Source organism: Mobula hypostoma, chromosome 8 (genome assembly GCF_963921235.1).
Source record: "Mobula hypostoma chromosome 8, sMobHyp1.1, whole genome shotgun sequence".
NCBI classification, from domain to species: domain Eukaryota; kingdom Metazoa; phylum Chordata; class Chondrichthyes; order Myliobatiformes; family Myliobatidae; genus Mobula; species Mobula hypostoma.
The window spans coordinates 3,668,236-3,773,235 of NC_086104.1; the positions used below are offsets into that span (position 1 = coordinate 3,668,236).

A 105,000-nucleotide genomic window follows, 5' to 3' on the forward strand; every position below is an offset into this window, starting at 1 on the left:
TCTAAGTCAGGCCCAAGACGAAGCCCCCCAGGAGAGACCGTCACACCCAGACTCCTTCCCTAGGGAGCAGTGAGCGGGGAGGCCGGTTGATGGTGCTAAACACTTCTTTACTTCCAGTTTTGCCACGCGAGATCCGCGAGAAATGGAGTCAATCATTGTAGGCCTCAAGGAGTCTGGCCTTCTGGAATCCTCCGGAAAAAACAACAAATCGCCAGATTGCTCAATCATTTTCAAACTGTAGAGCACGGCCTTTAACAGCACCACAAACGCATTTCAAGTAAACAGATGTAGAGGAAGTGAAGGAAACAGTTTTGTAGATACTCTGGAAGATGTCTTCCCAGGTAGCATTCTTGGACTGTGCTATCTCCCTCTCTCTCTCTCTCTCTCTCTCTCTCTCCTGTCTCTTATTGTTAGCAGTCTGGTCCATGACACGGAGTATGGTGATGCCCTGACATCAGTGTCAATGGCCCCTGACCATTCTCCATTCAACAGAGCTTCTGGGTTTTGGTTTAAAGGGAACTGCAGGCTGTAAATTACAAGAACTTACTGTGAGGAAGTAAGAGAGTGGTTGGTAAACACTTGCAGACATTGTGTACTGGGAGAGCAGAAGGGAGTTGGTGAGACTGTAAATGTGGAGATGTGGTCAAGCAAGAGGGAAGCAAGTGAGAACATGTTGACTCCACACGTTGGTTTGTGGTAAAATTGGGAAATAGAAAGAAGGGCAAGAGAGCTTTGCAGATATACAGTCAGGAACATACTGATGACCTTCTGTGTGATCATGGACTCACAATAAAGCACAGTGTTACAGGACTGGCCATTCGGCCCATCACAACCTCATTGTCAATCTACACCAATCATATTTTCATACATTAGGTCAATATCCCTCACTGCCTTTCCTATCCAAGCACCTGTCTTAAATGTTATAATTGGAACCTGCCCTGACCACCTCTGGTAGCAGCTCATTCAAGTTCAAGTTTATTGTCATCTGACTGTACACGTATACAACCAAATGAAACAATGTTCCCCCGGACCATGGTGCCCCCACAAAACATTTATCACACAGCACATAAACCAAATATTACCATCAATATGTTAATAAACTATCATTCAGAATGTGTGTAGAGCATAGCACAGGTAAACAATAAACAGTACACAGTCCTGGTAATGAGACCTCAGTGGTGACAGGGTATCCATTAGTCTCACAGCCTGAAGGAAGAAACTGTTACCCAGTCTGACAGTCCCAGTCCCGATGCTCCTGTCCCTCCTTCCTGACCGTAGTGGGTCAAAGAGATTGTGGGATGGGTGGTGGGGACCCTCAACAGAGCTTCAAGCTCTTTGTCTGCAACATACCCGGTAAATGTCACAAATTGGGTTGATGGAAACCTCGATGGTCCTCATCACTCTCTGTGTGGAAAACATCAGATCTTCTTTAAATCTCCCCACTCCAGGACAACCTGTACATGTAGCAGACATTTAGGAAGGCAAATGACATGTTGGCCTTTAATGCAAGCAATCTGAGTACGAGAGACCTTCCCACGATACACAGCCATGGTGACAGCAGACCTGTGGGGTCCTGACATAACAAAGGAGATGGTTGCTATGGAGACAGTGCAGTGAAGTTTCACAGAACTGGTTTCCCGGATGGCGGCTCTGTGAGGAGAGGAGGAGTTGAACATTCTGATTAAAATGATTCACTTTATTTGTCACATGTAAATTGAAACATACAGTGAAATACATTGTATCAAATCAAATCAGCGAGGATTGTGCTGGGCAAGTGTCCCCATGTTTCCGTCACCAACATATCACACCCACAGCTCACTAACCCTAACTGTACATCTTCGGTATGTGGGAGGAAAGCCACACGGTCACGGGGAGAACGTACAAACTCCTCACAGACACTGGTGGGAAATGAACCCCAATCTCACAGCCGGCACTGTAAATCATTGAGCCGACCACTACACTACCGTGCTGCCCTCTGGGATTGTCAGAAGCCTCCACTGGTCGGAGCCCCACTTCATATTGAACTACCTACACCCTCCTGCAGACAGCTAATAAATTCTTCCCCATCTAAACCTATTGCAGAAAGGAGCTCCCAGTTGATATGTGTCACAATGGCAGGGCATTGAGAGCAAGGGTGGACCCAAATGCAAGACAGATCTTGTGAGGTTACTTAGATTTAGTTTATTGTTCGATACCAGGAGAGCAAGGCAGGAGCAGGAATAGCCAACTGGACAAGGACTCAGGGCTACGACTAGGCTGGGACCAAGGGTCTGGGCTTGGATTCGGAATCAATTCCCAGAACTAGATGAGACATGAAGAGACTAGGGTATGGACTCCGAGACAGAGACTTGGCAAGGACCCAGTACCTGGCTCTTGCCTCGGGCTCGGACCCCATAACCAGGCAAGGACATGACATGGGCTAGGGAGGGGAGGGACATGAGAACACAGAGCCTTGGTCTCGGGGAGCAGGTACATGGAACCATGGACACATACACAGAACACAGAAAGTCAGCATGGATTTGTGAAAGGAAAATCATGTCTGACGAATCTCATAGAATTTTTTGAGGATGTAACTAGTAGAGTGGATAGGGGAGAACCAGTGGATGTGGTATATTTGGATTTTCAAAAGGCTTTTGACAAGGTCCCACACAGGAGATTAGTGTGCAAACTAAAAGCACACGGTATTGGGGGTAAGGTATTGGTGTGGGTGGAGAATTGGTTAGCAGACAGGAAGCAAAGAGTGGGAATAAATGGGACCTTTTCAGAATGGCAGGCGGTGACTAGTGGGGTACCGCAAGGCTCAGTGCTGGGACCCCAGTTGTTTACAATATATATTAACGACTTGGATGAGGGAATTAAATGCAGCATCTCCAAGTTTGCGGATGACACGAAGCTGGGTGGCAGTGTTAGCTGTGAGGAGGATGCTAAGAGGATGCAGGGTGACTTGGATAGGTTGGGTGAGTGGGCAAATTCATGGAAGATGCAATTTAATGTGGATAAATGTGAAGTTATCCACTTTGGTGGCAAAAATAGGAAAACAGATTATTATCTGAATGGTGGCCGATTAGGAAAAGGGGAGGTGCAACGAGACCTGGGTGTCCTTATACACCAGTCATTGAAAGTGGGCATGCAGGTACAGCAGGCGGTGAAAAAGGCGAATGGTATGCTGGCATTTATAGCGAGAGGATTCGAGTACAGGAGCAGGGAGGTACTACTGCAGTTGTACAAGGCCTTGGTGAGACCACACCTGGAGTATTGTGTGCAGTTTTGGTCCCCTAATCTGAGGAAAGACATCCTTGCCATAGAGGGAGTACAAAGAAGGTTCACCAGATTGATTCCTGGGATGGCAGGACTTTCATATGAAGAAAGACTGGATGAACTGGGCTTGTACTCGTTGGAATTTAGAAGATTGAGGGGGGATCTGATTGAAACGTATAAGATCCTAAAGGGATTGGACGGGCTGGATGCAGGAAGATTGTTCCCGATGTTGGGGAAGTCCAGAACGAGGGGTCACAGTTTGAGGATAGAGGGGAAGCCTTTTAGGACCGAGATTAGGAAAAACTTCTTCACACAGAGAGTGGTGAATCTGTGGAATTCTATGTCACAGGAAACAGTTGAGACCAGTTCATTGGCTATATTTAAGAGGGAGTTAGATATGGCCCTTGTGGCTACGGGGGTCAGGGGGTATGGAGGGAAGGCTGGGGCGGGGTTCTGAGTTGGATGATCAGCCATGATCATAATAAATGGCGGTGCAGGCTCGAAGGGCCGAATGGCCTACTCCTGCACCTATTTTCTATGTTTCTATGTTTCTATGTAACACAGAGTCGGGACCCCTCCTTGGGTACAGGACATAGGGCCGGGACTCATGACCCTCCACGGGGCAACGGCAAGACGGCCTGACCTACCCCACGGAGGTGAGGACAAGACATGACCCCCCGCGGGGCAACGGCAAGACGGCCTGACATACCCTACGGAGGTGAGGACAAGACACGACAAGACATGAGCCCCGTGGGGCAACGGCAAGACAGCCTGACGTACCCCACGGATGTGAGGACAAGACACGACAAGACATGAGCCCCAGGGGGCAATGGCAAGACGGCCTGACTTACCCCACGGAGGCGAGGACAGGACAAGACAAGGCCAACACGAATGAACACCAGACAGTACCTATCTAGCTCCGGTGATGGAACTAGACCGAAGTGCAGGCGGGGGCTGCAGACGAGGGCTAGAGATGAGAGGGGCAGAGAAGGGATTCAGACAAGGGGGTAGGACAGGAATCACAGACCACCGGGACCGGGACTTGACTTGGTGCTTGAATGCCGCCAGGAACAGGACTTGACTTGGTGCTTGAATGCCGCCAGAGCCAGGACTTGACTTTGAGCCTCCGGGTAGTGGCGAGCTCTCGACTCGGCCCGGCAAAGTAGACAGCGGTTCTTGATTCCCTCCGGCGGGTTACCTGATGGACCCATCTCAGTGAGGAACCTTTGCAGGCTCGCTTTGGCGAGGTAACTGGACAGGGTTGCTCTGGTGAGGAGAGGCGAATTACCAGCACTCGCTTTGGCAGAGACTAGGCTTGCTCCAGCCAGGTGACATCAGCACACCATACCTTAGTTGACTTTGCAGACGCTCCCGCGCCGAACGGCTGAAAGCCAGATACTATAAACTACCAGTTCAGCCGAGTGTTAATTGCCTCTAATCACCAAAGTCGAGGGACACGGGAAAACAGGGAATCAATGGTCCGGATCGTAACATAAACAAGGTAAATTTAAAGGGACCCTGATCCGGACCATGACAATATGGGGGAATTTGAAGTTTCCCAAGACAACAAGCTTGTTGTTTTCGGGTATTTGGAGGCATATGATAAAATAGGCCATAGTCTGCATGGTTCCCTCAAGGGAAATTCTTGACTGACAAATCTGTTGGAATTCATTTGAAGAAATAACAAGCAGGATAGACACAGGAAAATCAGTGGATGTTGTGTACTTGGATTTTCAGAAGGCCTTTAACAAGATGGCACACATGAGGCTGTTTTACAAGTTGGGAGATCATGGTATTACAGGAAAGATACTCCATGGATAAAGCAGTGGCTGATTGGCAGGAGTCAAGGAGTGGGAATGAAGGGAATCTTTTCTGGTTGGCTGCCAGTAACTAATGTTATTCCACAGAGGTCTACTTGGACCACTTCTTTTTACATTATATGTCAATGACCTGGATAATGGAATTGATGGCTTTGTTATCAAGGGAAAGGTTTTAATGTGCTCCATGACCAGCCGCTCAAAGCATTTCATATGGTTGATGTTAATGCCACTGGACAATAGTCATTTAGGCTGATAACTGTTGCTTTCTTTGGTACTGGAATGATGGTTGCCACCCTGAAAAATGAGGGGACAATAGATTGTTCCAGAGAGATGTTGAATATATCGGCCAGTACCTCCGCCAGCTGGGCTGCACAGTCTTTCAGAACCCGATCTGGTGTATTATTGGTCCCTGCAGCTTTGTGTGGGTTGACTCTGGCCAGGGTCTCCTCACCTCAGCTTCAGCCAGAAGGAGTGTTTGCTCCCTGGGAGGGAGGGGTGCCTTCCTCGCCAGCACTTCGTTCTGTGCATCAAACCGGGTGTAGAAACCATTGAGCCTCTCAGGGAGTGAAGCCTCCTGGTCACTGATGTGCAGGGTAGTCTTGTAGTCTGTGATCCTCGGAATTCCCTGCCACAAGTGCCTCCTGTCTCTGGTGTCGCAGAAGTGGTTGTAAATTCTCTGAGAATGCTCCCATATTCGCCTTCCTAATGAAGCGGGAAAGCACAGTTCTTGCTTCCCTGAGAGACCATAAGACAAAGGAGCAGAAGTCGGCCATTCGGCCCATCGAGTCTGCTCCACCATTTTATCATGAGATGATCCATTCTCCCATTTAGTCCCACAGTCCCACTCCTCCGCCTTCTCACCATCACCTTTATGGGCACCGTGTATGTTCCTGTAAACCAGGTCTAGTGTATTTTCACCTCTGGAAGCAAAATCAACATGCTGGTGGAATTTAGACAGGACTGTCTCTAGGTTCACCAGGTCAAAATCACCAGTGACAATGAAGGTGCCATTGGGGTGTTTAGATTTAAAGTCACTGATGCCATTGTAGAGCTCACACAGAGCCCCATGTCACAAATAGAGGGAATGGAAATCTCAATGATCCTCATCACTCTCTGTGTGGAAAACATCAGATCTTCTTTAAATCTCCCCACTCCAGGACAACCTGTTCCTGTAGCAGACATTTAGGAAGGCAAACGACATGTTGGCCTTTATTACAAGCAATCTGAGTATGAGAGACCTTCCCACGATACACAGCCATGGTGACAGCAGACCTGTGGGGTCCTGACATAACAAAGGAGATGGTTGCTATGGAGACAGTGCAGTGAAGTTTCACAGAACTGGTTCCCCGGATGGCGGCTCTGTGAGGAGAGGAGGAGTTGAACATTCTGATTAAAATGATTCACTTTATTTGTCACATGTAAATTGAAACATACAGTGAAATACATTGTATCAAATCAAATCAGCGAGGATTGTGCTGGGCAAGTGTCCCCATGTTTCCGTCACCAACATATCACACCCACAGCTCACTAACCCTAACTGTACATCTTCGGTATGTGGGAGGAAAGCCACACGGTCACGGGGAGAACGTACAAACTCCTCACAGACACTGGTGGGAACTGAACTGAAGTGGGATAATGGTGCCCAACGGCAGCTCCTTTGTTTGCATCTTTAGAAACAGCTCCATTTCCACCTTTAATATCTTTATTTATCCCTTTCAGGGTTCTTTTGAAGACACTGAGCTGGAGTTACACGCAGACTTTAGTTCTTTGTGGGAGTGGGACATGTTCTCGGGGTTCCATGACTGGCTGCTATTCGACATGCCAAGGGTTTGGCCTGAGAGTCTCGATCGTGTTCAGAAGCCTAAGATCTCAGGGCTCTGGAGGTGGGCAGGTCGAAGGTTGGTGTCACAGCAGGAGACTTGTGTGTCATCAGGGAGGCCAGAAAATCTTTCGCTGTGGGCCCAAAGATCCAAAGTCTTTGCGATCTTCGGTCACAGACCTCGGAAAAAGCAATGAAATGGACTTTTAACATTGTAAACCAGCAGATTGTTGCTATATCTCCTGCTTGCTGTGAAAATGGAGGGACACCTCCTTCTCCCTTATTAGGGAGAGAGAGAGCCTGTGGTTTGTCGAATGTCGGATGAAATGCGAAGCCTTTGGGGTAACATTACTCTGTGCCTTTGCTATTGCTCAGCACACGCTTGGGCTCGGTGATTGTACTGATGTGCTTTTTTTTTGCTGGTGGGAGGAGGGGGATCGTTGCTCACTGCCACTTACGCATGGGAGGGAGAAGCTGGGGTTGGACTTTGAGGTTCTCACATTTAACTGTCGTTCATTCTTTGGGGCACTTCTCTGTTTTTGTGGATGTTTGCGAAGAAAAAGCATTTCTGGATGTATATTGTATACATTTCTCTGACCTTAAATTAGACCTTTGAACCTTTGAACCTTTGAACCAATCTTACAGCCGGAACTGTAAAGCATTGCGCTGACCACTACTCGACCGTGCTACCCTCTGGGATTGTCATGAGGCCTCCGTTGGCCAGGGTCGACCATGGATGTTGCATCCTAACTGTCTGCACTGTTCGTGTAGTGTCAATGATACACATGCCAGGTCAGTTCGATATGGAGAGCAAGCTGCTGCCTGTGTATCAGTCTCCCCATCTCCACACTGTATGTACACGATGTATAGAGTGCCTTGGGATTCCCTTTAATCCACCTTCCCTTCCTGGCTCTCCTCATCCCCTTCTTGAATTCTTATCCAGGTTCTTTATAATTCTCAAGCTCTCTGATAATAGCTCCTTACTCTATAGACCATAAGATATAGGAACAGAAGTAGGCCATTCAGCCCATAAAGTCTGCTCCACCATTTTATTATGGCTGATTCTGAATCCCATTCAATCCCATACACCTGCCCTCTCACCATATCCCTTGATGACCCGAGCAATCTATCAACTTCCACTTTGAATATACCCACCGCAGACCGTGGCAGAGCATTCCACAGATTCAGCAATCTTCAGCTCAAAAATTCCTCCTTATTTTTCTTCTATATTGTCGCCCCTTAATCTTGAGGCTGTGCCCTCCTGTTCTGAATATCCCCACCAGAGGAAACATCCTCTCCGTATCCACCTTATCTAGTCCTTTCAGCATTCGGTAGGTTTCAATGAGATCCCCCACATTCTTTTAAATTCCAGTGAGTACAGGCCCAAAATTACCAAATACCCCTCCTATACCTCCTATACCCTCCTACCCCTCCAAATACCCCTTAATTCCAGGAATCATCCTCGTGAACCTCCTTTGGACTCTCTCCAATGGCAATACATCCTTTCTGAGATAAGGGGTCCAAAACTTATGATTTACTGGACCAAATCACTTCATTTTTTAGGATTTTGATTTCAAAGAAATTGCTGTTTCCATACCAGCCTGTGATGTAGCTAATCCATACACTCTCCACTACACATCTGTAGAGTTTATCAAAGTTTTTGATGTCTTGCCGGATCTTCACAGACTCCTAAGGAGGTAGAGGTGCAGCCGTGCTTTCTTCACAAATGCAATTACGTGCTGGGTCCAGGCCGGGTCGTCTGAAATGATAACACTGAGGAATTTAAAGTTACTAATCCACTCCACCTCTGACCCTCCGATGAGGACTGGCTCATGGACCTCAAAGTTCGAAGTACATTTATTATCAAAGTATGCATCCATTATACAACCTTGAGATTCATTTTCTAACAAGCACCCACAAAACAAAGACATATCAACTGAAGTTCATTGTCATTTAACTACATAATGTATATACTGTATATAATGGATATAGAAATGAGATAACCTTTCTCCAGACCAGGGTGTTAAACACATAGCACACATAACTTATGAAGGTAAGGATAAAATCTGCAGACGAATCACACCTGAAAAACAAACTAAAATGCATTGACATTAAATATGGTGAGGTACAGACAGATTAACCAGTGACACATTAACTACGATGCGGCAGGGAGTTCAGAAGCCTAATGGCCTGAGGGAAGATACTCTTTCTCATCCTCATCCTGACCATTCTTGTTTTTATGCATCGTAGTCTCCTGCCTGATGGTAGAAAGTCAAAGAGGATGCTGGATGGATAGGTGGGATCTTTGGTTAGAATAACTGCCCGGCGTATACAATGTTCCTGATAAATATCCCCGATGGATGGTAGAGAGACCCCTATGGTTCTCTCAGCTGTTCTCACAGTTCTTTGCTGGGACTTAAGGTCCAGAAACCCAAAAGCAAACCCGACATATATTAAAAAAAAAAGACTGTCTAGCACCCAATGTGCAATGAAAAAAAATTGTCTCTTCTTCTCCATCTTGTTTTACGGCGGTTGGCACCCAGCTTAGTGGTGCATTACCGCCACCTTCTGCTCCAGAGTGTGCAATAGACTTACATTCTAAATCCCTTCACCCAATCTCTCTCTCTCTCTCTCTCACACACACACACACACACACATCCTAACCTACACTTTATCCTCCCATGAAAAAAAGCAAATAGTGTTTCTGAACTGATGTCCGTAAAGAGAGTCCCATAGTTCAGCACAAAGCGTTTTGGAGCAGCAATTCAAACTGGCTCATAGTTCACTTTGGGCCTCAGTATCCTGGCCTGGCGCTTAAATCTCCATCCGAATGACATGGATACGCCAGATTTTGCTGCCTCGATTCAGCCTGTAAATCTCCGTCGTGTCGATACGCTTTGGGACCTGGACCCCATGGCTTCGATTTGGCCCATGTCCAACAATTCACACTCTTCCACAGTCTTGGTGATGGGACCACCGCCCTGCCTCAATTATACCACATCAACTTGCCTCCAAGTCCAAGGGGAAGTTACAGACTATTTCTCGCAATGATTGTTTGCAAAAAAAGTGTGGCTGACAAAGTACTTAGTTGCTATCCTTGTTTCATTAGGCACCAACCAGAAGTTACTGAGGTTCACCATTGCCATCTTAAACCAGAGATGGCACTGGTTTCCCTCTCCTAAAAAGTACAATCAGCTCATTGGTCTTATTAACATTGAGTGAGTGGTTGTTGTTATTACACCACTCAGCGAAGTTTTCAATCTTCCTCCTGTATGCTGATTCATCACCATCTTTGGCATGGTCCACAACAGTGATGTCATCAGCAAGCTTGTATGTGGTGTCGCAGCTGTATTTAGCCACAATGTCATAGGTGTAAAGTGAGTAGAACAGAGGGCTAAGCACACCGCCCTGTGGTGCCCCTCTGCTGATGGAGATCGTGAAGGAGATGTTTTTGCCAATCCAAATTCAGTGGGGTCGACAAATGGAGAAATCTAGGACCCATTTGCAAAAGAACAAAGAACAAAGAATAGTACAGCACAGTACAGGCCCTTCGGCCCACAATGTTGTGCTGCCCCTTAAACCCTGCCTCCTATATAAGCCCCCACCTTAAATTCCTCCATATCCCGTCTAGTAGTCTCTTAAACTTCACTAGTGTATCTGCCTCCACCACTGACTCAGGCAGTGCATTCCACGCACCAACAACTCTCTCAGTAAAAAACCTTCCTCTAATATCCCCCTTGAACTTCCCACCCCTTACCTTAAAGCCATGTCCTCTTGTACTGAGCAGTGGTTCCCTGGGGAAGAGGCACTGGCTATCCACTCTATCTATTCCTCTTAATATCTTGTATACCTCTATCATGTCTCCTCTCATCCTCCTTCTCTCCAAAGAGTAAAGCCCTAGCTCCCTTAATCTCTGATCATAATGCATACCCTCTAAATCAGGCAGCATCCTGGTAAATCTCCTCTGTACCCTTTCCAATGCTTACCACATCCTTCCTATAGTGAGGTGACCAGAACTGGACACAGTACTCCAAGTGTAGCTTAACCAGAGTTTATAGAGCTGCATCGTTACATCGCGACTCTTAAACTCTATCCCTTGACTTATGAAAGCTAACACCTCATAAGCTTTCTTAACTACCCTATCGACCTATGAGGCAACTTTTGGGGATCTGTGGTCATGTACCCCCAGATACCTCTGCTCCTCCACACTTCCAAGTATCCTGCCATTTACTTTGTACTTTGCCTTGGAGTTTGTCCTTCCAAAGTAGACCACATCACACTTTTCTGGGTTGAACTCCATCTGCCACTTCTCAGCCCACTTCTACATCCTATCAATGTCTCTCTGCAATCTTTGATCATCTTCCACACTATCCACAACACCACCAACCTTTGTGTCATCTGCAAACTTTCCAACCCACCCTTCTACCCCCACATCCAGGTCGTTAATAAAAATCATGAAAAGTAGAGGTCCCAGGACAGATCCTCATGGGACACCACTAGTGACAACCCTCCAATCCGAATGTACTCCCTCCACCATGACCCTCTGCTTTCTGCAGACAAGCCAATTCTGAATACACCTGGCCAAACTTCCCTGGATCCCATGCCTTCTGGCTTTCAAGCCTACCATGTGGAACCTTGTCAAATGCCTTACTAAAATCCATGTAGATCACATCCACTGCACTACCCTCATCTATATGCCAGGTCACCTCCTCAAAGAACTCTATCAGGCTTGCTAGACACGATCTGCCCTTCACAAAGCCATGCTGACTGTCCTTGATCAGACCATGATTCTCTAAAGGCCCATAGATCCTATCTCTAAGAATCTTTTCCAACAGCTTTCCCACCACAGACGTAAGGCTCACTGGTCTATAATTACCTGAATTATCCCTACTACCTTTTTTGAACAAGGGGACGACATTCGCCTCCCTCCAACCCTCCAGTACCATTCCCGTGGACAACGAGGACATAAAGATCCTAGCCAGAGGCTCTGCAATCTCTTCCCTCACCTCATGGAGCAGCGTGGGGAATAATCCATCAGGCCCCGGGGACTTATCCGCCCTAATGTACTTTAATAACTCCAACACCTCCTCTCCATTAATATCAACATGCTCCAGAACATCAACCTCACTCATATTGTCCTCACCATCATCAAGTTCCCTCTCATTGGTGAATACTGAAGAGAAGTATTCATTGAGGACCTCGCTCACTTCCACAGCCTCCAGGCACATCTTCCCACCTTTATCTTTAATCGGTCCTACCTTCACTCCTGTCATCCTTTTTTTCTTCACATAATTGAAGAATGCCTTAGGGTTTTCCTTTACCCTACTCACCAAGGCCTTCTCATGCCCCCTTCTTGCTCTTCTCAGCCCCTTCTTAAGCTCCTTTCTTGCTACCCTACATTCATCAATAGGCCCATCTGATCTTTGCTTCCTAAACCTCATGTATGCTGCCTTCTTCCTCCTGACTAGATTTTCCACCTCACTTGTCAGCCATGGTTCCTTCTCTCTACCATCCTTTATCTTCCTCATTGGCACAAATTTATCCCTAACATCCTGCAAGAGATCTCTAAACATCGACCACATGTCCATAGTACATTTCCCTGCAAGAACATCATCCCAATTCACACCTGCAATTTCTAGCTTTATCGCCTCAAATTTGCCCTTCCCTAATTAAAAATTTTACTGTCCTCTTTGATTCTATCCTTTTCCATGATAATGCTGAAGGCCAGGGAGCAGTGGTCACTGTCTCCCAGATGCTCACCCACTGAGAGATCTGTGATCTGACCCAGTTCATTACCTAATACTAGATCTAGTATGGCATTCCCCCTAGTCCGCCTGTCCAAATACTGTGACAGGAATCCATCCTGAACACACTTTAAAAACTCTGCCCCATCTAAACCATTGGAACTAATCAGGTGTCAATCAATATTAGGGAAGTTAAAGTCACCCATGATAACAACTGTGTTATTTCTGCACCTTTCCAAGATCTGCCTCCCAATCTGCTCCTCTGTATCTCTGTTGCTACCAGGGGGCCTATAGAATACCCCCAGTAGAGTAACTGTTCCCTTCCTGTTCCTGACTTCCACCCATACTGACTCAAAAGAGGATTCTGCTACATTACCCACCCTTTCTGTAGCTGTAATAGTATCCCTGACCTGTAATGCCACCCCTCCTCCCCTTTACCGCCCTATCTATCTCTTTTAAAGCACTGAAATCCAGGAATATTCAGAATCCATTCCTGCCCTGGTGCCAGCCAAGTTCTGTGTATTGACCACCACATCATAATTCCATGCATGTATCCAAGCTCTCAGTTCACCACCTTTGTTCCTGATGCTTCTTGCATTGAGGTACACACACTTCAGCCCTTCTGCCTTACTACCTTTACACCCTTTATTCTGCTTCTCTTTCCTCTCTATATGTTAGATCTGGCTTTACTCCATGCACTATACTTGCAGTTCTTGCATGACCTTTATCCTCTTCCACCTCACTATCTGCTCTAACACTCTGGTTCCTCTCCCCCTGCAAATCTCGTTTAAATCCCCCAGAGCAGCACTAGCAAACCTTCGCACAAGGATGTTTGTCCCCCTCCAGTTCAGGTGCAACCTGTCCTGTTAGGATAGGTCCCATCTTCCCTGGAACAATTGTCCAGAAACACGAAGCCATGTTTCAAGAAGGTAATGAGGCCAAGGTCTTGGAGGTTATTGATTAGTTCTGTGGAGATGATGAGGTTAAATCCTGAGCTGTAATCGATAAAGAGCATCCTGATGTATGCACCTTTGCTGTCCAGATGTTCCAGGGTTGTGTGACATGCAAATAAATTGGCATCTGCTGTGGACTTGTTGCTCCGGTAGGCAAATTGGAGCAGATCCAAGATGCTTCTCAGTCAGGATCTGTTACCTTTTATCACCAGCCTCCCAAAACATTTTATCACTGTGGGTGTAAATGCAACTTGGTGATAGTCATTAAAGAATGTCTCCATGTTTTTCTTGAGCAACTGTATGATTGATGCCTGCCTGAAGCAGGTGGGTACCACATGCAGCCAGAGCGAGTGGTTAAAGATATTAGTAAATGCACCAGCCAGCTTGTGGCATAGTCCTTTAGTCCTTGGCCAGCTAACCCATTGGTCTCGATGTTTGCCTTGGATTCATCTTCTGAAGGCAGCCTGCACATCAGATTCAAATACTGAGATCAAAGGACCATCAGGAGGTGTCGGGGCATATAATGGGTCCTCCATGTACTGATGTTCAAAGTGAGAACAGAAGACGTTGAGCTCATCTGGAAGCGAAGCTCTGCTGTCCTCTATGTCACTTGATTTAACTTTGTAGGAAGTGATAGCATTCAAACTCTGCCACAGTTGTCAAGCATCCTTTGCTGATTCCAGTTTGATCTGGAATCTCCACTTTGCCTGTGAGATGGTTTACTGGAGATCACACCCGCACCGCTTGTAGCATTCTTGGTCTCCAGGCTTAAATGCCTCTGATCTGGCCCTCAGCAAATTTCGATCTCATGGTTCATTCAGGACTTCTGAGTGGGGAAGACTCCGACTACTTCGTGGGGACACACTCATCTACAGCTGTTTAAAAAGTCTGTTATAACCCTGGTGTGTTCACTCCGATCCATTGTTGAGTGCTTGAACACGGGTAAAGCCCTTCCAACCAATGAGCACGTCTGCTGTAGATGAAATGCTGTTGTAGGAAAACAGCATCCATCATCAGAGATCCTCACCACCTATGCCACCCTCTTTTTTTTTGCTGCCATCAGGTAGAAGATCCAAAAAGGTCAGGCCTTGGACCACCAGGTTCAAAAACAATTATTATCCCTCAACCATCAGGCTCTTGAACAAAAGGGGAAAACTACACTCACTTGTCCATCCATTGAGATGTTACCACAACTAGTTCTCTCACGTTAAGGACTTTATCTTGTTATTTCTTATTCTCGTTATTTATTCCTATATATTTATATTTGCATTTACAGTTTGTGTCTTCTGCATTCTACAGTACTTGATCTTTCATCAAATCTATTATAATTTCTATTCTATAGATTTGCTAAGTGTGCTTGAAGCAAATGAATCTCAGGTTTGTATATGGTGACATACATATGCTCTGATAATAAAATTTACTTTGAACTTTAAACTTAAACTTTACATATGCTTCCTTTTTCTTGACTAAATTCACCACCTCCTTCAATATCCAAGGTTCTCTTACCTTGCCATCCTTGTCCTTCCTCCTTATGGAACATCCCTGTCCTGTACTCTGTGCAGTTGGTCATTAAACACACTCCACATGTTAGATATGAACTTCCCTAAAAACAGCTGTTCCCAATTAACTCTCCCTAGTTACTGCTAGGGCTTTACTCTTTGGAGAGAAGGAGGATGAGAGGAGACATGATAGAGGTGTACAAGATAATAAGAGGAATAGATAGAGTGGACAGCCAGCGCCTCTTCCCCAGGGCACCACTGCTCAATACAAGAGGACATGGCTTTAAGGTAAGGGGTGGGAAGTTCAAGGGGGATATTAGAGGAAGGTTTTTTACTCAGAGAGTGGTTGGTGCGTGGAATGCACTGCCTGACTCAGTGGTGGAGGCAGATACACTAGTGAAGTTTAAGAGACTACTAGACAGGTATATGGAGGAATCTAAGGTGGGGGCTTATATGGAAGGCAGGGTTTGAGGGTCGGCACAACATTGTGGGCTGAAGGGCCTGTGCTGTGCTGTACTATTCTATGTTCTATGTTTAATGCTCTTGTACATTGCCCTGCTCCAATTTAATATTCTCCCTCAAGGTCCAGATTTATCCTTACCTATAGCGATGTTAAACTTGTGTTGTGGTCACTGTTCACCCACTGAGAGGTCAGTCTCCCAGCCAGGCTCATGATCCAATACCAGGTCCAGTACAGCTTCTCCCCCTGTTAGAGATCTACATACAAACTGAGGAAACACCCCCCAGCACTGCAGACAGCTAAAATATTCGACCCCCATCTCACCCTCTTGCAGAAAGGAGCTCTCAGTCCACACTGGGTAATTTGAAGACTTCCATGACAGCAATCCTGTTATTTCTAAACCTTTCTCTAATCTATTTGTATACTTGTTCCTTAATATTCCAGTGGCTATTGAGAATGTGGAAACATATGTAAGGTTTAAGTTCAAAGTTTGAAGTAAAATTTATTATCAGAGTATATATATGTCACCCCATACAAACCTGTGGGCATCCTCCCATCACATACTCCCATGTAGTAAAATCCCATCACGGTGATTGGACCTTTCACATTTTTCAGTTCTACACAGGGGATGAGCCGTCCATTCTGTCCCCGTGAGTATAGCTGTGATATTGTCTTCGATGCATTGGGGAACTGCCAACTCCCTCCCCAGTCACCTCGCTCCAGCAGCTGTCTCCCATCTTCACAATCCCCTCCCTGCACCAGGCTCTCTTTCTGTCTGCCTTCATCTATCATTCACCTGACAGTCTCCACCAGCTCCACATCCTGCTCACATCCCTCCGTGGCATTATCTTACATCCCACCTCAGCCCACTAATTAGCACAGTATCCTGTTTAGCCATTCCCTGTCTCTCATTTATTCTGCGCCTCTCCTCTCAAGGATGTGGCTTCAAGATAGTTGGAGGCACATGATTAAATAGGCTGTTGTCAGCACGGTTTCCTTAAAGGAAGATCTTGCTTGACAAATCTGGAATTCTTTGAAGAAGTAACAAGCAGGATAGACAAAGAAGAATTGGTTGATGTTGTTCACTTGGAGTTTCAGAAGGCCTTTGACAAGGTGCCACACATGAGGTTGCTTAACAAGTTAAGAGCCCATGGAACTACAGGAAAGATACAAGCATGGATAAAGCAGTGGCTGATTGGCAGGAGTGAAACAATGGGAATATGAGAAAGTTTTTGGCAAGAACAAGCCATTTGGCCCAACAAAGCTTGCCAAATTCCTATCACATAATGTATTGAAATAATTATCAAATTTAGATTTGAAAGTCTCTAAGGTAATACCCTCAAATACACAACTAGATAGTTTGTTCCATGTGTCCACAACCACTGTGTAAAGAAATGCATCCTGATGTTAGTCTGAAATCTCCCTTTAAGAAGCCTCCACCTATGACCCTGTGCCCTTGATGATGGATTAATTTTGAAGTAGCTGCTGGCATCCACCCTACTGATACCCTTAATGATTATTGAACACTTTGATCACGTCTCCTCTCCTTCAATGTCTATTTAGGCTAAAAGTAGAAAAGAATAGAACTGAATAGAATAGTACAGCACAGTAGAGGCCCTTCGGCCCACAATGTTGTGCCGACCCTCAAACCCTGCCTCACTCGTATTGTCCTCACCATCAAGTTCCCTCTCTTTGGTGAATACCGAAGAGAAGTATTCATTGAGGACCTCACTCACTTCCACAGCCTCCAGGCACATATTCCTACCTTTATCTCTAATCGGTCCTACCTTCACTCCTGTCATCCTTTTTTTCTTCACATAATTGAAGAATGCTTTGGGGTTTTCCTTTACCCTACTCGCCAAGGCCTTCTCATGCCCCCTTCTTGCCCTTCTCAGTCCCTTCTTAAGCTCCTTTCTTGCTACCCTATATTCCTCAATAGACCCATCTGATCCTTGCTTCCTAAACCTCATGTATGCTGCCTTCTTCCACCTGACTAGATTCTCCACCTCACTTGTCACCCATGTTCCTTCACCCTACCATTCTTTATCTTCCTCACCGGGACAAATTTATCCCTAACATCCTGCAAGAGATCCCTAAACATCGACCACATGTCCATAGTACATTTCCCTTGCAAAAACTTCATCCCAATTCACACCCGCAAGTTCTAGCCTTGTAGCCTCATAATTTGCCCTTCCCCAATTAAAAATTTTTCTGTCCTCTCTGATTCTATCCTTTTCCATGATAATGTTAAAGGCGAAGGAGCGGTGGTCACTGTCCCCCCAGCTGCTCACTCACTGAGAGATCTGTGACCTGACCTGGTTTGTTACCTAATACTCGATCTAGTATGGCATTCCCCCAGTCGGCCTGTCAACATACTGTGACAGGAATCCATCCTGGACACACTTAACAAACTCTGCCCCGTCTAAACCATTGGAACTAATCAGGTACCAATCAATATTAGGGAAGTTAAAGTCACCCACGAGAACAACCCCGTTATTTTTGCACCTTTCCAAAATCTGCCTCCGAATCTGCTCCTCGGTATCTCTGCTGCTACCAAGGGACCTATAGAATACCCCCAGTAGAGTAACTGCTCCCTTCCTGTTCCTGACTTCCACCCATGCTGACTCAAAATAGGATCCTGCTACATTACCCACCCTTTCTGTAGCTGTAATAGTATCCCTGACCAGTAATGCCACCCCTTTTCCCCTTTTTTCCCCATCTCTATCCTTTTTAAAGCACCGAAATCCAGGAATATTGAGAATCCATTCCTGCCCTGGTGCCAGCCAAGTCTCTGTAATGGCCACTATATCATAATTCCATGTATGTATCCAAGCTCTCAGTTCATCACCTTTGTTCCTAATGCTTCTTGCATTGAAGTACACGCACTTCAGCCCTTCTGCCTTACTACCTTTACACCCTTTATTCTGCTTCTCTTTCCTCAAAGCCTCTCTATATGTTAGATCTGGCTTTACTCCATGCACTATACTTGCAGTTCTCGCATGACCTTTTTCCTCCTCCACCTCACTATCTGCTCTAACACTCTTGTTCCCGTCCCCTTCAAATCTAGTTTAAACCTCCCGGAGCAGCACTGGCAAACCTTCCCGCAAAGATGTTAGTCACCCTCCGGTACAGGTGCAACCCATCCCATCGGAACAGGTCCCACCTTCCCTGGAACAAAGTCCAATTGTCCAGAAACATGAAGCCCTCCCTCCTGCACCAACTCCTTAGCCACGTACTTAGCTGCATTATCTTCCTATTTCTAGCCTCACTAGCACGTGGCACGGGTAGCAATCCTGAGATTGCAACCCTGGAAGTCCTATCCTTCATCTTTGCACCTAACTCCCTAAATTCTCTTTGCAGGACCTCCTCCTTCTTCCTAGCCATGTCATTGGTCCCTACATGGGCCATGACATCTGGCTGCTCACCCTCCCTCTTGAGAATACTGAGAACTCGATGCGAGATATCGCGGACTCTGGCACCAGGGAGGCAACAGACCATCCGGGATTCTCGATCTCTCCCACAGAACCTCTTATCTGTCCCCTAATTATCAAATCTCCTATAACTACTGCTCTCCTCTTTTCCCTCCTTCCCTTCTGAGCTGAGGGTCCAGTCACGGTGCCAGAGACACAACCACTACAACTTGTCCCTGGTTGGTTGTCCCCATCAACAGTATCCAAAACGATGTAGTTATTATTGTGGAAACGGCCACAGGGGTGCTCTGCTCATTCTGTCTATTCCCCTTCCATCTCCTGACAGTCACCCAGCTACCTGTCTCCTGACTCTTAGGTATGACTATCTCCTTGTAACTCCTGTTTATTTCTGCCTCTGTTTCCCGAATGATCCAAAGTTCATCCGGCTCCAGCTCCAGTTCCCTAACTTGGTTTGTCAGGAGCTGCAGCTGGATGCACCTTTCGCAGGTGTAGTCATCAGGGACGATTGTGCTCGCCCTGACTGCCCACATCCTGCAAACGGAGCACTCAGCTGCCCTAACTGCTGCCTCCATTACCTACTCTTAAGGTAATTAGATTTATTAAAGGAACTTACCCGGCCTTACCTCACTTGGAGTGAAGCTCTTCCTCAGCCTCTGCTCACCGAAGCCTCAGGAGCCAAAGCCTTCCTACTCTGTCTCCCTCTACTCCGTCGCCCGCTCTGTTAAACTGCTCTATTTTAAGCACTCCCGCTGCCTCATGGTCCGACTTACACGTACTTGGGCAGTCGTGCCCAGTTCAACTGCCGAAGAAACTATGTTAGCCCTCCTGATCGCTTCTGTGCATTGACAAGATGCTGATAGTGATGAGTCTACAAGGACACCCAAATCCTTCTCATATAGTCTAACTCAACTCATATAGTATCTAACTCAAGACCCCCTTTGTATATTTATATCTAATATTTGTACCTCCTACTTGCAATATTTTACAAGGATAAGCAGCTTCTGTTGAAAAAAGTAGTCTTTTTTTTACTGTACTTTTTTCCATAGATGCAGCCTGGCCTACTGAGTTCCTCCAGCATTTTGAATGTGTTGCTGAGATTTCCAGCATCTGCAGATTTTCTCATGTTTGTAATATTTTATATTTACTTACATTAAATTTCATCTGCCATTTATCCGTCCACATCTGGATTTTGTTTAGATCTAACTGACGAGATTTACAACAGCCTTTGTACACCACAGTTCCTGTACCATACCATCTTTTCCCTGTCTCACTGGAACCTGCTTATGCAGAACTCAATGCAAATATCCCCTAACATTTACCAAATTACTTCCATACGTTTCCCTGAGAACATCTGTTTCCAATTTATGCTTCCAAATTCCTGCCTGATAGCCTGATATTTCCCCTTCCTCCAATTAAACGCTTTCCTAACTTGTCTGCTCCTATCGCTCTCCAATGCTAAAGGAGATAGAATTGTGATCACTATCTCCACAATGCTCTCCCACTGAGAGAGCTGACACCTGACCAGGTTCATTTCCCAATACCAGATCTAGTACAGCCTCTCCTCTTGTAGGCTTATCTTCTGTACTTAATACTTTGATTAATGAAGGCCAATGTTGCAAAAGCTTTCTTTATGACCCTATCTACCTGTGACACCAATTTCAATGAATTATGCTCCTGTATTCCCAGATCCCTTTTTTCTACCACACTCCTCAGTGCCCTACCATTCATTGTGTAACACCGACCATGGTTGGTTCTACCACACCAGGTCTCTACTCTTGTGTACAGGTCCCACCTTTCCTGGAAGAGAGCCCAATGATCCAAAAGTCTTATGCGGTCTTTTCTACACCAAGCCATGTGTTAAACTGTATAATCTTCCTAGATCTGACCTCACTAGTACGAGGAATTGGCAGCAATCCTGAGATCATAACCCTGGGGGTCCTGCCCTTTAACATAGTACCTAATTCCTTGAATTGCAGAACTTCATCACTCTTTCTGCCTATGTCATTTGTACCCACATAGACCATGAATTTTGACTGTTCACCCCCACTTAACAATGCTGAGGACTTGATCCAAGATGTCCCAGACCCTGGCACCTGGGAAGTAATATATCTCATGTGCTTTGAACAGGTACTTTGGATCTGTCTTCACTTGGGAAGACACTAACAATCTCCCAGATGTAATAGTGGCCGGAGGACCTAGGGTAACGGAGGAACTGAAGGAGATTCACATTAGACAGAAAATGGTGTTGGATAGACTGATGGGACTGAAGGCTGATAAATCCCCAGGGCCTAATGATCTGCACCCCAGGGTACTTAAGGAGGTGACTCTGGAAATCATGGACTCATTGGTAATTATTTTCCAATGTTCTATAGATTCAGGATCAGTTCCTGAGGACTGGAGGGTAGCTAATGTTATCCCACTTTTTAAGAAAGGAGGGAGAGAGAAAACAGGGAATTATAGACCATTTAGCCTGACATCAGTGGTGGGGAAGATGCTGGAGTCAATTATAAAGGATGAAATAGCGGCATATTTGGATAGCAGTAACTGGATTGGTCCGAGTCAGCATGGATTTACGAAGGGGAAATCATGCTTGACTAATCTTCTGGAATTTTTTGAGGATGTAACTATGAAAGTGGGCAAGGGAGAGCCAGTGGATATAGTGTACCTGGACTTTCAGAAAGACTTTGATATTGTCCCACATAGGAGATTAGTGGGCAAAATTAGAGCACATGGTATTGGGGGTAGGGTACTGACATGGATCGTAAATTGGTTGGCAGACAGGAAACAAAGAGTAGGGATTAACGGGTCCCTTTCAGAATGGCAGGTGGTGACTAGTGGGGTACCGCAAGTCTCAGTGCTGGGACCGCATCTATTTACAATATACATTAATGATTTAGATGAAGGGATTAAAAGTAACATTAGCAGATTTGCAAATAACCCAAAGCTGGGTGGCAGTGTGAAATGTGCGGAGGATGTTGAGATAATGCAGGATGACTTGGACAGGTTGGGTGAGTGGCAGATGCATGGCAGATGCAGTTTAATGTGGATAAATGTGAGGTTATCCACTTTGGTGGCAAGAACAGGATGGCAGATTACCATCTGAATGGTGTCAAGTTAGGAAAAGGGGAAGCACAACGAGATCTAGGTGTCCTTGTTCATCAGTCACTGAAAGTAAGCATGCAGGTACAGCAGGCAGTGAAGAAAGCTAATGGCATGTGGCCTTCATAACAGGGGGAGTTGAGTATAGGAGCAAAGAAGTCCTTCTGCAGTTGTACAGGGCACTGGTGAGACCACACCTGGGGTATTGTGTACAGTTTTGGTCTCCAAATTTGAGGAAGGACATTCTTGCTATTGAAGGAGTGCAGCGGACGTTCACGAGGTTAATTCCCGGGCTGGTGGGATTGTCATATGCTGAAAGACTGGAGCAACTGGGCTTGTATACACTGGAATTTAGAAGGATGAGAGGGGATCTGATTGAAGCGTATAAGATTATTAAGGGATTGGACATGCTAGAGGCGGGAAACATGCTCCCGATGTTGGGGGAATCCAGAACCAGAGGCCACAATTTAAGAATAAGGGGTAGGCCATTTAGAATGGAGTTGAGGAAAAACTTTTTCACCTAGAGAGTTGTGGATCTGTGGAATGCTCTGCCTCAGAAGGCAGTGGAGGCCAATTCTCTGGATGCTTTCCAGAAAGAGTTAGATAGAGCTCTTAAAGATAGCGGAGTGAAGGGATATGGGGAGAAGGCAGGAAAAGGGTGATGATTGTGGATGATCAGCCATGATCACAGTGAATGGCGGTGCTGGCTTGAAGGGCTGAATGGCCTACTCCTGCACCTATTGTTGATTGTCTATTGTCTATCATCCAGGAACGTTGTTCTCGTCCACTGAACCTCCTGTCCGTTCCCCTAACTTATGAATCCCCTATCTCACAGCTCACCTCTTCTCCCTTCCTTTCTGAATTGTAGAATCAGATTCAGTGCCAGAGAACTAACTGCTGTGACTTTCCTTTGCTAGTTTGGAGTGGTCAGGTCTCTGACACTTCCTCTCACAGATGCTGCTCATTGTACTGACTTCCTCTGTCAATTGTTTATTGTTCTCAGCTTCACCTCAAATTTCACATTTCAATGTCAGATAAAACCACTCTCAAAATGGCCTCTCTGATGGAGACTGCCACCTTTTCTTCCCTGCAGAACAAGTTTTAAACTCTGCTGAGTTCTTCCCTCTGTGGCTGAGGCAGCTGGGGATTAAAGCAAACTTTCCAGGAAACAAGCCACTCAGCTTGAGAAGTCTTTTACTATAGGAAAGGGGAGCCAGAGGCACTACCCCCTCTGCTTCTTGTTTCTGTGTGGAAAATTACTGCTGCAAGAAGGAAGTCCAGAGAGCTGAGTACATTGTTACAGTAAGTTTTCTGCACATCCTGTAAACGGGAGCGAGCACAACTCTGTTGACATGAGGAACAGAAGCCTTCCTGCAGTGACCCTTTTCCTGTGTATTTCTGTGGGTAAGTTACAGTGTGTTTCTGTCCATGTGGATCTGTGTGCTTCTGTGAGTAACATTCCAAATCTTCTCAAACTCCTCATGAAGGATCTTGCCCCAAAATGTCAACTGTTTACTCTTCTCCATAGCTACTGCCTGGCTGCTGAAATCCTCCAGCATTTTGTGTGTGTTGCTTGGATATCCAGCATCTGCAGATTCTCTTGTCCAAATGAAATATAGCTGCTGTTTTGCCTTCTTGATTGGTAGGTGGGAAACCTTCAAAGAGGAAATTTTGAGAGTGCAGAGTTTGTATGTTCCTGTCAGGATTAAAGGCAAATTGAATAGGAATAAGGAACCTTGGTTCTCAAGGGATATTGCAACTCTGATAAAGAAAAAGAGGGAGTTGTATGAAATGTATAGGAAACAGGGAGTAAATCAGGTGCTTGAGGGGTATAAGAAGTGCAAGAAAATACTTAAGAAAGTAATCAGGAGGGCTAAAAGAAGACATGAGGTTGCCTTGGCAGTCAAAGTAAAGGATAATCCAAAGTGCTTTTACAAGTATGTTAAGAGCAAAAGGATTGTAAGGGATAAAATTGATCCTCTTGAAGATCAGAGTGGTCGGCTATGTGCAGAACCAAAGGAAATGGGGGAGATCTTAAATAGGTTTTTTGCGTCTGTATTTACTAAGGAAACTGGAATGAAGTCTATGGAATTGAGGGAATCAAGTAGTGAGATCATGGAAACTGTACAGATCGAAAAGGAGGAGGTGCTTGCTGTCTTGAGGAAAATTAAAGTGGATAAATCCCCGGGACCTGACAGAGTGTTCCCTCGGACCTTGAAGGAGACTAGTGTTGAAATTGCGGGGGCCCTGGCAGAAATATTTAAAATGTCGCTGTCTACGGGTGAGGTGCCGGAGGATTGGAGAGTGGCTCATGTTGTTCCGTTGTTTAAAAAAGGATCGAAAAGTAATCTGGGAAATTATAGGCTGGTGAGTTTAACGTCGGTAGTAGGTAAGTTATTGGAGGGAGTACTAAGAGACAGAATCTACAAGCATTTGGATAGACAGGGACTTATTAGGGAGAGTCAACATGGCTTTGTGCGTAGTAGGTCATGTTTGACCAATCTGTTGGAGTTTTTCGAGGAGGTTACCAGGAAAGTGGATGAAGGGAAGGCAGTGGATATTGTCTACATGGATTTCAGTAAGACCTTTGACAAGGTCCCGCATGGGAGGTTAGTTAGGAAAATTCAGTCGCTAGGTATACATGGAAAGGTGGTAAATTGGATTAGACATTGGCTCGATGGAAGAAGCCAAAGAGTGGTGGTAGAGAATTGCTTCTCTGAGTGGAGGCCTGTGACTAGTGGTGTGCCACAGGGATCAGTGCTGGGTCCATTGTTATTTGTCATCTATATCAATGATCTGGATGATAATGTGGTAAATTGGATCAGCAAATTTGCTGATGATACAAAGACTGGAGGTGTAGTAGACACTGAGGAAGGTTTTCAGAGCCTGCAGAGGGACTTGGACCAGCTGGAAAACTGGGCTGAAAAATGGCAGATGGAGTTTAATACAGACAAGTGTGAGGTATTGCACGTTGGAAGGACAAACCAAGGTAGAACATACAGGGTTAATGGTAAGGCACTGAGGAGTGCAGTAGAACAGAGGGATCTGGGAATACAGATACAAAATTCCCTAAAAGTGTCGTCACAAGTAGATAGGGTCGTAAAGAGAGCTTTTGGTACATTGGCCTTTATTAATCAAAGTATTGAGTATAAGAGCTGGAATGTTATGATGAGATTGTATAAGGCATTGGTGAGGCCGAATCTGGAGTATTGTGTTCAGCTTTGGTCACCAAATTACAGGAAGGATATAAATAAGGTTGAAAGAGTGCAGAGAAGGTTTACAAGGATGTTGCCGGGACTTGAGAAACTCAGTTACAGAGAAAGGTTGAATAGGTTAGGACTTTATTCCCTGGAGCGTAGAAGAATGAGGGGAGATTTGATAGAGGTATATAAAATTATGATGGGTATAGATAGAGTGAATGCAAGCAGGCTTTTTCCACTGAGGCAAGGGGAGAAAAAAAACCAGAGGACATGGGTTAAGGGTGAAGGGGGAAAAGTTTAAAGAGAACATTAGGGGGGGGCTTCTTCACACAGCGAGTGGTGGGAGTATGGAATGAGCTGTCAGATGAGGTGGTAAATGTGGGTTCTTTTTTAACAATTAAGAATAAATTGGACAGATACATGGATGGGAGGTGTATGGAGGGATATGGTCCGTGTGCAGGTCAGTGGGACTAGGCAGAAAATGGTTTGGCACAGCCAAGAAGGGCCAAAAGGCCTGTTTCTGTGCTGTAGTTTCTATGGTTTCTGTAGTTTCTTTGTAACTGTATTGATATATTGTGCCCAGGTTAGATCCTCAGAGATATTGACATCAAAGAACGTAAAATTTTGCAAACAACAGGAATACTGCAGATGCTGGAAATTCAAGCAACAGCGAAGGGTCTCGGCCTGAAACGTCACGAAGGGTCTCGGCCTGAAATGTCCACGAAGGGTCTCGGCCTGAAACGTCGACTGTACCTCTTCCTAGAGATGCTGCCTGGCCTGCTGCGTTCACCAGCAACTTTAATGTAAAATTTTGCACTCTCTTCATTTCTGATCCATCTATGAGGACTGGTGTGTGTTCTTTCATCTTACCCTATCTGGAGACCACAACCAGGTCTTTGGTCGTACTAACGTTGAATGCAAGGTTGTTGCTTCAACACCACTCAAGCAGCAGATATATCTCACCCCTGCATGCCCCCTCGTCGCTGTCTGAAATTCTGCCAACGATGGTTGTATCATCAGCAAACTGAAAGATGGCATCACTGCCATTCACGGTGTTACGTTTCGCTTTGCTGGAAGTAATGGTCTTTAAACCCTGCCAGAGTTGACGTGCATCCAATTTTACTTCCAGTCTCATTCAGAATTGTTCCTTAGCACTTGAAATAGCCCTCCGCAAGTCGTACCTGGTTTTGTTGTGCAGACTTGCATACCACCAATCTAGCCCTCGGCAAACTATGAACCTCCTGTTTCATTCACGGCTTTTGATTTTGTTCTTGTAGGCATACACTCATCCACATAGGTTTTAATGAAGTCAGTAACCGCTGTGATGTACACATTCAGACCCAAAGATGAATCCCAGAACACAATCCAGTCCACCGATCCAAAATAGTCTGAATGCCCTCCTGTGCCTCCCTTGTCCATACCTTCCTGGTCTTCACGACTGGTACTGCAGTTCAGTCTCTGCCTACACTCGGGGAGTAAAAGTACAGCCAGGTGATCAGACTTTCCGAAGTCTGGGTATGGCATAGCACGGTAAGCGTCCTTGATGGTGGTATAACTGTGGTCCAGTGTGCTGGTTCCCCTTGCGCTGTAAGTGATTTCCAGTAATAATTAATTACAGACTAACTACTTCCCTCCAACTCTAATCAGGACAGTTTAGACATTCTGGTCACCCCACTCCAGAAAGGCTGTTGATGTTATAGAGAGAGTGCAGAGGAGATTTACAAGGATATTGCCTGGATTGGGGAGCATGTCTTATGAGAATAGGTTGAGTGAACTTGGCCTTTTCTCCTTGGAGCGACGGAGGATGAGAGGTGACCTGATAGAGGTGTACAAGATGTTGAGAGGCATTGATTGTGTGGATAGTCAGAGGCTTCTCCCAGGGCTGAAATGGCCAGCATGAGGGGAACAGTTTTAAGGTGCTTGGAAGTAGGTACAGAGGGAATGTCAGCAATAAGTTTTCCACACAGAGAGTGATGGGTGCGTGGAATGCACTGCCGGTGGTGGTGGAGCAGGCGGATATGATAGGGTTTTTTAAGAGACTCTTAGGTACATGGAGCTTAGAAAAATAGAGGGCGATGCGGTAGGGAAATTCTAGGCAGTCTCTAGAGTAGGTTACATGGTCGGTACAACATTGTGGGCCAAAGGGCCTGTAATGTGCTGTAGATTTCTATGTTCTATTCTACTTTCTAACTCTATGACTACTTTCAGCACTTTTCACTGAAATAGACTGGTTTAGTTACAATTGTGTTTTCTTGCAAAAACTGTGTATTTATGTTCGTGTTTTTTGTGAATGCTGTTTATCTGATGCTCTGTACCTGTGATGCTGCTATAAGTAATTTGTCATTGCCCCTGTGCACACACGGATTGTGCGTTTGATGATAAATTTGACTTTGACTTCATAAGTTGGTGATTTCATGCTGGGTATACGGAGCACAATTACCAGAGTGTTAGACAACACCATTTCCCACGAGGCTCAAGGAGTATTCCATCTAGTCTCCATGAAGTGTCTCTTAAAACACAATATCATATCCACCTCCATCACCATCGCCGGCAGCCCATTCCATGTACTCACCACTCTCTGCGTAAAAAACTTACCCCTGATATCTCCTCTGTACCTACTTCCAAGCACCGTAAAACTGTGTTCTCTCGTGCACCTTAGAACTGTGCCCTCTCATGTCCTCATTGTGTGTGGGAGGTCATGACTGAAATGAACCACTTCACACTTATCTGGATTGAACTCCATCTGCCACTTCTCAGCCCAGTTCTGTATCCCATCAATGTCCCACTGTAACCTCTGACAGCCCTCCACACTATTCAAAACACCCCCAAACTTTGTGTCATCAGCAAATTTGCTAACCCATCCCTCCACTTCTTCATCCAGGTCATTTATAAAAATCACGAAGAGTAGGGGTCCCAGAACAGATCCCTGAGGCACACCACTGGTCACTGACCTCCATGCAGAATATGACCCGTCCACAACCACTCTTTGCCTTCTGTGGGCAAGCCAGTTCTGGATCCACAAAGCAATGTCCTCTTGGATCCCATGCCTTCTTACTTTCTCAATGCATGGGGTACCTTATCAAATGCCTGCTGAAATCCATATACAGTACATCTACTGCTTTACCTTCATCAATGTGTTTACTCACATCCTCAAAAAATCCAATCAGGCTCATCAGGCACGACCTGCCTTTGACAGAACCATGATAACTATTCCTAATCATATTATCCCTTCCAAATATTCATAAATCCTGCCTTTCCAGATCTTCTCCATCAACTTACCAACCACTGAGGTAAGACTCACTGGTCTATAATTTCCTGGGCTATCCCTACTCCCTTTCTTGAATAAGGAAACAAAATCCGCAATCCTCCAATCCTCCAGAATCTCTCCCGTCCCCATTGATGATACAAAGGTCATCGCAAGAGGCTCAGCAATCTCCTCCCTCGCCTCCCACAGTAGCCTGGGGTACATCTCGTCTGGCCCCGGCGACTTATCCAACTTGATGCTTTCCAAATTTTGCAGCACATCCTCTTTCTTAATATCTACATGCTCAAGCTTTTCAGTCTACTGTAAGTCATCCCTACAATTGCCAAGATCCTTTTTCGTAATAAATACCGAAGCAAGCTATGCATTAAGTACCTCTGCTATTCCCTCTGGTTCAATACACACTTTTCCACTGTCACAATTGATTGGTCCTATTCTCTCACGTCTTATCCTCTTGCTCTTCACATACTTGTAGAATGCCTTGGGGTTTGCCTTAATCCTGTCCATCAAAGCCTTCTCATGGCCCCTTCTGGCTCTCCTAATTTCATTCTTAAGCTCCTTCTTGCTAGCCTTATAATCTTCTAGATCTCCATCACTACCTAGTTTTTTGAACCTTTCATAAGCTCTTCTTTTCTTCTTGACTAGATTTACAGCAGTCTTTGTAAGCCACGGTTCCTGTACCCTACCATCCTTTCCCTGTCTCATTGGAACGTACCTATGCAGAACCCCACATCCTCTGAATATTTGCCACCTTTCTTCCATACATTTCCCTGAGAACATCTGTTTCCAATTTATGCTTCCAAGTTCCTGCCTGATAGCCTCATATTTCCTTTAACTCCAGTTAAACACTTTCCTAACTTGTCTGTTCCTATCTCTCTCCAATGCTATGGTAAAGGAGATAGAATTGTGATCACTATCTCCAAAATCATCTCCCACTGAGAGATCTGACACTTGACCAGGTTCATTTCCCAATATCAGATTAAGTACAGTCTCTCCTCTTGTAGGCTTTTCTGCATATTGTTTCAAGAAACCTTCCTGAACACACCTAAAAAAGTCTACCTCATCTACACCCCTCACTCTAGGCAGATGCAAATCATTATCTGGAAAATTAAAATCTCCCACCACAACAACCCTGTTATAATTACACGTTTCCAGAATCTGTCTCCCTGTCTGCTCCTCGATATCCCTGTTACTATTGGGTGTCTACAAGAAACATCCAGTAGAGTTATTAGCCCCTTTCTGTTCCTAACTTCCACCCACAGAGACTCCAGAGACAATCTCTCCATGACCTCCTCTTTTTCTGCAGCTGTGACACTATATCTGATCAACAGTGCCACGCCCCCACCTCTTTTGCCTCCCTCTGTCCTTTCTGAAACATCTAAAGCCTGGCATTTAAAGTAACCATTCCTGTCCCTGAGCCATCAAAGTCTCTGTAAATGTCCAAGTACTGATCCACTCTCTAAGCTCATCCACTTTGTTGATAATACTCCTTGCATTAAAATAGACACATCTCAAACCATCAGTCTGAGCGCATCCCTTCTCTATCACCTGCCTATCCTCCCTCTTGCACTGTCTCCAAACTTTCTCTATTTGTGAGCAAACTGCCTCTTCCTCCGTCACATCAGTTCGGTTCCCACCCCTCCAACAATTCTGGTTTAAACTCTCAATAGCCTTTGCAAACCTCCCTGCCAGGATATTGGTCCCCTTGGGATTCAAGTGCAACCCGTCATTTTTGTACAGGTCACACCTGCCCCAAAAGATGTCCCAATGATCCAGAAATTTGAATCCCTGCCCCCTGAGCCACACATTTATCTTCCACCTCATTTTATTCCTATACTCACTGTCACTTGCACAGGCAGTAACCTGAGATTACTACCTTTTTTGGTCCTGTTTCTCAACTTCCTTCTTTATCCCTGTAGTCTGCTTTCAGGACCTCCTCCCTTTTCCTGCCTATGTCGTTGGTACCAATATGTACCACGACCTCTGGCTGTTCTCCTTCCCACTTCAGGATCTCGTGGACACGATCAGAAACATCCTGGACCCTGGCACCTGGGAGGCAAACTACCATCCGCGTTTCTTTCCTGCATCCACAGAATCGCCTGTCTGACCCCCTAACTATAGAGTCCCCTATCACTGCTGCCATCCTCTTCCTTTCCCTACCCATCTGAGCCACAGGGCCAGACTTTGTGCCAGAGGCACGGCCACTGTTGCTTGTCCCAAGTAGACTGTCTCCCCCAACAGTACTCAAACAGGAGTACTTATTTTTCAGGGGGACAGCCACAGGGGTACTCTCTAGTATCTGACTCTTACCCTTCCCTCTCCTGTCTGTTACCCATTTATCTGTCTCACGAAGACCCGGTGTGCCTACCTGCCTATAGCTCCTCTCTATCACCTGCTCACTCTCTCTGACCAGACAAAGGTGATCGAGCTGCATCTCCAGTTCCCTAACGCGGTCGCTAAGGAAGTGCAGCTCGACACACCTGGCACAGATGTGGCCATCCAGGAGGCTGGGATTCTCCCAGACTTCCCACATCTGACACCAAGCACAGAAAACCAGCCCCACACACACACTTCCTGTCTGTAATCTACACAGGCAACCTACCTCGCTTCAATTCGTTATTACCAAAGCCCTGTTGAGCCAAAACCTTCTTACTCTGTCTCCCTCTAATCTGTCACCTGCTCCTCTGTAAAGCTGTCTCCTTTTAAACTTTTCTTGCCGTTCTAACTGGCTGATATCCACATGCTCGCACAGTCGTGCCCTGATCAAACCGCTGAAGAAATAACAGAAAAACATACAATCTAAAAGTAATATAGCCCAAGCCCCTGAGTGGCATAGCCTGTAGATTTATGGTTCTGGTCCAGCTTGTCTTCCACTGGACCGATCCTTTATCACAACCATGTTGGTACCAATGTATACCCGCAACTTTTGATTGTTCACATCCCCCATTTAGAATGCAATGCACCTGATCCGAGATGTCTCTGATGATGGCATCCGAGAGTCGTTGATGAGTCTGCTTTGAAGGTGGAATTATGTCTGAGCAGAAGATGAGACAATGGCTGCTCTGTGTGTGTGAAAGTAGGCAAGAAAAATGGGATGAGTAGTGTGGGCGTGTAGCATTTAGGCAGGACATGTTCTCACAGTCCTGTAGGAAGCAGGTGATGGACAAAGAGGCTGTGAGATCTGTCCCCAGCTGGTGTGAAAGTTTAAACCCTGTTCAACCACAGAGAAAACCAAACCTCTCACTACACTGTGTGTCCTGCACATGGCCTCCTGTGAACTGCTTTTCTGTCCAGGTCCCTCTTTGTGCTACAGATGCAGGGGAGCATGAGGAAAGAAGCAGCTGGAGGCCATTCAGCCCCTCATGCTGAATCTGCTGTTCAGCAACATCATGGCTGATGTCTGAATGTGTTGTATTTTACCCATCTCTTGTTCGGCTTCATATGTGAAACTATTTTGGTTCTGTGTTCAATATACTGAGTGCCTGATTCTGCACAGCTTGGTGTTCAGGTACATTGGGAAGATGCACTATTTACCAAGGAAGCGTGGGAAAAGAGCTGGGCTGCTGGTCAGATTGAAGCTGAGGGGCTTCAGGGTCCCTATGCCCACCATCCTACTAGCTACGTGCAAGCCATAGAGAACAAGGTGGATAATCTTAAAGGGAGATTCACCTGCTGCAGGGAGATGCAGAACTGCTGTGTATTCTGTTTCACCAAGACCTGGCTCTCCCCTGCCACCCCCAACTGTGCCATCCAACCGGAGGGATTTTCAATCCATCGGATGGACCACACAGCGTCTTCGGGGAAGACGAGAGGAGGTGGTGTCTGCCTACTGATCAACACTGTGTGGTGCTCGGACACAGTGGCACTGACAAGCTCCTGCAGCCCGGACCTAGAACACCTGTCGGTGAAGTGTCGTCCCTACTATCTGCCACGGGAATTCACCTCGGTCATACTGACAGCGGTCTACATTCCCCCCCAGGCAGACATGGAGTGTGGTCTGAACATACTGTATGCCAACATCAGTGAACTTGAGACCAGGTATCCGGAGGCTTTGCTCATTACAGCCGGGGACTTTAACCAGGCCAACCTCAGAAAGGCGCTGCCAAAGTTATACCAACATGTCTCCTGCCTCACTAGAGGCCCGAATATACTTGACCACTGCTACACAGCAGTCAAGGATGCCTGCCGTTCCGTCCCACGACCTCACTTCAGAAAATTGGACCATCAAGCCGTACTCCTCCTCCGGGCTTACAAACAGAAACTGAAGCGGTGTCAAAAGTAGTGTCGCTTTGGACGGAGGAAACGGATGAGGTCCTCCTTGACTGCCTTGAATCAGTGGACTGGTTAGTATTCAAGGACTCGGCAGTTGAAAAGCAGGACCTCGAGGGTGGTAATCTCAGGATTGCTACCTGTGCTAGGTGCCAGTGAGGGTAGGAATAGGATGCTCTGGAGGATGAACAAGTGGCTGAGGAACTGGTGTAGGGAGCAGGGTTTCAGATTTCAGGATAATTGGGACCTCTTCTAGGGCAGGTAGGACCTGTACAAGAGAGACGGGTAACACTTGAACTACAGGGGGACCAATATCCTTTCAGGGAGGTTTGTTAGTGCTATTGGGGGGTCTTTAAACTAGATTTGCAGGGGGATGGGAACCACAGTACCAGAGCTGACAGTGTGGCTGGGGTGAAAATAAATGATGTTAAAAGTTCAAGCAAATCCGCTAATAGAAAGGTTGTGAATGGTGGTAAAAATCTTCTGAGGTGTATATATTTCAATGCTTGGAGTATTGCGGGGAAGGCAGATGAAATTGAGGGCGGGGATTGACACGTGGAATTATGACGTTATAGCAATTAGTGAAACTTGGCTACAGGAGGGGCAGGACTGGCAGCTTAATATTCCAGGGTTCCGATGTTTCAGATGTGATCGAGGCAGAGGAATGAAATGTGGGGGAGTAGCATTGCTTGTTAGGGAAAATATTACAGCAGTGCTCAGGCAGGACAGATTAGAGGGCTTGTCTACTGAGTCCTTATGGGTGGAGCTGAGAAACAGGAAAGGTATGGCCACATCAGTGGGATTGTATTACAGACCACCCAATAGTCAACGAGAATTGGAAGAGCAAATCTGCAGGGAAATAGCAAGCAACTGCAGGAAACATAAAGTTGTGGTGGTAGGGGATTTTAATTTTCCATACATTGATTGGGACTCCCATACTGTTAGGGGTCTAGATGGTTCAGAGTTTGTAAAATGTGTTCAGGAAAGTTTTCTAAATCAATATATAGAGGGACCAACTAGAGGGGATGCAATATTGGATCTCCTGTTAGGAAACGAGTTAGGACAAGTGACGGAAGTCTGTATAGGGGAGTACTTTGGTTCCAGTGATCATAACACCATGAGTTTCAACTTGATCATGGACAAGGATAGACCTGGTCCTAGGGTTGAGGTTCTGAACTGGAAAAAGGCCAAATTTGAAGAAATGAGAAAGGATCTAAAAAGCGTGGATTGGGACAGGTTGTTTTGTGGCAAGGATGTGATTGGTAGGTAGGAAGCCTTCAAAGGGGAAATTTTGAGAGTGCAGAATTTGTATGTTCCTGTCAGGATTAAAGGCAAAGTGAATAGGAATAAGGAACCTTGGTTCTCAAGGAATATTGCAACTCTGATAAAGAAGAAGAGGGAGTTGTATGACATGTATAGGAAGCAGGGAGTAAATAAGGTGCTTGAGGAGTATAAGAAGTGCAAGAAAATACTTAAGAAAGAAATCAGGAGTGCTAAAAGAAGACATGAGGTTGCATTGGCAGTCAAAGTGAAGGATAATCCAAAGAGCTTTTACAAGTATATTAAGAGCAAAAGGATTGTAAGGGATAAAATTGGTCCTGTTGAAGATCAGAGTGGTCACCTATGTGCGGAACCAAAGGAAATGGGGGAGATCTTAAATAGGTTTTTTATGTCTGTATTTACTAAGGAAACTGGCATGAAGTCTATGGAATTAGGGGAAACAAGTAGTGAGATCATGGAAACTGTACAGATCGAAAAAGAGGAGGTCCTTGCTGTCTTGAGGAAAATTAAAGTGGATAAATCCCCGGGACCTGACAGGGTGTTCCCTCGGACCTTGAAGGAGAATGGTGTTGAAGTTGCAGGGACCCTGGCAGAAATATTTAAAATGTCGCTGTCTACAGGTGAGGTGCCGGAGGATTGGAGAGTGGCTCATGTTGTTCCGTTGTTTAAAAAAGGATCGAAAAGTAATCCGGGAAATTATAGGCCGGTAAGTTTAACGACGGTAGTAGGTAAGGTATTGGAGGGAGTACTAAGAGACAGAATCTACAAGCATTTGGATAGACAGGGACTTATTAGGGAGAGTCAACATGGCTTTGTGCGTGGCAGGTCATGTTTGACCAACCTATTGGAGTTTTTCGAGGAGGTTACCAGGAAAGTGGATGAAGGGAAAGCAGTGGATATTGTCTACATGGACTTCAGTAAGGCCTTTGACAAGGTCCCGCATGGGAGGTTAGTTAGGAAAATTCAGTCGCTAGGTATACATGGAGAGGTGGTAAATTGGATCAGACATTGGCTCAATGGAAGAAGCCAAAGAGGGGTAATAGAGAATTGCTTCTCCGAGTGGAGGCCTGTGACTAGTGGTGTGCCACAGGGATCAGTGCTGGGTCCATTGTTACTTGTCATCTATATCAATGATCTGGATGATAATGTGGTAAATTGGAGCAGCAAATTTGCTGATGATACAAAGATTGGAGGTGTAGTAGACAGCGAGGAAGGTTTTCAGAGCCTGCAGAGGGACTTGGACCAGCTGGAAAAATGGGCTGAAAAATGGAGTTTAATGCAGACAAGAGTGAGGTATTGCACGTTGGAAGGACAAACCAAGGTAGAACATACAGGGTTAGTGGTAAGGCACTGAGGAGTGCAGTAGAACAGAGGGATCTGGGAATACAGATACAAAATTCTCTAAAAGTGGCATCACAGGTAGATAGGGTCGTAAAGAGAGCTTTTGGTACATTGGCCTTTATTAATCAAAGTATTGAGTATAAGAGCTGGAATGTTATGATGAAGTTGTATAAGGCATTGGTGAGGCCAAATCTGGAGTATTATGTTCAGTTTTGGTCACCAAATTACAGGAAGGATATAAATAAGGTTGAAAGGGTACAGAGAAGGTTTACAAGGTTGTTGCTGGGACTTGAGAAACTCAGTTACAGAGTAAGGTTGAATAGGTTAGGACTTTATTCCCTGGAGCGTAGAAGAATGAGGGGAGATTTGATAGAGGTATATAAAATTATGACGGGTATAGCTAGAGTGAATGCAAGCAGGCTTTTTCCACTGAGGCAAGGGGAGAAAGAAACCAGAGGACATGGGTTAAGGGTGAGGGGGGGGAAAGTTTAAAGGGAACATTAGTGGGGGCTTCTTCACACAGAGAGTGGTGGGAGTATGGAATGAGCTGCCAGACGAGGTGGTAAATGCGGGTTCTTTTTTAACATTTAAGAATAAATTGGACAGATACATGGATGGGAGGTGTATGGAGGGATATGGTCCGTGTGCAGGTCAGTGGGACTAGGCAGAAAATGGTTCGGCACAGCCAGGAAGGGCCAAAAGGCCTGTTTCTGTGCTGTAGTTTCTATGGTTCTATGGTTCTATGGTTCTATGGTTCTAACCTCAATGAGTATGCCTCAGCTGTCAAGGACTTTATTTGGAAATGCACGGAGGATTGTGTGTCTCGCAAGACCATCCGGGTATTCCCTAACCAGAAACCTTGGATGAATTATGACGTCAAGTCCCTTTTAAAGGCTAGAGCTGCGGCTTTTAGGTCCGGGGATACCAGTCGCTACATGGAATCCAGGCGTGAACTCCAGAAAGCCATTAAGGGCGCCAAGAGGCAATATCGAGCCAAGTTCGAAGCCCAGGCTAACCAGAGGAATGCCAGTAGACTACGGCAGGGTCTAAATGAGATCACTGGATGCAAAGAAAAGGCTGGGAATATCAATAACTGTGGCGCTTCTCTTCCTGACGAACTTAACGTATTCTACGCAAGATTCGAACAGAAGAGGCGCGTCCCGCTCCCTCCAGATGAACCGGACCTGGTGGCATCGAGATTCATCATCACCGAGGAGGACGTTAGAAGGGCCTTCCTGAAGATAAATCCAAGGAAGGCGACGGGCCCAGATGGCATCCCGGGACGGGTTCTCCGGGCCTGTGCAAGCGAGCTAGCTGGAGTGTTTGCTGACATCTTCAACTGTTCCTTGCTTCAGTCTAAGATCCCCTCGTGTTTTAAGAAGTCAACGATAATCCCAGTGCTGAAGAAGAGCAAGGTGGCATGCCTGAATGACTATCGACCTGTGGCTCTGACATCAATTGCTATGAAGTGCTTCGAGAGATTGGTTATGGCAGACATCAACCACAGCCTACCGGTCAACCTCGATGCTTTGCAATTTGCCTGCCAGATCAACAGGTCAATGGCAGATGCCATCTCTCTGGCCCTACATTCCTCCGTAGAACACCTGGAGAATAAAGACGCATACGTAAGGCTCCTTTTCATTGACTACAGCTCTGCCTTTAATACCATCATTCCAAATAAACTGATTCTTAAGCTCCGGAACTGGGAACCTGGGCCTTAGGACTCAGATCTGCAGCTGGATCTTCAAATTCCTCTCAGACAGGACCCAGGCTGTAAAAATAGGGGACAAGCTCTCCTCTACAATCACTCCGAGCACCGGTGCCCCACAAGGCTGTGTACTCAGACCCCTGCTGTACTCACTGTACGTCCATGATTTTGTAGCCAAGTTTTCATCAAACTCAATATATATAAGTTTGCTGATGACACAACAATTGTTGGCCGTATCTCGGGTAATGATGAGTTTGACTACAGAGAGGAAATTAAGAACATGGTAGCATGGTGCAAAGACAATGACCTATCCCCCAACGTCAGCAAGACGAAGGAATTGGTCGTTGTCTTCAGAAGGAGTAGCGGACCGCACGACCCAATTTACATCGGTGGTGCGCAAGTGGAACAGGTCAAAAGCTTTAAGTTCCTCGGGGTCAATATCACAAACGACCTGACTTGGTCCAACCAAGCAGAGTTCACTGCCAAGAAGGCCCACCAGCACCTTTACTTCCTGAGAAAGCTAAAGAAATTTGGCCTGTCCCCTTACACCCTCACTCATTTTTTATAGGTGCACTGTAGAAAGCATTCTTCTAGGGTGCATCACAACCTGGTATGGAAGTTGGCCTGTCCAAGACCGAAAGAACCTACAGAAGATCGTGAACATGGCGCAGCACATCACACAAACCAATTTTTCATCCTTGGACTCACTTTACACCGCACGCTGTTGGAGCAGTGCTGCCAAGATAATCAAGGACACGACCCACCCAGCCAATACACTTTTTGTCCCTCTTCCCTCTGGGAGAAGGCTCAGGAGCTTGAAGACTCGTACAGCCAGATTTGGGAACAGCTTCTTTCCAACTGTGATAAGACTGCTGAACGGATCCTGACCCGGATCTGGGCCGTACTCTCCAAATATCCGGACCTGCCTCTCGTTTTTTTTTTGCTCTACCTTACTTTCCATTTTTCTATTTTCTATTTATGATTTATAATTTAAATTTTTAATATTTACTAATTTTTACTATTTTTAATATTTAATATTTGTAATCCAGGGAGTGGGAAGCGCAGAATCAAATATCACTGTGATGATTGTACGTTCTAGTACCAATTGTTTGGCGACAATAAAGTATAAAGTATAAAGTACATTGTTCCCTAAAACAGGTGACACAGGTTGAGCAGATGGTGAAGATGGTGTTTATCATATTTGGCTTCATCAGTCAGAACAGTGAGTGCAAGAGTTGGAATGTCACATATCAAGATGCTGGAGAGGCCACATGGAGAATTTGGTAGAGTTTTGGTCATCCTATAGTAATGGTGTCATTATATGGAGCTTAGAGTTCAGAGGCGAAAAGTAAAGGTAAACACAAGAATATCTTCAGATGCTGGAAATCCAGAGCAACACACACACAATACTGTAGGAACTTAGAAAGACAGGCAACAACTACGGACAGGAATAAGCGGTCAACATTTTGGGCCGAGACCCTTCATCGGGTCTGAAAAGTAAGAGGGAAGACACAAGAATAAAAAGGATAGATAGAAGGTAGGTGACAGGTGAAGCCAGGTGGGTGAAAAAGATAAAGGAATGTGGATAGAGGAATCTGATAGGAGAGGAGAGTGAGCCACAGGCGAAAGGGAAGGAGGAAGTGATAGGCAGGCGAGAAGAGGTGAAGACCAAAGTGGTGAATAGAAAAACAGAGGAGAGGGAGTAAATTTTTTTTACAGAAGGAGAATTCTATATTCAGGCCATTATGTTGGAGGCTACCCAGATGGTATACAAGGTGTTGTTCCTTCACCCTGAGGTGGAGGAGTAAATTAAAGTTGACCACCCAGGTCAAGCAGGACCTTTAAAAATCAGGACTTTGTAACTGTTTTCTTAGAGTTTCAACAGTGGCAAATCAGAGTTCAGGATTGTTTAGCAAGGTCAAATAAACATACAGCACAGGCAAGCAGAGCAGCCATTATTGGAGTGAAAAAAATATTACATTGGTGAGAATTTTGACTTCGGCTCAATAGACTTGGGCAATAAAAGGCATGGCCAACATAATTATCTGGTAAGCTTTTTTTTCTCTCGTTCTTCATTTGTTAGTGTATAATAAGGGCAGTAAGAATGGCCACAGGAGCTGTGGTTTGTACTTTATGTAAGATGTGGGAATTCTGGGAGACCTCCTGCCTCCCGGATAACCACATCTACACCAGGTACACTGAGCTGCAGCTCCTCAGAGAACGTGTTAAAGAACTGGATCTGCAACTCAAGGACCTTCGTCTCATAAGTGAAACAGAGTAGATAATAGATCAGAGTTACAGGGAGGGAGTCACCCTGAGGTCGCAGGAGCAGGTGAAGGGTGAAAGTCAGGAGAGGGAATGGAAATGGCCAGCTGGTACAGAGTACCTATGTGGTCGTTTCCCTCAATAACAAGTATACCCATTTTGCACAATGTTGCCAGAACTTCAAGTCTGTCAAGGAGCAGAAGTAAGTGTAATTGCCATTATTTGGAAGAAGGTGCTTTGGAAACTGAAATGTTTGAAGGTAGGTAAGTCAGCTCGACCAGGTGGGCTCCCCAGGGTCCTGAAAGAGGAGGATGAAGAGATTGTGGAGATGTTAGCAATGGTCATTCAAGAGTCACTGGATTTTGTCTGGAGGAATGGAAAATAGTAAATTTCACTCCACTCTTCAAGAAGGGAGAGAGGCAGAAGAAAGGAAATTGTAGTCCAGCTGGTCTAACCTCAGTGGTTGGAAAGATTTTGAAGTAGAATGTTGAGGATGGGGTTTCAGGGTACTTGGAGACATATGAGAAAAAGGCCGAAGTCAGAATGGTTTCATAGAAACATAGAAAACCAACAACACAGTACAGGCCCTTCGGCCCACAAAGCTGTGCCGAACATGTCCTTACCTTAGAACTAGGGTTACCATAGCTCTCTATATTTCTAAGTTGCATGTACCTATCCAGGAGTCTCTTAAAAGACCCTATCTTTTTCGCCTCCATAGAGGGGCAGGTAGTGCTGAGGAAGCAGAGAGACTGCAGAAGGACTTAGACAGATTAGAAGAATGGGTAGAAAGGTGTCAGATGGAGTACAGAAAGAATGATTCTGGGAATGAAAAGGTTATCAACTGAGCAGTGATTGAACACTCTGGACATTGAATTCAGATGAATGAGGGTGGAACTGACTGAAACCTATCGAATGTTGAGAGGCCTCTATAGAATGACTGTGAGGAGGATGTTTCCTTTGATGGGGGAGCCTGTGACCGGGGGTATGGCCTGAAAATAGAGGGATGTCCGGTTAGAACAGAGATGGGCAGGAATTTCTTTAGCCAGGGGTTGGTGAATCTGCAGAAATCATTTCCACAGCAGTGAAGGCTGGATCACTCGGTGTATTTACGACGAAGGTTGATAGTATCTTGATTGGTCAGGGCATGAGGGATACAGGGAGAAGACAGGAGACTGGGGCTGAGGGGACAATGGAACAGCATCATGAAAAGTCAGATCATACTTGATGGCTGAGTGGCCCAATTCTGCTCACGTGTGTTATGGCCTTATGATTTATACAGGAAAGGGCGCAGAAGTGATTATCAAAGACATTTATGGGCTCATACAGAGGGCTTGAATTACAAGGAGGATCAAGATACATTGGGGTGTTTATCCCTGGAGTTAAAAAGTCTGAGTTGTGACCCTAGAGGAATCTAAGATCATGGGTAACTAGATCGTCACTTTTTGATGTTTACACAGTTCGTTTTTTTCATGTTGTGTTTGATGTTTTCTTGAATGGGTTCCATGGTGTTTCATTGTTCAGTGACTGTCTGTGGGAGGATGTATCTCAGAGTTGTATTCTGTATACACACTTTGATAATAAATGTACTTTGGATAGACAATTCCCTCGGTGAGATAGGGAGTTGTCTATCCCAGCATGTGAAGACAGACTCCGGCGGATTGAGTGGATGAGACCAATGGAAGGTCCAGTGGTCAAGAAGGTGGTCTCTGCAAGTGTCGTGGAACGCGTAGAGCAGGACAAGACACAGAAGACGTCCTGGTCATCCACTGCACCTAGTTCCATCTCCAGCCGTCTAGACTCTGTCTTGCCACTGGATCCAGATGGGAATTGGGCAGAGAGAGTGAGGCTGACATTGCGCAACTCTCCCTCACTTAAATCCAAATCACGCGCTAGTCTTGACACCATCATAATGGTGTTGAGGTCCTCATCGACGTCATGATGGACGAACAACAAATGTACTTTGAATCTTTGATATGGTGGGTGGTTGGAGTCCTTTTCCCAGAGGAGGGGAGTCTAAACAAGAGGGTGTAGGTTTAAGATGAGGGTGGAAGATTGAACAAGAACCAGAGGACCATGTTTTCCTCTGAGGGGGTGGTAATTATTTGGAACAGGCTGTCAGAGGACGTGGTAAAGGGGGTACAATTACAATATTTAAAACTTTTGACAAACAAGAACATAAACAGTAAACTTTAGAGGAATTATGGGCCCAACACAGGGAAATAGGACCATTTAGAAACATAGAAACATAGAAAATGTTGAAAGGCATGGACAGAGTGGATGTGGCAAAGTTGTTTCCCATGATGGGGGAGTCTAGTACAAGAGGACATGACTTAAGGATTAAAGGGTGCCCATTCAGAAAAGAGATGCAAAGAAATTTTATTAGCCAGAGGGTGGTGAACCTATGGAATTTGTTGTCATGGGCGACAGTGGAGGCCAAGTTATTGGGTGTATTTAAGGCAGAGATTGATAGGTATCTGAGTAGCCAAGGCATCAAAGATTATGGTGAGAAGCCGGGGGAGTGGGACTAAGTGGGAGAATGGATCAGCTCATGATAAAATGGTGGAGCAGACTTGATGGGCTGAATGGCTGACTTCTGCTTCTTTGTCTTATGGTCTTAAAACCTACAGCATAATACAGGCTGTTCGGACCACAAAGCTGTACCAAACATGTCCTTACTTTAGAAATTACCTAGGGTTACCCACAGCCCTCTATTTTTTGAAGCTCCATGTACCTGTCCAGGAGTCACTTAATAGACCCTATCGCATCCGCCTCCACGACCATCACCGGCAGCCCATTCCACGCACCCACCAATCTCTGCGCAAAAAACCTGCCCCTGATATCTCCTCTGTACCTACTTCCAAGCACTGTAAAACTGTGTCCTCTTGTGTAGCCATTTCAGTCCTGGAAAAAGCCTCTGACTATGTACATGATCAATAGCTCTCATTATCTTATACACCTCTATCAGGTCACCTCTCATTGTCCATCGTGTCAAGGAAGAAAGGCCAAGTTCATTCAACCTTTTCTCATAGGGCATGCTCCCCAATCCAGGCAACATCCTTGTAAATCTCCTCTGCACCCTTTCTATGGTTTCCACATCCTTCCTATAGTGAGGCAACCAGAAATGAGCACAGTACTCCAAGTGGGGTCTGACCAGGGTCCTGTATAGCTGCAACATTACCTCTCGGCTCTTAAACTCAATACCTCGATTGATGAAGGCCAATGCGCTGTATGCCTTCTTAAGCACAGAGTCAATCTGCATAGCAGCCGAGAGTGTCCTATGGACTCTGACCTTAAGACACTCCACACTGCCAAGAGCCTTACCACTAATACCATATTCTGTCATCATATTTGACCTACCAAAACAAACCACCTCACACTTATCTGGGTTGAACTCCATCTGCCGCTTCTCAGCCCAGTTTTGCATCCTATCAATGTCCCGCTGTAACCTCTGACAGCCCTCCACACTATCCACAACACCCCCAACCTTTGTGTCATCAACAAATTTACTAACTCATCCCTTGATGGGTACTAACCCAGGGTTGTTATGACTTTAACTTTCCTAATATTGATTGGCACCTGATTCGTTCCAATGGTTTAGATGGGGCAGAGTTTGTTAAGTGTGTCCAGGATGGATTCCTGTCACAGTATGTGGACAGGCCGACCAGGGGGAATGCCATACTAGATCTAGTACTAGGTAATCAACCGGGTCAGGTCACAGATCTCTCAGTGGGTGAGCATCTGGGGGACAGTGACCACCGCTCCCTGGCCTTTAGCATTATCATGTAAAAGGACAGAATCAGAGAGGACAGGAAAAATTTTAATTGGGAAAAGGCAAATTATGAGGCTATAAGGCTAGAACTTGCGGGTGTGAATTGGGATGATGTTTTTGCAGGGAAATGTACTATGGACATGTGGTCAATGTTTAGAGATCTCTTGCGGGATGTTAGGAATAAATTTGTCCCGATGAGGAAGATAAAGAATGGTAGGGTGAAGGAACCATGGGTGACAAGTGAGGTGGAAAATCTAGTCAGGAGGAAGGAGGCAGCATACATGAGGTTTAGGAAGCAAGGATCAGATGGGACTATTGAGGAATATAGGGAAGAAGAAAGGAGCTTAAGAAGGGGCTGAGAAGAGCAAGAAAGAGACATGAGAAGGCCTTGGTGAGTAGGGTAAAAGAAAACATCAAGACATTCTTCAATTATGTGAAGAACAAAAGGATGACAGGAGTGAAGGTAGGACCGATTAGAGATAAAGGTGGGAAGATGTGCCTGGAGGCTGTGGAAGTGAGTGAGGTCCTCAATGAATACTTCTCTTCGGTATTCACCAATGAGAGGGAACTTGATGAAGGTGAGGATAATATGAGTCAGGTTGATGTTCTGGAGCATGTTGATATTAAGAGAGAGGAGGTGTTGGAGTTGTTAAAAAACATTAGGATGGATAAGACCCTGGGGCCTGATGGAATATTCCCCAGACTGCTCTACGAGGCGAGGGAAGAGATTGTTGAGCCTCTGGCTAGGATCTTTATGTCCTTGTTGTCCACGGGAATGGTGCTGGAGGATTGGAGGGAGGCAAATGTTGTCCCCTTGTTCAAAAAGGTAGTAGGGATAGTCCGGGTCATTGTAGACTAGTGAGCCTTATGTCTGTGGTGGGAAAGCTGTTGGAAAAGATTCTTAGAGATAGGATCTATAGGCATTTAGAGAATCATGGTCTGATCAGGGACAGTCAGCATGGCTTTGTGAAGGGCAGATCATGTCTAACAAGCCTGATAGAGTTCTTTGAGGAGGTGACCGGGCATATAGATGAGGGTAGTGCAGTGGATGTGATCTACATGGATTTTAGTAAGGCATTTGACAAGGTTCCACACGGTAGACTTATTCAGAAAGTCAGAAGGCATGGGATCCAGCTTAGTTTGGCCAGGTATATTCAGAATTGGCTTGCCTGCAGAAAACAGAGGGTCATGGTGGGGGGAGTACATTTGGATTAGAGGGTTGTGACTGGTGGTGTCCCACAAGGATTGGTTCTGGGACCTCTGCCTTTCGTGATTTTTATTAATGACCTGGATGTGGGCGTAGAAGGGTGGGTTGGCAAGTTTGCAGATGACACAAAGGTTGGTGGTGTTGTGGATAGTGTAGAGGATTGTCAAAGATTGCAGAGAGACATTGATAGGATGCAGAAGTGGGCTAAGAAGTAGCAAATGGAGTTCAACCCGGAGAAGTGTGAGGTGGTACACCTTGGAAGGACAAACTCCAAGGCAGAGTACAAAGTAAATGGCAGGATACTTGGTAGTGTGGAGGAGCAGAGGGATCTAGGGGTACATGTCCACAGATCCCTGAAAGTTGCCTCACAGGTGGATAGGGTAGTTAAGAAAGCTTACGGTGTGTTAGCTTTCATAAGTCAAGGGATAGAGTTTAAGAGTTGCGAGGTAATGATGCAGTTCTATAAAACTCTGGTTACGCCACACTTGGAGTACTGTGTCCATTTCTGGTCACCTCACTATAGGAAGGATGTGGAAGCATTGGAAAGGGTACAGAGGAGGTTTACTAGGATGCCGCCTGGTTTAGAGAGTATGCATTATGATCAGAGGTTAAGGGAGCTAGGGCTTTACTCTTTGGAGAGGAGGAGGATGAGAGAAGACATGATAGAGGTATACAATATATTTAGAGGAATAGATAGAGTGGACAGCCAGCGCCTCTTCCCCAGGGCACCGCTGCTCAATACAAGAGGACATGGCTTTATGTTAAGGGGTGGAAAGTTCAAGGGGGATATTAGAGGAAGGTTTTTTACTCAGAGAGTGTTTGGTGCATGGAATGCACTGCCTGAGTCAGTGGTGGAGGCAGATACACTAGTGAAATTTAAGAGACTATCGACAGGTATTTGGAAGAACTTAAGGTGGGGAGTTATATGGGAGGCAGGTTTTAGGGGTCGATACAACATTGAGGGCTGAAGGGCCTGTACTGTGCTGTACTATTTTATGTTCTATGTTCTATGTTCACTTCTTCATCCAGGTCATTTATAAAACTCAGGAAGAGTAGGGGTCCCAGAACAGATCCCTGAGGCTTATCACTGGTCACCGACCTCCATGCAGAAAATGACCCGTCTACAACCACACCTTGCCTTCTATGGGCAAGCCAGTTCTGGATCCATAAAGCAATGTCCCCTTGGATCCCATGCCTCCTTACTTTCTCAGTAACCTTTGCATGGTGTACCTTATCAAATGCCTTGCTGAAATCCACATACACTACATCTACTGCTTTACCATCATCAATGTGTTTAGTCACATCCTCTGTAAACATCTTTGTCAGCAGTGACATATTGATCAGAATGGCCCATTTCTGTGTTGTATAAGTCCATAACTCTGTGACCACCCCCCGTACCCCAGCCATTTTTTCTTCAGGCCTGCTTCCAACCCATGGTTCAGCCCAAGCCAATTGGTTATAACTGTGGGCAGTCCCATTCTGTCCCGGATCAGTCTGGTACTGACGTGGTATCCCCTGGGTCTGGCTCTTTTCTGACCTTCAGTTGTTTACTGCCCACAGGTGTAAATGCAAGTACAGTCCTGATCCAATCACCAGGAGTTGTGAAGGTGTGTGAAGGTGGAACGGTGCAGATACAGTGTGTCCTGGAGAGTGACAATGTGGAATACACTGTGGATAAATACACTGTACACTGGTACAACTCACGCAACAAACTGACAGCTGAAGAATCAGTATTTCATCTTACCGATACTGGCAAAGTTTACAGGTCAGATGGCTTCTCCGATCGATTTCAGCTTTCCAGGAATATCGCCACTAACAGCTACTCACTGACCATCAGCAACGTGATGGTCAATGACTCTAAATTTTACATCTGTGGCATTTGGGGGACGATCTTTGGAAAGGGAACCCAGCTGAATGTGACCAGTGAGTACCTGAAACGTCGACTGTACCTCTTCCTAGAGATGCTGCCTGGCCTGCTGTGTTCAACAGCAACTTTGATGTGTGTTGCTTGAATTTCCAGCATCTGCAGAATTCCTCGTGTTTGAGTACTTCATGTTGGTTCTGTTTTCCAATCACCTCCCTGTATCAATGAGTAACGATGATACTGTATGTTCAGTTTCACAGAAACAGCTGTTATTACAAGTTTATAAAGAGCGGCCAAATCTTAATGTGGATAAAGATTCACTGCCTGCCGAGCTGAGGGGTACTTAGGGATGGAGAATAAATATCAGCATGCCCAGTGACAACATCCCGTGAATGGAGAAATGCAAAGAAATTACAGAACGTTCAGGAACAGCCCAATAATCCACCATCTTCCCTTGGTTCTTCACCTGGTTCACCAGGTGAAGTTTGTCACCCTTCCCGTCCACTCACCCAGATCTCCGGTTCCTGAGCTCCCTTTCAGTTTCCCCCACACCCTGACAATCTGACCAGATTAATGACATTGAAACATCTTTTACGTTTATGTAAACACCTTTCTTTGAAATGTGATTCAAAAGCGAGTTTGAGCATGAAGAGAGAAAATGAGTGAGGTACGGAGATCAGGTAGATGGGACGAGGCAGAAAACAAGAGCTAGATGGACCGAAGGACCTGTTCCTGTGCTGTAGTGGCCTATGACTCTGGAAGATTGATTTCAACATTTCAGAGAAATTTAGATGGATACATGGATGGGAGGGCTATGGTCTAGATGCAGGTTGATGGGACTAGGCAGATTAATAGTTGAACACAGACAAGATGGGCCAAATGGCCTGTTTTGTGCTGAAATATTCCATGACTCTATAACTCACCACCATCTGTGTGAAACAGTTCCCCACAGGTCCTTTTTAAATCTTATCCCTCTCACACTAAACCTATCCCCCTGAGTATTAGGTCCCCTCACCCTGGGGAAAGGACTGTGCCGTCCACCTTATCTTTGCCTCTCAAAATTGTAAACACTTCTATCAGGTCACCCTCTCTTTTTCCAACATTCCAAGCAATAAAGATCTAGTCTGGCCACCCTCTCTCCATAAGTGACTCTTAGGGTTGTATATGGTGTCATATATATACTTAGATAATAAAAGTACTTTGATACCTTAGACTCTTGAGTCCTGACAATATCCTGGTAAATCTGCTATGTGCTATATCCTCTAAGTGCGGCCTCACCAACCACTTGTGCAACTGCAACATAATGTCTCAACTCGTACACTCAGATTTCAAAATAAATTTATTATCAAAGTACATATATGTCACCATGTACAGCTCTGAGATTCATTTTCTTGAAGGCATTCACAGAAGAACAAAGAAATACAATAGAATCAATGAAAAACTATACACAAACAGAAAAAAAACATAATAATGAAGAAATAAATGCAGTCGATTCCTGTTAATTGGGACATCAGACAATTGGGACAGCCACTTAATTGGGACAACTCTTAAAGAATAAAATCTAATTGACAAAATAGCCAAGATTCCCTTCATCTATTTGGGACAGTATGCCACTTACTTGCGACTGTTATTGAATGGTTTCTAACTGGCATCAGTGCTTGTACAGCTGTTAAACAGCACATTGTTCTTTGAGAGATTAGTTTTAAAATGGCATCGGTTGTGCGTATACATTCGACAAGCAGTGATTTTTATCATTGATAGTTGGCAAGAAATAAACTGTAAGAAAATTCAGAAAAGTTTTGCTCACTGTGGTTTCAATCATTCAGGTTTAGAGGTGTCAGAAAAGGTCAGGAGTGAAAATTACGCAATTTTACTACTTCAACAAGTTATGACCTATGACAAATTTGAAGGTATCAACAATCATCTTGAATATTACAATGAGTATGAGGATTTGGAGGATGCACTCATCAAAAGCATTGTATGAAGGCAGTCCATTATCTACAGTAGGTGTCTGTGCTGATTAAATTCATTTACAGTCAATCAAAAGAACAGCGTACACTGGATGAATTCCTACGTCAATAACTATTAGGAACTAGTGCACCGGTTTATAATACTGTAGTAGCATTGGTAGTGTTATAACTTGTTCAGCATTTCATTTAGATACCTCATTTGTTACTTAGTTAAACAGTGGTTTGTTGTTTTTTGTACCTTTTTAACCGTTTCCTTGAAACTTCAGCTAATTGGGGCAGCCACTGAATTGAGCCAAAATGTACTGATCTTGATGTGCCTCAATTAACCAGAATTTACTGTAAATAAGAAATATTGTGAGTATGAGTTGTAGAGTCCTTGAAGGTGAGTTCACAGTTGTAGAATCAGTTCAGATTTACATAGAAACATAGAAAATAGGTGCAGGAGTAGGCCATTCGGCCCTTCGAGCCTGCACCGCCATTTATTATGATCATGGCTGATCATCCAACTCAGAACCCCGCCCCAGCCTTCCCTCCACACCCCCCGACCCCCGTAGCCACAAGGGCCATATCTAACTCCCTCTTAAATATAGCCAATGAACTGGCCTCAACTGTTTCCTGTGGCAGAGAATTCCACAGATTCACCACTTTCTGTGTGAAGAAGTTTTTCCTAACCTCGGTCCTAAAAGGCTTCCCCTCTATCCTCAAACCGTGGCCCCTCATTCTGGACTTCCCCAACATCGGGAACAATCTTCCTGCATCTAGCCTGTCCAATCCCTTTAGGATCTTATACGTTTCAATCAGATCCCCCCTCAATCTTCTAAATTCCAACGAGTACAAGCCCAGTTCATCCAGTCTTTCTTCATATGAAAGTCCTGCCATCCCAGGAATCAATCTGGTGAACCTTCTTTGTACTCCCTCTATGGCAAGGATGTCTTTCCTCAGATTAGGGGACCAAAACTGCACACAATACTCCAGGTATTTAAGGTGAGTGAAGTTATCTACACTAGTTCAGGGGATATAACTGACCCTGAACCTGGTGGTGTGTGTAGCAAGGCTCCTGTACCCACTTCCCAATGTCATCAGCAATGGACTTGATGGTGGAGGTTCTTAATGATGGATCCTGCTTTCTTGTGGCAGTGTTCCCTGTAAATGTGCTCAAAGTTGGGGAAGGTTTCTCCCATGATGGACTGGGCTGTATCCATTATTTCTTGTGGGCTTTCCTTTCTTGAACTTTGTTCTTTCAATACCAGTTTATGATGCAACCAGTCAGGATACTCCCCATTATCTATAAGAGTTGTTCAGATGACATACTGAATCTGCACAAACACCTAAGAAATAAATGTGCTGTTGTGCCTTCTATGCAAAATGTATGTACTTACATGCTAGACCGAGGACGGATCCTCTGAAACATTAACGCAAAGGAATTTAACATTTCTGACACTCTCCACCTCTGAGTCCCTAACAACAACAGTGATGTCATCAGCAAACTTTATCGATGCATAACGGAAAGAATATTATCCACCTCGACGTCTTAGTTACACTGTTTGAGATGAGGACCCCTAACAACAACTCAATCCAACCACCACTCAAGCTGGGTTTAAATTGATGATCTTCTCCCTTACAGGTGCAGACGTTCCTGTCCTTATCCAGTCCCTGAGCATACAGCGTGTCACTGAGGGTCACACGGCGTGGTTATGGTGTACCATGAGCAAAACCAGGCTGGAAGACACTGATGTCCACTGGTATCGGAAACTACCTGGGCAGGACATGGGGTGGATTTTAACACACAGGGCAGGAGGCAGATCAGAGAGGGGACAGGGTTTCACTAGGAAGGTCCTACCCTACAGAGACACGTCCAACAACAGCTTCGCCCTGGTGCTCACAGACGTGGTGCACAGTGACTCTGGCGTCTATTACTGCAGAGTGTGGGGAGACATCGACGGGAACGGCACCCAGCTCATCGTAACCAGTGAGTACAAGTTCTATTTATTCAGCAGTGTGATCCTGAATGGATTTATTAGATATAGTAAGCAAGACGATGAGTGGGAAAAGTCACGTTTCATCAACTTGATTGACTTTCTGAGGAGGTGATGAAGATAATGGAGGGTTGGGAATTGGATGTTCCTGCATTAAGAGAGACCAGCAGCTGTAAGGACAATGAAGTTGCTCAGAGAGAGCTGTGCAGGTGGACAAAAAGCTGTAAGCACCATGAAGTTACTGAGAGAGAGCTGTGCAGGAGGAGCAGAAACTGCAAGGACGACGATACGGTAGACTGAGAGAGCAAGGGTTCATCTTCATTGAATAAGATGTATGTCCATTGGTAGTGGGGCATAGAGCCTGGTGGGACATGGCTTTGAGTTTTTGTATCTTTTGACAAATGGGAAGAAGGGAGAAGATAGAGTGATTGGGGTGGGACATGGTCTAGATCAGCGTCAGAGAATGAACAACACCAGCTGGCAAATTTACCAAGGCAGTGTGGACGTACAAAAAGGAAATATGGGTGACAATGCATTTGAGTTTTTTGAGGTTGCACTAATCTGAAATGATGAGGGTCTTTCAGTGAGTATTGCACACTGGAGATTCAGAAACTCTTCAATAACTTCAGGGTAGGTGGGATTTGGGAAATTACATTGATCAGATTTGGGATTGGTCACTGGACAGAGACCAAGGAATGGGAAGAGTGGGTGATTGTCTGGAAGACTGTCAGTAGTGGCTGGGATCAGGGCTGGGCCCCAGCTCTAACAATCTGTATCAATGAGGGGACCAAGTGTATCCAAGCCTGTCGGGGATGCAGAGGTGCTGGCAATGTGATTGGTCAGGAGGATGCAGAGATAAACAAATATCAAACCCAGCAGGCAGGTACAACTGGTGATTCGGAAAGGAACCCTTGTCCATTATTGTGGGACAGATTTGAGTACAAGAGTAACGATGCCTTACCGGAATTATGGTCTCCAGTGAGACGGCAATGAGGAACAAGAAGTCTCTGAGGGTTGTGCTTTATTCAGTCACCCACTGGGTCAGTTGGTACAAGCAGGTGGAACAGTATCATTCCTTCAGGGATTGGGTAAATACTTGGAAAGGACTTTTCAGAGGACTCTGGGGAATGAGGAGACTGGGATTAGTGAGCACCTTTTTCAAAGAGCTGGCACAGAAGGATGGGCCGAATGGATTCCTTCTACATTGACAGTGAGCTTCCCAGATGTTTACCCACTGATGTGATTTCCTTTCCATTCCTCAAACAGAGATGTCCCGAGCCCCACCGTACCTGGCCTGGCTCATTCTGGCTGTCGTGCTGGGAGTTCTCGCTGTCACTGGAGGCATTTTCCTCATCAGACGCAGAGCGTTTAGAAACCACCCGTCCCGTACGTGTGACTAAATGGTTCATTCTGATCCGATTGTTGTGTGGAGTTATTAAAATGTGAAGGTCGGGGACTGATTGTGAAAGAGCCCGTCGTTGTGTTGTGACAGCAATGTGGGACTCATGGCTCAGAGACGGCTGTTACTGATAATTTATACTCTATTTCACAGACCCACCCACAGAAACTGATCACCGGAGCCCAGGGGCAGATTATGAAAATGTTTCCGTGGCCAGGGGTGTCCTGGTGAGTTCTGATGCTTTTCTCAGATGAGTAGAATTGTGTGGGGATCGCTCTAGTATGTTCTTGGCTTCTTACATCAGGGATATTCCCCAGTGACATTGTGGTTCATCGAATATTTCTGCAATGTCTGAATGATTTGCAAATGTATGTGGTGTAACTGTTCCTGGATATTGACCGCAGACCGTACAGCTGTACAGCACAGGAAAAGGTCCTTCTGCCCATCATGGCTGTGCCAACACCAATGCCACATGAAACTAATCCCGAGCAACACAGACAAAATGCTGGAGAAACTCCACAGATCAGGCAGCATCTATGGAATGAATGGAGCTTCGGACCAAAACCCTTCATCAGGCCTTGAAAAGATGGACACAGAAGCCAGAATGAGAAGATGGAGGAAGGGAGGGTGTACAAGGTAGAAAATGACAGGTGAAGCCAGGTGCATTTGGGAGGAGAATGATATATGAACCTGGGAAGTCATAGGTGGAAAAGGTAAAGGTATGAAGAAGAACTAATCTGATAAGAGTGGAGAGTAGACCATGGGATAAAGAAAAGGGGATGTGCACTTGAGGGTGCTGATAAGCGGATGAGAATGTAAGAAGGAAACCTGTGTGGGGAATGGAAGAAGAGGAAAGGGGAAGAGGGAGAAGTTACTGTAATATAGAGATATCAATGTTCATGCCATCAGGTTGGAAGTTACACAAATGGAATATGAGGTCCCCAAAGTGAGAGTGGCCTCATTGTTGCAGTAGATGGGGCTATGGATCAACATGTCAAAGTGAGAATCGGATTGGAATTTAAAGCTTAGCCATTAGCAGATTCTCCTTGTTGCATATGGAATGAAGGTGCTTGGTAAAGTGGTTCCCCAGTGTACCTGGGCCTCTCCATTGCAGAAGAGGCCACATCAGGATATATTGGAGAGATCCAACTAGATTGGGAGATCCAGTTGATGACCACAACATATTTGCAGGTGAAGTGTTGCCTCACCTGGAAGGTCTACTGGGGCCCTGAACAGAGGTGAGGTAGGAAGTTACTTGGCAGGTGTCAACTTTTTCCTTTCCATGGATGCTGCCTGAACTGGAGAGTTTGTCCAGCATTTTGTGTGTGTTACTCTGAATTCCAGCATCTGCAGAATTTTTTTGCTTATAGAATTAATCCCATCTCCCTGAGCATGATCCATATTCATCCATGTTCATCCATCTGCCTAAATGCCTCTTAAATGCTCCAGTCATGCCTGCTTCCAAGCACCACCCCTGGCAGTGTGTTCCAGACACCCACCACCCTCTGTGTGAAGATAACTTGCCCCACACATCTTCCTTAAACTGTCCCACTCTCACCTTAAAGCCAGTGTTGATGATGTTTAGACTGATGTAATGGTTCAATTGTGTTCTGTTGTAGGGTTCAGGAGGTCACCAGGTCGATTCAAACAACACCTACACGGTAAGGAAGGTCACCTCTGGAACATTGAAGCTTTTCCCACAGCATGAGCTGTCAAGCTGTTGTTCACACCATTTCTGTGTTCTCTACTAGGCTCTGCAACGTCCCACTCAGTCCATCTACGGTCATCTCCAAGGTACGTTGCAACATCTTTGGACAGGCCGGCTAAACCATATCAACTGCTGTGGAAGTGGTGAGACTGTGGAGAGGTCTGTAGACAGGAACAGCCAGTGAGCAATGAGCCCTGTGTGGTGATGGGTCAGCGGCAGCTCAGTCTGATCACCAATTGGACCAGGGTGTGAATTCACACCTTTTACTGAATCAGGTCGCTCAGCCATGCACACACATCCTCACAGTCCTGGTAAAGCTGAGTATCTAAAAGACCCAGTGATGTTCATCACCTCCATTGGTTTCAAGGCTGAGCAAGTGTTGTCCCTGATTTTTCCAGGGGGAGCTGTTATATAAGTTGCTGGAATTTGGAAGGTAATGATTGAGGCAAAACTCCCACTCACACTCCCCGTCCTCTTCTGGACCCATCAGTAATTCCTCACGATGATTTCAGGGAAAGGACATCCATCCCTGAGCAAGTTCACAGTGTCATCTGAACCAGATCTACTGGCGAGATGAGGCAGTGTTCAATGTTCTCAGCCATTTTCACAATTGGATTGCAGTGAAACCGTAGAAAAACTACAGCACAGAAACAGGCCTTTTGGCGTTTCTTGGCTGTGCCAAACCACTTTCTGCCTAGTCCCACTGACCTGCACACGGACCATATCCCTCCATACACCTCCCATCCATGTATCTGTCCAATTTATTCTTAAATGTTAAAAAAGAACCCGCATTTACCACCTCGTCTGGCAGCTCATTCCACACTCCACTCTCAGTTTAGACAGTGGAGGAGTTCAGCTTCAAGTTCAAGTTTCTTGTCACAGACGAACACACCCAGGGTATAATCACCATGAAGGTCAGCTCACTGCAGCAGCACAGTCCATTACAAACACGGGAAATCTAAATTAATGTAAAATTAACTTAACATAAATTATACATCAACAACAAAATAAACATCATGACATGAGCACAGGTTGAGAGAGAGAAATTAAAAGCAGCACAAGTCGTGTTAGAGTTGTTCAGGGGGGTTCAGGATCCTGATGGCAGTGGGAAGAAGTTGTTGTTGAACATCCACGTGAAGGTCCTGTACCTCCTGTGTGAAGGCAGCATTGAGTCGAGGGCACAGCTCGGATGGTGGGCTCTCTGATGATGAACACTGCCTTCCTGAAACATCGCTTTGTTTAGTTGCTCTTGATGTTTGGGGAAGTTATAGTTGTGATAAAACTAGCTGAATCTTTCATTCTCTGTAACTTCATGTCCCTGAACACTGAAGATTCCATACCAGAACGTGGTACAACTAGGTGTGATCATGCTAACCCCTTGTGTTCCTGTACACTGGAGATCCCACACCAGAACATGGTACAACTAGGTGTGATCACACTGATCCCCTTGTGTTCCTGTACACTGGAGATCCCACACCAGAACGTTGTACAACTAGGTGTGATCACGCTAACCCCTTGTGTTCCTGTACACTGGAGATCCCACACCAGAACATGGTACAACTAGGTGTGATCACACTGATCCCCTTGTGTTCCTGTACACTGGAGATCCCACATCAGAACATGGTACAACTAGGTGTGATCACACTGATCCCCTTGTGTTCCTGTGTACAGGGGATCCCACACCAGAACGTGGTACAACTAGGTGTGATCACGCTAACCCCTTGTGTTCCTGTGTACAGGGGATCCCACACCAGAACGTGGTACTACTAGGTGTGATCACGCTAACCCCGTGTGTTCCTGTACACTGGAGATCCCACACCAGAACATGGTACAACTGAGTGTGAATTCACTGAATGTTTGTCTATGTTAATGGAGTTCGTTCTGGTGGATGTAGAGAAACTACCTGTTCTGGTGGGGAATTCCAGAAAGTGGGGTTACAACGTCACTGGAGCCTAGAAACACTGGATGCTGTGGAGATGTGCAATCCTCTCGCAAAACAGGTGGGAATTCCCGGTCAGAGCCGAGTAGAATTTGCTAGTTGTGGAAAGTGAAGGTTGACTGGAGCTGAGGCACATCAGCCACCATCTGATTAAGTGACAGAATGGAATGGAGGGGCCGAGTGGTCTGTCTCCCCTTGGTACAGGCTGTTCATGACCCCAGGATTGGGTCCAGCATCGGGACGTTAGTGTTGTGATACTGATAGAGACTCCCACCCATGGGTGCTTCAGCCCTCAGCACCCTGCATCCAGCAGGAGCCCGACATAGTGGTCAGGACAACCCATGCTGACCAGATCATTATCTCTGGCCACAAATCTGTGCTCAGGGCCTGCAGAGGTGACTCAGCCCTGAGGCCCCAGATCTCTGTGAGTCAGAGACTTGGGGAAATGGCACAGACCAGCAGAGTTCAACTAACCCTGAGACACGGGTCCTGCATGGGCCAGAGACTCGAGGAAACCACTCAGACAGTGTCTACCACTGAGTTTAACTCTCCCATTCTTCACTGCGTTGTTTTTGTTTCAGCCGATAACAAACCACCGTCTCGCAGCTGAACCACAGTGGGAATCGGTCTGTGTGGGGGGAGGAACCCCGGATGGATTTCTGCACAGACACACTCATCAGACGTGGAAAAGTCTAAGGCCCAGACGTTCTACTCATTTGACCTGTGAGACAAGAATTTCCAGAGACAACATTTGGGATGTTTCTGTCAGGGAAAACTGACCCAAGTGGGATGTCGGGAAGGGGGCGGTGAAACGTGATTGGAGCAGCACGTTTGTTAGAACATAAAACAGTACAGCAGTGGACTGGCCATTCAGCCCACAATGCTGTGCTGGTCTTGGTGACAATTTGTACTAAATGTCTTCCTCCTGTGTATCATCCATATCCCTCCGTTCCCTTCAATGTCATTTCGAACATCGGACACAGAACGATACTGCACTGGAACAGACCCTTTGGACATGATGTGTCGAAATAATTAAAAAACACAATCAAATGTCCAGTGAAACTAATCATTTCTGCCCACACAATGTCTGTGGGCATCGAACTTTGCAGCTCCTCCCGTGGAGGGTCAGACAACCTGAGCCAATAGGCTGGTCCTGGACTTATTTCCATCTGGTATAGTTTGCATATTGTTGTTTGATTGTTTGTGGTTTTTGTATTTCTATATTTATGCTCTATTCTTGGTTGGTGCGGCTGTAACAAAACTCAATTTCCCTCGGGATCAATAACGTATGTCTGTGTCTATGTCTACATTCCTCCATTCCCTTCAATGTCATTTAGGATATAGGACAAAGAACAATACAGTGCTGGGAGGTGGGTATTAAGCAAGTGCTACAAGGGTCACACAGGTGACCTGCAGACTAGCGGATGCACCTTACACCCCCCGTGGTAGAGATGTATGTCCTCCCGGCCACCCGCCACTCTATTTCAGCCTCTCAATATTTGACAGATTTCAATCAGAACCCCCTTATTCTTCTGAACTCCAGTGAACGCAGGCCCAGAGCCATCAAACGCTCCTCATTCCTTAACCTTCTCATTACCTGGATCATTCTCGGCCTGAAACGTCGACTGTACCTCTTCCTAGAGATGCTGCCTGGCCTGCTGCGTTCACCAGCAACCTTGATGTCTGTTGCTTGAATTTCCAGCATCTGCAGAATTCCTCGTGCTTACCATATTCCAAGTGCAGTCTAACCTATGCTTCAAAACCTCAGCATTACATCATTGCTTTTATATTTTAGTTTTCTTGGAATGAAGGCTAACCTTTTTACCAAATGTTGTGACGCCCCTGTTGATGTCAGCTTGTCATAAAATTTGTTCTGAAAGGAACTGCAGACTCAGTGTGATTTCTTTCCACGTACACCGCCCCCCTCCTCCCCGATGTATACAACATGATTTTACACAGCTCCTCAGACCATCAATTACCTCAGACTCCTTTTCAAACCACCTCCTCCCCTCCCGTAACCAGCATAACCTCCTTTTTCAAGCACTCCCTCCCCAATCCACCAATCACCTCAGACTGCTTTCTCACCACTTCACTTCCTCTATTTGACTGTCTCACTTCCCCATTTTCAGACCCCATGCAGGGGTTCGACCTGAAATGTCAGCACTGCCTCTCCTCCCACAGATGCTGCTCGACCTGCTGAGTTCCTCCAGCAGCTTGTTTGTTGCTGTGGATTCCAGCATTGGCGTCTATTGTGCTTCTATAGAAGGAGATGCCTTTCTAGGGTTTGTATGGATCCTCAAAGGTACCGGTGACCCGTTTCCATCCGGGGGTCAGTGTGGACATGGTGGAGGATTACAAATACCTGGGGATACGAATTGACAATAAACTGGACTGGTCAAAGGACACTGAGGCTGTCTACAGGAAGGGTCAGAGCCGTCTCTATTTCCTGAGGAGACTGAGGTCCTTTAACATCTGCCGGACGATGCTGAGGATGTTCTACGAGTCTGTGGTGGCCAGTGCTATCATGTTTGCTGTTGTGTGCTGGGGCAGCAGGCTGAGGGTAGCAGACACCAACAAAATCAACAAACTCATTCGTAAGGCCAGTGATGTTGTGGGGATGGAACTGGACTCTCTGACGGTGGTGTCTGAAAAGAGGATGCTGTCTAAGTTGCATGCCATCTTGGTCAATGTCTCCCATCCACTACATAATGTACTGGGTGGGCACAGGAGTACATTCAGCCAGAGACTCATTCCACCGAGATGCAACACAGAGCGTCATAGGAAGTCATTCCTGCCTGTTGCCATCAAACTTTACAACTCCTCCCTTGGAGGGTCAGACACCCTGAGCCAATAGGCTGGTCCTGGACTTATTTCCTGGCATAATTTACATATTTACATATTACTATTTAACTATTTATGGTTTTATTACTATTTATTATTTATGGTGCAACTGTAACAAAAACCAATTTCCCCCGGGATCAATAAAATATGACTATGACTATGACTAAATCTATTGAGAATTACTTTTCAACACTAGGTGGGTTACACTAAAGCCACAGCATCTCTTTTTCTTATGCTAAGAGCCTCTGCTTTACATTTGCTCTATTGGCTGTCGCTGAGTTTCAAGGCAGTACAGGGTTACAGACAGGAATCTTAGCAGCGTGGAGGAACAGGGAGATTATTGGGTTTTTAACCATAGATCCTGCAAAGTCTCCACATAATTTGATAGGGTTGCAACGAAAGTGTTTGACGTGTTGGCCTTCATAAGTTGGGAGATTAACTTCAAAATCTGTAAGGTAATGTTGCACTTCTGTAAAAACCCTGGTTAGATCACACTTGGAATATTGTGTTTAGTTTTCAGTGCCTCATTTCTGTAAGGATGTTGAGGCTTTCGAGAGGGTGTAGAGGAGATTTAGAATAGAATGGAATTGATTTAAATTTTACATCCATCCTACAACACGAGGGAGTAAAATTTTTTGCGTTATGACTCCGTCACAATGTACAGACATGTGAATTTAAGAGTCTAATGGCTTGTAGAAAGAAGCTGTCCCATAGCCAGTTGGTCCTGGCTTTGATGCTGCGGTACTGTTTATCAGACAGAAGCAACTAAAACAGCTTATGGTTGGAGTGACTGGTGTCCTCGATGACCTTCCAGGCCTTCTTTCTGCACCTGCTGCTATAAGTGTCCTCAAGGAAGGGAAGTTCACATCCACAGATGTGCTGGGCTGTCTCTGCAGTGCCCGGTGATCAACGTTGGCACAGTTCCCATACCAGCCAGTGATACAGCCAGTCAGTATGCTCTCATTGGTGCCCCTGTAGAAGGTCTTAAGGATTTCAGGGCCCACGCCAATCTTCTTCATTCACCTGAAGTTGAAGAGACGCTGTTATGCTTTTTTTGCCGAACAGTCGGTGTGTACAGTCCAAGTGAGATCTTCGGTGATGTGTATACTGAGGAACTTGAAACTACTCAATCCCTCAACTGCAGACCCATTGACGTTGATCGGGCCGAGCCTGTCTCGTTTCCTCCTGTAAACCACGATCAGCTCTTTTGGTTTTTGGACATTGAGAGAGAGAGGTTGCTATCCTGCCACCACTGTTTCAGGGGGTCAACCTCTCCTCTGTAGGCTGACTCATCACCACTAGAAATAAAGCCGATCAGTGTTGTGTCATCTGCAAATTTGATCAGCAGATTGGAGCTGTGTGTGGCAGAGTTGTGGGTGTAAAGGGAGTAGAGGAGGGGACTCAGAGCACATCCCTGGGGGCACCCAAGTTGAGGGTCAGAGGTGAGGGAGCCCATCTACCACCTATGAGCGATCTGATAGGAAATCTAGCATCCAGCTGCACAAGGTGGGGTGCAGGCCGAGGTCTCTGAGCTTCCTGTCAAGTCCGTAAAGAATTATAATGTTGAATGCTGAACTGTCGTCCAGGAACAGCATTCTAACGTATGTATCCCTCTCTCCAGGTGAGTGAGGACAGTGTGTCGTGCTGTGGCTATGGCATCATCGGTAGACTGGTTTCTTTGGTAGTTGAATTGTAGGGGGTTCAATGTGGGTGGTAGCACGCTGCAGATGTAGTCTTTAACCAGTCTCTCAACGCATTTGCTTATAATTGACGTGAGTCTAATCATTCAGGCCTGCTGTCTTGGTTTTCTTAGGTACAGGGACAATGATGGACGATTTAAACAGGAGAGCACACACACTGGGAGAAGGAGAGATTAACAATGTCCATAAACACACCAGCCAGCTGTTCTGCACACACTTTGAGGACACGCCCTGGGATGCAGTCTGACCCCATTCTCTTGTGGCTTTTGGCACACTGAAACGTTCTACATACCTCTGCCTTGGAGATGACCAAGAAGCAGGTTTCGTCGTCAGTTCTCCTTGGGGGTTCAGTCCTATCAACCTTGAATCGAGCATAAAAAATACTTAGCAAGACATCCATGTTGGCTGTACTGTTGTGTCTCTTCTTGAAGGCTGCAATGGTGTGCAGTCCTTGCCATACGCTGCGTGTGTCATTGTCACAGAGTTGTGACCGGATTTTGTCCCTGTAAAGAGCATGTCTTATGTTGAGTGAGCTACGGTATTTTCTTTGGAGTGAGGGAGGATGAGAGATGGATTAATAGAGGTGTTCAAGATGGCAAGTGTCGTAGATCGAGTGGATAGCCAGAGACTTTCCCGGGGTGAAAGTGGCTAATATAAACAAGCTGAATCTTAAGGCGATCAGTGAAAGTATCGGGGGTTCGTCAGAGGTCAGCTATTTTACGTGAAGTGGTAGGTGTGTGGAATGTTCTGCCAGGGGTGGCGGTAGAGACAGATACATTAGATATATTTGAGAAACTTTTAAATAGGACCATGAATGATCGGAAAAGGAGAACTATATAGGAGAAAAGGGTTGGATTAATCCTAGAGTAGGGTAAAAGGCTGGCACAATATCAAGGACCTGTACTGTGCTGTACAGACACACTGTGTATGTTCTATGAACGCATTTCTATGCTCTGTCACAGTGTGTGGAGTCATGGTCGTTCTCAGGAAGTAACGACAATTCCACTCACTGTGAGAAACCGCTTGTAGCAGCAGCTAACCTCACTCCTGTAACTGCACAGCGGCAGCTGTGGACGTCCGGGTCAGTTAGAAACCAACCGTATTTACTGTCATGTGGACAAATACACTGAGATACAAGGCCAACGAAAAACCTGCTTGCTGTGGTATCACAGGGATATTAGGACACAAAATGCACCATTACAGAATTGCAGAACAAACCACAAACAAGACAGGAGTGTAAAAGGAAAGACATATTCAGGGCCAGCTACAAGAGTTGGTCCGTAGTGTTGGGTTGCTGAGGGAGGGTAATGGTTGTGCAGGTCGGTTCAAGAACCTGATCGAGACTGATCCTGGTTGCGTGTGACTTCAGGCACATGAGGGTTAGGTTACCTCTCTTTGTTGGTAGCTGTGAGACGAGGGCATGTTCCGGATCGGATAGATGCCGTCCTCCTCCGGCAACATTTGCGGTAGCTGCTGTCGGTGGCGGGGAGAGCGGCGTCCTCTTCGCGACTCTCCTGACCCGGACCGAATATCCGGGCGTTAGGTTTCCACGATCAAGGCTCGCTGGGGCACCGGCGGCGGACCGGTTTTAGCGGTAGGCGCATTTCCGGTGAGCAGTTTCCATGGCGGCAGGCGGGTGATCCGCGTCCTTGTGGTGAGAGGAGCGAGAGGGGTGGGGGTAAGGAAAGGGTTAAGCTGACGGGAGCGACGGAGAGTTGAGGAGAGGATGTTAAGTATGTGAGAAGAGAACTTTGGGGAGGCTTTTCCAGGGCGGACCCGTCAAAGCTTCATCCTTCTGCTGCTGAGGAAGGTGGTGGGTGTCAGACCATGGCAGTCCCCACCTTGTCCCAAGCACTGTGGCAGAAATTTTCACTTCCATTACCCTTTAGTGTAGACTGTCCTGTTAAGTCACGACAGTGGGAGTTCGTACCGTTTGTTCATCCTGTGGTTGGGGCTGGGCCTCTCTGCAGCCCTGGGGTTGTCCCAATTCCTGCGATCCTCAGTGGGAGGTCCACTGCTCGGGATGTCTTTGATCGGTAACTGGGTACGGTATCCTCTGCCTGCACTGTCAGGCCCTCTTCCTTTATCAACCGGTTGGTGGAAAGACTGGGCGCACAAGAATCTGACCCACTGGAGCGAAGTCGAGTTGATTGTCTTGTGCCCGCGTCGATGTATGCACAGGTGGAACAGAAAACCTCCCAACAGCGGTGTCACAGGCACAGAGCATCAGAGACACAATATTCACATGAAACATGAATATAAATTATACACGGTATTACAAGAAACAGTACGGTCAGAACACATTATAAACACAAGAGATTTTGCAGATGCTGGAAACACACAAAATAGTTCGTGTTGCTTGCTTTTTTTTTATTAACCCAAGAATAAACGGAAAAAAAAAAGGCGCGCCACCGTCGCGTAGCGGTGATCACGACCTGATCACAGTTTGGGTCGTCCCTAATCTGGGAGTTCAATTCCAGCGCCATTCTGTAAAGAACCTCTACGTCCTCCCCATGGAATGTGTGGGTTTCCCCAGGTGTTGCCGTTTCCTCCCTCAATCCAAAGAGGGTTAATTGTTTTTTTGTAAATTGTCCCATGATTAGGTTAGGGTAAATATTATCTGTCGGGGGTTGCCGGGGCAGCTCAAAGGACTCGAAGGGCCTTCTACGTTCAGTATCACTAAATAAGTAAGATGAAATAAAATAAAAATGCTTTTTTTTGGGGGGGGGAGTCTTTGGCTGCCCATTCTGTCTATACTTTTATAATCTTGTACATCTCTATCAAGTTGCTTCTCATCCTTCAGAGTTTAAAGCAGAAGGCCCTGTTTCTGTGCTGTAGTGCTCACTAAAGATTGGCTTTATTTGTCACAGGTACATCAAAACAAGGGAACATACTGCTTCAGAAAAGGGAGGAGTAGAAAAAGGCAGAATCGGATCGCGGAGGCGTAACTGAGCTCTGACCAGCAACCAGTCCACGTTTGGGATTGATTAGCGAGGGCAAATTAATGGAAGGCAGGGGCAAGCACAACAGCCGTCGTCCGAGAAGACGGAGTTAGAGTGGTGATCTTGAGGCTTCATTCAGGGAAAGCAAAACAAAGAAAAGTTCGAGGTAAAGTTTTTTTTTTCCTTCCCTTTTTTGTATCTGCTCAGTTAGGACAGTTGAGATGCCAGGCAGGATAGCTGAATGTTCCTCTTGCAGGATGTGGGAAGGCAGGGAGACCATCCATGGCCCTGATGACTTCAACTGCAAGAATTTCATCCAGCTGCAGCTTCTAACAGTCCGTGTTTAGTCATATAGTCATAGTCATACTTTATTGATCCCGGGAGAAATTAGTTTTCGCTACAGTTGCACCATAAATAATTAAATAGTAATAAAACCATAAATAATTAAATAGTAATATGTAAATTATGCCAGGAAATAAGTCCAGGACCAGCCTATTGGCTCAGGGTGTTTTGACCCTCCAAGGGAGGAGTTGTAAAGTTTGATGGCCACAGGCAGGAATGACTTCCTATGACGCTCTGTGCTGCATCGCGGTGGAATGAGTCTCTGGCTGAATGTACTCCTGTGCCCAACCAGTACATTATGTAGTGGATGGGAGACATTGTCCAAGAAGGCATGCAACTTGGCTGGTCTGCAATACAGCCCCATTAACATGGTCATACCTTTCTTATTCTTCAGTTCCACACTTAAGGCATCCTCTTTTCAGACACCACCGTCAGAGAGTACAATTCCATCCCCACAACATCACTGGTTTAGGAGTTGGAGCTGGAACTGGATGAACTCGGGATCATTCAGGAGGCTGAGAGATAGAACACAGAGAGGTAGTTACACCCAAGGCCAGAGCTAAGAAGATTTTACAAATTAACAGGTGGCTGAGGAGTTAGTGTAGGAGGGAGGGAGTAAGATTTTTGGATCATTCGGCTCTCCTCCAGGAAAGATGACACCTGTACAGGAGGACGGTTTGCACCAAAACTGGAGTGGGGGAAGTGTCCTAGTGGGAAGATTTGTTACTGCTGCACAGTGGGGTTTAAACTAGAGCATCAGAGGGATGGGAACCAGAGTGCCAGAACAGGCAGTGGGGAGCTTGTGGAAGTCAGGAATCCAGTGGTTGAGTGTGGTGTGACCAGTGTCCTCAGCTGCGTGCATTTCAATGCAAGAACTATTGTATGAAAGTCCGATGAACTCGGCGTGGACCAACACCTGGAATTATGCCGTTGTAGCCATAGTGAGATTTGGTTGCAGGAGGGGCAGGACTGGCAGCACACTATTCCGGGGTTCTGTTGTTTTAAACATGACAGAGCAGGAAAGATTAAAGAAGGAGGGCTGGCGTTACTGGTCAGGGATTCTGCCAGGGCAGTGTTCTGTCAGGACAGACTGGGGAACTCGTCAACTAGTGGGGCATTATGGGTGGAACTGAAGAGTAAGAAAGGTATGACCACGTTAATGGGGCTGTATTGCAGACCAGCCAACAGTCCTCAGAATTTAGAAGAACAAATTTGTAGAGATTGCAGACAGTTGCAACAAACATAAGGTTGTTATAGTAGGTGATTTTAACTTCCCACATATTGACTGGGACTCCCACAATGTAAAAGGAGTAGATGGGATAGAGTTTGTCTACTGTTGTTACATACCCCGTAACTGGGTTGCCAAACCAGCAGAAATGGACCACTTAGTTGGAGTCTGGTTAACAGAAACTAATAAAGTTTTATTAAAGAAATAAGTAACACAGTACTCTAATTGTAAGGATATAAATGCAACAGGTTAGCAATGATAAAACACACATGTACACAGAACTAGGGTAATAGGAATCAATCAAGCTCTATCGCAGTCTAGGGGTAAAATGATCAGTCTCAAGTGACGCAGAGTTCAGTTCAGCTTAGTACAGTTCGCAGTAATCGCTGTTGTGCCGTTGGAGAGAGAGAGAATGCAAATTTTGATTCAGACAGACCTTTGATGTTCTTCGCAGTTAGCTTTCGGGCGAACCCTTTTATGTCTTCTGTGGTCACCGACTGTGACCCCTCCATTCCAGATACGACCGTTCTTCCGCGGTGAACCCAGCACCCAGGCAAGGGCGGACACACACACCAGGTTCCCGCCGATCGTCCCTTTTCACCCTGACAGTCTATGGTCGGTTCCCTCGGACCAGACCTCCAACTCTCATCAACTTGTGGGGGCACACTGCTCTTCCAGGGTCTCGTTATCTCGTGATCTCGTGGTGTGTCGGGCGTTAGCGCACCTGTTCTTTTTATCCCCCTGCTGGGGTATCGCCTGTCCATCAAACTTCAAACAGTTCAGGTTCAAAGCAATCGGTCTGTCAATATCTGAAATGTGTTTCTTTCTCGTTAATCTCTCTCTTCTCTCATTAGCATTTTGAATGTTTCTCCATTGTCTCTCTTATCCCTCTCATCAGCATCAATCTTCTGATAACTTGGTTTGTCATCACACTGTGTTCAGGACGTTTTTCTTTACCAGTACATAGAAGTCCCAAACAGAGGGTGTGCAATACTGGATCTGGTATTAGGGAATAAGACAGAACTTTGTGTAGGGTAACACTGTATCCAGTGACCACAATGCCATTAGTTTCAAAGTAAATATGCAAAAACATAGGTCTGGTCCGTGGGTTGAGATTCTAAATCGGGGAAAGGTGAATTTTGATGGCATCAGATATGATCTGCCAAGCGAGGTTTGAGACGGGCTGTTTTCTGCAAAGATCTAAGTTCAAAAGTTCAAAGTTCATTTATCTGTGTGCTTTACCTGCATATTTCTGAAGTCCATAATGATCGCTTTTGTGTTGTCCACTTTGAGACTCAGGCTGTTGTCCTCTCACCACTTGACAAGCCTTTCTACCTTCCCTCTCTATGCTGACTCACCATTGTTGCCGATGAGACCAACCATTGTTGTCCCATCAGCAATCTCCATGGTGTGGGTTGAACTGGATCTGGCGGTGCAGTCATGAGCGTGAACAGCAAAGGACTGGGGGGGGCGCGGGGAGGGGGTGGGGGGTCACCAGTGCTCAACATGATGCAACTTGAGATGTTGCTGCCAACTCAAACTGACCAGAGTCAATCCATTAAGTAGTCCAAGATCCAGTTACAGAGGTAGGTATTGAGTCCCAACAAGGACAATTTATCCATCAGCTTCTGAGGGATAATTGTTAAAAGTCAGGCTGAAGTCAAAAAACGTCCCAGCGTATGAGGGAAGGTTTTCCAGGAGGGACAGGTTTTATGTTAGCTGTGTGACTGACTGTATCTGAAACTTTCTGACAGGTGACGATGCAGGCAGTGGGCCGGCACTCTAACGCGTTATTGCAGCTCACACTGGCCGTAGTCAAGCCTGATGCTGTGGCACACCCGCTCATTCTACAGGTAAGCCACTGGCTTCATACCACTGGGCTGGAGGCGGGCTGCCGTCACTTCACCACCCTCACTCTCTCACCTCCAAAACACCAGAATTTCTGCAGATGCAACAACCACAATGTGATGGAGGAACTCAGCAGGTCAGGCAACATCCACGGGGAGGAATAAACAGTTGATGTTTCAGGCTGACACCCTTCATCAGTTTCTTGGCCCAATACATTGACTGTTTAAAGATTTGTTCTATTTATCAAATGTACATCAAAACAAGCAGTGAAATGCGTCATTTGCATCAAGTGAAATAGAATCAGTGAGGATTGTGCTGGGTCCCTGCGTGTCACACTTCCATAAGGCATAGGAGCAGACTAGACCTGTCAGCTCATTGAGTCTGCTTTGCCCTGCTATTCCATCAGGGCTGATTTATTAGTCCCACCAGCCCCATTCTTCTGTCTGCTCTACATAACCCTGACTAATCCAGAACCTTTCAACTTCCACGTTACGTATACCCAATGACCTGGCCTACGTAGCCACTGTGGCAATGAATTCACCACCCTCTGTCTAAAGAAATTCCTCCTCATCTCTGTTCTAAAGGGACATCCTTCGAGTCTGAGGCTGTGCCCTCTAGTCCTGTAATGCCCCACTAGAAGAAACATCCTCTCCATGTCCACTCTGTCTAGGCCGATCTAGGTTTCTGGCACCACCATAGCATGCCGACAACGAGTTAACCCTAATCCGTGCATTTTTGGAATGTGGGAGGAGACCGGAACACCCACACGGCCATGGGCAGAACGTACAAGCTCCTTCCCGACAGAGGTGGGAATTGAAGCGTAATTGGTGATCGCCATCACTGCACTACCATACTGCCCACTTTAACTGGTTATAGGTACAGGGACATAGGTGCTGCCTGACCTGCGGAGTTTCTCCACAGTTTTGTGTGTGCTACTCACACATCCAAGCAACTGGTCTGCTGTTCGGGGAAGGGAAGGAGGGAAGAACTGTTGTATTGTTGCTGAGATACTGGATAGGCAGCCAGAGTTCCGGGCGACTGTCTGGAGATAGTGGTTCAAATCCCAGCATGGCGGCAGTAATTTAAATTCAGGCAATTAAGCAAATTAGCAAACGGGAGAACTCCCGTCTTGATGAGAGAAACCAGGAGGTTACTGACTTTTCGATAATGGCAACCTGGTTGACTAATGTCCTCCAAGGAAGAAATGTGCCTTCCATGCCCTGTCTGAGTCCAGAACCTTAAATGTCACCTCATTGCAAAAATACTCACTTGCCAGTGACATCTCTATCCTGTGGACAAGTAAATTTGAAAGAAAAGCTATTGCTGCAGCAAGGAACAGGGATATTTTGTCCCTTGGAGCCCATACTGGCTCTCTGCAGTCAGACTCTTTATCAGTCACATTGCCTGTAGCCTTCTATGTTTTTCTATTTCATGTATCCCTCTGTCACCATAGAGTCATCGAGCACTACACTGCAAAAACAGCCCCTTTGGCCCATCTAGTCTGTGCCAAACTATTATACTGCTTCATCCTATTGACCTGCACCTGGACCATAGCCCTCCATACCTTTCCCATCCATGCACCCATCCAAACTTCTCTTAACTATTGAATTCAAAACTCACATCCACTATCAGCTCGTTCTACACTCTGTGAACAATTCCCCCTCATGTTCCCTCTTAACCTCTAGTTCTAGTCTCATCCAACCTCAGTGGAAAAAGCCAGCTTGCATTTATCCCCCCCACTTAATTTTGTATAGTCTATCAAATCTCACCTCATTCTCCTATGCTCCAGCGAATAATATCGTAACCTATTCAACCTTTCCCTGAACTCAGATCCTCACATCCCGGGAAAATTCTTGTAAACTTTGTCTGCACACTTTCAATTTTATTGATGAAAATGTACCTATCTTAGGCTCCCTTAAATGTCCCTAATGCAACTGCTTCAACCACCACACCGGGCAGCGCATAACCCGGTCTAACCAGTCTGTCCCTATAACTAAAGTCCAACAATTCGGGCAACATTTTTGTGTGAGGGTCTGTGAATCAGATTCCCCTGCCCTTGTACAAAGTGAGGTCCGCTCGGTTTGGAACACGGTCCGTAACCCTGAGTGGTATGTCCATGGGCTCAGAAAGTTCAATGTACACCATATTCAACAGCCACAAAACAGAGAAGCCCGATCGAACCCATTACAAACAAGAATGTGCAGGGAAACCAAACAAATTGTGCAAACAATAAAAGTAAGCAGATAACATTCAGAACTGAAGTTCACAAAAGTGAATCCACAGGCATGAAGTTGGTCACCACTGCAGCTGCTCCAGGAACCCATTAGTTGCAGACCACACCCTCAGTTCAGCTCAGAGAAGAGAAAACTCAAGGAGCAGCAAGGTGTACACTGGCCAATCCCCCTCCACCATCCCTGACACCCTGATCGTTTCAATCTGGCCCAGCGCTTAAATCAGCCGAATTTCAGGCCGTTCCTCACCCTGCCACTTTTATACGCTCTGCGTCCCAGGCCCCAACGCCTCAATTCAGCCCCTATTTGACCTTTCCATTGGGCCCCACTGCCTCGATTCAGCCCCTACCCGACATTTCCAATCTGGTCCCACTGCCTCGATTCAGCTCCTAGCCAACCTTTCCAATGGGGCCCACCTCCTCCATTGAGCTCATGCCCGACCTTTCCAATGGGTCCTACTGCTTCAACTCAGCCCATACTTGACCTTTCCAATGGGCCCAGTGTCTCGACCCTCACTACTGCAGTGGTTATGTCTCCATCGTGTCTAACACTGATTGCCATTCACAGGCTGTCCATCAGAGGATTCTGGACAACGGCTTCATCATTGTGATGCACAAATACTTAAAATGGAGTCAGGAGGAGTCCCGAAGGTTTTACGCAGAACATTCAGGTATGGGTCCATCTTACTGGTGTGAACAAACAACCTGTAACTTTACAGAATCATAGAGCACTAGAGCGGAGAAACAGATCCCTCGGCCCTTTAGCCTATGCCTAACTATTCTTCTCCCTCGTCCCATCAGGCTAATGATGTAATTGGTTTAATATTGTCATGTATATGCAGGTACTTTTGCATGCCATCCTGACAGATTGTTCCATGCACAAAGTAGTACAAAGATAAACAATGCCAAATATAATGTTACAGTTACAGAGAAAGTGCAGGTAGATAATAAAGTACAAGATTATAACCAGGCAGATTGTGAAATCAACAGTCTATCTTCATGTAGTAGGAGACTGTTCAATAGTCTTATAAGTGGGATGGAAACTGCCCTTCAGGCCAATGGTACACACATAGAAACATAGAAAACCTAGAGCACGATACAGGCCCTTTGGCCCACAAAGCTGTTCCAAACATGTCCTTACCTTAAAAATTACCTAGAGTTACCCATAGCCCTATATTTTTCTAAGCTTCAGGTACCTATCCAGGAGTCTCTTAAAAGACCCTGTTGTATCCACCTCCACCACTGTCGCCGGCAGCCCATTCCACACACTCACCAATCTCCGCATAAAAAAAAACTTACCCCTGACATCTCTTCTGTACCAATTTCTAAGCACCGTAAAACCGTGCCTTCTTGTACTAGCCATTTCAGCCCTGGGAAACAGTCTCTTAACTATCCGCATGATCAATGGCTCTCATCATCTTATATACCTCTATCAGGTCACCTCTCATCCTCCGTCGCTCCAAGGAGAAAAGGCCGAGTTCACTCAACCTATTCTCATAAGACATGCTCCCCAATCCAAGCAAAACCCTTGTAAGTCCCCTCTGCACTGTTTCTATGGTTTCCACATCCTTCCTGGAGTGAGGGGGCCAGAACTGAGCACAGTATTCCAAGTGGGATCTAACCAGGGTCCTATATAGCTGTAACATTACCTCTCGGCTCTTAAACTCAGTCCCATGATTGATGAAGTCCGATGCACCGTATGTCTTCTTAACCACACAGTCAACCTGCGCAGCAGCTTTGAGTGTCCTATGGACTCAGAGCCCAAAATCCCTCTGATCCAAGACTGCCAAGAGTCTTACCAGTAATACTATATTCTGCCATGATATTTGACCTACCAAAATGAACCACTTCACACTTATCTGGGTTGAACTCCATCTGCCACTTCTCCCCAGTTTTACATCCTATCATTGTCCCGCTGTATCCTCTGACAGCCTGCCACACTATCCACAGCACCCCCAACCTTTGTGTCATCAGCAAATTTACTAACACATCCCTCCACTTACTCATCCAGGTCATTTATAAAAATCACGAAGAGTAAGGGTTCCAGAATAGATCCCTGAAGCACGCTACTGGTAACAGACCTCCATGCAGAATATGATCCCGACAACCACTCTTTGCCTTCTGTAGGTAAGCCAGTTCTGGATCCACAAATCAGTGTGGAACCCATGTCTTCTTACTTTCTCATTAAGCCTTGCATGAAGTACCTTACCAACTGCCTTACTAAAATCCATATACACTACATCTACTGCTCTACCTTCATCAATGTGTTTAGTCACATCCTCAAAAAATTCCGTCAGGCTCGTATGGCACGACCTGTCTGACAAAACCATGCTGACTATTTTGAATCATTTTATGCCTCTCCGAATGTTCATAAGTCCTGCCTCTCAGGATCTTCTTCATCATCTTACCAACCACTGAAGTAAGACTCACTGGTCTATACAGTGGCATACAAAAGTTTGGGCACCCCGATCAAAATTTCTGTTACTGTGAATAGCTAAGCAAGTAAAAGTTGACCTGATTTCCAAAAGGCATAAAGTTAAAGGTGACACTTTTCTTGAATATTTTAAGCAAGATTACTTTTTTATTTCCATCTTTTACAGTTTCAAAATAACAAAAAAGGAAAAGGGCCCGAAGCCAAAGTTTGGGCACCCTGCGTGGTCAGTACTTAGTAACACCCCCTTTGGCAAGTATCACAGTGTGTAAACACTTCCTGCAGCCAGCTAAGAGTCTTTCAATTCTTGTTTGGGGGATTTTCGCCCATTCTTCCTTGCAAAAGGCTTCTAGTTATGTGAGATTCTTGGACCGTCTTGCATGCACTGCTGTTTTGAGGTCTATCCATAGATTTTCGATGATGTTTAGGTCAGGGGACTGTGAGGGCCATGGCAAAACCTTCAGCTTGCGCCTCTTGAGGTAGTCCATTGTGGATTTTGAGGTGTGTTTAGGTTCATTAAACTGTTGTAGAAGCCAACCTCTTTTCATCTTCAGCTTTTTTACAGACGGTGTGATGTTTGCTTCCAGAATTTGCTGGTATTTAATTGAATTCATTCTTCCCTCTACCAGTGGAATGTTCCCCGTGCCACTGGCTGCAACACAAGCCCAAAGCATGATCGATCTACCCCCGTGCTTAACAGTTGGAGAGGAGTTCTTTTCATAAAATTCTGCACCCTTTTTTCTCCAAACATACCTTTGCTCATTGTAGCCAACAAGTTCTATTTTAACTTCATCAGTCCACAGGACTTGTTTCCAAAATGCATCAGGCTTGTTTAGATGTTCCTTTGCAAACTTCTGACGCTGAATTTTGTGGTGAGGATGCAGGAAAAGTTGATGACTCTTCCATAAAGGTTATATTTGTGCAGGTGTTGCTGCACGGTAGAACAGTGCACCACCACTCCAGAGTCTGCGAAATCTTCCTCAAGGTCTTTTGCAGTCAAACAGGGGTTTTGATTTGCCTTTCGAGCAATCCTATGAGCAGTTCTGTCGGAAAGTTTTCTTGGTTTCCTAGACCTCAACTTGACCTCCACCATTCCTGTTAACTGCCATTTCTTAATTACATCACGAACTGAGGAAACGGCTACCTGAAAAAACTTTGCCATCTTCTTATAGCCTTCTCTTGCTTGTGGGCATCATTTATTTTAATTTTCAGAGTGCTAGGCCACTACTTAGAAGAGCCCATGCCTGCTAATTGTTGGGACAAGGTTTGAGGGGTATGGGTATCTATAAAGCTTTGAAATTTGCATCACCTGGCCTTTCCTCACGATGACTGGAACAAGCCGTAGCCCTAACAAGCTAATTAAGGTCTGAGATCTTGGTAAAAGTTAACTGAGAGCTCAAACCTCTTGGGTGCTCCTTTCCTTTTTTTCACTCTAAAATTGTACAAAACAAAACTCTAATCTTGCTTAAAATGTTGAAAAGAATGTTTCATCTTTAACTTTATGATTTTTGGAGATCAGTCCATCTTCTACTCACTGAACTATTCACAGTAACAGAAATTTTGACGAGGAGTGCCCTAACTTTTACATACCACTGTAATTTCATGGGCTAACTCTACTCCCTTTCTTGAATAAGGGAAGAACATCCTCAACCCTCCAATCCTCCGGAACCTCTCCCATCCTCATTGATGATGCCAAGATCATCGCCAGAGGCTCAGCAATCTCCTCCCTCACCTTCCACAGTAGCCTAGAGAAGGATATGTCCATCCCATTCCCATTCTGATACGTCACACATTTTTATTCCACGTCCTATTCCCATCCTGATATGTCTGTCAACGGCCTCCTCTACTGTAAAGATGAAGCCACACTCAGGTTGGAGGAACAACACCTTATATTCCGTCTGGGTAGCCTCCAACCTGATGGCATGAACATTGACTTCTCAAACTTCCGCTAATGCCCCACCTCCCCCTCGTACCCCATCCGTTATTTACTTATATACACACATTCTTTTTCTCTCTCTCCTTTTTCTCCCTCTGTCCCTCTCACTATAGCCCTTGCCCATCCTCTGGGTTTTTTCCCCCCTCCCCCTTTTCTTTCTCCCTAGGCCTCCTGTCCCATGATCCTCTCGTATCCCTTTTGCCAATCACCTGTCCAGCTCTTGGCTCCATCCCTCCCCCTCCTGTCTTCTCCTATCATTTTGGATCTCTCCCTCCCCCTCCCACTTTCAAATCTCTTACTAGCTCTTCCTTCAGTTAGTCCTGACGAAGGGTCTCGGCCTGAAACGTCGACTGTATCTCTTCCTAGAGATGCTGCCTGGCCTGCTGCGTTCACCAGCAACTTTGATGTGTGTTGCTTAAGGAAAATTGCACTAGCTGGAATACATATTTTGAAAGAGAGGGGGCAGCAAAAGTTAATGCACTGAGTCAATGAATGTCAGGTTTATTATTGTCACTGACTTGTATGATGCTAAATTCACTGTTTTACATAGAAGCATAGAAAACCTACAGCACAATACAGGCCTTTTGGTCCACAATGCTGTGCCAAACATGTACTTACTTTAGAAATTACCTAGGGTTACCCATAGCTCTCTACCCTTTTGTGTTATTAGTACGGTGCAAAGACATAAACTTACTATGAATTGCAAAATAAGTAGTGCAGAGAGACTGAGTCTACAACTGTTTTCAACTTATTGCAACCTATGCATTGGCCCCTCCATACCAGTCGGAGATACAACCAGTTAGAATGCTCTTCGTGGTACGTTCACAGAAATTTGTGAGAGAGTGGTGACATGCTAAATTTCCCCAAGCTCCTTACGAAGTAAAGCCGCGGGTGGTGTTCCGGGGAAACTGACTGTCCTTCTGCAGAAGTCACTGGCTTACTTCCCAGGATGTTGCACACTGAGTCACCCATGCCTGTGTTCTCCTGGCATTTAGAAGAACGAGGAAGAATGTACCTAATCTGGCCAGAGGATGTTAACTTGACCTGCAAGTGCAAGAACAAGGGGTCACATCTCAGGCTGAGACTGAGATGAGGAAACTGTTCACTCAGAATGTGGTGGACATGTGGGGATGTGGGGGAGGTGCTGAGGAAGTGCTGAACTGTGGGGTGGTGGGTCAGTGCTGAGGGAGAGGTTGATGGTGAGTGGGTGGTGTTGTGTATGTGCCAGTGGTTAGGAGTGTTATACTACAGAAGGATCTGCACCTTCGGGAGGTCAGTACTGAGTGCGTGATGATGTGTGTGATTGCCGGTGCTTGCTCACACCACGATTCAGAAATAGCTTCTTCCCCTCTGCCATCTGATTTCTGAATGGACATTGAACACTTTTTTATTTCTATTTTTGCACTACTTATTTCATGGAACTATCTTATATAAATATAGTGATTCACATTCTTTCTCTATTATTATGTATTGCTAGTGTACTGCTGCCATAAACCTAACAAATTTCATGACATATGCCAGTGATATTAAACCTGATTCTGATTTGTCTGACTGCCGACACCAGTTCGATGCTGGTCTATCTGACCTGACCAGCAGAGCCAGGTCAGGACTGTGCCATCATGAGTGGTGTAACACAACCCAGTGAGAGCCCTGCACTCCCAGTGACGCAGCACCAAGGACACCCCGAGGCTGTTCTCCAAAACTAGTCCTATTCTTGGACTGTTATGTCACTATTTAAATATAATTTATCCTTTATAAATGTCATTTTAAATCAAACTATGACTGCGGGAGCCAGAAGCCAGAAGTAGAAGGTGTTCTCGACCCTCAGCAGGTTGTGGGAGGCTAATGTCTCAGGTTGGAAATTCCTCTCTTTGTAGGTACGGCTTGTCCTGCTGAATATATCCTGCAATTATTTCACATTGCCAGTATTTGCAGATTTTAGAGATTCTCTCGAATCTTGGCCAATTATTTCTCCCTTACTTAAATAAAGCAGAGCTTCTTCGGTAAATTGGGTGAATATTCCCACGTGTACTGTACTCTTTAGAGTCATAGGGTCAAGAACAGCATAAAAACAGGCTCTTCGGTCTACCTAGACTGTGCAGAACCATTTAAACTGCCTCATCCCATCAGCCTGCTCCCGTACCATAGCTGTCCACACCTCTGCCATCCATGCACCTTCCCAAGCTTCTCTTAAATGTTGATATCAAACTTGCATGCACTGTTTGCATTGGCAGCTCATCCCACACTCTCAAGAGTGAAGGCGTTAGCCTCTGAGTGAAGAAGTTTCCCTTCATGTTCCCCTTAAATGTGAGCATTCATTTCAAGAGGTCTAGAATAGAAGAGCAAGGATGAAATGCAGAGGCTTTATGAGGCACTGTGATATCTCACCTTGAGTATTGTGTACAGTTTTGATCTGCTCATCTAAGAAAAGGTGTGCTGGCATTAGAGGGAGGAACTTCACAGGAATGATTCCGGGAATGAAGGGGTTATCATATGAGGACCGTTTGATAGCTCTGTGTCTGTGCTTGCTGGAGTTCAGAACAATGAGGGGGGATCTCATTGATACCTTTCGAATGTTGAAAGACCGATACAGAGTAAATGTGGAAAGGATGTTTCCCATGGTGGGAGAGTCCAGTACAAGAGGGCACAGCCTCAGGATAGAGGGTCATCCATTTAAAACAGAGATGGAAAGAAATTTCTTTAGCCAGAGGGTAACGAATTTGTGGAATTTGTTACCACAGGCAGCTGTGGAGGCCAGGTCGCTGAAACATAGAAACATAGAAAACCTACAGCACAATACAGGCCCTTTGGCCCACAAAGTTGTGCCGAACATGTCCCTACCTTAGAAATTACTAGGCTTACTCATATATAGGCATCCGTTAGTCTCATGAGACCATGGATTTGTGCCTTGGAAAGTTTGCCCTGCAGTTGCCCATGCTGCAAGTCTCCCCTCTCCACGCCACCAATGTTGTCCAAGGGAAGGGCATTAGGAGACAGGTGTCATCGCAGAGCAATGTGTGGTTAAGTGCCTTGCTCAAGGACAGACACGCTGCCTCAGCCAAGGCTTGAACTAACGACCTTCAGATCACTAGATGAATGCCTTAACCACTTGGCCACGCGCCAACAGGCTTACCCATAGCCCTCTATTTTACTAAGCTCCATGTACCTATCCAAAAGTCTCTTAAAAGACCCTATCATGTCCGCCTCCACCACCGTTGCCAGCAGCCCATTCCACGCAATCACCACTCTCTTGAGTAAAAAAATTACCCCTGACATCTCCTCTGTCCCTACTCCCCAGCACCTCAAGCCTGTGTCCTCTTGTGGCAGCCATTTCAGCCCTGGGAAAAAGCCTCTGACTATCCACACAATCAATGCCTCTCATCATCTTATACACCTCTATCAGGTCACCTCTCATCCTCCGTCGCTCCAAGGAGAAAAGGCCGAGTTCACTCAACCTATTCTCATAAGGCCTGCTCCCCAATCCAGGCAACATCCTTGTAAATCTCCTCTGCACCCTTTCCATGGCTTCCACATCCTTCCTGTAGTGAGGTGACCAGAACTGAGCACAGTACTCCAAATGGGGTCTGAACTACTCCAAGTGGGGTCTGAGTGTTTACCTCAAGAACGGAGGATAATAGTAACGAGGCTTTAGATTATATGTTAATTTTGAGGAAGGAGTTATTTGCAGCTTTGAAGTGCAGTAAGGAAGCCAAATCCACAGGGTCTGACCAAATGCACCCCTGACCTCATGGGAGGCCAGGGAAACAATCCCAGAGGCCCTTGTAGAGACACTGGCTTGAGTGTATTTAAGGCAGAGTTTTATAGGTTCTTGATTGGACACAGCATCAAAGGTTAAGGGGAGAAGGCTAGGGAGTGGGGCTCAGGGAAGAAAACGAAATCAGCCATGATTAAATGGCAGAGCAGACTCGATGGGCCAAGTGGCCTAATTCTGCTCCTATTTAGATAGATAGATAGACAGACATACTTTATTGATCCTGAGGGAAATTTCTTATGGTCTTAAACATTTCACCTTGCACCCTTAAACCATGACCTCTAGTTGGAGTTCCACCCAATCTCAAAAACAACCTGCTTGCATTTATCCTATCCCAACCCCTCATAATTTTGTTTACCTCTATTGCATCTCCCCTCAACCTTCTATGTTCTAGGGAATAAAATCCTAACCTGGTCAATCATTCCTTATAACTCGGGTTCTCCAGTCCTGGCATCATTCTTGTAAATTTTCCTTGCACTCTTTCAATCATATTTACATCTTTCCTGTAGGTAGGTGACCAAGTCTGTGCATAATACCCCAGATTAGGCCTCACCAATGTCTTGTGCAACTTCAACATAACATCCCCATCTCCTGTACTCAATACTTTGATTTCTGAAGACCACTGTGCCGAAAGCTTTGCATGCAGTCTGTACGGATCGGTTTGTTACGTCAGAGCACTGGAGTGTACCTGGGAAGACAACAACAATGCAGAATAAAAGGGTTACAGCTGCAGAGAAAGTGCCGGCAAGGGCCATGACGAGGTGGATTGCAAATTCATTCAGCCATAAATCGAGCGGACAGCCAGAAACTTTTTCCCAGGGCAGAAATGGCTAATACCAGGAGTTTTAATTTTAAAGTGCTTGAAGGAAAGTACTGCCGGTGGATGTCAGAGGTAAGTATTTTACTGAGAATGTGCTTAGGATGCGTGGAATGCACTACCAGAGGTGGTGGTAGAGGCAGATACATTAGGGACATTGAAGTGACTCTTGGGTAGGCAGATGGATGATACAAAAAATGGAGGGCTGTGTAGGAGGGAAGGGTTGGATTGATCTTTGAGTAGGTTATAAGGTCAGCACAGCATTCTGCTCTGAATGGCCTGTACTGTGCTGTGATGTTCTATGTCAAGAATCTAGCTTCCCTGTACAAGAGGTTGGTTCAGGAATTTTATGTTCTTAACAACAGCATAAATTCTTGCATGTTGCAAGATGAATGAACTGGTTGTCAGATATGGAAGACGACAGTGGGACGGTACTAAGGACATCCTCTGGTGAAGGTGCTGTCTTTGAGTAAATGTTGTTCTGCTAAACTTGCAGTTCATTGGCCAAGGCATTGTGTGTATTTAAAGTGGAGGTTGACAGGCTCCTGTTTAGTCAGGTTGTCAAAGTTACAGGGAGAAGGCAGGAGAACGGGCTTGAGAGGGATAATAAATCAGCCGTAATGGAATGGCAGAGCAGACGCAGTTGGCCAAGTGGCCTAATTCTGTTCCTATTTTTTATGATCTTACTTGGACTTGGTTCCTGATCACTGATGTAAGAATGTTTTATGATTTGCTGTTTTCAGACAGATTCTTCTATCAGCGAGTGGTGGAATTCATGGCCAGGTGGGTTTATTTTCTTTCCAGGTGAGACACCCTCTCCTTTCCCCAGACACGGACAGGAGTTGCCATTAACTCTGCTCTCTCACCTCTGTTCTGCTTGGCAGTGGACCCATGCGAGCGTACATCCTGGCCCAGCATGACGCGGTGACCCGCTGGCGGCAGCTGATGGGCCCCACCCGGGTGTTCCGAGCCCGCTTCTCTGCACCGGACTCCATCCGTGGCCACTTGGGGCTGACAGACACCAGAAACACCACGCACGGCTCAGGTGAGGATTCATTCCAACGCAGCCTCGCTGGGTGTAACAGAGTGCCGTTGACAGAGGACTGAGCCACTCTCAAATTCATTCCAATTTAAATTCATTGACAAACCATGATTGTGTAGCCAAGTTTCCATTGAACTCAATACATAAGTTTGCTGATGACACCACAATTGTAGGCCGTATCTTGGGTAATGATGAGTTTGAGTACAGAAAGGAAATTAAGAACTTGGTGGCATGGTGCGAAGACAATAACCTATCCCTCAACGTCAGCAAGACGAAGGAATTGGTTGTTGACTTCAGAACGAGTAGCAGACAGCACGACCCCATCTATATCAGTGGTGTGCAGGTGAAAAAGGTCAAAAACTTTAAGTTCCTTGGGGTCAATATCACAAATGACCTGACTTGGTCTAACCAAGCAGAGTCCACTGCCAAGAAGGCCCACCAGTGCCTTTACTTCCTGAGAAAAGTAAAGAAATTTGGCCTGTCCCCTAAAACCTTCACTAATTTTTATAAATGCACCGTAGAAAGCATTCTTCTAGGGTGCATCACAACCTGGTGTGGAAGTTGTCCTGTCCAAGACCGAAAGAAGCTGCAGGAGATTGTGAACACAGTGCAGCACATCACACAAACCAATCTTCCGTCCTTGGACTCACTTTACACCGCACGCTGTTGGAGCAGTGCTGCCAGGGTAATCAAGGACACGACCCACCCAGCCAACACACTTTTCATCCCTCTTCCCTCCGGGAGAAGGCTCAGGAACTTGAAGACTCGTACGGCCAAATTTGGGAATAGCTTCTTTCCAACTGTGATCAGACTGCTGAACGGATCCTGACCCGGATCTGGGCCATACCCTCCAAATATCCGGACCTGCCTCTCGGGTTTTTTTGCACTACCTTACTTTCCCTTTTCTATTTATGATTTATAATTTAAATTTTTATTATATTTACTATCGATTTGTATTCCAAGGAGCGTGAAGTGCAGAATCAAATGTCGCTGTGATGATTGTACGCTCTAGTATCAATTGTTTGGTGACAATAAAGTAATAAAGTATAAAGTAAACCAGGTCGGACTTGCACGGTGAGCGGTAGGGTACTGGCGAGTGTGGTAAAACAGAGCGATCTGGGAATGCAGATACATCTATAATTCCTTGAAAGTGGTATTATAGTTAGGTAGGATAGTAAAGAAACCTTTACATACCGTACATTGGCCTTCATTAATCAACATATTGAGTACAAGAGTTGCGATGTCACATCGATGTTGTCTAAGACATTAGTGAGCCTGAAATTAGAGTATTGTGTGCAATTCTGGTCATTTACCTACAGAAAAGATGTCAATAAGATTGAAAAAGTGCAGAGAAAATCTACAAGGATGTTGTTAGGAAGGTTCAGTATGTTAGGACTTTATTCCTGGAGTGTAGGAGAATGAGAGGAGCTTAATTGAGGTTTACAAAATAATAAGGGGTGTAGTTACAAAGAATGCAAGCAGGCTTCTTCCCCTAGGCTTGGCTGAAACTAGAACTAGAGGGTGACATGAGGGGGATCTTTTTCAATCGGTTGAGAGAGTGTGGAACAAGTTGCCAGTGGAAGTGATGGGTGTGCGTTTGATTACAGCATTTAAGAGAAGTTTGGATGAGTGCATGGATGGGAGGGGATAAAGAAAGTCATGGTTGAGGTGCAGGTCAATGGGTCCAGGCAGAATAATAGTTCAACACAATAGATGGGCTGGAGGGCCTGTTTCTGTGCTGTAGTGTTCTGTCATTCTAAGGTAAGACAGCTTTTCCTGTTTATTTCAAGCCCCGGATGACTGAGGTCACGTGACTTTGGCACGTTCTGTGTGGCACCCTCCTTGGAGCAGGGAGCCCCATTGTAGCCACCTCACCCGGGCTGTTCACTGACACCGAGATTCTTGTCTCTTTGCTCCAGACTCTCCTGAATCGGCTGCGAGAGAGATCGCCTTCTTCTTTCCGGAGTTTGATCAGCGGCGTTGGTGGAGCACCGAGGAGGAGCTCTATCGGCAGGGACACTACTGCTACCACCCACTGCAACAGCAGCACATCCTGCAGAACCCCCAGACCCCGCTGGCCGAGGGGCAGGCGCACTGACAGGAGGGGAGGGTCAGGGGAACTGATTTGGGTGGGGTCAAGGGGGGTGGGAGCAGTCACCCCAGGCTAGGGTCTAGAGTTGAGTGGCAGTGATCCCTGGCCGAAGTCAGAGGTGAGAGTCATCGACCTTGACTGGATCAGAGTAAAGGGTCTGCGTACCGCCAGCTGTGTTCGGCTCTGGTCTGCGTACAACACTGTGTCCGGCACCCTGACCTGTGCAGTGCACGATCAGCAGAAATGTTTTTTTCAAGATACAGTGCAGAATAGGCCTCTCTGGCCCTTTGACCGGTGACACCCAGCAACCCCCGATTTAACTCGAACCTACTTTGGACTGTGGGAAGCAACCGGAGCGTCTGGAGGAAGTGCATGCGCTCATGTGAAGGACATACAAACTTGCTAACGGAGGACGCAGTGATTGCGCTCTGAGCTCCGATACCCCACACTGTTATAGCGCAATGCTACCGTGGTGCCCAGGTACCTGCCATGTGAACATTCTTTGGTCAGTTAATCCCCCACCCCATTGGTGCAACTGGAGGCCCCTGAGTATCCCTGCTCCCTCCTGAGGACTGGACACTGAGAGAATGACCTACTCACTGTGATTTTTTTTCCATAATGACTTCTGATGTTAAATAAATTTTTGTCTTTTCTCAGTAAATGTGATTTCTCATCTGCATGTTAATGCACACACTTGCCTCCTGGTTAAGTTACCTGTTTGAAAGAACAGCTTTGCTTTGAGGGAGGCTGAACACACTTTACCCAGTCTGGCTCTGTGTCACTCTCTCCCTGTCTGGGACAGTATTCCATAATCCAGCCCATTCCCATTCTATCCTTCCCAACCCTCAGAGCTGTGTTCCTCTCATAAACAAGAAAATCTGCAGATGCTGGAAATCCAAGTAACACGCACAAAATGCTGGAGAAACTCAGCACAGCAGACAGCATCGATGGAAAAGAGTACAGTTGATATTTCGGGATGAGACCCTTCAGCTGCTCTTCCATTGTTTCTGCAGGGATCAGCTGGAGTTTGTACCAACTAAAGGAGGCTATTCAGCCCATTGTGGTATTCTTGCTCCATACTGCAATCATCCAAAAGTAATCCCACTGCTGCTATTTGGAATTGCTGGTTGTTGTGGGTCCCCAAACTAATGCTGAGATCAGCCAAAGTGGGGTGCTCGGTTTTAACACCTCATTCACTTCCAGCTAAACAGGAAACAAACCCACAAAAGTTTGGTCAAGAGGACAAACGGGGTGGAAATGTTGAAAGGATCAGTAGCAACACATTGATTGCACTTTGTGTGACCACCTGTCCTACAGAACAGTACAGGCCTTTCGGCCCACACTGTTGTGCTGACCTTTTAACCTACTCTAGCATCAATCTAACCCTTCCCTTCCACAAAGCCCTCCACTGTACTATCACCCATGTGCCTATCTAAAAGTCTCTTAGTGTTCCTAATGTATCTGCTCTACCACAACCCCAGTCAGTGGGTTCCACGTACCCACCAATCTCTCTGTAGAAAACCTACCTCTGACATCCCGTCTATACTTTCCTTCACTTTAAAATTATACATCCTCATAATAGCCGTTTACTCCCTGGGGAAAAATGTCTTTGACTATCCACTACATCTTTTCTTGTACATTTCCATGAAGTCACCTCTCAGTCTCCTCCTTTCCAAGAGTAAAGCCCTAACTTGCTCGGCATATCCACATGACATGTAAACCTCTTGCTTGAAACTGGAACTCAAAATGTAATTGCGTTTAAAACGTTTAACTCCTACCTCACTGTTGGAGGAATCCAGTGCCTCTGGACGGGTTTGGCTTTATAATCTCGAATTTCAAGACATGAGGTAATTAGCAGAAAAAGCTTTAAAGAAAGATCTGTACTTAAATAGCAGCTTTCACATGGTTTCAAAGGCAATGAATACTTGTCAAATTCACTCACTAATTTTATGTAGCAAATACAGCAAACCATTGCTAACAGGAAGCTCCCAACAACTCTCTAATAATGACCGGATTACCGGCTTTGGAGATGTTGACTAACATAGAACCTCGAACACTACAGACTCTTCGGCCAACGGTCTTGTGCTGATCTTTTAAACTACTCCTAAAATCAATCTAACTCTCCCCTCCTACATAGCCCTCTATATTTTTTTTTAATCCAAACGCCCATTTAAGTCTCTTAGGTATCATAAGACATAGGAGCAGAATTAGGCCATCTGGCCCATCGAGTCTGTTCTGCCGTTCAATCATGGCTGATCGCTTTTTCTACTCTGCACCCCAGTTCCTGACCTCTCCGTAACCTTCAATCTCTTCAATGAATTCTAACAGATTCCTCAAGCAGGATTTTCCCTGAAGGAAACCATGCTGACTTTGTACTATCTTGTCCTGTGTCACCAAGTACTCCATCACCTCATCCTTAACAATTGACTCCAACATCTTCCCAATCACTGAGGTCAGGCTAGCTGGTCTATAATTTCCTTTCTGCTGTTTTCCTCCTTTCTTAAAGAGTGGAGTGATATTTGCAATTTTCCAGTCCTCTGACACTATGCCATCATTTTTGAAAGATCATTTCCAATGCCACTGCAATCTCTAATGCTATCTCTTTCAGAATCCTAAGGTGCAGTTCATCTATTCTGGGTGACTTTTGTACCTTTAGGTCTTTCAACTTTTTGAGCACATTCTCTTGTTACAGAGACTGGACCCACTACAGTGTCAAGCACGCTACCAGTGTCTCCCACAGTGAAGACTAATGCAAAATACTCTTTCAGTTCAGCAGCCATTTCCTTGTCCCCCACTATTATTTCTCCTGCCTTATTTTCTAGCAGTCCTATATCCACTCTCATTTTTATTTTTAACATACTTGAAAAAACTTTTACTATCCACTTTGATATTATTTGCTAGCTTGCTTTCATATTTCATCTTTTCCCTTCTAGTGATTTCTTTAGTTGCTCTCTGTAGCTTTTTAAAAACTTCCCACTAATTTTTGCTTTATTGTATGCCCTTTCTTTTGCTTTTACAATAGCTTTGACTTCCCTTGTCAGCCACTATTTTACTATTTGAGTATTTCTTCATTTTTGGAATACACATATCCTGCACCTTCCTCATTTTCCCCAGAAATGCACGCCATTGCTACTCTGCTGACATCCCTGCTAGCAGGTTTTACTCTGGCCAAATCCTCTCTCATACCACCATAATTTCCCTTACTCCACTGAAATACAGCTACATCAGACTTTACTTATCAAATTTTAATTTGAGCACAATCATATGGTAATCACTGGTTCCTAAGGGTTCTTTTACCATAAACTCCCTAATTGCCTCCGGTTCAATACATAACACCCAAACTAGTGTAGCTGCTCCCCTGGTAGGCTCAATGACAAACTGCTCTAAAAAGGTATCTCTTAGTCATTCAACAAACTCACTCTCTTGAGATCCATTTTCAACATGAGTTTCCCAATTGACCTGCATGTTAAAATCTCCTATGACTACCATAAGATTGCCCTTTTGACTTGCCTTTTCTATTTTCTGCTGTAACCTGTGGTCCACTTCCCAGCCACTGTTGGGAGGCCTGTATATAACTGCCATCAGGGTCCTTTTACCCTTGCAGTTTCTTAACTCAGCCCACAAGGATTCAACATCTTCTGATCCTATGACATATCTTTCTACTGATTTGATGCCATTCTTTATCAGTAGAGCCCCACCACCCCCTCTGCCTACCTTCCTGTCCCTCCAACATAACGTGTAACCTTGGACATTCAGCTCCCAACTACAACCATCTTTCAGCCACGATTCAGTGATGGCCACATCATGATACTTGGCAATCTGTAATATTGCAACAAGATCATCCACCTTATTTCTTATACTATGCACATTTAGATACACACCTTGAGTACTGTATTTGCTATCCTTTCTGATTCTGCATCCCTAATGATTTAATACTCCATCTGTTGGCTACAACTAAGTCCCATCATCTGCCTGCCCTTCCTGACAATCTGACTGCACGCTATCTTTACTTTTTCTCATCCGCCTTTTCCTGAGTCCCTTCACTCCGGTTCCCAACCCCCTGCCAAGTTAGTTTAAACCCTCCTCAACAGCTCTAACAAACCTGCCCACGAGAATATTGGTCCCCCTCGGGTCCAGGTGCAACCCGTCACTTTTGAACAGGTCATACCTCTCCCAGAAGAGATCCAAGAACCTGAAGCCCTGCCCCCTGCACTAGTTTCTCAGCCACGCATTTATCTGCCGAATCATCCTGTTTCTACCCTCACTGGCGCGTGGCACAGGCATCAATCCAGAAATTACTACCCTGTTGGTCCTGCCTCTTAGCTTTCTACCTAGCTCTCTAAATTCTCTTTTCAGGACCTCATTGCTTTTCCTTCCTATGTCATGGGTACCAATATTTACCAAGACATCTGGCTGCTCCCCTTCCCTTTCCAAAATGTTGTGGATGCGATCTGAGACATCCCTGACGCTGGCACCTGGGAGGCAACACACCATCCGGGGGTCCCATTCAAGTGCACAGAATCTCCAGTCTTTCCCTCATTATCAAGTGCCAGAATCGCCTCATTACTATCCTTAATGTATCTGCCTCTACCACCTGGCAGAGTGTTCCAGGTACCCACCAATCTGTAAAAAATCTATCTGTGTCATCCCCCTGTACTTCTCTCTAATCACCTTAAAAGAGACCCACAAACAGTAGTAAGGATGTGGCCTACAAATTACAACTGGAGATGGAATATGCACGACAAATGGTCAGTGTTAAACTACTCATGGGGGACTTCATTATGCAGAAAGATTGGGAAAATCAATTTGGTGCTGGATTACAGGAGGGGGAATTTCTTAGAATGCCTGTGAGTTGGCTTTTATGAGCAACTCGTGGTTGAACCCACTAGGGGATCAGCTATTCTGGATTGGGTGTTGTACAATGAACCGGAATTGATTAGAGTGCTTAAGATAAAAGAACTCTTACGAGAAAGAAGGCAGCATCTATGGAAAGGAGTACAGTCAACATTTTGGGCCGAAACCCTTCGGCAAGAGTTTTCCATAGATGCTGCCTGGCCTGCTGAGTTCCTCCAGCATTTTGTATGTTGCTCAGATTTCCAGCAACTGCAGCTTTTATCTTGTTTATAATATGATCAAATTCATCCTGAAATTTGAGGAGAAGTTGAAGTCAGATGAGATAGTATTACAGTGGAGTAGAGGGAATTGCAGAGGCAAGAGAGAAGAGTTGGTCAGAATTGATTGGAAAAGAACACTGGCAGGGATGACGACAGAGCAGCAATGCCTGGAATTTCTGGAAGCAATTTGGAAGGCACAGAATATATACATCCCAAAGAAGAAGAAGTACTCTAAAGGATAGATGGCACAGCCATGGCTAACAAGAAAAGTCAATGCCAACATAAAGGTCAAAGAGAGGGCACATAATAGAGCAAAAAATAGTGGGAAGTTAGAGGATTGGGAAGCTTTCAAAAACCAACAGAAGGCAACTGAAAAACTCATTAAGAAGATAAAAATGGAATACAAAAGTATGCTAACCAATAATATTAAAGAGAATACAGAAAGTTTCTTCAGATACATGAAGTGTAAAAGAGAAGCAAGAATGGATATCAGACTACTGGAAAATGATGTTGGAGAGGTAGTAATGGGGGACAATGAAATGGCGGATGAACTGAATGTATTTTGCATCAGTCTTCACTGTGGAATACTCTAACAGTATTGTGGAAGTTCCAGGTGTCAGGGAGCATGATGCGCATGAAGTAACCATAACTGGAGAAACTGAAACTGTAAGGTCTGAAGGTTGATAAGTCACCTGGACCACATGGTGTACACCCCAAAGTTCTGGAAAAGATGGCTGAAGGGCTGTTGTGGCATTAGTAATGAACGTTCATGAATCACTAGATTCTGGAACGTTTCCAGAAACTGGAAAATAGCAAATGTCACTACACTCTTTCAAGAAGAGAGAGAGGCACAAGAAAGGAAACTAAAGGCCAGTTCGTCTGCCCTTGGTGGTGGGAAAATGTTGCAGTTAGTTATGAAGGATGAGGTCTCCGGATACTTGGAGGCACATAATAAAATAGGCATGGATTCCTCAAGGGAAAATCTTGCCGAAGAAATCTGTCGGAATGTTTTGAAGAATCAACAAAGGAGAATCAGTTGATGTTGTGTACTTGGATTTTCAGACGACCCTTGACAAAGTGCCACAGCTTAACACGCTGCGAGTAATCTTCACTGCAAGAAAGATTCTAGCTTGGATAAAACAGTGGCTGATTGGCAGGAGGCAAAGACTGGGAATAAAGGAATCCTTTCCTGACTGGCTGCCTGTCATTAGTGGTGTTCCATGGGACTCTGTGTTTGAACCGATTATTTTTACATTTATGTTAATAATTTGGGTGATGGAATTGATGGCTTTCTTGCAAAATTTGCGGGATGACATGAAGTTAGGTGGAGGTGCAGATAGTTTTCAGGAAGGCTACAGAGCACAGAAAAATTAGGAGAATGGGCAAAGAAATAGCTGAATAAAGAATACAGTGTCGGGAAGTTTCTGGTCATGTACTTTGATTGACAAAATGAAAGGGTTGACTGTTTTCTAAATGGAGAGAAAATACAAAAAAACAGAGGTGCAAAAGGATTTGTGCAGGTTTCCCTAAAGGTTAATATGCAGATTGAGTCTGTAGTGAGGAAAGCAAATGGAAAGTTAGCATTCATTCAAGAGGACTAGAATATAAAGGTAAGGATGTAATGTTGTAACTTTATAAAGAGGCCTTATTTTGGAGTATTGTGAGCAGTTTTGGGCCCTTTATCTTGGAACGGATGTACTGAAACTGTAAAGTGTTCAAAGGAGGGTCATGAAAATGAGTCCAGGATTTAATGATATGTCATCTGAAGATTATTTGATGGCTCTAAGCTTGTTTTCACTGGAATTCAGAAGAATGAGTGGTGACCCCATTGAAACCTATCAAATGGTGAAAGGCCTTGATAGAGTGGATCTGGAGAGGATGTCTCCTCTGGTGGGAGAGTCTAAGACCAGAGGACACAGCCTCAAAATGGAGGGGCACCCTTTTAGAACTGAGATAAGGAGGAACTTATTTAGGCAGAGAGTGAAGAATCTGTGGAATTTTTTGCCACAGGCATGTGCTGAGGCCAAGTTCTTAAAGTATATTTAAGGCAGAGGTTGATAGATTCTCGATGGTCAGGGCATGAAAGGATACAGAGAGAATGCAGGAGATTGGGGCTGAGAGGAAAATTGGATGAGCCATGATGAAATGGAGCAGACTCGATGGGCCAAGTGGCCTAATTCTGCTCCTAAACAACAGGAATTCTGCAGATGCTGGAAATTCAAGCAACACACATCAAAGTTGCTGGTGAACACAACAGACCAGGCAGCATCTCTAGGAAGAGGAGCAGTCGACGTTTCAGGCTGAGACCCTTCGTCAGGACTAACTGAAGGAAGAGTGGGTAAGAGATTTGAAAGTTGGAGGGGGAGATCCAAAATGATAGGAGAAGACAAGAGGGGGAGGGATGGAGCCAAGAGCTGGACAGGTGATTGGCAAAAGGGATACGAGAGGATCATGGGACAGGAGGTCCAGGAAGAAAGACAAGGGGGGGGGAACCCAGAGGATGGGCAAAGGGGATATTCAGAGGGACAGAAAGGAGAGTGAGAGAAAGAATGTGTGTATAAAAGTAAGTAACAGATGGGGTATGAGGGGGAGGTGGAGCATTAGCGGAAGTTAGAGAAGTCGATGTTCATATATCTTATAATCTTATAAGCACAATTCCCCAACTAATGAAGGCCAACACACTATACACCTGAACTACCCTATCATCTCGTATGTCAACTTTGAGGAATCTATGGGTACACAGCCAAAGCCAGGATATAATAATCAGTACTGAGAGAATGCTGGATCTGAAAGTACTTTGTTGTTGGCTTGTTGATCCTACTGGAGTCTCTGAAGTATTTTATTTAGAGGCACAGCTCAATATCAGACCTTTTCAGCCCAATGATCCCACACCACCCAATTACACCCATATGACCTATTAATCTACTTACACATAAAGGCCTCAATAGAGGGGATGCAGAGAAGATGTTTCCAATGCTGGGGGAGTCTAAGGCAAGAGGACACAGCCTCAGAATAAAGGGGAGTCCTTTTACAACAGAGATGAGGCATTGCTTTACCCAGGGAGTGGTGAGTATGTGAAATCTTTGCCACAGGCAGCTGTGGAGGCCATGTCATTGGGTATACAACAGAAGCTGATAGATTCTTGATTGATCAGGGCATGAAGGGATACGGGGAGAAGGCAGGAGATTGGGGCTGAGGGAAAATGGATCACTGATTCATAGATTTATACTATTAACTCCTTGCTCTGATTTTCTGTATACTAGCTGATAGAGTCTTACTGCATGGAAACAGGCCCATTGGCCAATATATGTAGGGAGAATATCAGAGGTAAATTTTGTTAAGAGCGGTAAGTGCATGGAGCACACTGCCAGGAGGTGGTGGTAGAGGCAGGTACATTGAGGGCACTTAATAAATTCTTAGATAGGCACATGGATGATAGAAAAATGGAGGGCTGTGTGGCCGGGAAGGGTTAGATTAATCTAAGGGTAGATTAAAGGGTCAGCACCACATTATGGGCCGAAGGGTCTGTGCTGTGCTGTTGTATTCATCTCTTCAAATGGAAGTAGTTGTGTGCTGTATGGGTAACGTTAGTCAGACTATACTGTGAGGTAAACTGTGTCTGCACCCTATTGAGAGGGATATTGCCAGGATGAGGATAAATTTCTTTAGCCAGAGAGTGGTGAATCTATGGAATTCATTACCACAGACAGCTGTAGAGGCCAAGTCATTGGGTATATTTAAAGTGGTAGTTGATAGATTATTAATTAACTAGGGCATCAAAGGTTATGGAGAGAAGGCAGGAGAATGGGATTGAGAAGGAAAATAAATCAGCTGAGATGGAATGGTGGAGCAGACTCTAGGCCGAATGGCCTAACTCTGCTCCGATGTGTCATGGTCTTGAGGAGTTAATAGCACACACAAATCAGTTAGCTTCAGGGAGCAGACTATGGCCAGAGCAGCCAGCTGCCTGTGTCTGACTAACAGCTGCTGCCCAGAATTGGACAGGGACCACAGACAGAGTGCCTTCTCCCAGTGTGCCCGTTTCTGCTGTCATTGACTGTGCTACTGGTCTGTATAGCACTAATGCACACAGGCATCTTCTGTAGGAACAGGAGGAAGATGTTCGGATCGTTCCGCATTCGTCTCAATCTTGGATGATCAGTATTTCAGCTTCATCTACCTGCTTCATGTCCCTCAATCAACGAACCCAACAGATCTTGAGTCAAGAGCTGCCAAATAATGTTTAGTTTAGAGATACAGCACAGTAACTGTCCCTTCCAGCTGAATGAGACTGCACTGTCCAATTACACCCACACGACAATGAACCCACTGGCCGGTATGCGGAAAGACTCCAGAGCATCTGGAGGAAAACCTATGCAATCACAAGCAGAAGGTACAAACTCCTTACGGACAATGGTGGAATTGTTTTATAACATTCTGGTTAGACCACACTTGAAGTATTGTGTTCAGTTCTGGTCACTTCTTCAGGGATGGATGTAGCTGCTTCAGGGAGGACGCAGAGGAGATTTACCAGGACGGTGCTTGAATTAGAAAGCATGGCTAATGAGGATAGGTTGAGTGAGCTGGGGCTTTTCTCTTTAGACTGAAGGAGAATGAGGGGTGACTTGATGCAGTGTACAAGATGATGCTGAAAAGGTTCACTAGGATGCTGTCTGGATCAGAGGGTATGAGCTATACAGAGAGGGTGAACAAATTTGGATTGTGTTCTCTCAAACATCAGAGGCTGAAGAGGGATCTGATACAAGTTTATAAAATTGCAAGAGGCATCGGTAACAAAAGGAATTTTTTTCCCTGAGTGGAGATGTAATAGATAGCAAAGGGAATCTTTTTCCCAGGGTGAAAATGCCAAATTTAGAGGGTGTTAATTTTAGGTGAGGGGCTAAAATTTAAACGGTATTGCAGTAGTTAGCATAAATCTATTTTAGGAGCAGCAACCTGTGTTCAAATCCAGCCTGTGCTGTAAGGAGTTCGTATGTTCCTCCCTGTGACTGTGTGTGTTTCCTCCGGGCGCTCTGGTTTCCTCCCGCAGCCTAAAGTCAATTTGCCAAATTAATTGGTCACATGGCTGTAATAGGGAGGGCTGGAAGCATCTGTTACTATAAATAAATAAAACACAGTATTTCCACGGCAGGATTTTTAGCGTGGTGAGTAACTGGAGTATTGTCAGGGAAAGAGGTGGGAGTGGATACAACAGCATCTTTAGTAGGAAGCTGGGCACATGAGCACTCAGAGAAAGTGCATGCAGATTGGAAGTTTTAAACTGGCTTCATAGTTGCACAGACACTAGGCTGACTGGCCTGTTCTTGATATAATAATAATAATGTACTAGCAGGTCGGGCTGGCCTGTGGTGTAGTGGCATCAGCAGTAGATTTCAAAGTGGATGGTCCTGAGATTGAATCTGGCCGGGTCCCGACCTGGGCATTCCATATAATGCCACAAAGACCTTGTGGAGAACTACACAACGATGACCTGATGGCACTCAGCAACAACAGCATTAACATTTAGCTTTGTAAGATTGTGGTTCAATGCCCCCCATTGTTTGTATGTCCCCTTATGACCGAGTGGGTTTCCTCCAGGTCCCTCTCCACATCCCAGAGATGTGCAGGTGAGGGTTAGTAAGGTGTGCATGCTATATCGGTGCCTTAAGTGTGGTGACACTTGTGGGCTGCTCCCAGCATTTCTTCAGACAGTGTTGGTCATTGACACAAAAGACACATTTCACTGTAGGTTTCAATGTACACATGACAAATAAGGGTAATCTTTTAATGCCTTTCTAAGAACATGGTAATTAAACGGACAAGATTGTGCTGGCACAGGTTTAATGGGCTGAGGTGGCCTCAGTTCTAGTAATTTAGTAATCCTATGGTCTGGTAATCTAGTAATCTTATGATCTAATTTGAGTCAACAAGAATCCAGTGAGACACGACAATCAGCAAGTTGACACTTGGGCCAGAGAGGGAAAGTGGAGGCAGGGAGAGGCACATGGGTGCAGTCGATGATGGAGGGAATGAGTGATTCACTTCAGGAACTTGGGATTTCGTTCTTGTTTTGATGAAGATTCAGATTGTTCAGTGGAGAGGAGATTGGGAATGGGGTCATAACCAAAGATCAAGATAAGTTTATTGTCTAAGTACATTTATGTCACCATGTACAACCCTGAGATTGATTTGTTTGTGGGCACACTCAATAAATCCAAGAACCATAATAGAATCCATGTAAGACCGCACCAACTGGGTGAATGACCAGTGTGCAGAAAACACAAACTGTGCAAATACAAAAAGAAAGAAATAAAAGTAATAATAAATCATCAGGCAAAAGAAGAAATCGAGAACATGAGATGAAAGGTCCTTGAAAATGAGTCCAATGATTGTGGAAACATTTCAGTGATGGGGCCAGTGAAGTTGAGTGACAATTATCCCCACTGGTTCAAGAGTCTGATGGCGAGGGGTAATAACTGTTCCTGAACTTGGTGGTGGGGTCCTGATGCTCCTGTACATTCACTGGTACATTGGACACAGTGAGCAACACTGAGTGGTATTCAGCCTGAAACATGAGCTTGATTTCTCTCTCCACAGTTGCTGCCTAACCAGCTGAGTATCTCTAATATTTTTGGTTTTAAATTGATACTTGCGGAGATTGACTATATTTTTTTACATAAACAGTGAAACACCAAAACAAACAGTGAAATGTGTTTGAGTTAATGAGCAACACTGTCTGAGGATGTGCTCGAGGCAGCCCACAAGTGTAGCCATGATTCTGGTGCCAACATCACTTGCCCACAACTTACTAATTCTAACCCGTAAGTTGTTCGATGTGGAAGGAAACCAGAGCACCCAGAGGAACCCCACACAGTCACGTGAAGAATTACAAATTCTTTACAGACACTGGCTGGATTTAAAGCTGGATCTCTGGTGCTGTGATAGCATTAAGCTATTACACTTCAATGCCAGCCCATCTCATGGGTCAAGCTTTGCCTGTCCATTTTAAAGTGAATGGGAGGAAATTACCCCTTTCATCCCTCCACACTGACCATAAATCCTCAGGAAGAACATTAGAGGTACTGCATCACTGGAGTGTGACCATTCCAGAGCACGCTGGATACGAGAGGAGTCACATGACTTCCCAGTACAAGAGAGCAAATCTCTCTGTGCAATGGTGCTTTAACTAACAGCATACTGACCCAGTATCAGGAAGCCAATGGGACAGACTGTATTCACCCCGGGGCCTGAAATGTTTCTGCAAATTACTTGCAAGAGCAGCAATTAACTTGTCTCCATGGCAACTGGGACTTGGGGACTTGTGGATGATCACACGTGACTGTTTGAGTTACTGGAGGTCACACAAAAGCAGCATTTTAGAAGTGAAATTGTCACCTGATTTATCTCCACTGTCTCAGCACAGCCCACTGCTTCCAGCTAAAAAGAGGGACAATACAGAGAGAGAGAGCAATGAGAGTGAGATAGAGACAAAAGAGAGTGTGTGTGAGAGAGAGAAAATGTGTGTGTATAAGTGAGATAGAGAGTGTGTTGTGTGTGTGTGAGAGAGAGGGACATGGAATCTTACAGCACAGACAAAGCTCAGTGAGACCTCAGGCAAACAGGCCCTTCAGCCCATCTAGTCTATAACTACCATCAGATATCCATCTATACTGATCCTAATGGCCAGATCTGAAGGAGGGAATCCACAGAAATTCTCAACTAAGTCACCAACGACTCTTTATTGAAGAGAAAAGAAATTACATTCTTAGAAAAAGGCTTTTTCCAGAAAGTTGTTGAGGAACATTCCCAAAGGATCCAGCTTCTCACGAACGGAGCAGAAATTCTGGAAAGCAGGATACATCTGTTCAAAGTCCTTGTGGACACAGCTGTTGGCCTGGATAGTTAACAAAGAGCAGAGATTAGAACTAACACAGCAAATTCTGTAAATAGCCAGCAGGTCAGGCAGCATCTGTGGAGGGAAGAGCAGAATTAACCCCTCAAGTTGATCAGCTTACCTCATTAGAGATTTAGACTGACTTAAGGGGTATTTGATAGAGATATACAAGATTATGAGGGGTACAGATAATGTAAATGCAAGCAAGCTGTTTCCACTCAGGTTGGCTGAGATTACAACTGGAGGTCATGGATTACAGGTGAAGGATGAGGGGAACTTCTTCACTCAGAGGTTGGTGAGAGTATGGAATGAGCTGCCAGGAGGAAATAATGGATTCAGGTTCAATTTCAAAGTATAAGAGAAATTTGGATGGGTAGGTAGGGCTATGGTCTGAATGCAGGTCGATGGGACTAAGCCGATTAATGGTTCAGCATGGGCTAGATGGGCCAAAGGGCCTGTTTCAGTGCTGTAGTGTTCTATGACTATACCATGTGTCTCCACATGTCCATTTCCCTCCAGTCCCTATCTGTTCATGTGGCTGTATAAACGTCTCTTAAATACCACCATCATATCTCCACCACCATCCCTGGCAGAACATTCCAGGCACCTGCCCCTCTCTGTATAAAACAAAATCTAGCCCCACATTTCCCCTTTAAACTTTCCTCTTTCACCTTAAAGCTAGTCCCTTTGGTATTTGACTCTTGGAAAAAGACTCTGGCTCTCTGCTCTATCTATGCCTTCAATAATTGTAAACCTCTATCAGGTCTCTCCTTAGTCTCGGCCACTCCAGAGGAAATGATCCAAGTTATTCCAAACTCTCCTTAGTTACAAAATACACCTGGACTAAGATGTTAACTGTCCTGTGCTATCACCAGTGGGATCATCAGTTGATCTGCCACCTGTCTTCAGGAGTTTCGGCCCGCTTATGATCAAGACTCCCTCGAGGTGGTGGGCCAGCAGTGCTAAAGCACCACCTCCTACTGGTGAGTTTAAAAACTTGGCATCTGCCTCTATCAGTCACTTCCATCGAACAGATAGTCTGCTCTTCAGGTGTCTATGCAACTAGTGAAGAGTTTGAAAGATATGTATACACTGTCTGACTATCTGCCCCTCTGGACATACTTGGTCCACACCCATGCTGATCCTGTCTCTGCTGCCTCAGCTACAGCCCTGCTGGTTGACTTGATCTCTCTTCTAGTGAAGCCAAGGTCATGCAGCCACTTCTGGAGAGTGAACGCAATAAACCCACGGCAGCCTACTTCGAATGGATAGCATGAGACCTTCCACCCTCTGTCTCTGCACTCTGATCTTAATTCTGCATACTTGGTTAACTTGCGCTCATGGGCTTCATCGATGTTGTCTTCCTAGGGGACTGTGATTTCACCAATAACCGCTTCCCTACTGGTGTCAGACCATACGATTATATCTGGACGCAATGTTGTGAAAGCTATTTGCTCCGGGAAACTGCCTTTCCTGTCCAGGTCAGCCTTGATAATACTCTCTAATCCAGGCAACATCCTGATGAACCTCTTTCTTCACTGTGTACAAAGCCTTCATATCCTTCCTGTAATGTTACATTGAGGAGAGTGAGAGATCGGTTTGAAACACACAGTGATCTCGGATGCTTAGACATAGACATGGTGACACAGCTCCCTCAGGCCCATCCCCACACAAGTTGGCCACTGAAAAGTGTTACTCAGAGCCTCGTGAATGTGAATTGTTTGGCATTTTCCAAGCTGACATGATGTTATTTTGGGCAGGAAACCAGGGAATCGATTGGAAGAGAAGCACAGTAATGTTTGGAAAGTTGCAGAAGTCCATGTTATTCACTGTTTCTTCTGTTCTTGTTCAGCCCTGTGCTCCTGATTTATGGTCACCCAGTATGAAGAGGGTGGGTTGCACGGGGAATCTACTGGTGGGATTGCACCTGGGCCTAGCCAAGATGGCTATCCGAGGGTCCAGGCTGCTGGCAGTCAAGGGCTCTGCACAGGCTGACTAGCTGCAATTCTTCCAGGGTTATGTTCGTGCCTGACTATCTTTAGAGAGGGAGCATGTGGCCACGATGGACACGGTGGGGGAGTTCTGAGAACGGTGGGCCCACCAGGGAGTTGAGTGTTTTGTAGATGATAGTAAACATATTTTAATTTGAAATTATAAATAGTATTGTAAATCTCTGATCATTGTGTGTATTTTATGAGCGAATAAGCTTTTGTAGTTTTTGAAGAAAATGGATTTTTGTAGGGAACATTTCTGCTGTGTTGACCTCTCTGCTTTGAACCTGGCATCAGCCAATTCTGCTCCCTTATATGAACACTGTCACTCACCTTGGCCCAGTGAGGTCTCCCCCCGTTCTTTCTCATGATCTCTTCATATATCTCCCAATACCGTTTTCGGGGCACCTCCTTCCCATAGGGTCTGCGGGAGAGAGAGGGAGTGATCACACCGGTCATCAGGGCAGTGGGCAGCACAGTCTTCCCACACTCTGGGAACACAATGTCCTCAGCGTTGGCTCTGCCCCTCGTCAGAACTATTACCAGTCTATAAATCACTCACTCTTCATCTGTCTGTCTCTATCTATGTCTGTCTCCCTCTCTCCGTCTCTCTCTCTGCCTCTCTATCTCTCTGTGTCTCTTGCTTTCTGTCTCCATTTCTCCCTCTCTGTCTCATTCATTCTCTCTGATACAAGCACACACACACACACACACTCACACACAGACACTCACGCGCGCACACACACACACACACACACACTCACACACACACACGCGCGCACACACACACACACACTCTCACACACACACTCTCACACACACACACACTCACACACACACTCTCACACACTCGCACACACACACAGACACTCGCACACACACACACTCACACACACACTCTCACACACTCACGCACACACACACAGACACTCGCACACACACACAGACACTCGCACACACACACACTCACACACACACTCTCACACACTCACGCACACACACACAGACACTCGCACACACACACACGCGCGCACACACACACACTCACACACACACTCTCTCACACACACACACACTCACGCACACACACACAGACACTCGCACACACACACACACACACTCACACACTCACACACAGACACTCGCGCACACACACACACACACACTCACACACACACTCTCACACACACACACACACACACGTACACACACACACACTCACACACACACTCTCACACACACACACACACACTCACGCACACACACACAGACGCTCGCGCACACACACACACACACTCACACACACACACACTCCCACTCACACGCGCGCACACACACACACACACTCACACACACACTCACGCACACACACACACACACACACACACACTCCCACTCACACGCGCGCGCACACACACACACACACACACACACTCTCACACATATACACACACTTGCTCGGAATGTACAGTGTCTGACACCGGGACACAGATGTACGGACTGTCCTAGACATAGTATCCTGCTGGTGGGGCTGATCTGTGATCTGCTGCCTCTCCCGATACCTGTATATGATAATGTTGATGAAGCAGGTGTCTCGCTTGTAGCAGGGGCTGAGAAAAATCTCATCAGCACGAGCGAACCGGATCTCAACCGGGAAATGGACGCGCACCTCAGGGTTCCTGTCCAGCCACTCCTTTAGCTGTCCCAGCACTGCACCCGTCTTCTCACTGTAACCAACAAAGTGTGCATCAAACATACTCCCAGACTTGGGCTGACAGGATGCCAACCCGTCATTGCTCTGGGAATACCGCGTCCAAGTCTCCTCAGACAAAGTCTGGATGTAACAGGAAGAGACAGCAAGCCGTAGAGGCAAAGACGGAGGTGGGTGTGACAGGGGAGAAGGGATGTGGCAGAGTGGTTAAGCTGATCTTTGTACGTGGCTTCACAATATAAAACAGCAAAACCACAGGGTGGTGGAGGGCCTGATATGAAACCTAACGAATGCTGAAAGGCCCCAATAGAGTGTAGCGGATGTTCCCAGTGGTGGGGGAATCTAAGACCAAAGGACAGAGCCTCAGAATAGATGGGTGTCCTTCTAGATGGAGATGAGGAGATCTTTAGCCAGACGGTGGTGAATCTCTGGAATTCGTTGCAGCAGGCAGCTGTGGAGGACTAATCGTTGGGTATATTTAAGGCAGAGCTTGATGGATTCTTGATTGATCAGCACATGACAGGACACGGGGAGAAGGCAGAAAATTGGGGCTGAGAGGGAAAATGGATCAGCCATGATGTAATGATAGAGCAAATTCGATGGACCAAATGAGCTAATTCTGCTCTTATATCTTATGGTCTTCTGGCTCGTGTACACCTCAGTGACCCACGATTGATACTGGCTATATAGGGTGATTCATTTTTCCGTCATCCAGGTGTCTATCTCAGAGTTTCTTAAATGTCCCTAATGTATCTGCCACTACCACCACCCTCAGTAGAGCATTCCACGCACTCACCACTCTCTGTGTAACAAACCCATCTCTGACATCCTCCCTGTACTTCTATCCAAATACCTTAAGCAAATGCCTTCTCATATTAACCATTTCCGACTTGGGAAAAAGTCTCCGGCTGTCCACTTGATCTATGCCTTTTATCATCTTGTACACCTCTATTAAGACACCTCTTTCCCTCTTTCACTCCACAGAGAAAATCATAGTTCACTGTTGTGTAAGGAGCACTGTTGCATAGATTGGCTATCTCACGGTGTGAAAGATACAGACTGCAGACTTCTGGAATCTGCAGTAACCGGGAGCTAAACTCGCAGAGAAATAGAGCAGAAGGAATTTACTGAAGCTATCTGGCACATACCTCTTATCTCTGCCTCTTATCGTCTTGTACACTCCTATCAAGTGACCTCTCATCTTCCTTCGCTCCAAAGAGAAAAGCCCTAACTCACTCAGCCTATCCTCATTAGACATGCTGTCTAATCCAGACTACATCCTGATAAATCCCAGAAGTGTGTTTTTTTTTGGTGTGATCAGTCACCGTGAATTCCCCCTAGTGTCAAGATGTTGGAATGAAAGATTTATCATAGAAGGTGTCTGATAGTCAGTGTGGAGCTGTGGAGGAAGCTGTAGCACACAGAGGAAACCCCTACAGTCATAGGAAGAATGTACTAATTCGTTACAGACAGCAGTGGGAACCAAACCTGTAATAGCTTTACACTAACTGGGTATGTGACTGTGCTACCCTACAACATAGATCAATTGTTGTGGGGTGGCATTGATTATTACAGATGCAACCAATACTGTAGATCAATTAGATCTCAATAGTATTTATCCATCTTGGTCAGTGACTCTGAAAACCCTCAATTTAGTAAACCCTAAATTGGGCACGTGGCCAAGTGGTTAAGGCGTTTGACAAGTGATCTGAAGATCGTGAGTTCGAGCCCCAGCCGAGGGAACTTGTTGTGTCCTTGAGCAAGGCACTTAATCACACATTGCTCTGCGACGACACCGGTGCCAAGCTGTATGGGTCCTCATGCCCTTCCCTTGGACAACATCGGTATCATGGAGAGGGGAGACTTGCAGCATGGGCAACAGCTGGTCTTCCATACAACCTTGCCCAGGCCTGTGCCCTGGAGAGTGAAGACTTTCCAGTCGCAGATCCATGGTTTCTCAAGGCTAATGGATGCCTTTTTTAGTAAACGCTGGAAGTGTACAACTCATGTGAGCAAAAGAGGAGGGGGGGGGAGAGAGAGAGAGAGAGAGAGAGAGAGAGAGAAAGAAGAAGAAGAAGAAGAAGAAGAAGAAGAAGAGATGGAGGTGTTAAAGAGACTGAGATAATCTGGGTGGTAAGGTAGCGTAGTGTTTAGCACGACGCTTTACAGGCGACCTGGGTTCAATTCCTGCCATTGCCTGTAACGAGATTGTATGTTCTCCCTGTGACCATGTGGGTTTCCTCTGGGTGCTCCGGTTGCCTCCCACAGTCCAAAGGTTGGTAGGTGAATTGGTCATTATAAGTTATGATTAGGCTAGGATTAAATCGGGAGACTGCTAGCCTTTTCCACACTGTATCTTAATAAGTAAATAAAGGGATTGAGAGATCCGAGGGAAAGATGGATAGGAGTCATTTGGCCTGAGAGGTGATACCACTGAGTGGTAGGAAGGAAAGAAGGCGGGAAGGGACTGAGCAAGGCGCAGGAAAGACAGTAACATGTTGCCATTGATGGATCGGGCTACTTACATGGGAACAGCCCAGTCTGATACGTGCTGCTTGAAGAGACACTCGAAGTTAAAAGCTTTGTCGCTCCGTTTGACCTGTGTGACCTTTGCTGAATAGATCAGCCAATAGAAGAAGCGGGTGATCCAGGGTACCAAGCGGGGGAAAAAGGTGCTGCAAGAGAAGGTCAGAGGTCAGTGGTTAGGGTTTGACCCAGGCATCCTGCTGGATCCATAGCCTGTGGGTTGGAAACCAAAAGAAACCAGAGAGCATCTCATTTAAATTAGATATATTAGTTTTATTTGTCATTTGAACATTGAAAATGTGTTATTAGCATTAATCTAACCCATCCCTCCCTCCATTTTTCTGTCATCCATATGCCCATCTAAAAATCTCCTAAATATCTCCAATATATCCGCCTTTATCACCAACTCAGGCAGCACATTCCACGTACCTACCACTCTGTGTAAAAAAATAACTTAACTCTGACATCCCCCTATACTTTCCGATAATCACCTTAAAACTATGCCTTTTCTTTTAAGCCATTTCCACGACAAGAAAGTCTCTGGTTGTCCACTTGATCGATGCCAATTATCAATATGACTCTATCAAGTCACTTTCCATCCTCCTTCCTTCCAAAGAGAAAAGCTGTGGCTCACAGGGCCTATCCACGTAAGACATTCTCTCTAATCCAGGCAGAATCCTGGTAAATCTCCTCTGCACCCTCTGTAAAGCGTCCACATCCTTCCTATAATGAGGCGACCAAAACCGAACATGATATTCCAAGTGTGATTTAACTTGGGTTTTATAGAGCTCTAACACTATCTTGCAGCTCTTGACCTGTGTCCCCTGCCTGAAGGCCAACACAGCATATGCCTTCTCATCAACTTGCGCAGCCAGTAACTTTGAGAGAAGTGTGTGAATCTGGGCTCACTGTGATGTGACCTGTCAGCTGGAGCTCTGAAAATGACCTTTGACCTGGGGGGCCTGGTGCATAAAGGAACGGCCGCTGACCTCTGAGACCATGCTTTGGCTTGGGTGGTGTCTAACTGACCTGATCCACAACAGCAGTTCCAGCAGGTAGTAGCCGATGACGTGGTCCTTCAGCCAGTTTGAGGTAGTCTTGATCGGCTGAAAAACACAGGACACACAGTTAGAGTAGCAGTTATGGGAATGTGGAGGGAACTGATGCCCATATCCAGTTCATCCCTGAAGTTGGCATTGACGTTGAAAGAATTTAGCTACCTGATGGGGCAGTTTCCCTGCTGAGTAACTATGTGACTGGGTGTTTTTGGCCCAGCTGTGAAAGTTCAAAGTGAATGTAGTATCAAAGCAGTTAGTCCGATGCTAATACTGCCTGGGGCGTCGGGGTTCAGAGTTCAATTCTGGCACTCTCTGTGAGCAAGTTTGTACATTCTCACTGCGAACCACATGGTGCTCTGGTTTTGTCCACAGTCCAAAGACATACAGGTTGTGGTCGTTATAGCTTGTCCTGTGATTAGGCTAGGGTTAAATCGGTGGGTTGCTGGGCGGTGTGGCTCATTGGGCCTGTTCCACACTGTATCTCTAAATAAATAAACAAGTACAAGCATATATGGCACCATATCCCACCCTGAGATTCATTTTCTTGTGGGTATTTACAGTCAGGTCCCCTTACTGCCGGTGATACAGAATCTCACAGAACAAAAGCACAACACACTGCACCTTGTCTGTGCGGTCTCCGTAGAAAACAGTTGTCTTGTCCGTGTGAGGGAACCAGAAAAAGCGGAAGTACTCCGATCGATGCAGGTGACTGTCCAGGTCATTCAGAACCTGCAGAAAGTCAGTGAGAGTCATTCTCATCTACAGTGAGACCCTGCACTCAGGACGAATTAATGAGTCAATATATACACAATATCCGGCGCTGCTGAACGGAGTGTCCACTCATCAGCTTCATTGCTCCATGTAGGAATTCATAGAACGTAGAACAGTACAGCACAATCCAGGCCCCTCGGGTTATGCTGACCTTTTAAACTATTCAAATTCTTCCCACCCACATAGCCCTTCATTTCTTGATCATCCATCTACCTGTCTGAGAGTCTCTTAAATGTCCCTAATGCATCTACCTCTACACCACCCTTGGCGGCAGGGCATTCCACGTACCCAACGCTCTGTGTAAAGAACTTACCTCTGACATCCCCTCTATACTTTCCTCCAATTGCATTAAAATTCTGACCCCCTATATTTGCCATTCCACTATCCGAATGTTGTGTGCTGGGGCAGCAGACACCAACGGAATCAACAAACTCATTCGTAAGGCCAGTGATGTTGTGGGGATGGAACTGGACTCTCTCACGGTGGTGTCTGAAAAGAGGATGCTGTCCAAGTTGCATGCCATCTTGGTCAATGTCTCCCATCCACTACATAATGTACTGGGTGGGCACAGGAGTACATTCAGCCAGAGACTCATTCCACCAAGAGGCAACACAGAGCGTCATAGGAAGTCATTCCTGCCTGTGGCCATCAAACTTTACAACTCCTCCCTTGGAGGGTCAGACACCCTGAGCCGATAGGCTGGTCCTGGACTTATTTCATAATTTACTGGCATAATTTACATATTACTATTTAACTATTTATGGTTCTATTACTATTTATTATTTATGGTGCAACTGTAACGAAAACCAATTTCCCCCGCATCAATAAAGTATGACTATGACTATGACTATGAATAAGTCTCTGTCCACTCGATCTGTACCTCTTATCAACTTGTTCACCTCTATCAAGTCACACCTCATCCTCCTTCACCCCAAGGAGATGCTATGCAACATTTGCAGGGCTGTCTATATAAGAAGATCACTCCATGCCTGATTGATGCCCTGAGACTGAAGAAAAACTGTGGGATAAAATATTTTCTTCTCGTTGCTGGTGAAATTTCACACCTCACCTACCAGTCAGAGTCAGGTTTAATATCACTGGCATGTATCATTACAGCACTACGTTGCAATACATAATAAAGCACAATAAATTACAATAAGAAATATATATATATATATATATATATACACACACATAATTAAATTAAATACGTAGTGCAAAAAGAAAGTAAAAGAGAAAAATAAAAGAATGATGTAGTGTTCATGGGTTCGTTGTCCATTCAGAAATCTGATGGCAGTAGGGAAGAAGCTGTTCCTGAAATGCAGAGTGTGTGTCTTTCGGCTCCTGAAGGCCCCTTGATGGCAGCAATGAGAATAGTAGGTGATGAGGATCCTTAATGTCGAATGCTGCATTTTTGAAGCATCGTCTTTTGTAAACATCCTCAATGCAGGGGAAGCTAGTATACATGGCTGAGTCTATAACCCTTTGCAGCTTTTTCCGATCCTGTGTAGTGCACCCCCAGCCCCCGTACCAGACGGTGATGCAACCAGTTAGAATGCTCTCCACAGTACGTCTGTAGAAATCTGCGAGGGCCTTTAGTGCCATACCAAATCTCCTCAAGCTACTAATCAAATATAGTCACTGTTGTGCCTTCTTTGTAATTGCATCAATATGTTGGGCCCAGGATAGATCATCAGAAACTTGAAACAGTTCATCCTCCAGCACCACAGTGGCTGCGCTGTTCACCATCTACAAACCACACCACAGCCAATCACCTAGGCACCTCCCAAACCTGGGTCTCCACCATTCGGGAAGAAGGCATCTTCTTGTAGCCAACCTCAGTCAGGGGGTACAGAAGCCTGCAGACCCATGCTACTGGATTCAGCCAAGATCTATTTCCCTCAACCATTCAGTTCAACCTAAGTCACTACAGTTCAGCCACAGTATGACCTGAAGAAGGGTCTTGGCCCAAAGTGTCGACTGCTTTTTTTATTTCCATAGATGCTTCCTGACCTGCTGAGTTTCTCCAGTGTTTTGTGTGTGTTGCTTTGGATTTCCAGTATCTGCAGACTCTCTCATGAGTATTACCATGATTATTGCAAACTCTGATGTCCCACAAATTTATATCCTCGTCCTCCTCTGTACACTCACAACTGCGTGGCCAGGACTTTCTCTACAAGTTTGCAGATGACACCACTATAGTGGGCCACATCTCAAAGGGGTCGAGTGCAGGAAGGAGATCGAGAGCTTAGTGACATGGTGTCATGACCACAACTATTCCCTCAACGTAGCGAAAACAAAAGAGCTGTCACTGACGTCAGGAAGGGCGGCACATGCACGGTGTTGAAGCTAAAAGGGTTGAGAGCTTCATGTCCTAGGAGAGAACATCATCTATCAAATATTGATAGGCCTTGATAGAGTCGATGTGGAGAGGATGTTTCCTATCGTGATGGGGTCTAGGACCAGAGAGCACAGCTTCAGAATACAAGGATGTCCCTTTAGAACAGAAATAAGGAGTAATTTCTTTAGCCATAGGGTAGTGAATCTGTGGAATTTGTTGCCACTGGCAGCTGTGAAGCACAGGTCACTGGGGGCATTTAATGTGGAGGTCGATAGGCTCTTGACTAGTCAGGGTGTGAAAGCTTATGGGGAGAAAGCAGGACAATGGGGTTGAGGGGGAAGTGGATCTGTTATGATGAAAAGCTGGAGCATTCGATGGGCTGTTCCTTTGTATTGTGGTCTTATGGTCATTCTGCAGATGTGCAGTAAAAAACATCGGAACAAACTACATCTCTACACGGTACAGAAACTGCACTGCAATAGATAGGAAGGCTCTACAATGGGTACCTAACTCTGCCCAGCACATCACCAGTACCACCCTATCCACCATATATACAGAAATGGGCAGAAAAAGAGCCAGTGACATCATGAACTTCCCACCCACCGTTTGTCCCACTCCCATCAGGGAAGAGGCTACGTAGCATCCACACTAGGGCTACCAGACTCAGAAATAGTTACTTTCCCCAAGCAGTAAGTCTGATCAACACCTCCAGCCACTAACCCACCCCTCCACACCCCCAACCACCACTTTTCTGTCACTATCATTTCCTGTCAGTCACCTTATGGACAGATGCCTCTGATGTCTAGTGTCACTTACAATCAATTTTTATATTTAAACTTTCTGATGTATTTACCTTTATCATGATTTTTTATTATTATTAATGTGCTGCATCAGATCTGGAGTAACAATTATTTTGTTCTCTTTAAACACTTGTGTACCAGAAATGACTTTAAACAATGTTGAATCTTCTTTTATTTAAATGATGCTCTCTCTGGTAGAAATCGTGTATAATTCATGTCTAATGTGTGTTTTTCATGTGAGTACCACTCATCTGGTGCTCTGTGCCTGTGATGCTGCTGAAAGTGCGTTCTTCATTGCCGATGTGCAGACCTGAACAATGAAAATAAATTTG

At 45.5% G+C, this 105,000-nt stretch overlaps 3 protein-coding genes and 1 long non-coding RNA gene across 5 annotated transcripts in view; 2 read left to right on the forward strand and 2 right to left on the reverse strand.

The window, feature by feature from the left end:
- Nucleotides 1–6,714: 6,714 nt before the first annotated feature.
- Nucleotides 6,715–60,120, reverse strand: LOC134350342 (uncharacterized). The gene is made up of 6 exons (XR_010018874.1): nucleotides 60,075–60,120; nucleotides 54,102–54,260; nucleotides 48,458–48,555; nucleotides 46,317–46,465; nucleotides 8,495–8,656; nucleotides 6,715–7,077 (listed from the first exon to the last, which is right to left on the reverse strand). It is a non-coding gene; the product is annotated as an uncharacterized LOC134350342 (long non-coding RNA).
- On the forward strand, nucleotides 23,203–55,958 carry LOC134350340 (uncharacterized). Of its 2 annotated transcripts, XM_063055405.1 has the most exons (8): nucleotides 23,203–23,487; nucleotides 45,946–46,308; nucleotides 49,844–50,188; nucleotides 51,462–51,581; nucleotides 51,748–51,821; nucleotides 53,214–53,255; nucleotides 53,346–53,388; nucleotides 55,823–55,958. In XM_063055405.1, the coding sequence occupies exons 1-8, from the start codon at nucleotides 23,436–23,438 to the stop codon at nucleotides 55,849–55,851; spliced, it is 1,068 nt and encodes a 355-aa protein (XP_062911475.1). In that variant the 5' UTR covers nucleotides 23,203–23,435; the 3' UTR covers nucleotides 55,852–55,958. The 2 variants fall into 2 exon arrangements, with proteins under 2 accessions (XP_062911475.1, XP_062911474.1); XM_063055404.1 differs by lacking the exon at nucleotides 55,823–55,958 and having other exon boundaries at nucleotides 53,214–53,366.
- A 1,100-nt stretch (nucleotides 60,121–61,220) lies between the features above and the next one.
- nme6 (NME/NM23 nucleoside diphosphate kinase 6) lies at nucleotides 61,221–81,109 on the forward strand. The gene is given in 6 exon segments (XM_063055406.1): nucleotides 61,221–61,436; nucleotides 66,049–66,147; nucleotides 68,941–69,043; nucleotides 78,072–78,111; nucleotides 78,213–78,373; nucleotides 80,290–81,109. Coding segments are annotated over 6 exon segments (798 nt in total). The 3' UTR covers nucleotides 80,469–81,109.
- A 12,194-nt stretch (nucleotides 81,110–93,303) lies between these two features.
- The window catches only part of LOC134350032 (L-gulonolactone oxidase-like), a 46,505-nt gene continuing 34,808 nt past the window's right edge, over nucleotides 93,304–105,000 (reverse strand). The window contains exons 7-12 of the mRNA XM_063054941.1: nucleotides 101,378–101,485; nucleotides 100,728–100,804; nucleotides 99,698–99,847; nucleotides 97,024–97,188; nucleotides 95,795–95,885; nucleotides 93,304–93,470 (exon numbers count right to left, since the gene is read on the reverse strand). Of these exons, the coding sequence (XP_062911011.1) occupies nucleotides 93,342–93,470; nucleotides 95,795–95,885; nucleotides 97,024–97,188; nucleotides 99,698–99,847; nucleotides 100,728–100,804; nucleotides 101,378–101,485 (720 nt within the window). The 3' untranslated portion in view covers nucleotides 93,304–93,341. The remainder of the gene's footprint in view (nucleotides 93,471–95,794; nucleotides 95,886–97,023; nucleotides 97,189–99,697; nucleotides 99,848–100,727; nucleotides 100,805–101,377; nucleotides 101,486–105,000) is intronic.

What these genes read in the sequence shown, in the direction of transcription:
- LOC134350340 (XM_063055404.1), top strand. Translation starts at nt 23,436, where the DNA reads ATGAGGAACAGAAGCCTTCCTGCAGTGACCCTTTTCCTGTGTATTTCT. An exon ending in CACCCAGCTCATCGTAACCA is followed by an intron (nt 50,189 to 51,461) that starts GTGAGTACAAGT and finishes TTCCTCAAACAG; the next exon opens with AGATGTCCCGAGCCCCACCG. An exon ending in GTTTAGAAACCACCCGTCCC is followed by an intron (nt 51,582 to 51,747) that starts GTACGTGTGACT and finishes TCTATTTCACAG; the next exon opens with ACCCACCCACAGAAACTGAT.